General features: G+C 52.6%; 1 protein-coding gene across 1 annotated transcript; it reads right to left on the reverse strand.

Annotated features, from left to right (window-relative positions):
- Positions 1–21,622: 21,622 nt before the first annotated feature.
- On the reverse strand, positions 21,623–78,008 carry LOC125626864 (alpha-2-macroglobulin-like protein 1). The gene is made up of 36 exons (XM_048830384.2): positions 77,708–78,008; positions 76,476–76,665; positions 75,869–76,031; positions 75,350–75,402; positions 73,808–73,828; positions 72,840–72,993; positions 70,872–70,956; positions 70,475–70,604; positions 60,881–60,995; positions 59,825–59,934; positions 51,842–52,006; positions 50,513–50,743; positions 50,023–50,086; positions 49,732–49,877; positions 49,186–49,335; positions 48,367–48,546; positions 44,700–44,823; positions 41,128–41,284; positions 38,857–39,082; positions 38,478–38,604; positions 37,803–37,924; positions 37,194–37,245; positions 35,458–35,532; positions 34,873–35,049; positions 34,318–34,399; positions 33,883–34,039; positions 32,570–32,644; positions 31,670–31,826; positions 29,242–29,453; positions 28,791–29,006; positions 28,516–28,640; positions 23,876–23,966; positions 23,385–23,453; positions 22,833–22,935; positions 22,355–22,396; positions 21,623–22,007 (listed from the first exon to the last, which is right to left on the reverse strand). The coding sequence occupies exons 1-36, from the start codon at positions 77,776–77,778 to the stop codon at positions 21,973–21,975; spliced, it is 4,452 nt and encodes a 1,483-aa protein (XP_048686341.2). The 5' UTR covers positions 77,779–78,008; the 3' UTR covers positions 21,623–21,972.
- Positions 78,009–142,785: the final 64,777 nt, after the last annotated feature.

The raw sequence follows: 142,785 nt of genomic DNA on the forward strand, positions 1-142,785 counted from the left end.
TAGGTAGCGTCAGCGTCCTCAAAGGTCACCGTAGCGATTTCAGACACGATATCGCAGTGCTTGGTCGCGTTGAGCTCCACCCCTAGCAGGAGAGGGAGGGACGATAGGACGAAGGTGCCGGGAGCAACACCAGAATTCAGGCTACGTCCCAGATTAATCTCCATAACAATACGTGCAGCCGTTCTACCCCCTCTCGCTATGGGCTGGAGGGTGTGATCTTGGTGGAGAATTTGAGAAGTTCGGCAGGGGTCGGAGAAGGATTTTCCTGGGGAATCTGGAAACTAGAAAATTTAGATCCACCTTCCCATGGGGCTTAATCCTAAACCAGCCACTTGACGTTTGCCAGCAGGCTCTCCTGCGCTGCGGCCCTTTCCCCAGCAGAGAGCTCTTTACTGAACGGCCCCAGAGCTGACCCCGCACACAGGCCTCTCGGCACAGTGCCTGCCCCCAGAAAGGGCCGTCTTCAGAAGTGCCCAGTGACCCGTTGCCATTCTGGAGCCGCTCTCCTCCAGCCACTTCGCCATCGCTGATGTCAGCACCCAAGGGTAACGCTGTAGCCACCCCACAGTTACAGTTTTCAGTGAAATGGGTGTTGTCTGCTCTGGAAATCAGGATTCTTCTGGGTTATATGTGGAGTTATCTGGGGTCATTACTAAGCGATTAGCACTTGCAGTTTTGAACGCTAAGCGCTAATGTCACTGAGGCCGTGACTCAGGACCCAGCGACACAGGCTGGGCCTTCACTCCACTCTGCCAGCTCAGTCCAAAGCCAGAGGCCTCTCGCAGGAGGCTGTTTAGTCTTTGCATGAATGTACCCAGGTCTAAACTCCTCATGAGGGATTGATCCAGAGATGGGCTGAACCAGAAACCCAGATCCAACCCGCAAATGCTACCTCTTGGGCCCATCTCTAAAGCAGCTGGGCTACAAATGACATTACCACATGTAAAAAGAACAGGAGAACTTGTGGCACCTTAGAGACTAACCAGTTTATCTGAGCATAAGCTTTCATGAGCTACAGATCACTGAATGCATCTGATGAAGTGGAAAATACAGTGGGGAGATTTTATATACACAGAGAACATGAAACAATGGGTGTTACCATACACACTGTAACCAGAGTGATCAAGTAAGGTGAGCTATTACCAGCAGGAGAGCGGAGGTGGGGGGGAGAAAACCTTTTGTAGTGATAATCAAGGTGGGTCATTTCCAGCAGTTGACAAGAATGTGTGAGGAACAGTGTGTGTGTGTGGGGGGGAAATAGTTTTACTTTGTGTAATGGCCCATCCACTCCCAGTCTTTATTCAAGCCTAATTTAATTGTATCCAGTTTGCAAATTAATTCCAACACCACACAACAAAAACATTAACCCAGGAACCTATCCTTGCAACAAAGCCCGTTGCCAACTCTGTCCACATATTTGTTCAGGGGACACTATCATAGGGCCTAATCACATCAGCCACACTATCAGAGGCTCGTTCACCTGCACATCTGCCCATGCGATATATGCCATCATGTGCCAGCAATGCCCCTCTGCCATGTACATTGGCCAAACTAGACAGTCTCTATGTAAAAGAATAAATGGACACAAATCAGATATAAAGAATAACATTAAAAAACCCGTCAGAGAACACTTCAATCTCTTTACAGACCTAAAAGTGGCAATTCTGCAACAAAAAAAACTTAAAAACCAGACTCCAACGAGAGACTGCTGAATTGGAATTAATTTGCAAACTGGATACAATTAACTTAGGCTTGAATAGAGACTGGGAGTGGATGGGTCATTACACAAAGTAAAACTATTCCTTCCCCCCTGCTCTCCTGCTGGTAATAGCTCACCTTACCATACACACTGTAACAAGAGTGATCCGGTAACACCCATTGTTTCATGTTCTCTGTGTATATAAAATCTCCCCACTGTATTTTCCACTGCATGCATCCGATGAAGTGAGCTGTAGCTCATGAAAGCTTATGCTCAAATAAATTTGTTAGTCTCTAAGGTGCCACAAGTCCTCCTTTTCTTTTTGCGGATACAGACTAGCCCTGCTGCTACTCTGAAACCTGTCATTACCACATGTGCAAGTGACACTCCTCTGCCCCTGGGGGTTTACTGCTGGGGGCGTGCATGTGTGCTTGATTTCAGTCCCACCTGTCCCCTCCTCCATGAGAGAGGCCTTGGCCTGGAGGCTCCTCTTGTAGCCAGAGTGGGTCAGGTTGAAGGGAGCCGTCCCCACCTCTCTGGAAAAGCAGCCGTTGCTCTCAGTCTGGAGGGAGAGAATCACGGCCCATTAGCAGCAGCTCTGCAGCAGGCCCTGCAGGTGTCAGCTCAGCAGGTCTCTAATCGGGCTTGGCCTGGTGAGCGCTTGGATGGGAGACACTCAAAGAAAACCTGGGTGCTGAAGTCAGCAGCAGGGGGCGCTCACACCTTGGAGTCGGCCCTGACACCGGTATCCCAGCGCGGCGCTAGGGGGCGCTGTGCAGCTGGAGCTGCTGTGGATGGATGAGACGTAAAACAGAGGCCCTGGCCACTTGTGACCATCCCCTGGTGCTTGTCCCCCATCGTCGTGTTAATGCTGGATAATTCCAATTGGTCCCCCAACCCCACAGGACTGAGAGCATTCGGGGAGATCTGTGTCTTTACAGTGCCCTCGCCTAACGAGAGCTGCTGATGAGGAAGGGAGGCCCCGTAACCTAGGACACTGGCCTAGGTCTGGAGAGACCGGGGGGCAAGTCCCTGCTCTGCCACAGACATCCTGCGGCACCGAGTCTCAGAGCCCAGCTGTGGGGCTAAAACCAACAGGTCGACGTTTGGGTCCAGGCTCTAGCCCCGGGAGGGGGGAGGGTCTCGGAGCCCAGGCTGCAGCCGAGCATCTACACTGTTACTTTAGCCCTGCGGCACAAGCCCCAGGCAGCAGAGCTGTGCTCGGAGATGCTGCCACAGGGTTTTTCCTGCGCAGACGGACGCTGAGCATCTCCGTGCCTCAGTTCCCCATCTGTACAATGCGGACAGGAGCCTGCCCCGCCTCCCGGGGCTAGGAGGGTCAGTGAGGCCCTGAGATATTATGTTGAAGGAGGGGGGGGCATATAAGTCCCTGAGCCCTGCTACACAGCTGCCAGTCCCCACCCCACAGCCTGCCAGACGGGGACCCTGACGGATCCAGGGCCTGATTCGCCTGCACTGACACCAGCTTTACACCAATGTCACCAACATCATCAAGGCAGATCACAGCGCCCCCTCTGGCTAGTGTAAGAAAAACATGGAGAGGAGTCTCCTCCAGCAGCATGCCATGTACCTCCCGTCTCCCCATCCCCAGTCGCGCTCACCTCGCCAGTGAGCTCTGTGCACCAAATTAGCGCCACTTAAGAACTGAACCTGTGATATGATGGTTGTTTCTCCCGACACAGGCTGTCCTGGATCCTCCCCAGGACGGGCTTCCCGTAGCTGTATCTGTTTAGCAGAGGGGAGGGAGACGGTAAAGGGGAGGGGAGGGGCGCCCGTGGTGGGGTCCTTGCTGTGGTGGGGCTGGTCATGCGGGTGGGAGTGAGAGCCCCAGGGAGCCCTGTCTGGCCATGAGCATGGGGCAGAGCGGGGTGCAGGCAGGGAAGGGGCAGGTCTAATCCTGGCCTGGGTGCGGTACCAGCCCCCCCTTTATCGGCCTGGCAGCACTGCTTTCAGACTCACCAACCGCACACTCGCAGCAGAATCGTCTCATCCAGCACCGTCACCACGGGGGGCAGCTCAAGGATCACTTTGAACTTGGGCAGCACTGGGGGGCAGCCAGGGACAGGGTGAAACTGACCCGCAGCCCCAGCTTGGGGGTTTCATTGTGATCCTCGGCCTTGGAGCTTCTCCCTGGGTCTTGCAGCCCCCTCACCAACCTGCCAGCTGGGCTGGGAAAGGCCCAGAAATGCAGCAGGGCTGGGCAGAGGCTTTAGGCTGCAGCAGTAGGGTTGCCAGCTGTCCAGTTTTCAACTGGAACGCCCGGGTGAAAAGGGACCCTGATGGCTCTGGTTGGCACCACTGACCGGGCTGTTAAAAGTCCAGTTGGCGGAGCAATGGGGCTAAGGCAGGCTCCCTGCATGCTGTGGCTATGTGCTGGTCCCAGAAGCTGCAGCATGTCCCCCCTCTGGCTCCTACTCATAGGGGCAGCCAGGGGGCTCCTCACGTGACCCCAGCCTCAAACATCCGTTGGGGATCAGGGTGGTGGGAGGCAGTTGAGGGGGTCAGGGGCAGGTGTCTGGGGCAAGGGTGAGGGTAGAAGGCATTTGGGGAGGTCAGGGGCAAAGGTCTGGGGGAGGCAGTTGGGGGGGGGGTCAGGGGCAGGTGTCTGGGGCGAGGGTGGGGGTAGGTGACATCAGAAGTCTTCTCTCCCCCTCCCCCACATGAGCCAGAGGAGGTTTTTTTGTGTGGGAGGGGGAGGATGGAGAGGGGGCCACTGACATTTCCCTCTCCCTCACAGCAACACCCACTCTGGGAAGGGTGTGTATGTGTGAAGAGCCCTTTGTGCTTCAGGGGCTGAGCAGAGGTGGGGCTGGGGGGTACAGGGCAGATGTGGGTGGGTGCTAAGGTGGGGCTGGGGGGATAGAGTTAGATGCTGGGTGGTTGGTGAGAAGCTGGAAGCTCCGTCCCGTCCGGCAGCCAGCGAGCTCCATCAGCAGGGGCCAGGGTCAGCTTCCGCGATAATTTGGGTGACATGGTAACTGCCCCCATACACCTCCCATGGACACTGGGAGGTGGCAGGGGGTGGGGTGGCTGGAGAAATCCAAAGCAGACCAAAAACATGAAACGGTCATGGTTTTGACTCATGATGTTGGACCCACAGACATCTCGCCACAAGGAGACTCAGGAATCCCCCTCCCTCCCCATGTGCTGGACCCGCGGCCTCGGTCGCTGTCCTGGGCCCCGCTGCCCACCGTATTCCTCCACGCTGAACGAGTGCCTCGTCCCCTGCGCCTGGATGGCGTAGGTCCCCAGGGCCGGCTCTGCAGACAGCGGGAGGGACAGATCCACGATGCCCTGCTGCGGAGTCACATCTCGCCACTGGGCGATGCGGTTCCCGCTGGGATCCTGGCACACGAACACGCCCTGCTCAGCAGCTGCCCCCACACACAGCTCGTCCCCGGCAGCCCCCGAGTGCCTCGTGCTGCCGACGGGGCTGGATCGACGGCCGGGGGCTCAAATCCTTCTCCTTAGCCTGGAGCAGGCACCTCCGGGCAGCCGCTGGGCAAGGGGGCCCTGCCAGTGCCCCTCAGCCCTGACCCGAGGGCACCGCCTGGGGGGGGAACAGGCTCCCAAGGGACGCCCCATCTCCAGCCTGGATGAAGCCCAGGGAACAGGCTGTAGGGACCATTTCCATCTCAGTTCTAGGTCTCTGTGGGTATGTTCCCTGTCCCCTTCCCCACACACAGCCCCCCCAAACCTCCACCCCTCCCCTCTGCCCCTGTAGCTCCCAAAGACCCTCCCTCTTCCCCTGCCCTTCCCCCATTCAGGCTCCCACGGGAGCTCCCCGCTGAGTTCCCCACTGGCCTGATCAAGTCGCTGCCTGACCCAGAGTTCGGGGGCTGGGAACATTCGGGGTGAGCGACTCAGGCAGGGATCCCAGCCAGCCCCAAACCCACCTGCCTCCTGGACAGACAGCCCCAGACGCTGCAATGGGGGGGTGGGAGGACGTAACCTGATGGCACAAATGTCCCCTCCCTGCCCCCCATGTGGTCCAGCCTAGAAACACCCTTGCTCTAGGACGCTTTGCACCCCCACAGCGGGGCAGAGGGGTCTAGAGCTGGATTGCTGGACACTGTGGTCACAGCCCAGACTCCTCTGGGATCCCCACGACTGAACACCCCCAGGTGCACTCAGATGAGCCAGACAGGAAGAGGAGGAGGCTGGAGAGGCACAGACTGACCTGCAGAGTCACCAGGGGCAGCTGCAAAGCAAACAGACAGGAGATGGCTGGTTAGAGGGACAGGAAACACCCCCCACTGCCCAGGGCTCTGCTTGTGACCTCCCCAGGGCCGGGGTGTCTCTGAGGCCAGGGGGGATCATGCAGACAGCAGCGGGGTGACCGAGAGAGCAGGGACCGGAAGGGGAGTCCACAGCCCTGCCCACACTGGGACCATGAGGCTGGCGCCTCGCACCTCCCCTCCCTGCAGTGGCGGATGCAGGGCAATGGGTGGCTGGTCTGTGCGTGGCAGGGTGAGAGGCTGGGGTCTCTGCCAAGGGGCAGTCGAAGGGCTGGGGGTCTGTGTTGCAGCCAGTGGCTGGGCGAGATGGCTGGGAGGGGAGATGTCAATCTGTATTTCCACACTGGGCCCGATTCTGCCACCTCACTCAGAGTGCCCAGCGCGGTTAGGCTGAAAGGTGCTAATGACTGTCATCCTGGGGGTGGGGGGCTGGCATCCACAGCCAATCACAGACTTCACTAAAGCCAGGGGGTGGCCAGTGCCCTCATTCAGGCTCCATGCCATGTGCAATCACCCCTCTCTGCGTAGTAAAGAGACTGCAAACAACAGAGGCGACTGCCCAAGGCACTAGGCCCCAAGGGGCGGGTCCACACTGCTGTTTTCAGCCGGCCAGCACAAGCCCTGCTATTGCAAGTCTGTTAACCTGCCCTGGGAGACTCGCCCCCAGCAGCAGTGAAGACCGGGGTGGCAGCTGAGGCGTTCCCAGGATACCGGAGATCCCGGTGTTTCCAGGAATGGCGAGGGCCCTCCCCGCTGGCGTGACCTCCCACATTCGGTGTGTGTGAGTTCACGCCAGCAGGGGCGGAGCAGTGCGCTCTTCCAAAGGGCGCCCGCCATCCAATACCAGACATAACCATGTACTGGATGGGGCAAACCACCCCGGAAGAGGACTGTCTGATTTCAAACTGGATGAATGGCCTGCCTGGTGTAAACATACCTAAGATGTTCAGTGCACCAGGGCCCTGTTACCCTGCCCCCCGGCCCCTGCCCCCCGCTCTCACCTTCCTGGGACTGGGAATGAAGTCTTTGTCCAAACTGACGATTCGAAACTTCACTGGAAAGGAGCAGAGGCAGAGGTGGGATCAGCCCCGGCTTGGTTTGTCTGAGTGAATTCCCAGCTGGGGAAGGTGCCAGCCAGACGCCCGGGCACTGACGGCCTCTGTGAACCCGCAGAATGGGCACAGCCCGGGCAGTGCAGCGCCAGCTTCCCCACGCTGCCCTCTGCCAATGACCACGGCCCTGCCCTGCGCGGCTGGAGGCTGCCGGGGGCCGATCGGTGCCCCTGCCGCGTCTGTGCCATCACCAAGGACGGGCTGAGACCCCCACTTGGTTCCATACAGGCCCCCAAACAGGCCTCAGGCTTTGGGCCTCTCGCCCCCTGGGACCGGGTGCAGACAGGCCTAGAAGTGACTCTCCAGGACTCTCCCTCCAGCAGCTCCTGCCCTCTCACCTGTCTGTCCCGGCTTGTAGACGGCCTTGTCCGTCTGCACCAAGGCCCCGGGCTCCAGTGCCTGCAGCAGCACTTTCTTCCGCTCAGAGAAGTGCAGGGTGTCTCCCCGGATTGAGACGTGCAGCTCCGCCGCGTCCTGCCGCCCCCCGGATGGGGCTGGCACCTGCACACGGGGAACCCCAGCAAGGCCACAGCGGCTGGTAACGGGCCGGTCGTGGTGCAGACCCACTATCGCGTGGGCAGGGGGGCAGTGGTGTTTGGGAGTCCCTGTTCCAGCCCCCCAAAACACAGGAACCCCCTCCCCAGCCTGGGGCCCTGAACGGGAGGGAGCATGAACCTGGGCGCTCGATGGAGTTGGAAGCCAGGGCGCGCTCTGTCCCCCCCACCCCATCCCCGCTCCCTCCTGCCTGTCACTGCTGAGGGATGGTCTCGAGTTCTGCGGCTACAGCTGCCCAGTGAGTGACCAGCTCCGTGCCCAGGGCCAGTCCCCGAGCCCTGCTGTGCCCGGGCCCTGAGGCTGGGCGGGGGCTGCAGACCCGGGGCTGACGGGCTCCGTGCCCATGGCCAGTGCCCGGGGCCGTGCCCATGGCTGCGGGCGGGGGCTCACCTGGAAGCGCACGTTCTCGTGCAGACGGGGCTCCTGGACCTCTCTCTCCAGCAGGGGGATAGCGCTGGGCCCATCCCCCCTCTCCAGCCGGACGCTCACCCGGACGGTCTCGTTGAGGTCGCTGAGATGAACGGACACCGTCCCCGTGTGCGGGTGGTAGAGCACGGCTGGGCTCACCACCACATAGCGCCTGGGGAGGGGAAAGCACCATGGGCAGTGCGGGAGGGGACAGCCCAGAGCCTCCCCCAGGGCCGGGGGTGACTCCCGATTCCCGAGTGTCCCTCCCGCTGGGGACAGGCCTGGGTCGACGGGGCTGGAGGCTGGTTCGTTTCTCTAACCACAGGGCAGGGGCAGGGCAAGGCCCCCCGCTGCATCCCCTGCCCCAGCCTGCCTCCCGCGGAGCTGGAGGGGCCTCAGGGGCACAGAGAGGGGCTCAGTTCCCGTCCATCCCCGTCCTCTCGGCTGCTCGGTCTCCCCAGAAGGGGGCGGCTAGTGGTGCTGAGAGTGAGCAGAGACCCCTGTGCATGGCGTGGGCGGTGGGGGGGGCTGATTAGTCTGGGGCTGGACTGAGCACCTGAGCCCTTTGCAGCCAGTAACCAGCTTTAGATACAACCTGTCATAAATCTAAAGGGAAGGGTAAACCCCTTTAAAATCCCTCCTGGCCAGAGGAAAAATCCTCTCACCTGTAAAGGGTTAAGAAGCTAAAGGTAACCTCGCTGGCACCTGACCAAAATGACCAATGAGGAGACAAGATATTTTCAAAAGCTGGGAGGAGGCAGAAAAACAAAGGGTCTGTGTCTGTCTGGGTGATGCTATAGCCAGGGACAGAACAGGAATGGAGTCTTAGGACTTAGTAAGTAATCTAGCTAGGTATGTGTTAGATTATGATTTCTTTAAATGGCTGAGAAAAGAACTGTGCTGAATAGAATGAATATTTCTGTCTGTGTGTCTTTTTTGTAACTTAAGGTTTTGCCTAGAGGGATTCTCTATGTTTTGAATCTAATTACCCTTTAAGGTATCTACCATCCTGATTTTACAGAGGTGATTCTTTTTTACTTCTATTAAAAGTCTTCTTGTAAGGAAACTGAATGCTTTTTCATTGTTCTAAGATCCAAGGGTTTGGGTCTGTGGTCACCTATGCAAATTGGTGAGGATTTTTACCAAACCTTCCCCAGGAAGTGGGGTGCAAGGGTTGGGAGGATTTTGGGGGGGAAAGACGTGTCCAAACTACGTTTTCTCAGGAACCCAGATAAAGTTTGGTGGTGGCAATGGAAGTCCAGGGGCAAAGGGTAAAATAGTTTGTACCTTGGGGAAGTTTTAACCTAAGCTGGTAAAAGTAAGCTTAGGAGGTTTTCATGCAGTTCCCCACATCTGTACCCTAGAGTTCAGAGTGGGGAAGGAACCTTGACACAACCCCACCTCCAGGCCACTCTGCACCCCGGGGCCTCCGCCCGCTCTCACAGGGACCCTTCGGTGTTTGCACCTTCGGGGCACTCCCAGGTTCTGGCTGAGATGTTTGTTTAACGCTCTGTGTTCATCGGTAATTACTGTTCTATTTCATTGGGGCCTAGAGACCCATCCGAGCTTGGTCCCCCTGCACTGGGGCTGGACAGACCCGCAGACAGAGACAGGCCGTGGCCCGAGGAGGTGACAGGCTGACAGAGCAGGCAGCCACAGAGGATTATCATCCCACGGTACAGAGCCTAGCTGAGGCTCAGAGGGTCGGTGTCTGGCTGGGGGCGCACAGGGCATCTGCAGCAGAGCCGGGCTCTGAACCCAGCTCTCCCATGCCCCAAGCCACTGTCTTAACCAGAGCCAACCTCCCCCGGTGCTTGGAGGGGAAGGAACAAGGGGCCCAGGAGGGACCCAGCATCGGGGTCTGAGTTCCTGGGGAGAACGGAACTGTCCCGTCAGTTTTGGATCAAGCAGCCCCCTCATCGGTGCCCTCGGCTGCTCCCCCTCTGGGTCTTTCTTCCTCGCGCTCTCCCCCGCTCTGTGCTGGAGACCAGCCTGCTCTGCCCTGGTACAGACTCTGGAGCCAGAGTTTTGCTTTGATCCAGGGTAAACAAGGGTCATGTCAGGTCTCTGGCTGGGGCTGGGGGATGCAGCCAGGACAATAGTTAAACACCACCCACAGCTGCTGGATTCGAGGCTCTGACAGGTCGTTGCAAAGGTTTAGGTGGGCCAGGAGGTCCCTTGCATTGGTTACATGGCAGGGGGTGGGGCCCTCTGGGGGTCCGTGGTGGTGCAGGAGCCCAGATGCTGGGAAAGCCCTGGCCGGAGCAGGCGGGAGGCACTTGCTGAGAAATGAGTTTGTTAAAGTGGGTTCTGGCAGCGACCCCACTACTGCAAAGCAAATGAGAAGAACATTGGGGTTGCTGAGCATGTCTCGTGAAAACCCCATTCACGATCGCTGCTAACGTTCTCAAACTGGGACTGCCGGGGAGGAACTTTCCAAGCTCAGGCTCTGCTTTGGGTGGAATTTTTTTGGTAAACTTTCAGCAAAAACTAATCACACCATTTCTTAGAGCACGGTCAGCATTAACACAGGTCGGTTTTTCCAGGGCAGTCCATTTTCCTGAGCATTTCTTTGAGGAGTTCTAGCACCTCCAGGCCTTGGAGCCTGGAACTGAAATTTGGCAGCGGGATTGTGCTTGGCCAGGGGTGGCCAACCTGAGCCTGAGAAGGAGCCAGAACTTACGAATGTACGTTGCCAAAGAGCCACTGTAATACGTCAACAGCCCCCCGTCAGCTCCCCACCTCCACCCCAGATCCTCCCACCCTCTGACAGCCCCACCGATGAGCACCTCCCCCTCCCTCCCTGCACCTCCTGATCAGCTGTTTCCCGGCGTGCAGGGGGCTGGGGTGGGGGGAGGAGCGAGGGCACGGCTGGCTCAGGGGAAGGGGCGGCAAGGGGTGGAGTGGGGGCAGGGCCTGTGGCAGAGCCAGGGGTTAAGCCAGGGCTGGCCTTACAATGAGGCGTCCGCCTCAGGTGCCAGACTGTGTGTGTGTGGCGGGGGGGCGTCCCTAGGACCCAGAGTGTAAAAGATGGTGTCTGCTGCTGGTGCATCTGGATTCTCTCTGCTCAAGATGCACAGAGAGCGGGGAGTGCTGGGCTGGAGGGAGGAGGGCACAAGAGACAGAACAGGAAGGCAGGAGAAAAGGGGAGAGGGAATCACAGAAAGCAGCAGGAGCTGCAGGGAGAGAGAGGAGGAGGTGCCTTTTATGTACCCCTCGAGCACCCCCAGGAACCTGGGCTGATTAACCCCAGCTTCTCAGGGAGCTTCCTGTGTCCTGCTGCTTCCCTGAACCCACTTGAGGAGAACAGACCGTCAACTGAAGTAGTAGGAGCCAGTTAGGTCATTAAGACTCTGTTATCTTCCCTCGCTCAGGCCCTGCTACCAGCCTGCTTATTTGTCCTCTTCAATTGAGTGTTGAGAGCCACTATCGCTGGCCCAGAACAGCAGCCATGAGTGAAAGAAGAAAACGCCCCTCGGGGGCAGCATTCAGAAGAAGAAAGAAAGCAAAGGAAGCTTTTCTATCTAAGCAGGAAGGAGCTCTCCTGAGATACATAGACACAAATGTTCACAGTGAGCCTTCCGGCCCCAGGGAGGATGTGGGTGATGAGGAGATGCCTGATCTTCCAGTTAGTCAGAGTGCAGGTGACCTGGCAGCTCCTGCAGCATCCATATCTCCATCTCAAATGGATGTAACCATGCACATTCCTGAAGAAAAGTGTAGCTCAGAGAAGGGTGGGGTGGAGGCGCAAGAAACAGCGGCTGCTGAGTTTAGTTCCTTAAGTCTAGATGATCCAGGACTCTGGACCCACTTGAGCAGTAGCCTGAGGGACTTCCTTGTACTGCATGGGCCACAGCAAGTGAAAAACTTCATGTTCCCCAAAGACAATGAAAATAGAAGCTTCCATCCAACACATTACTGGCATGAAATCCCCAATGGTGACAAAGTGGAGAGGCCATGGCTTATGTACACAAAAACCCAGATGCTGCATACTGTTTTTGTTGCCAACTCTTCCAGTCTAATGTTCCAGCCACACTGGGTTCTACAGGAACAAAGGACTGGAAAAATCAGGCTGGAAATCTGGCATGCCATGAGAAGGCAGGAAATCACCAGAGAGCATTCCATAGGTGGAAAGAGCTTGAGATGAGACTAAGGTTAAAGGCCACCATAGATGATCAGCATCAAGAGAAGATTGCATCAGAGTCTCTTTACTGACAAAATGTTCTGAAAAGGCTCATTGCCATTGTGAGAATGCTCACGACCCAAAACCTAGCACTGCGTGGCACTTCAGATCAGCTGTATGTGCCGAACAGTGGAAACTTCCTTAAAATTGTGGAGCTGATGGCTGAGTTTGATGCTGGACTTCAGGAGCATCTAAGAAGAGTCACCACCCAAGAAATGTACACACACCACTACCTTGGAAAAACAATTCAAAATGAGATCATACAGTTACTGGCAACAAAAGTCACACAGAAGATTGTGGCAGATCTGAAGTCAGCAAGATATTCCTCTGTTATTCTGGACTGCACACCTGACATCAGCCATACAGAACAAATGACTTTAATGGTGCGTTTTGTAACAACAACAGAACCTAGTGAAAGTGTCCCTGCAATGGTGACGGTCAGAGAGCATTTTCTAGAATTTATTGACATTGATGATACTACAGGAGCTTTGCTTCTTAAATGTGCTTCTTAAAAAGCTGGAAGATACAGGAATTGCGATAGCTGACATGAGAGGTCAGGGCTACGATAATGGTGCCAACATGAGAGGCAAGAACAGAGGAGAGCAGACACGGATCCAAGAGTTAAACCCTCGAGCTTTTTTGTCCCATGCAGTTCTCATTCATTGAACTCGGTGGTCAGTGATGCAGCATCAGCGTCTAGTGAGGCTTGCTGAATTTTTAAATGTAATTCAAAGCATCTATGTATTTTTCTCTGCATCAACTCATCGATGGCAAATTTTGAAGCAACATCTGGGAACATCCTCTCTGACACTGAAACCACTGAGTGCCACATGATGGGAAAGTCGAGTGGAGGCGATAAAGCCTATCAAACACCAACTTGGGAAGATAGATGATGCCACCATTGCCATTATGGAGCATAAGGCTATGACAGGAACTGTTCATGGGAGAACAGGGGCAGAGGGAAATGGAATCACCAGAAACATACATAACTTCAAATTTCTGTGTGGCTTAGTGTTGTGGCATGACATACGGTTTGAAATAAATGTTGTAAGCAAGAGACTCCAAGGTGTTGACCTTGATATATCTGGAGCAATGGAACATCTGGACAAAGCAAAGTCATACCTACAGTCTTACCTGTCAGATGAGGGATTTCAAAATGTTCTGAAGAGTGCACAGAAGTTGCCAGAGGAACTTCATACTGAAGCTATTTTCCCACCCATTCAAGAATACAAGAGTCACCGAAGAAGAAGACATTTTGATTACAAGGCACGGGATAATCCCATAAGAGACCCCAGATAACAATTTAAAGTTGAATTCTTTAACCAGGTGCTAGATTGTGCAATACAGTCAGTTGAAGAACGTTTCATGCAGCTCAAGGAACACAGCAGTATATTTGGGATGTTGTTGGACGTTCCAAAACTCCTCACTATACCTGAAGAAGGCCTACACCAGCAATGCAGGGCACTAGAGACAGTGTTGACACCTGATGACATGTGCAATATTGATGCAAGTGATTTAGGTGATGAACTGAAAGTCCTTTCAAGATACATTTCAGCAGGATCAACTCCAAAGGCTTTTCTGGAATATATGTGCACAAATAAGATGGCCACCATCTTTCCAAATGCTTTTGTTGCTCTGCGCATACTTCTAACGCTTCTTGTAACAGCTGCCAGTGGAGAACGCAACTTCTCCAAGTTGAAGTTAATAAAAACACATCTACGCTCCACAATGACACAGGAGAGGCTGGTCGGCCTTGCAACCATCTCAACAGAGCATGAGCTGGCCCAGACTGTGGACCTTCAGGCAGCAGTGCAAATCTGTGCAACCAAGAAGGCACGGAAAGCACCACTTTGATTATTCAAACAGATAAAAATGCCAGTGTTTACTATGCAGACAAGAAAAGTTACATTTGCTGTTGAGGCATTTGAAAGTTAAGTGTTACTTAAAATTTTTGAACATGGCATTTTAAGTTGTTAGTTCTCCTTTATTGGGGTAGACAGCAGAGCAGTACCATGAGAGGATTAGAACAGGAAGAAGGCAGAATTGAGACCTTTCAAAGTTTTGGCCCAAGCCAGGGGGCATGGGGGGGTCATCTGAGCTCCCCACCTCAGGTGCCAAAATGTTGTGGGCCGGTCCTGGGTTGAGCAGCGAGAATCCTCCGGCACATTGGACGGTTGGTGCCTGTAGCTCCAGCCCCAGAGTCGGTGCCAATACAAGGAGCCGCAGATTAACTTCTGCAGAGCCGCATGTGGATACGGAGCCCCAGGTTGGCCACCCCGTTCTAGGGGAAGAAAAGGGTTTTTCCTGTTGCCATGAAAATCCACGTCGATGTGGCTAGGTTATAAAGTATAGAACATTGCCGTTTGGACCTGGTCAGTAGAGTGTCTCAGTCACTGACAACTTGGTAGAAAATGATCTTGAATGGTTATGGATCACTGTCCTAACCGATACAGCACAAGATGGGAGGGGGGGTTGCAGTTAGCTGGTGTCTGGGGCAGATCACCAAATCACACTAAGGAACAGGATCAGTGGCTCCTTATGCGGCTATTTATAGAATGTAGGAAAAAAAAGCTGTGTGATCATGGGGGATTTCAATGTGAGTGACACATGCTGGCAGTCTGGTGCTGCCAGTACTAAAATGTCTTTGGAATTTCTTATATATTTTCCTATCTCAAAAAGTGTTCCAGCCCCCTGGGAGTGTTCTGTATGAGCTAAGAGGAACTGATCACAGAACTAAACATGAACGGTAGCCTAGGTACAGGTGATCCTGACTCGATCACATTTATAATGTGCCAAAAGAGTAACGTCCAGACCAGTAATATTTCCACTTGGTGCTTTGAAAGGGCCTGTTTCACAAAGCTGAAAACAATTATGAGCCAAACCAGCTGGGAAGAAGAATTTAATCAGAAAAATGTGAATAATAATTGTGAATTATTTAAGAACACTTTACTAGATGTCCCAAAAGCCACAACCAATCAAACTGGTTAAAAAACTGACCTGGCTCAGAGGGCAAATGAAAGCAACTATAAAATATTTTTAAAAATGATGTATATCAAAGGGAAGAAAGGAGAAGTTGACAGAAATGAATATAAATGAGGACTATAGAAAATTGATAAGGGAAGTAAAATGACACATGAAGAAATCTATGGCCAGCCAAGTTAAGGACAGTAAGAGGGATCTTTTAAAGTATATTAGGAACAAAATGAATATTAACAGTGGTACTGATCCATTATCAAATCAAGTGGCAGAATTATCAATAATAATGCAGACGGGAAGCCGGAACAGGGGCGGGGGAGGGACAGCAGGCCTTGGCTCTATTACGTTCAGAAATCTGAGGGGAAGAGGTGGCATTGGGTCAGGTCCTTGGCGGAAGAGGTGGTGTGGGGGTGGCACCTCGGATGGAATGAGCGGAGTGGTGTGAGGGTGGGAGCTTGGGGAGAAGGGGCAGTGTGGGGGCAGGGCCTGAGGGGAAGGGGCGGTGGGGGGGGCATAGTTCAGTGCTGGTGTCCCCCCCAATTTAGGAAGCATCCCCCATGCCTGAATGCTGAAAAGGCAGAAAGGTTCAATAAATATTTTTGTTTTGCATTTGGGAAAAAAACAGTTGAAGTTGTTCCATTCCACTAGTATCTGGGGAGAATGTTAAACAGCAGCTACCAAAGTGAGACATTTTAAAATCAGCAGCTCCAGATAACTTATATCCAAGAGTTTTAAAAGAGCTGGCTGAGGAGCTCGCTCGACTGTTAATGGTGAAGTTGCAGAAGACTGGAAGAAAGCTTATATTGTGCCAATACTTTAAATGGTAAATGGGATGACCTGGATAATTAGTGGCCTGTCAGTCTGACATGGATCCCAGGCACAATAATGGAGTGGCTGATACGGGACTTCATTAATAAAGAATTAGAAGAGACTCTCATGATTAATGCCAATTAGCAATGGTTTATGGAAATCAGATCCTGTCAAACTAATTTGATATCTTTTTTTGATGAGATTATAAATTTAGTAGATAAAGGTAATAATGTCAATGTAATTTACTAAGATTTCTGTGAAGTGTTTGACTTAATACCACATGACATTTTGATTAAAAAACTAGAATGATACAAAGTAATACAGCACACATTAAATGGATTAAAAACTGGCTGATAGGTCTCAAAATGTAACTGTAAATGGGGAATCATCATTGATCGAGGGGGTTGCATAGGGATCAGTTCTTGGTTCTGTGCTATTTAACATTTTTATCAATGACCTGGAAGAAAACTTAAAATCATCAGTGATAAAGACTGCAGACAACACAAAAATTGGAGGAGTGTTAAATAACGAAGATGACAGGTCACTGATACAGGGTTCTATGGATAACTTGGTAAGCTGGGCACAGGCAAACAATATGTGTTTCAGTGTAGCTCAGTGTAAATGTACACATCTAGGAACAAAGCATGTAGGCCATACTTACAGGATTGGGGACTCTGCTCTGGGAAGCGATGACTGAAAAAGTTTGGGAAGAGTGTGTGGATCAGCTGAACATGGCCTCCCAATGTGATGCTGTGGCCAAAAGGGTTAATAAGATCCTTGGATGCATAAACAGGGGAATCTGGAGTAGGAGCAGAGAGGTGATCTTATCTCTGTACAGTATCTGGCACTGGTGCGACTGCAGCTGGAATCCTGTGTCCAGTTCCAGTGTCCGTCATTCAAGAAGGATTTGATAAATTGGAGAGGGTTCAGAGAAGAGCCACGAGAATGACTAACGGATTGGAAACATGGGTTATAGTGATATCTTCAAGAGCTGAATTTATTAGCTTAGCACAGAGATGGGCTAAAGGGTGATATGGTTACAGTCTATATGTACCTACATGGGGGACAAATATTGGATAACAGGCTCTTTAATTTAGCAGAGAAAGGTATAACATGATCCAATAGCTGGAAGTTGAAGCTAGACAAATCGAGATTGGAAATATAGTGTACATTTTTAACAGTGAAGGTAATTTTTAAGTCAAGATGAGATGCTTTTCTAAAAGATCTGCTCTAGGAATTATATTTGGGAAATTCCCTGGCCTGGGTTATACAAGAGGTCTGACTAGACAATCACAATGTTCTCTTCTGGCCTTGGAATCTATCAAGCTATGAATATTTGTCTTGCTACATTGCATCTGCGCTGAGCACGCTGAGCACGCTTCAGCCCAGGTCTCTTCCATCCACATTGAATATACGATCATTGGGACTGGCTGGGTCCTGACCTGTAGGGAGACTCACAAGGGAGCTCTGGGTTTGGGAAGAGGGGGAGGGGAGAGGGTTGTTCTGTCAGCTCCCCTCCCCCACCACTGCAGACACCTACACAGCAGTGATGAGCTGCCAAAATCTTAACAATGGGTTCCCTCCTCACCCCACGAAGGGGTCGTGGCCCACTCCCGCCCCCCCCGGGACTCCTGCCCCATCAAATCCCCTGCGTTCCTTGATGCCCCCCTCCACCAGGACCCCTGCCCCATCCACCCCCCCTCCCCTGTCCCCTAAATGCCCCCAGAACCGGGCAGGAGGGTCTTGTGGGCCACTGTAGTGGGTGCCCATCCCGCCCCTAAGAGCCAGAGGGACCTGCCAGGGGGCAAGGTGGGGATTCCTGGCGGTTCTTACCTGGAGCAGCTCCCAGGAAGGATCTGGCAGGTCCCTCTGGCTCCTAGGGGCGGGGGAGCGTAGCTGGGGGGGAGCGGCCGCTCCCACCACTGATCACATCAAAAGTGGTGCCTTAGACACCGACTCCCTGGGTGCTCTGGGGCTGGAGCCCCCATGGGGAAAATTTTGTGGGTGCAGAGCACCCACCGGCAGCTCCCCACCCCGCGCCCGGACCCAGCTCACCTCACCTCTGCCTCCTCCCCTGAACGCGCCGCCCTGCTCTTCTTGTCCACACCCCCGGCCCCGGCTTCCCGCGAATCAGCTGTTCGCATGGGAAGCCTGGGAGGGCTGAGAAGCAGGGGGCGGCTTCCCGCTCAGGCCCAGGGAGGTGGAGGTGAGCAGGGGTGGGGCGCAGTTCCCCTGTGCGCCCCCCCCCCCCCGGGTTACCTGTGCGGCACGGGCGGCCCTCCTCACGCCCCCCCCCCACCCCAGCTCACCTCCACTCCACCTCCCTGGGCCTGAGCCCAAAGCCGCCGTCTGCTTCTCAGCCCTCCCCGGCTTCCTGCACGAACAGCTGATTTGCGGGAAGCTGGGGGGGGGCCTTCAGGGGAGGAGGTGGAGCAGAGGTGAGCTGGGGCCAGGCACAGGGTGGGGAGCTGCCGGTGGGTGCTCTGCACCCACCAGATTTTCCCCGTGGGTGCCCCAGCCCCGGAGCACCCACGGAGTCGGTGCCTAAGGCGCCACTTTTGGCCAGTTGTTAAATTTAGAAGCCCTTTTAGAACCAGTTGTCCCTCGCAGGACACCCAGTTCTAAAAGGGCTTCTAAATTTAACAACCCGCTCCAGTGAACCGGTGTGAACCCGCTCCAGCTCACCACTGCTACACAGTGAGGCTGCTGCCTGCTTGCCCTGGCTCTCTGCCAGCTCCAGGGATGCAGAGATCTGGCCCCAGGTCACTGCCCCTTGCTGGTTTATCCTCAAATATTTACCTGACCTCTGGGATGGTTGAAAAGTCACCTGGATTTCAGTCCCACCAGGCAAACAGGGCCCTTTGGGGCTGGTGAAGCTGGGGGTGGGGTGGGAGGCCACTGTCCAGGGGAGAGTGATTCAGGAAGCGGGTGAGCATCAGGCATCAGGCCTGGGGTCCGTATCCCTTATATTGGCGTCCATGGAATGGCTCAGATCTCGGTCATGGCCAGTCCTGGCATCACAGAGCCCAATTCTGCCCTCGGTCACAGCTGGGCATCCCGAGACAGCCCCTGGGGGGGAGCCACAGTTGGTGCAGAGGGTCCCCATAAAGGGAAAGCAGAGCTGGTGGGATCTAAGCCCACGCGGGCTGCGCAGGGACCCACTTCTCTCTTGCGCTGTCTCCATTTGATCTGCTCTGCGGTTTTCAGCTGCATCTCCAAGGCTCCAGTTGTGCTGAGCCAGCCCTGGGTCTGAGACATTCACAACTGAATTCAGTCTCCAGGCTTCCCACCGCAGGGCTTCCCACACTGCTTGGGCGTCCAATATTTGCTAAGCATGCACCTCCCTCCGTGTGTTTGAGCCTTCAGCCCGGGCTGCTACTACTTGAGCCACAGCATTCTGTTCAGTTGCAGCAGGACCAGGTTGTTGTCCTGGATGGGTGATGGGCTGTTCGGCTCTGTGGGCTGGGTGGGATGGAGGTCCTGCTCCACGTGATCGCCCAGAGGTGCCAGGGGCCACTAGAGCCATGTTCTGTGCCCAGTGAGGGAAGCCCACCCCTCTTGCTAGAGCAGCTCCCACTTGTTTCCAGGACAGGAGCTGGCGCTGCTGCTTTGGTGGGGGCAGCAGGAGGCGGCTCTGTGGAAGGTTCGAGATCAGTGATATTCTGGCAGAAGCACAAGTGCCGGAGGGGAAATGGGGATTGTTCTGAACAGTTTATGTCAGTGGTTCTCCAGCTGTGGCCCAAGGACAAACGGGGGTTGGCAAACTATGTTTAAGGAGTTCGCGAAAGGCCGTCATTCCCACAGAACAGTGGTTTTCAGCCTGTGGTCTGCAGCCCCCTGGGAGTCCGCAAACTCTAAGATTTCCAAGGGGGTCAGCACCTCCACTGGAAATGTTTTAGGGGTCCACAAATGAAAAAAAGGTAGAAACCCTGGGGTTCCTATCTATGCAATATCTGAATGGAATCTGATGGCACAAAGAAAAGCCAATTCTCCAGCCTGAGGGCTGAATATCAAAGACCCACAGCAAACAATGACGGGGTGAGAGCATCTCAAAGAGAGACTATTTTATCATGAAAAGAAAAGGAGTACTTGTGGCACCTTAGAGACTAACCAATTTATTTGAGCATGCGCTTTCGTGAGCTACAGCTCACTTCATCGGATGCATACCGTGGAAACTGCAGAAGACATTATATACACACAGAGACCATGAAACAATACCTCCACTGTCCTGGGTGGGAGGAGGTATTGTTTCATGGTCTCTGTGTGTATATAATGTCTTCTGCAGTTTCCACAGTATGCATCCGATGAAGTGAGCTGTAGCTCACGAAAGCTCATGCTCAAAGAAATTGGTTAGTCTCTAAGGTGCCACAAGTACTCCTTTTCTTTTTGCGAAGACAGACTAACACGGCTGTTACTCTGAAACCTATTTTATCATGGCAGCCTAAATAGAGGGGCTGCTACGAGCTCCCCCTACAAACGTCACAGGCAGCAGGAATTAAATACCACCAGCTCTGTTAGTGTAACCTTATCCTTACAGAAGCCAGGCCCAGGCAAAGAGAAGGAGAAATGCCTTTTTGTGACTGCCCCCTGCCTGTACACAAGACAATACCGTCTTTCAATATGGGAGCACATCCTATTCCCCAAATATTAAAGTCCAGTTCTCTTTCCCCCTTAGACAGGCACATGCAGCCCTCTGGGATATATTTGTGCCATCCTTTCCAATTGAGACTGAGCTCGTGATCGTGACTCTTTGGTGAATCTTTCACACTCCGGCCCTGGGGAAAGCCCCTGCAGCTATAAACTCAATCAGGTGCCTTTAATATCTGCACAAAAGAAAATGAGCTTCCCGCTTTTAAAGGGGACCCACAAAGAGTTCTTGATTCTTTACGATGGATAGGGAGGGTCTGCACGGTCTATGTATTTATTTTTCTTGCGTCTTATTTACCCTGTAAGTATCAGGAATGTCAAGTCTGGTCTGCCCTGGGGTCTCTGGAGGACTTGCTGGGTATCTCACAGCATGTACACTAGGCTCTCACACCTAGCTTGACTGGGGATAGACTTTCACAGAGATCACCTTTCCCCACAGTGTTCCTTAGTCCCTGGAATTAAACAGATGGTAACAAAACAAGCAAGAGTAGTAAGGCATCAGACATGCTATTCCTCCCTCTCTTAGGCCTGGGCTTTGAAAACCAATTTAGTTCAACCCATGCAAGCTGGTAGAGGTGCTTCTGTCAGTCTGAGAGAAGAGTAGATTCTGGTTTAACTTCAATTCCTAATTGATTGAACCTAAACTAAAATAACCCTCCTTCACACCATAATAAATGCATCCACACGGAGGTTTTCACTGGTGTAAGTAAACTGATTTAAAAACTAACTTCAGTTGAATTGGTTCATTTTCATGTAGATGTGTGTAACAAGAGCAGCTCTGCGAGCCAGGGCTGGAACCCGGGGGGGGGGGCTGCCCTCCCCAGGGTTAAAGCCAAACCCCACAGCAATGACCGAAGGGCTGGGGAAGGGGACAGAGCCACGGTCCCAGGATCTGGCTGCTCTGAGGATGCACAGGAGCCGTGCGAGGAGCAGCAGCAGCAGGGCAGGCACAAAGCGACAAAACAGCCTCACAAAGAGGTGGGTTTTTGTATTTTGTTTTACACTGAACCTGCTGCTCCAGGTAGGACGGGCAGCAAACCCCAGGGGTCCCCACTGCAGCCACTGGTCCCTGCGTGTGACAGACAGCTGGGATCACACGGGCTGGTTTGGAGGCCGAGAGATGGGATAGCAAGTGGGAAGTTTGCAGAGCGAAGTGGGACGCGTTGGCTGAAGAAGGTGCTAAGGAGGATAGGGCAGCTGGTACGGGGAAGAGCAGCAGATGAGATGAGGCCTGTCCGTGCTGCCCTGATCCTGAGGTGTCTGGTTGCTGGCGCGGCGTTCTCGGGATGGATGGGAGGGGGCTGCCCAGCAGGGGCGGGGACTTCAGCGGGAATTTTCCATCTTGTCGACATCAGGGGCTTTAAACAAACACAAACATTCCCTGAGACAGGATCAAAATCAGCCCCCCCCCACACACACACACCTGGCAGACACCTGTAGACATGGACCTCCCAGAACTCTCCCAACCCCCACAAAGACTCTCCCCTCAGAGTCACCCCTGCCCTCAAGAGAGATTCCCTTGTGCCCCACATAGACCCTTCTCCCCAGATGTCTCTCCCCCCACACACATGGTCCTGGTGGGTTCCATGCTCCCATCTCCCCATCCTTTGCCATCTACAACACACACAGACCTCTCCCGCCCATGGACTCCCTCCACCCATAAAGTTGTAGGGACTGGAGTTGTGTGTGGGTACATCACACCTACCTGAGCCGCAGGGGGGGCTGTACTCAGCCTCCGTGTGTTCACCTGCAAAAGCAAGGGATGAAAGGAATGGCACATTAAATGTGAGGGGCCCTGAAGGGCCAGGACTCAGCTGCTCCTGCTGGGACGGCCCCAGTTACACCAGCCACACCCTCCCCACTAGCCAGGTGAGCACACGGCTCCCGTGTCCCTCGCGGTGAGCCGACCCCACAGATCTAACCTGGGAAGGCTCTGACCTGAGTGGGATTTATGGAAATAGGGCACTTGGAACCTGGGGAGATTTCAGTGATCCCACGCACTGAGTGTGACACAGAGCCCGCGAGAACAGCTGTAATGGGGGTGGAGCCAGCATAGGACATGCCCACCCAGCCACTGAGTGTGCCACAGAGCACTGGGGTGGAGCCAGGACAGGACACCCCCTCTGCAGCCACAGACTGCGGCATGGGGCCCGCGGGAGCAGCTCTACCAGGGCGGGACTCACCCGTCTCATAGTAATCGTACAGTCTCACTGGGGCTGCTCTGAGATTCTTCACAGGGAAATCCTGCTCCAGGGAGAAGGTGAAACTCGCCGCCTCCTTCGTCAGCTACCGAGAGAGCGACAGAGCAAGCCCCTGGGCTGAATGTCTGCACTGGCAGCTCTAACCCCCTCCTCTCCGAGGCTCGGACTGGCCCAACCCACTTCCCTCTGCCCCTGCGGCCTGGAGCAGTGAGAAAAGGCTCCCCCTGAATCCCTGTTCACCCCCCTGCAAAATGTGACCCCTTTCATCACACTCAGGGCCCAGCTCCAGCCTCCACAACCCTGAGCTCCCCGTCGCTCAGTTCACGGCCCTCCGTGGGGTTGGCTGAGTCTGGTCCCGTCTCCCCGTCCTTTATGGAAACGGGTCACTTGAACCAGGGGAGATTTCAGTGACCCCACGCCGTGCGTGTGACACAGAGCCCACGAGAGCAACTGTAATGGGGGTGGAGCCAGGGCAGGACACGCCCTCCCCATTCACACCAGGCCCCCCTGGAGCCCTGAGCCGCCCACACTCACCTGGTCCAGATAGAGCGTCACCTGGTCGTTCTGCACCTCCAGCCTCTTCACCGAACGCTGCTTCTCCAGCTAGGAGCAGAGGGAGGAAACGGCTGAGCCAGGAACGGAGGGGCTGGGGCAGGAGTGTCTGCTCTGATGGGGGCTGGGACATGGGGCACCAAATGCCCCTGTTGCCGAGGGGCCTGGCTGCCACCCTCCACGTCAGTCACAGCTGCGCACTGGGTGTCTGCTGGGGGAGGGGCGAGAGTCTAGACATGGGCGTCCTCTTCTGGGGGAGCTAAGCAGGGTCAGGACCTGCTCAGTGACTGGATGGGAGACCCCAGGGCTGCACAGTGACCCGCTGCAGGGGGCAGGGCTCTGCAGGGGGAGCTCCCCCTGGGGGTCAGAGCTGTAATCTGTGTTCTCCTGGGGGTCTGGGCTCTCCCCCATGGATCAGCCCCTCGTTTCACGCTGTGACTGGCCCGGCGTGTTCTCCTCCCTGGGAAGCTCACCTGCCTCACGGAGCTCTTGACGGGGGTGTAGCCGGACGGCAGCTTGGCCTCAATGATGGCCATGTTGGTGGCTGAGCGCTCTCCGCTGTACCTGCAACAGGAGCCGTGCGCTGAGGTTGGGGTTTGCTCTGGATACAGACCCCAGGGGGATGGAGTAGGAGGGGAGGCCTCCTGTCTTCTCAGACCTGCCAGCATCTCTAATGCCCTCTGCCTGCTCTGGGTTGTGAGCCCAGAGCATCTGGGAGCTGTTAACTATCTCATAGCATCCCCCACGTCAAACCTAAAGCCTAAAGTGTATCATGTTAATTCTGTAAAGCCCTTTTATTCCAGAGAATTAAAGGTTTGTCAGTTTGCAGCCCAGGGAGGAGATGATGTTGAGTGGCTTGAAGGTGTCTACTACGAAGGGAAAAGTGACGGTGGCGTGGAAGAGGTGAACCTCTCCATGACCCTTGGGCGTATGCAGCGACAGCAGATCAAGGAGCTGTGCACTAGCTTCGCACCAATGTTCTCAGCCACCCCAGAACAGACCGAACGGGCATACCACTCCATTGACACAGGTAATGCTCGCCCAATTAGAGCCCAACCTTACCGGGTGGCTCCTCAAGCCAAAATTGCTATAGAACGGGCGATCCAGGATATGTTACAGGTGGGTGTAATCTGCCCCTCTGGCAGTGCATGGGCATCTCCAGTGGTTCTAGTTCCCAAACCGGATGGGGAAATAAGCTTTTGCGTGGACTACCGTAAACTAAATGCTGTAACTCGCCCAGACAACTATCCAATGCCACGCACAGATGAGCTATTGGAGAAACTGGGACAGGCCCAGTTCATCTCTACCTTGGACTTAACCAAGGGGTACTGGCAGGTACCACTAGATGAATCCGCCAAGGAAAGGTCAGCCTTCACCACACGTCGGGCTGTATGAATTTAATATACTCCCTTTCGGGCTGCGGAATGCACCTGCCACCTTCCAAAGACTTGTAGATGGTCTCCTAGCGGGATTGGGAGAGTCTGCAGTCGCCTACCTTGACAATGTGGCTATATTTTGTGATTCCTGGGCAGAACACCTGGAGCATTTCCAGAAGGTCTTCGAGCGCATAAGGGAGGCAGGACTAACTGTTAAGGCTAAAAAGTGTCAAATAGGCTTCAACAGAGTGACTTACCTTGGACACCAGGTGGGTCAAGGAACTATCAACTCCCTGCAGGCCAAAGTGGATGTTATCCAAAAGTGGCCTGTCCCAAAGTCAAAGAAACAGGTCCAATCCTTCTTAGGCTTGGCTGGATATTATAGGCGATTTGTACCGCACTACAGCCAAATCGCCACCCCACTGACAGACGTAACCAAAAAGAAACAGCCAAATGCCGTTCAGTTTTGTTCAGTATCTTCATAAATGATCTGGAGGATGGTGTGGATTGCACCTTCAGTAAGTTTGCAGATGACACTAAACTGGGAGGAGAGGTAGATACGCTGGAGGGGAGGGATAGGATACAGAGGGACCTAGACAAATTGAAGGATTGGGCCAAAAGAAATCTGATGAGGTTCAACAAGGACAAGTGCAGAGTCCTGCACTTAGGATGGAAGAATCCCATGCACCGCTACAGTCTAGGGACCGAATGGCTAGGCAGCAGTTCTGCAGAAAAGAACCTACGGGTTACAGTGGACGAGAAGCTGGATATGAGTCAACAGTCTGCCCTTGTTGCCAAGAAAGCTAACGGCATTTGGGGCTGTGTAAGTAGGGGAATTGCCAGTAGATGGAGGGACGTGATCATTCCCCTCTATTCGACACTGGTGAGGCCTCATCTGGAGTACTGTGTCCAGTTTTGGGCCCCACACTACAAGAAGGATGTGGAAAAATTGGAAAGCGTCCGGTGGAGGGCAACAAAAATGATTAGGGGACTGAAACACATGAGTTATGAGGAGAGGCTGAGGGAACTGGGGATATTTAGTCTGCGGAAGAGAAGAATGAGGGGGGATTTGATAGCTGCTTTCAACTACCTGAAAGGGGGTTCCGAAAAGGATGGCTCTAGACTGTTCTCAGTGGTAGCAGATGACAGAACAAGGAGTAATGGTCTCAAGTTGCAGTGGGGGAGATTTAAGTTGCATATTAGGAAAAGCTTTTTCACTAGGAGGGTGGTGAAACACTGGAATGCGTTACCTAGGGAGGTGGTGGAATCTCCTTCCTTAGAAGTTTTTAAGGTCAGGCTTGACAAAGCCCTGGCTGGGATGATTTAATTGGGGATCGGACATGCTTTGAGCAGAGGGTGGACTAGATGACCTCCTGAGGTCCTTTCCAATCCTGATATTCTATGATTCTATGATTCAGTGGACTAAAGAGTGTCAGAAGGCCTTTAACCAGCTTAAAGTGACACTCATGTCTGACCCTATGCTCAGGGCCCCAGACTTTGACAAACCTTTCCTAGTAACCATGGATGCATCTGAGCATGGTGTGGGAGCAGTTTTAATGCAGAAATCAAGAATTGCATCCTGTTGTGATTCTCAGCAAAAAAAGTGTCTGAAAGGGAAAGCCACTGGTCAATCACCGAAAAGGAATGTTACGCTATTGTGTATGCTCTGGAAAAGCTACGCTGATACGTTTTTGGGGAAGGTGTTTTGACTTGCAAACCAAGCATGCTGTGTTGAAGTGGCTTCATACCATCAAGGAAAAGAACAAAAAACTTCTTCAGTGGAGTTTAGCTCTCCAAGACTTTGATTTTGAAATATAACACATTCCAGGAACTTCTAACAAAGTGGCTGATGCACTGTCCCGTAAAAAGTTTCCCAGAATCAACTGGTTAAAATTGTCCTTGAAATGTGGGACATTTTGTTAGTTTTTATATAATCAGGAAGAAATCACAGCCAGTGTGGAACAGGCTGTCCAGCACCATCTGTGATTTGGGGGGCATGTCATAACCATATAGCTAAGGGTAGTGTAAAATTCCTCTGTTACCTGTAAGGGGTTAAGAAGCTCAAATAACCTGGTTGGCACTTGACCAAAAGGAGCAATGGGGAAAGAAGATACTTTAAAATCTTGGGGGTCAGGGGGGAAGGCTTGGTTTGTGCTCTTTGTTTATGTGTTTTCTCAGGAGGCAGAGAGGCACCAGATCAGACAGAAATCCATCTCCTTCTCAGCAAGCTGCCTCTCTCTTTCCTTCTCCTCCAACTCCAAGCACCTAAAGGCCATCTGTCTTTCATGTTCTTTCTGTCTCTCTTCAGCTTCCAATCTGGCTAATTCTAACTTTTTTTGGACCTCACTTTCCGTCATCCTAGCCTTCATGTGCTTAGCTTAGCCTAACCCAAGAGCTAGAAAGAAAAAAAAAAACACTTAGGAATTCCCTTGCAGGAAGTTAACTACCCTGCCCTTAGGCAGAGAAAGAAAAACTCCAGCTGCTCTCAGCTTAAAAAAAAAAAGGTGTCCTTTAAAAAAAAACCTCCTTGCTTTCCAAGCAGCCAAAAGGAAAAAAGAAATTGTCCTTTTAAAATCCTAAGCTCTGTACTTTTGGTTCAAAATGATCCCTCCACGCTGCCACCATGTCAGGGTTCCCTCCCCATTCTGAACTCTGGGGTACAGATTTGGGGACCCGCATGAAAGACCCCCTAAGCTTATTTCTACCAGCTTAAGTTAAAAACTTCCCCAAAGCACAAATTCCTTCCTTGCCCTTGGTATCGCTGCCACCACCAAGTGATTTAAACAAACATTCAGGGAGGGCCACTTGAAGCCCTATCTTCCCAAAAATATCCCCCCAAGCCTCTACACCCGCTTTCCTGGGGAGGCTTGAGAATAATATCCTAACCAATTGGTTAGAAAGTGAGTACAGACCCAAACCCCTGGGTCTTAAGGACACTGACAATCATTTCAGGTTCTTAAAAGAAGAATTTTATTAAGAAAAAAAAAAGGTAAAAGCATCACCTCTGTAAAATCAGGATGGAAGGTAACTTTACAGGGTAACAAAAGATTTACAACACAGAGGAATTCCCTCTAGGCAACTTCAAAGTTACAAAAACAGGAATGCACCTCTCTCTAGCAAAGGGAAAATTCACAAGCTAAAACAAAAGATAACTTAATGCGCCTTACCTTGGTTACTTACACTTTTTGTAAGATTAGAGACTCGTTTCAGGATTGTTTGGAGGAGATGGATTTCTGCCTGACCTGGTGCTTCTCTGCCTCCCAAGAAAATACACAAACAAAGAGCACAAACCAAGCCTCCCTCCCACAAAGTTTTAAATTATCTTCTTTCTCCACTGGTCCTTTTGGTCAGGTGCCAACCATATTATTTGAGCTTCTTAACCCCTTACAGGTAATGGAGGAATTTTAGGCTACCCTTAGCTGTATGGTTATGACAGCCCCACTAGCCCCCAGCCAGCCTTGAGCTCCCCAGGCAAGGGGCCCTGGCCCCAGGAGTGTCTTGGGAGCTGACTGTCTGTTCTAGATCAGCCCTGGGACCAGCTCTTTAGTCCCTGGCACATTCCAAGGGGCCCCCTGCCTCTGCCCCGAGCCCTGGGGGTGGATGGCTCCCACAGCGATTCCAGCCATGCCCCGGCGCTGCAGTGGGGCGGCTCTGCCCCGGCCATTTCCCTACTGCCTGGGGCCTGTCCCTGCCCCCGGGAGCTCAGACCCAGATGGGTGGGGGGCTGGGGCTCATACCGGGCATGCAGGACGAGGCCGAAGTGGGATCTGGCGCTCTCGGTGCACTCCTTCGGCTCCGTCTCCACCCGCAGGTCAAAGGTCACGGCGCTCTTTGGGGGCGGCACGTTGTAGCGCAGAGTCAGCTGGGAGAAAAGCAGGAGGGCTGAGGAAGAGCCTGCTGCGTCCGCCACAGCAGATCAGAGCCTGGGCCCAGAGCCAGGTGCCGTGGGGCAGTGCCAGGGCACAGCCAGTCACCACTGGGCCGGCTGGTCCCCAGGGGCCCCTGCACTCACCTGCACAAAGACACAGCCCTCGCCGCTGGCCCGCACCGTGTACTGCCCGGGGATCTCCTGCAGGGCCGCTCGCTGCAGCACCAGCCGGTTGGCGTTCTCCACGTGGAATTGCTGCCGGGCCCCGGCCTGGGAGCTCACTGTCACCGACACAGCCCCGCTCGTGCTGTAAGTCAGGGCTGCGTATTTGGCCAGGGCCTGCAGGGCCACCACCGTGTCCTGGGGAAAGAAAGTCACCGAGCTGCTGTCACGCTCTGGGGAGAGGAGCCCGGCTCAGACTCACTGCGGCAGCATCGGGACCTGCCGGGGCGCTGACACCAGGACCCCGGCTCCCGGCCCCTGAGGGCAGGGAGCTCGGCACCCAGGACTCCCTCTCCCAGGAAGGGCCCGGCTCAGCTGTGGAGATGCAGCTCCTGGCCCCTTCCTGCACCAGGGTCAAGGGCAGGGGTGTTACCTGTGTGGAAGCAAAGCCCCCATAGGGGTTCTGCTGCTTGCTGAGCCAGCGGACGATCTGGGTGGCGGTCGCCATGTCGGCAGCAGACACATTGGGCAGGGAGAGATAGGCCAGGAGCACGTAAGCCGTCATCTCCACCTCCGCTGACGGGGCCTTGTTCCCGTAGGGGCTGGGCAGGGCCTTCACCTTCCTCTGCCAGTGGAGCTGTCCCCCTAGGAGAGGAGCCGAGGGAAGGGCAGCCCCATGGCTGCAGTTACAATACAGTGGGTCACCTGTTTGCTTTCCAAAGGGGCCCCAGGGGCTTCCCAGGCCAGAGGGACGCCTGCCCCGCACTGAATGCAGCCACCTCTGGGGCAGGACACGGCAGCTGATTCAGAGCGCACAGGAGGGCTACACAAGTGTAACATGATGCACTGGGTGGGTCATCAGCAGGGATTGAACCCTGGACCTCTGGCTCAAAACCCTGAGCCTCTGCTGAGCTCGAAACCCCTGAACCTCTGGTGCCTGAGCTAAAAGCTGAGCCCAGGTGGGTCACTGGCTCCAGGCGACCCCTAAACCTCTGGTGCGCAGCCACTAGAGGGGGCAGAGATCCCCTGTGTTAGTTTGGGCCCCTGCCCAGAGCCTGACCCAGCCAAAGGGCATGGGGCAGAGCTGTCGGGTTAACACCCCCCTCCTGAGTGATCCCTGGGGCCTTGAAGATGGGACCCTCACCCATGGGCTGTTTCTGTCCAGTGTCCAATGGGCCCTCAGTGCGCCCCTAGGAGCACAGCTCAGTCTGAGCTCAAATGGAGCCGGTGAGAAGCCCTGATGGGGCGTAGGGTGCAGACAGCGTCGCACCCAGAGGCCTCCTCCCTGCCCCACCCCTACGCACAGAGCTGGCAGGGCTGTGAGCTGCTTGGGCCCTAAGCAATTGCTTTGTCTGCTTATGCCTCGTACTGCCACTGTTAGAGGGGGGCAGAGAGCCCCTGAGTTAATGTGGGCCCCCTGAGGCTGGAGCGGGAGCTGGACCCAGCTGAAGGGCAGCGGTGGAGCAGACACTGGGTTATCACCAGACCCCACGGGGTGTTAGGGACCTCACAGATGTGTCCTGTTACCCAAGGGCTGTTTTACCACAGTGCCTGGTGGCCCCTTGGTGCCCCCAGCAGCAGAGCAGACCTCTCCCTTCCCTGGGGCAGGAGCCATGTGCTACTCCCAGAAATTCTTATCCACCTTGGGGCAGGGCAGGAGGCGACACACACAACTTGTGGGCACAGACCATCTCCAGCCGCTGTGCCAGGGCTTGCAGAGAAGGGACTTTTCATCTGAGCTATGACACAACCAAGCCGCGTAGACCACGCAGCCGGCTCCTCTCTGTGGGGGGATATCTCTCCAGGGCCCGGCAGGAACCGAGCGCACCAGGCCTCAGCTCCCAGCACGGCTCAGTCTGAGCTCAAATGGAGCCGAGGAGATGCACAGAGATCACGGGGCCTGTTCATGATGAGTGTGAGGGACCCAACCTGGCACTCCCAGCGCCTCCTGGCCTCATGACGAGGGCTCCTTCAGCTCAGCACTGAAGGAGCACCACCTCCTGTGTCCCCAGCCATGCTCCCAGTGGGCTTCATGCTTCTCATGGGACCTCCCACCCTATGGGGAGCTGACCCCAGGCTGCATAGCTCACACTGGGGGCTGGGCTGGAAGTGGCACAAGGCCATTTGTGCAGGGAAAGGCTAGGGGAACTGGAGCTGGGGGACGGGCAACTGCCCAGCAGGAACATGGGGGGCACATGATGCAGACAGAAACCTCCTCCTCTGCCCAGCTCCCACACACAGAGACAGCAGGGCCTAGCCGGCCCTGGCCCAATGCAGTCTGTTCCCCTCCCAGTATTAGCTGGGCCAAGCAGAGACTCGGGCAGGGACTCCCCAGCTGGGATGTCCCCAACACAGGATGGGTGCTGGGATCCTGCGGCATCTCCCCAGGGCTCGGTTACGGCCCGTTCCCCTTGGGAGCTGCCTACGCAAAGCCCTGCCCCACGGGCTCTGAGCCCACTGGATCCCATCACGCTCCTGGCCCCGGGTGCTTTAGAGGGCTGGGTGGGACATGGGGCTTTGCCCCTGTAGGTTCTCAGCTCCGATACCCCCAGCCTGGAAGCGACCCAGACTTGTCCCCCTTCACTCCATGTGCTGGGCTCTGGGAAATGGCGGGCCGATCTCACTCCAGGTCTGAGGGGACAAGTGTCCCCATGACAGAGCCCAGCGCGTCGGCCCCTCACTGGCAGCCTCAGCAGAGACCACGGACTGACTGGGCCACAGAGACCCAGCTCCCCTGCCAGGCTGAGAAGGCCCCAGGGCAGGGATGACACCTGGGTGGGCAGAGCCGTGGGGGGCAGCTGGCCCTGCCATGTCGAGAGGCCGGCAGCGAGGAGAGCACTAGAGCGAGGGGCTGCCGGTACCCGCGCTGACGCTGTGCTGGGCCAGGCTCTGCAGAAGGGCGCCCCGCAGCTCTGTGCTCCCCGCTAGCCCGAAGGCGTAGGCCAGCAGCGCCTGTGTGTAGAGGTCACTGGTTCTCGACTCCTGGAGGCACTGGAGGGCCCTGGTCATCATGGGGTCCTGGGACGGGGGAGACACCGAACAGACTCCCCGTCAGGCTGAGCCGGCCAGAGGAGACACCCTGCGCCTGGGGCCTGCGCACGTCCCCCGGCAACCACCCCATGGGGCCTTAACAATGCTCCACCAGGCAGGCATCTGTCATCTCCCCTGACCCATCCCTCCCCACCGCCACCTTTGCCATGGGCCCATCTATTAACAGCCCGCCCAAGCCACGCCCAGAGCCAGAGCTGGAGCTGGACCCAGAAACTGACCGAGCTGCTGCATCTTTCTGATGCCCTGACTCCACTGTCCCCATCCCAATCTCTCCCTCACCCGCTTCCCAGTACCAACCCCTCTCCCCACGGCTCCCAACAGCACCCCAAATCCCTCCCTGGTACCAACCCCCCAGGACTCCCCCGTCTCACCCCAAACCCTTCCCTGGTATCAACCCCCCACGACTCCCCCGTCTCACCCCAAACCCTTCCCTGGTACCAACCCCCCACGACTCCCCCGTCTCACCCCAAACCCTTCCCTGGTACCAACCCCCCACGACTCCCCCGTCTCACCCCAAACCCTTCCCTGGTACCAACCCCCCACGACTCCCCCGTCTCACCCCAAACCCTTCCCTGGTATCAACCCCCCACTACTCCCCAGTCTTACCCCAAACCCTTCCCTGGCACTGACTCCCCCCTCACTGTCACCAACAATCACCATTCCCCACTGTCTGTTGGCCCCTCCCCTGGGACAGCAGGGCTTGGCCTCACCGTGAGCGGCTGCCCCAGCTCCAGCAGCCCTGCCATGATGTAAGCCGAGAGAGAGAGCTCGTCCACCACGCCGCCCTGAGGGGGATGGAGACACCGGGAGCCGGCTCAGACCGAGTTGTGGGCCACCTTGCCAGGAACAGGTGAGCCGCTGCCCAGCACAAGCCCATTGGGCCAGAACAGAACCGGCTCCAGCGCTCCGAGTGGCTGGGTTTGGGTCCTGCCTCCTGCTGCGACCTGTCAGGCCCTCTGGGTCCCGAGCAGCGGCCCCCAGTCATAGCAGCCAGGGAGGCCACACTGTGGCAGTGAGTTCCACAGCTTTGTTATAGGGAGAGGCAGTGCCCGTAGCTGCTCCATTGTCAGGGCTGTATAAAATTTCAGTATAAAATCATGTCTGAGGCCACCTGGAACCAGAGGCTGTTAAGTTGGTTTGAACTGACATTTGCCAGATTTCCTGTGAAGACCAGGGGCTGTTTCTGCAGAGGCTGAGGGATTTGCCCCTTGCTGGGCGAATTCCTGCTTATTAAATAGTCCCCCCATGCGTTTGATTAAAATTTGTCTCCTTCTAGCTCCCAAACAGCTGGGTACAGCCCCGGCCCCTTCCATACAGTCCCGGATCCCTGCAAACTCCAGGGCAGTGGCAGGAATTAGGCTGTGACTCGAGCTGGGTGGGAATTTCCTGCTGAAATGATTTCTCCACAGACGATGCAGTTTCCACAAAACCAAAACTTTGAGAGAAAATGTTATTTTTGCTGAAACATTTTGATTTCTGTTGGGAAAATGGAAACGCAACATTCTGCTGTGGGTCGGTGGGGCCCAAATCGCAGCCTCTTGGGTTGGCAACCTGAACCGAAACCTTCCACTGCAAACCGGTTCAACATTCAGCTGCACCAGCCTTGTGCCCCCGTTCCCCTATAGACTTGGGCTCCTTTGGACTACATCTCCCATGATGCACTGCAGCTGCCCTTCTGACTGAGCCACATGGGGACTTGTGGGAGTTGCATGACTTCAGGGCTGGGCTGGGTCCTGCCCATCAGGTTCTCCATGCCATGCAATAAGTGCGGGGTTTGCTCAGTGCCTGCAGGGAGACCGAGCTGTACAGGAGCCAGGGGTGGCTGGACCAGGGCTGCTCCCTTGTTCGGTGCAATAACCTGCTGCCTCGGCCGTTCAACCCATTCAGCCGTTGCTAAAAACCAAGGGAAATCCCCCAGACCAAACCGGGTAACAACAACCAGCTGCCATGAGGGGCCCCCATCCCCTTCCCCAGCTTGTCTCCTCTTCCCCCATCCCAACAGCCCATCCCCCCAGCCTCCCACCTGCAGGGCATTGTTGAACAGCTTCCCCACACTACGGAAGCAGCCGCTCTCCAGCTGGTGGCGCTGCAGCCATTTTAGGGCGTCCTCTAGGTGCTTCTCGTCGATGGAGATGTAGGGTCTGGCCTGGCCAAAGGACTTGAGAACGAAGGCCGTCAGCCTGGGCGGGGAGAGACGCGTTAGAGGGACACTCTGCTGGTGATGCTGCGGGCCAGGAGGGAGGCGTGTGGGGGACGGGGATGGGGGTCAGCATTGTGGGGGTGAGCAGAGCTGTCAGGGGAGCCCAGGACAGGAATGGGGGGGATTTTGAGTGAGTACGTGGGGCAGACCTGTGTGGGGAGCAGGACTGGGATAGCAGAGGGGCTGGGGGTCAGGCTGCAGCACAGTAGGCCCTGCCCACCCAGAGCCCTGACTTGCCCGTGCCATGCGGCCCCTCACCAGGTGTTGCCCACGGCATCGCTCTCCCCAAAGGCGCTGTAAGAGCCGTCGTTGTGTTTATAAAGCAGCTCGCGCTGGTAGCCTGCGGGGACAGGAGGGAGACAGTGAGTCCTGGATCCGCTCACCCCCAGGGGCTAGAATCCACCCCCAGCCTAAGCCCCGTGGGGCCCGCTAGCCCTCCCCTCCCCCACGACCTTGAGACTCAGAGATTCCGGGGTAGGTTTGAATAGGGGAATGGAGTTAAGGTTGAATAGTGCCCTGATCCCCTGAAACCCACCAGTGCCCGAACCGGGGCTAGATCCCAACCAGCGCCCCCTAGAGGGAAAAGGGCTCCTCTCCCATTCCCTGAATTCTGAGTCAAACAGTCCTTATGACCTAGGGCTTGGAATTGGTGCCCCAGATATGAAAGGCCACGGATCACATTCCCTGGCCCCCAGAGCCAGCCAGGGCGCTGATCTGGGGCTGGATTGGAATCCGGGCCCTGGAGGTGGCATGGACACGGCCCTAACATGGTCCCGCCATGCTCTGGGAGCGCAGGGGCAGGAGGACACTCACCGCTCTGGAGGAATCCCTGGGCCTTGTGTCTGATCTCCGGGCTCAGCTGCCCGCTCTTCTCCAGGTACTGCTGGATGTAGATGTTGGGAGCAAATCGGACCATGTTCTGCTCTCCGCAGCCGTAGGGCATGGCCAGCAGGCGATCTATGTTCTGCAGAGCCGTGCCCATTATGTCTCCTGGCACCAAAGGAGTCGGGGGAGCAGAGAATTACCAGGCTGCACAACAGCTGCCCCGTCCCTAACACCATGTCTGTGAAGCCCTGGCTCACGGAGGCCCAGAGCCCCCAGTTGGATTCAGGCCTGGTGGGGTTACGCAGATACGTGGTGCTGAATAGCCAAGACGCCAATGCCCTGGCACAGCTTCATGGCATCACCGTGGGAGTCTATTGCCCCTTGCTGGGGACGAGGCCCTGGAGCACAGACTGCAGGGACCAGTCCTGCCCTGGCCCCAGGCACCCACTAGACCTCATTGGTCTTTTCCATCCATGATACCCCAGCCTCTCTGATCAGAGCGCTGGGCCACAGACGGGCTGGCTGGCGAAGGGCACCGTGCCCTGACAGGGAGGGGGCACGGGAATTCCTTACCCAGGACAGTCACGTGGGCCCGCTCGGACCCTGCCAGGACGTTCGCAGGCAGCTGCAAGGAGATTTCTTCGGATGCTGCGTAACATGAAGGCGAAGACACACCGTTAAAGGTCTGCTGGGAATCTGCCCCTGCCTCCGGCCAATCGGATCCCTCCATTCCTCACCGTTTGGGTATCTCGCCCAATCACAGCCCCTCTCTCAATCCCAAGCTCCCCCCACTGAATCATAGAATCATAGAATATCAGGGTTGGAAGGGACCCCTGAAGGTCATCTAGTCCAACCCCCTGCTCGAAGCAGGACCAATTCCCAGTTAAATCATCCCAGCCAGGGCTTTGTCAAGCCTGACCTTAAAAACCTCTAAGGAAGGAGATTCTACCACCTCCCTAGGTAACACATTCCAGTGTTTCACCACCCTCTTAGTGAAAAAGTTTTTCCTAATATCCAATCTAAACCTCCCCCACTGCAACTTGAGACCATTACTCCTCGTTCTGTCATCTGCTACCATTGAGAACAGTCTAGAGCCATCCTCTTAGGAGCCCCTTTCAGGTAGTTGAAAGCAGCTATCAAATCCCCCCTCATTCTTCTCTTCTGCAGGCTAAACAATCCCAGCTCCCTCAGCCTCTCTTCATAAGTCATGTGTTCTAGACCCCTAATCATTTTTGTTGCCCTTCGCTGGACTCTCTCCAATTTATCCACATCCTTCTTGTAGTGTGGGGCCCAAAACTGGACACAGTCCTCCAGATGAGGCCTCACCAATGTCGAATAGAGGGGAACGATCACGTCCCTCGATCTGCTCGCTATGCCCCTACTTATACATCCCAAAATGCCATTGGCCTTCTTGGCAACAAGGGCACACTGCTGACTCATATCCAGCTTCTCGTCCACTGTCACCCCTAGGTCCTTTTCCGCAGAACTAATGCCTAGCCATTCGGTCCCTAGTCTGTAGCGGTGCATTGGATTCTTCCATCCTAAGTGCAGGACCCTGCACTTATCCTTATTGAACCTCATCAGATTTCTTTTGGCCCAATCCTCCAATTTGTCTAGGTCCTTCTGTATCCTATCCCTCCCCTCCAGCGTATCTACCACTCCTCCCAGTTTAGTATCATCCGCAAATTTGCTGAGAGTGCAATCCACACCATCCTCCAGATCATTTATGAAGATATTGAACAAAACCAGCCCCAGGACCGACCCTTGGGGCACTCCACTTGACACCGGCTGCCAACTAGACATGGAGCCATTGATCACTACCCGTTGAGCCCGACAATCTAGCCACTGTGGCACATACGTGCCCTTGAGGGTAAGGGCTGGGGGTTCACAGTGTGGGGTCCTGCCTGTGGGACTCGGTCCCTCTCCTGGCCCCAGAGAGCCGGTGTGACGAGCTCTGCAGGGAGCATCGTACACACAGGGGCCAGGCTGAAGGGGAGAGGAGCTGGTGCAACAGGGGTCCAGTGACACTCGGGAGCAGGAGCCAGATGTACTCGAGCCTTCGGCCTGTGGCAGATGGCTCCATAACTGCCCACTAGGGAGTGCATCTTCCCTGGGCAGCTGGGCCTGGACCCTGTCCCAGGCCGGACATTGGTCTGGATGCCCCCTGGTCCAGTCTGGCCGCTCCCGTGCCCCTAGCTGAGCCATCCAGCGGCCCAGCCATCACTGACGTGCTGCAGCCAAGTGACGGCTCGGGCGTCTCCCCGCGTTAGTGACACCCACTGAGTCCCGCACAGGTGCTGGGATCCTACCTTCCTGGCAGAGCAGGGAGCTGTGCGCCTTCTCCTCCAGGATCCCCCCCGGCTGTTGGGAAGGAGCATCAGACAGAAGGTCAGGACGAGGGACTGTGCACATCACAGCCTGACAGGGCCTGCTAGGTCAGCCAGTGCCCTTAGCCAGGGCAGGATCATTCCCTACAGCCTGTGCTGTGGGGCTCAGGCACATCCAGCTCTCAGTGCTCCAGCGATGGGGCTCCCATCCCTTCCTCGGGGAGACCGTTCCCAGCCCAGCAGATCTTGCCATTTCTTCCTCTTCAGCACAGAGTTTCCCGCTGCTAATTCCCTCCGCCCCCTCGAGCCCTCCCGTGTATCACACTCAGCCACCCCCCTTGGGGTTAACCCCCATCTCTGTCTGCCCCAGGACTCTCCTGCCAGCTCCCTGATCTCGCTGTGATGGGGCCGTGTGATGTGGCCAGTGCAGGTCGGGGTCTGGGATGCCGACTGTGCAGAGCTGGGACATTATTTTCTGTGGCAGGACAAAGAACAGTCACAAGTGCAGACTCGGCCCACGGCTACCAGGGGGTGAGACCCAGGCACCAGATCTTGCTCTGCTCTCCCCAGAGGCCCCGACCAGACACTGACCTGGACCAGCAGGGGCTTTATCACAGTGTCCATTCGCCCCTGAGCCGGCACCACAGCCAGTTCATTGCCGCACAGCTCCTCGGTGCGCAGAGCCTCAGTGCTGACGGTGAAGTTCACCTCCCCTGCCGAGCAAGGTGGGAGACGCCCCCGTTAGACCAACGCCCCTGCCCGAGGGAGACAGAACCCCGGGTTGAGGCAGAGAGAACCCCGGGGCTGAGGGCGGGAGGATACTTGAAGGGGTAGGGTGGTGAAGAAGGGAGAGAAAAGTAGAAAAAGAAAGACAATGGAGAGAGAGAATGGAGGAGAGAAGGCCAGAGGGGAACGAAAGGACACAGGGAAGTGGGGACTGTGGGAAATTGCAAGCAGGCTGTAAAGGGTTTCACTGTTGGGGCGTCCTCTCAGCCCCTTCAACCCAGCAGCTCTTCTCATCCCCTCCCCTTGCACCATGCTCTCAGTGACCCTGTCCTGCGCCCTCCTTCTCACTCCTAGACCAGAGCCTCCAATGCTCCTTACCCATCTGTCCCTCCATGGAGAGCCTCCAAAGACCCCTCCCTGCCTCCCTTGTGTGAAGGCTCCAACACCCCCCTGTGAAGGCTCTCTGCCCCCCCACTGTGCAGAGCCCCTCTCCCCTTCCCTGCCCCTCCCCTCCGGCACAGAGCCCCCAGTGCCCCTTACCCAGGCTGCTCGCTGTCACCTCCCACTGGAAGGTTTTCCCTTCATCTGCACAGAGGCAGCTGGTGTAAGCGCCGTCCTCACTTGCCTGCACCTGGAACTGTGCAGACTCCACCAGCGTCAGCCGCACCTGTGGGGCCCAACACGAGAGCCCCCTTAGGGCTGTGGGGGACGCGCCAGCTCCAGCCCAAGAGGTGGCCCCTCTGGGGATCAGGCCAGGCCCCACTCACTGTGATGTGTTTACCTCAGTGGTCACAGGGTTACTGTGGGGCATCCAGGTCACAGCCAGTGACTGCCAGTGCCACTTGTCAGCCTGCGCCACTGCCCAGCTCCCCAGCCCCAGGTCACCAGCCCCAGCAGCTCAGCCCCAGGCGGCGCTCACCTTGATGCACTGCTGCAGGTAGTTGAAGACGGTGGCCTTTAGGGCGAAGGCCTCTCCCCGGATCACGGAGTACGGCAAGGCCAGCTCCACAAAGAAGGGTTTGAAGGCCATGAAGGTGGCTGTGGGGGAGAGCCCAAAGCCCACCTCTGCCGTGCAAAACATCCCAGCCTTCCACTCCGTGATGGTGTCGGGCACCGAGACTGGGATGTCCTTGGAGCCCCCCTCGCTGGGCCGGGACAGACACAAAGCAATTTTAGACAAACGTGCAACTCAGGTTTTCTCTGTCTGTCATCCCACCTCAGCCTCTGGATGGCAGCTGAATGTTGCACAATAATATCGAATCCCAGGGAGTGTCCCTTGTGTACAATGGTGTCTCCAAATTAAAAGAATTTACGCACATGCATCCTCCAAATTCATGTCCCCGTCCCAGAGAATTGTGACCTTGATGTGGTGGAGCGGCATGAGTGTTCCCATGATCCTGAGAGCGATGCTGTCAGGAGTCTCATCCTCCTGGCAGAGTCACCCAAGGCGGCAAGGTTAAAGGTGAGGTTCCAGACGAACAGCCGTCTAACCCCCGCCCCCCAACTCCTTAACAGCAGGGCAGGCGGATGAGGGAGAATAACTGAACACTAGGAGGGGGACTGGGAATCACTTATTGGACCAACTGAGCTGCTGGGACTGATTGGTAACTCCCCGCTAGCAGGGGATAGAGGTTGCAACCAAGCCGAAGAGAAAGCAGGGAGGTCGGAAGCAGATGTAACTGATAGAAGACGGGTCAGGTATGCTAGGAAGAGACAAGTGAGGCACTCCATGCCTCTTTCCCTTGTGCACTGGGCCAGGATCTGGTGAAAAGGGAGGGCCTGGTCCCACTACCTTCCCCTCCGCCCATCCTCCATGTTCCATCCATCTGGGGAACAATGTACCACTGTTGGACGGCTTGGCACCATCAGAGAAGCCCATCCCAGGACTTTCGGGGTAGGAAAAACTGTTGAGCCATGACCTGTCCACTAGGCCTGCTGGCCTCCGAGTGAAAGTCACTACCAATGTCTATTGTCATTAAATAATTGCTGTCTGGCCTGCCCTGTTGTCTGACCTCCCATCATTTTCTGCAAATGTGAAAATTCAAATAGATAAAGATAAAATAAAATCATTGCTTAACGCCCATAATTCTGTGCAACTGTGAATATTTAAATTGATAAAAATTGAAAAAAAAACCCTTAAAAATAAACAGCAATATTATCTATCAAAATTATAATTATAAAAAATTAAATTTGAATTCTGCCAAGCTTAGACACTGGACTCAGTTCTGCCCTTGATAAGGCCACTACAGGAACACACAGAGGGCTTAAAGCAGCCCTAAGCCAGCATGGAAGTGTGTTTGCTGGCTAGCACAAAGGTATCTCTCTTCTAAGCGGGGGGCTGAATCTACCTTCAGCGTGCCCTAGGAATGTGGAGGCCAGAAATGTGATGCAATGCCATGGCTGCCCCCCTTCCTTAGGTGCGCCAGTCTTTGTAGTCCCACTGCTCCTTCCCTGTCCCTGTTGTCTGGAGCCTTTATCTGGGGTTGGCTCAGGATATTTGGATTCAGCACAGAAGCAGCAAGGGAAGTGTTTAGAGCAGAGGTCCCAAAACTGTGAGGCCCACCCCCCTACGGGGGCATGGAGGAATGTTGGGGGAGGGGGGGCGTGACTGGCTCAGGCAAGCCCCCATGGGGGTGGGGGAGCGCCACCAGCCCTGCCCTACACCCAGCTTTGTTCCAGCCCCGCCCCCAGCCTCGGCACGGCTCTGCACCCAGCTGAGGGACCTGGCTGCCAGCCCCCAGCCACGGACCCCAGCCCCATCCTCAGCCTTGGCCCCTGGCCACCGCTTCGTTCCCAGCCCGGGGTGGAGGGTGGGTGCAGGGGTGAGGCCAGGAGCAGAGTCGCACCTGGCTGCAGGCCTGGTTGCTGGCCCCCATCGCAGCCTGGCTGCGGCTCTGCGCCTGCCTCCGCCCCCAGCCTCAGCCCCTAGCCATGGCTCTGTCCCTGGCCCTGCTTCTGGCCCCAGCCCCACCCCCAGCTGCAGCCTCAGCCTCAGCTCCCTTACCCCAGTTTGCAGCTCCCACGCCCTGGAGCCGCGGCCCCACTCCTGATCCCAGCTCCAGAGTGGGGGCAAGGGGTGGGGGCAAGGGGAAGAGGGGGCATAACCTTCAAAAGTTTGGGGATCACTGCTTTAGAGGGCCAGGCATGGAGGTTGCTCCATAGGGAAGGTCTGCAGGAGCTCCTCACTCACCCCACGGGGACCAGGTCCCACAGCCACGTCTCTGGGAAGTAGGCACGTGGCGCTGGCTCCGGCTCGGTGCTGGGCTCTGGCTCAGGCAGGGCGTTACCTAATCCACCACGCCCTACGAGTAGGTCCTCCCTCGAAATCCCGGCTTTATATGAAGAGTCTAGAAAAGTGTGACAGGGAAGAGCAAGGCTTGTCACTGCACACAGGCAGCTTCAGGCACATCCAGGCCCTTCCCCCCATGCATCTCTAGGGGCACAGAGGCCTTTCCCCCACACCAACCCTCCTACCTCCAACAATGCCCCTCCCCCTCACAAAAACACCACTAGGTACACTACCCCCTCCACATTCACCCACACCAAGAGCCCTCCCCCCCACGGCGTTAGACACGGCAACACCCGCCCCTCACACACACCAACACCCCGCCCCCCCACGGCGTTAAACATGGCGACGCCCGCCCCTCACACACACCAACACCCCTCCCCTCCACGGCGTTAAACACAGCAACGCCCGCCCCTCACACACACCAACACCCCGCCCCCCCACGGCGTTAGACATGGCGACGCCCGCCCCTCACACACACCAACACCCCTCCCCTCCACGGCGTTAAACACAGCAACGCCCGCCCCTCACACACACCAACACCCCGCCCCCCCACGGCGTTAGACATGGCGACGCCCGTCCCTCACACACACCAACACCCCTCCCCTCCACGGCGTTAGACACGGCAACGCCCGCCCCTCACACACACCAACACCCCGGGGGCGGCCCACGGCGTTAGACACGGCGACGCCCGCCCCCCACGGCGTTAGACATGGCGACGCCCGCCCCTCACACACACCAACACCCCGCCCCTCCACGGCGTTAAACACAGCAACGCCCGCCCCTCACACACACGAACACCCTGCCCCCCAGGCGTTAGACACGGCAACGGCCGCCCCTCACACACCCCAACACCCTGCCCCCCTACGGCATGAGACACGGCAACGCCCGCCCCTCACACACACCAACACCCCGCCCCCCCACGGCGTTAGACATGGCGACGCCCGTCCCTCACACACACCAACACCCCTCCCCTCCACGGCGTTAGACACGGCAACGCCCGCCCCTCACACACACCAACACCCCGGGGGCGGCCCACGGCGTTAGACACGGCGACGCCCGCCCCCCCACGGCGTTAGACACGGCGACGCCCGCCCCCCCACGGCGTTAGACATGGCGACGCCCGCCCCTCACACACACCAACACCCCGCCCCTCCACGGCGTTAAACACAGCAACGCCCGCCCCTCACACACACGAACACCCCGCCCCCCAGGCGTTAGACACGGCAACGGCCGCCCCTCACACACCCCAACACCCTGCCCCCCTACGGCATGAGACACGGCAACGCCCGCCCCTCACACACACCAACACCCCGCCCCCCCCACGGCGCTAGACATGGCGACGCCCGCCCCTCACACACACCAACACCCCGCCCCCCCATGGTGTTAGACACGGCAACGCCCGCCCCTCACACACATCAATACCACTCCCCCTCACAGCGTTAGACACGGCGACGCCCGCCCCCCCCACGGCGTTAGACACGGCAACGCCCGCCCCTCACACACCCCAACACCCCACCCCCCCCACGGCGCTAGACATGGCGACGCCCGTCCCTCACACACACCAACACCCCGCCCCCCCATGGCGTTAGACACGGCAACGCCCGCCCCTCACACACCCCAACACCCCACCCCCCCACGGCGCTAGACATGGCGACGCCCGTCCCTCACACACACCAACACCCCGCCCCCCCATGGTGTTAGACACGGCAACGGCCGCCCCTCACACACCCCAACACTCCGCCCCCCAGGCGTTAGACACGGCAACGGCCGCCCCTCACACACCCCAACACCCCGCCTCCCAGGCGTTAGACACGGCGACGCCCGCCCCCCCCACGGCGTTAGACACGGCGATGCCCGCCCCTCACACACCCCAACACCCCGCCCCCCTACGGCATGAGACACGGCAACGCCCGCCCCTCACACACATCAATACCGCTCCCCCTCACAGCGTTAGACACAGTAACGCCCCCCCACACCAACACCCCTCCCCCTCACAGTGTTAGACACAACAATACTCTCCCCTCCCCCACATAGCGTTAGACATTTTCCCAAGTGGCAATAAAGCAGGTATAATGTAGAAGGACGTCCCCACTGGCTGCTGCCTCTTGGATTAGACATACCCCAGGATTCCCCAGACTGAATCAAAACACTGACCACCTACTCCAGGATCCTGGCTGTGGTTAATGTCAGAGGAAGAAAAAATACTCAGAATGCACTAGCTGTCCAGGACAGAGCAGGGGGGAATCCCTTTGAGAGTGCGGAAGGTGGCTGTCTGCTTGCTTGGGGGTGCTCTGTGGAAGGGGCTCCAGAGGCAGCACGGGCCTCCAGTTCATTTCTGGTTGTCATTTGAAGTATTTGTTCGAATCTATAAAATTCTCTGTGGTTTGGGATCTAGGTATCCGAGATCCTGCCCCTCTCTGATGGGCTGGGAGTAGGGATTGTAACTTGGGTTTAGGTGGAGTGGGAATGCCCTGGCAGTGGCTCTGACATTAGGTGGGTCAGATTATTGTGCAGTTTATAAAGTTTACATCTGGTCCCGGCTGTTGGTCCAAGCTGGGAACAGATCAAAATAAACAAACCAGTCATGAGCCCTTCCTGACCCCTGCAGTGATTAGCTGATGTCCTGAAGGAAGAGATTTGATAGCCTTGCACAGCTCCAGCTCTCTGAGTATATTTCCGTGGCTGCCTTGTGTCAGCTGACTCAGGCTTGCAGGGCTCGGGCTCCAGGGCTGTTTAACTGAGGTGTAGACATTCAGGTGCAGGCTGCAGTCTGGACTCTGAGGCCCTGCGTGGGGGAGGGTCCCGGAGCCCAGACTCCAGCCTGAGCCTGAATGTCTACACTGCAATTAAACAACCCCATAGTTTGAGCCCCGTGAGTCAGCTGACATAAGCCAGCCACAGGTGTTTACTAGCAGTGGAGACAGGCCCTCTGTGGCCACAGTATCTGACTCCACAACTCCTGAAGCTTCAGTGAATCCCCCAGAATTAATTTCTATTTGTTCTAAATCTCCCAGCTGTCTGTTCATTCAAGCAAATGTCCCCTGGGTCTCATATTGTGGGGCAGGATCCAAAGCAGGGACTGAGCTCTTTCCTCTAAATCCATCAGAACCTGAAACATCTCAGCAAAGTCCCCTCCTTCTCTTCTTTTTTTCTAGACTAAACAACCTTCGTTCTGCCATGAAACCCCCCAACTGTATTGCCCTTCTCTAGGCCTTCCTCAGCTCAGGAGCAACAACCAAAACTGAGTTCAGGGCTCCGCATGAAGGTGGTCAGTGCTCTCTCTAACGCCATTGAGACACATTCTCTGTAACCCACCACCAACATGGGCTGGCTTTTCTGAGTGCTGCTTCACTCCGGGCAGATGGTTTCATAGAGCTCTCTCCCCAGCGACTCTGAGGGCTTTCCCCAGCCTGACCAATCCCATTTCTGGGTCTTCAGGGAGAATTTCAGAAACAAGAAGGATGGGAGCTCACCCATTGGCCTTCCCGGCGGGCCGTGCTTAAAGTTGGGTTGACTGCTGAATCTGAAGATCGGAATATCAGGGCAGATAAAAGGTTTCTTGGTGTTGGCATTGGTGAGAATTTTCAAAGCCGCATCCTGGGAAAAAGGAAAGAAGGGAAAACAATACAACCAGCAAAAAACTGCACAAGAGGCAGTAAGGGACTGTATTTTGCTGGCCATTAAAGGGGAAAGTAACTATGAAGCAATAAAGCTGAAATACTAGCAGTCCCAAGAGTGTGGTTCTATATCTATGAGTTTGCTTGGATGAGAGGAGGCAAGTCTTCTAAAGTCCAGATGCTCTCATAACAGCAACTCATGACACAAACAACCCTCCCCGCCGCACGGCTCAACCTGGACAATGCAATGAACAAAATAGCAATTCAATTCGACAAAATACCCCACTCACTATCATGCCACTCTGCCCTCCCCAAACCCATCCCCAAGTGCCGGAGAAACAGATGGGCCTTGCAGCATCTATTGACCTCGAAGGTCAACATGTTCTGGTGACTCAGGTTTCTGGTGCATTAGTAGGAGCATTGCCAGGAGATCGAGGGAAGTGATTATTCTCCTCTGTTTGGCACTGGTGAGGCCACATCTGGAGTATTGCATCCAGTTTTGGGCCCCCCACTACAGAAAGGATGTGGACAAATTGGAGAGAGTCCAGCGGATGGCAATGAAAATGATTAGGGGGCTGGGGCACATGACTTACGAGGAGAGGTTGAGGGAACTGGGCTTATTTTATCTGCAGAAGAGAAGAGTGAGGGGGGATTTGATAGCAGCCTTCAACTACCTTCCAAAGAGGATGCAGCTCAGCTGTTCTCAGTGGTGGCAGATGACAGAACAAGGAGCAATGGTCTCAAGTTGCAGTGGGGGAGGTCTATGCTGGATATTAGGAAACACTATTTCACTAGGAGGGTGGTGAAGCACTGGAATGCGTTACCTAGGGAGGTGGTGGAATCTCCATCCTTAGAGGTCTTAAGGCCGGCTTGACAAAGCCCTGGGATGATTAGTTGGGGTTGGTCCTGCTTTGAGCAGGGGGTTGGACTAGATGACCTCCTGAGGTCTCTTCCAACCCTAATCCTCTATGATTCCCCAACTAGACTGAGGGCCTTCTGCAGAGAACACCCCACAGCCAGTTTCCCCCTCCTTTTTTAACACAGGGGGCTTCAACTCCAGCAGCTCTGCTGATCACCACTGTGGCACTCTCCCTGTGTCCCTGCAGCCCAGAGAGGGAGGAAGCACGAGGGTGGCTGGCTGCTGGCTGAGCTCCTCTCCCGCCACTTGGGGCTGCTGCACCTTCCCTGCTCCTGGAGTCACATTTTGCCTCTGCCTCCACTCCCTGACTCACCTGGGCAGATGGTCTGCAAGGCAGGCAGCAGTGCTGGGACTCCAGCATCAGAGAAGGTGCAGCAGCCCCATGTGTGGGGGAAGAGCTCAGTCAGCAGCCAGCCACCTTGCTACTTCCTCCCTCCCCTTGGCTGCAGGGACATAGGGAGAGTGCTGCTGTCCTCGCTACTGGGCGTCCCCACCAGAGGCGTAGGGTGACCAGGTGTCCAGTTTTTGACTGGAACACCCGGTCAAAAAGGGATTTTGGCGTCTCTGGACAGCACCACTAGCCTCCACGCTGCGTGGCTCCCAGGAAGCAGCCGGCATGTCCCCCTCTGACTCCTACATGCTGGCTCCTCTGCTGTCGCTGCCCCTGCCCTAAGCACTGCCCCCGGGAACCATGGCCAGTGGGAGCTGCAGGGGCAGTGCCGACAGACGGGGCAGTGTGCAAAGGCACCTGGCCGAGCCTCCGTGTAGGAGCCGGAGGGGTGGAAGGGGGAAATGACACTGCTTCTGGGAGCTGCTTGCGGTGAATGTCTCCCGGACCCTGCACCCCTGACCCTCTCCACAACCCCCTGCCCCAGCCCTGATCCCCCTCCTGCCCTCCAAACCCCTCAATCCCAGCCTGGAGAACCCTCCTGCTCCCCAAACTCCTCATTCCTAGCCCCATCCGAGCCCAGACCCCCAGCCAGAGCCCTCACTCCCCCCAATGCCCCAACCCAACCCTGATCCCCCTTCTGCCCTCTGAACCCCTCAGTCCCAGCCCAGAGACCCCTCCTGCACCCTGAACCCCTAATTTATGACCCCACTCTGGAACCTGCACCCCCAGCCCAGAGCCTGTACCTCCTCCCACACCCCTACCCCCTGCCTCAGCCCAGAGCCCCCTCCCATACTCCAAACTCCTTGGCTGCACCCTCTAGCCCGGAGCCCTCTCCTGTACTCCAAACCCCTCAACTGAAGCCCTCACCCGCTCTCGCATCTCAACCCACTGCCTCAGCCTGGAGCCCTCTCCCGCACTCTAAACTCCTTCTGGCCCCAACACGAGCGACAGAGGGAGGGGGGTATGGAGTGAGTGGGGGCAGAACCTCAGAGGAGGGGCGGGGCATTAAAAACTGCTCACTTAAACTTCAAGTTTACTTGGTTTTGCTTCTCAGATATTGTAGAACATAGATTTTAACTTTTTAGGGGCAAGAGTAACATCTTTGCTATATTATACAGCACTAAGTAACACTCAGGAATAACCTTAAAGCTTATTTCCAGCAAACGCAGAGAGTGATTTAGCAGGTCTGAATGAATTGCTTGTGGCTTCCTCACTCCATGCACTGCACAGACACACCGAGAGTGCTGCTGCGTCCCCACCACAGGCATCCTGAGGAGTCTGGGGGGCAAGTGACCCCCCCAGAATCTTTCATTTGTGCCCCCCCACTAGCCACAGCTACAGAGTTCTGCACCAGCCCAAGTCTCTGAATGGACTGATGGTGCATTCCCTGTGGAGCACAATGCAGTAACCCAAGTCTTGAGGTGACAAAGGCCTGGATAATGGTAGCAAGGTCCACGCCACACTGAAAAGGTTGCAACAGTTTGGTCAGACTTATATGGAGAAATGCCGTCCTGGCTACTGCTGCTATCTGATCAACTCAAAGCAGCTACAGAGTCATTGTGACCTGCACATTGCAAACTTGTGGGTGACCTCCCTGTGGGAGGGGCTGATACAATCTCTGCCATTTCTTCTGGTTGTTTTCCCCAATCTAATCTCAGCCTTACCTGAACAGCCGGATAGCTCTGCTATGCCCCAGCCTCAACTGGACCCTGGGTAAGCACTTAACTGAACCTTTGTGGCTTAGTGTGGTGGACACAAAGAGCTGCACGTCGGCAGCAGACAGAAGGCATTGCAAGCTATGCCCCTCCCTCACCCTCCTGGCACTGCACAGACACACTGGATAGGAGTGGGAGACAAGGCAGGACCTTGAAACGCACTCAGGAGCGATAGCCCAGCACCAACCTCTGGGATCTCTACCAAAGGGACAAGACTACCTGAGGGCGAGTTTCTCAGCTCTCTCTAGGGTCCACAGGTGAGTCAACAGCTGCTCATGATCAGTGGTATTTCAGGCAAGCTAGCACTACCATGTCTCTCTAGCTATCGGCCAGACCTCAGCATAATCGGTGTCATTTCATTGACTCCAATGGTGCTTTGCCAATTTACACCAGCTGGGGATCTGGCCCCAATACCTACGTATATTTCTCTCTCTGATTCTGAGGCTCCAGTTCAGCAACTGTGGCCTCATCACGCTCTGGCCTATGCATTTACTTTACCTTAAATAAATGGTAGGAGTCACTGTCAGAAAACTGGCCAGGCCAGGGCCTGCTGTGATGCTGCCACCAGGGATGCATGTATCCAGAGTACTCAGGGAAATATGGACAATTGCCTGACTCGTGCTCTCGAGCCCCAGCGGGATAGTCTCCTTGGGGAAAATGGGGGAGCAAGTTATAGACCTAAAAATAAACAGACAACATGAGGTGTGTGAGCTAAGCCAGGGCCCAATTCCAGTCCCTTCTCTCACTGACGCATCACCCCACAAACCTCCCCAATTGCCCTGGCCAATCTCCAGCACAGATGCCTCCCTCCATCCAGCCCTAGCACTCAACTCCATCTCCTGCAGGGGCGTCTGTTGCTGCAGCTCCCCCAGATCCATTCCTTGCTATCACCTGGGCAGGGGCAACTCCTGCTACCGCAGAGGAAGGTAGAGCCTCCCATAGTGCAGCTGGCCAGTTGTCCCCTGCTGTACATGGGGGGCAGGGAATTCTCCTGCCCCTGCCCCTGGGGACCAGCTCTGCCCTGGAGAGCGAGCTCCGGTTACCCCGGCCATTATCTCAGCTCCGAGCTCCATGTTCCCAGCCAGAGCTGGGGGGAGGGGATGCCGGGAGCGGGGCACTGCATGGGCTGATGGGAGAACAGGCAAGGCAAGCGGGGACCCCCCAGAGTTAGGGGCTGTCAAATGCCATGGGAGAAGCCCTCAGACGGGGAGAGGTGTCCTCGAGGTCCCCCAGCAGCCGTGCATCGCCCCTCCCTGCATGGGGGGAGGACTCGAGCGGGAGGTGGCCGGGCGAGCGGCTGAGCTGCTCTGGACTCACGGTGTCGACGCTGAGCTCGGCCTCGGGCTTCATGAGCAGCACGCTCTGATCCACGGCGCGGACGGCGCACAGGGACCCGGGGGCAGCCTGCACCTGCAGCTGGAGCTCTGAGCCCGGCAGGGCCCGGTCCTGCGAGAAGGCCAGCTTCACCTGGGGAGGCACAGCGTGTCAGAGGGGAGGGGGAGACAGACCCCCAGGGGCAGGAGGAGACAGGCCAGGGCAGGGGCGAGGGCAGGCACCGAGGGTCACTCTGGCCCCAGACCCCACTGGATGAAGAGTTGGGGCTTTGGGAGTCGGTGCTGGGGGTCGGGGGTTGAGGCAGCCCAAGCTCATTCAGCGCCCCCATGGGACGGCTCATGGAGCAGCAGTTATTCATAGACACCCCGGGGGAGGGGAATGGGGGTGCAACGACCCTGGCGCTGCTGTAAGGCCAGCGAAGGGAGGAGCCGAGGGCACCCAGTGATGCCCCTGCTCAGGGCTCCTGTTATGTGGCAGGGAGCGATTCCCTCACCCCAAAGGCTCCTCCGCCCTGAGCCCCAGGCTCACCTTGTTCGGGAGGCACTTGGCCATGCGCAGCAGGGTGCTGTCGGCAGCCATCTCACCATCGGGCAGCACCGTGTAACCCAGCACCTTGGCAGTGGGCGCCAGCTCAGTACCAATGGGCAGCTCCACAGAGAAGGAGCCCTTCAGCCCTAGGGATGGTGGGAAACACCCAGGGGAAGTCAGGCCCAGCAGGCAGAGCCCCCTCCCCCAGCCTGGCCCCTGCTCAGGGGCTCAATCCCCAGTTGCTCCTGGGAGCAGGGGCCTCCCTGCAGTGACCCCTCCCCTGCCACTTACCAGCCCCCTCCCTGAGGTCCAGCCCCTTGTGGAGGATCCTGGTGATGGCTCCCTTGGCCACGACCTGCGGAGGAGGAGACGGGAGTCACTGAGCAGATGCTATATTGGGGGCTGACAAAATCCCTGACGTGGGGATGGCTACACAGGCTGGAGTCAGGGCAGGGTGCGGCCTCTCCACTTCATGGACTGAGCCATGGCAGGGGAGCAAGAAAGCATATTCAGGCAGGTATCCTATTTCCCAGCCCCCCAGGTCAGCCAGCCCCCACTTTGAGGCCAGACTGTAACCAGAGCCCCGAGTGGGAAAAGGAGAAAAGCCCTGCCTTGATCTAGCCCCACCCTTGTCATTGAAAGGAACTGTTCTATTGCCCACTGGCCTGTTGTGGGGTCACAGGACTGATAGCGCATCTCATGCTCACACACACGCATGCACACACACACCTTGTGCTCACACACACACACACACACTTTAGTCTCCCAGGATGGGGCTCACCAGGAAGATGAAATCCAGGCTCCTGGACACATTCCCCAGGGCCTCCCTAGCAATGATGTAATCCACCTGGAGCTGCTGGGCCTGGTCGCAGGGCAGCACCCCACCCAGCGAGCGGATCTTCAGGAAACTCTGGCTCTTGGAGTAGAAGGGCTCCAGGTGACGATAGGCATCCGGGTAACTGGGAGAGACTCTCCCATACACATAACTGCGATCCACCTGCTTGAACTGCCCCTGGGGGATAGAGAGAGCGATGGGGATCATCAGGGATGCAGAGTGCCCAGCATGGACAGGAATGCTGCCGGGGCAGGGCAGGTTTTGCTAACTGATTTCTTCATCAAGACCCCTTGCCCTGTGTCCATAAGAGTTAGAGTAAAAAGAGAGAGAATCTGGAGCACTGGGCCTGGTGTAAGATCTGAGGCCTGAACCACAGTCAGCATAGCCAGGCCATGCTATGAGCAAATCTCAGACCCTGTCATAAAGCAGACGCCTGCTTACAAGTCCACTGTCTGGTACAAGAACTTGGCAAAGATATGACTAGCATTGCTAAAACATGGGCTTTCCTAAGAAGTAGTACGTGTTCATGTAAACACATTCCAGAAGGCTAGCACAGGTACACCCTAACCTAGAGTTCTCAAGTAACGGCATAAACACAATCCTTGGAGATGGTACAGGAACACGCCGACCTGAAGTAAGATAAGAATGGGATGACAGAGTAATGAATGGGGATGTTTTGTTTGAACCAGTAGGTACAAGGTGTCGGGTGGGTAACTAACCATGTCAGGAGTTTCATACGTAACTTGTTTGCATCAATGTAAAAAAGGGGAAGTCATAGGAAGGGCACCTTTGTCCAGCCAAGGGAGCAGCAGACAGTCCCGCTGCTGACTGAGCTGGTCCATTGTCATGAGCATACATACATTAGTGTACCTGTAACCACGAAGCCAAGGCGCTAGGACTGTGCTTCACTGACAATAAACCTAGCCAAGTGCCTTTGCCACTGAACCATGCCTGTGGTCTCTCGGCACTCTCTGCTAGTGCTGCTAACACCGGAGCTCCAAGAACAGAAGCACTGAGCTGCTGTAACAGTTTAGCAGCCTAGACAGCGTAATCGCAGCAAAAACAACATTTCTCAGCACTTAACACGAGTGACATGGAAAACCCCCGTGGTTCAAATGAAGCAGCCCGACAGAAGCAATGCAGCAACCCCTGAGTTGCTGGGCCCAGTGCTGGGTGCCCTCGTACATCAAGTGCGGGTGTCCAGTCCAGCCCAAAAGAGATGATCAGAGGCTGGAGTGCAGGGTCCCCACAAGTGTTGGGATGCCCATCACTTACCTTCAGAGTGACCCTCCCAGTCCAGCCGGAGGTGTCCAGCTCGAAGGAGGCTCTGCCAGACTCGTCTGTCAGGAAGGTCTGGTCCTGCCTCACATCTCCGTAGCTAACAAAGAGTTGCAGCTTCTCATTCTTCAGTGCAGAGCCATCTGCTGTCTTCAGGAGCATCTGAGCCGGGAGAGAAAGGGGGAGATTCACAACTCAAGGGAGCAGACTTCTGGGAGAGTGTTGCCCACTAGGGGCTGAAGAGCTGGATGGGAGCAGAAAGGGACAATGCAATCCAACACTGAGAGGCAAAAGGAGAGCTGGGATAGGGTGTTGGGGCTGAGGACTGAGGGGCATTAGCAGATCTGGGAAGAAGTTGGGGCAGGACTGGAATAGCTGGGGGTGCTGGGGTGAGCACTGAGGGGTAACAGGTTGTCTGACCCCTTGACTGAGCCCTCCCTTGGGATGTGGGACTCTGCAGTCCAGCTGCCCCCAGGCCTGAAACCAGGGCCTCAGACCTCCTCACCCCACCGAGTTGCTTTGCTTGCACACATTCTCTCAGAGTCTCACCTGAGCTGTGGCCACTCTGGGATTCAAGATTAACCCCTTAGGGACAACGTGGTAGAAAAGCAAAGAACTTGGGGTTAACAAAGGAATTTCTAAACCACAGTCACTTTACTGTTCGATGGCTCAAGAGTTACAGATCTTTGCCAAAGAGCAAACGTCCTGATGAGCACCCTTCTCTATTCTGATCTCATCCTGCCTCTGACTCTGGGGTTTGTCAACAGTTGAGGATGGGCAGAATTCCTCCCGCCTTGTCTGTCCCCAGCCAGTCCTTCTGGCATGTGGCAATGGTCGGCATGGCTGCACAGAGCAGCGCCTCTTCTTAAGTAGAGCCTCTCTGGACCCTTCTGCCATGTGCTCAGCTGGAAAACTCCTTCCCCCTCCCCCAGACATGCTCACCCCGCCTGCGGGCCCTTCTGTAGAAATAACATTGTTTTGTGGGGGTGGGTCAGTAGTTGAGAGACAATCAATATTGATGGTGCTAGATTGCCATCTTGAGATCTTCTCCATGATAGTCCTTCAACAAAGTGTCACACACTTTTCCTAGGCTAGGCACCTGCCGAGAATGCAATAAGATAATCTGCTTTGGGTAAATTTATGTGTGTGTACAGCACATAATACAAAGGGAAGGTACTTACCTGTTAGTAACTGGAGTTCTTTGAGATGTGGTGCCTACATGTGCTCCACTTCTGGTGCGTATCTGCCCCATGTGATGCAGATCTGAATGCTTTAGCCTCCAGTGGCCATTGGTTGTGCCTGCGCCCTGCATACCTCCTTTGGGCACACCCTTACCAAGGGCATAAAGGGGGAGGAGCAACCAAACAACCCTCATAGAATCATAGAATATCAGGGTTGGAAGGGACCTCAGGAGGTCATCTAGTCCAACCCCCTGCTCAAAGCAGGACCAATCCCCAACTAAATCATCCCAGCCAGGGCTTTGTCAAGCCTGATCTTAAAAATATCAAAGGAAGAAGATTCCACCACCTCCCTAGGTAACCCATTCCAGTGCTTCATCACCCTCCTAGTGAAAAAGATTTTCCTAATATCCAACCTAAACCTCCCCCACTAAACCTCCTCCCCTCAACTCCACCCCAACTGTCAAGACCATAACAATAGACTTGTCAGTAACGGGGAAAGGGGGGTGGATTGTGCAGCATATTTAAACAACACATCTCAAAAACTCCAGTTATTAGCAGGTACGTAACTTCCTTTTCTCCATCAAGTGCTTGTCTATATTTGCTCCACTTCTGGTGACTCACAGTGTTCATAAAGGTGGAGAGGAGTGAGTCTACTGAAACATTCTATCATGCATCTCTATCGAACCAAGCATCAGAAGGAGATGCTTTCACAAGCGAGTACTGTCTGGTAAATGCATCCGATGAAGTGAGCTGTAGCTCACGAAAGCTTATGCTCAAATAAATTTGTTAGTCTCTAAGGTGCCACAGGTACTCTTTTTCTTTTTGGTAAAAGTACGTACGCTACCCCATGTAGCAGCTACATACATCAGTTAAAGAAACACCCTACAAGGAAGCAGTGGAAGCTGCCTGATGGAATGTAATTTAACCTGTCATAATTGTTCTAAATTCTGTCTCATAAGCTAGTTTAATGCAACTGGACACCCACTTGGAAATCCTCTGAATCAAAATTCCTTGACCCTTTGACATCTCAGCTATAGAAATAAATAGCCTAGGAGATACCCTGAAAGGCTTTGTCCTATTCATAAGAATGGCCATATTGGGTCAGACCATTGGTCCATCTAGCCCAGTATCCTGTCTTCCGACAGTGGCCAAATGCCAGGTGCTTCAGAGGGAATGAACAGAACAGGTAATCATCAAGTGACCTGTTGTCCACTCCCAGCTTCTGGTGAACAGAGGTTAGGGACACTCGGAGCATGGTTTTGCATCCCAGCCCATCCTGGCTAATACCCATCACTAGACCTATCTTCCATGAAGTTATCTAGTTCTTTTTTGAACCCTGTTTTGACCTTCACAACATCCCTTGGCAAAGAGTTCTACAAGTTGACTGTGCATTGTGTGAAGAAGAACTTCCTTTTGTTTGTGTTAAACTGTTGCCTATTCATTTAATTGGTTGACCCCTAGTTCTCGCATTATGTGACAGAGTAAATAACAATTCCTTATTTACTTTCTCCACACCAGTCAAGATTTTATAGACCTCTATCTTATCACCCGCTTAGGCGTCTCTTTTCCAAACTGAAAAGTCACAGTCTTTTTAATTTCTCCTCATATGGAAGCTATTCTGTGCCCCTAATCATTTTAGTTGCCCTTTCTTAACCCTTTCCAATTCCAGTGTATCTTTTTTGAGATGGGGCAACCAGATCTGTACACAGTATTTAAGATGGGGACATACTATGGATTTACATAGATGTATTTGGATACTTTCTGTCTTGTTATCTATCCCTACCCCTTCAAGCTCTGTCTTCCAGATAGAAGGACAGGGCTTGAAGGACATCTAACATGTAAGGCCACTTCACCTCTCAAGGAACGGGGCTTAGGAAAGAATACAGATAAAGGTATGAAATGGTTTAAATGATCGCCTGAAACCGCTTCTGAGAGAAATTTAGGATGTGGTTTAAATGCCACATTATCTTTATGAAAGACAGTCTATGATGACCTTGTAATCTGCCAACCCTATGAGCTGATGTAAATGTTATGAGGAATGAAGTCTTCATAGACCAATGTAGACCAGCTCAAACAGATGGTCCATCAGACAGATAAGCACCATATTAAGGTCCTATGATGGAGAAAGCTGTTGCTCTAGGAGAAAGACTCTGATAAGTCCCCTTAAAATCTTGCTTACTAGACGATGAGAGAAAACTGTATAATGTTTTGCTGGTGGATGATGCACCAAGTTCACCACCAGATGAACCCATATTGAGCTCACAGATGGGCCAGATGTTTTCAAGGACAACAAATATTGAAGTATATCAGGAATTGATGGCCCTGTTGGGGGCAGATTGTGTTGAGATGACCATGCAGAGAGGTGTGTCCACATCGCAGCCTAGGTACACCTACTGGACTGTCCTAGGTACACCTACTGGACTGTTTCTACTCTGAACTAGGATATTTTGTACATCTGCAAAACAAGTTTTTTCTACGTCCAGTAACCAGGCAGTTTCCATGCTAGATACAGGGATATCAGGTCTGGGTGAAGAACAGAGGTAGTGCAACTGGAGGGGTCAGTGACAGAGATTTGAGTTCTGGATGCCAGTATTGTCTGGCCAAGCTGGGGCTGCCAGTATGACCAAGGCTTTGTCCTGTTTGATTTTCTGAGCTGCTCAAGGTAAGCGGCGCTGAGCTGGAGCCTGCACCCCAACCCCCTGCCCTGAGCCCCCTCGTACACCCCGCACCCCTCCTGCACCCCAACCCCCTGCCCTGAGCCCCCTCGTACATCCCGCACCCCTCCTGCACCCCACCCCCCTGCTCTGAGCCTCCTTCTGCACTCCGCATCCCTCCCTGCACCCCAGCCCCCTGCCCTGAGCCCTCTCATACACCCTGGACCCCTCCTGTGCCCCAACCCTTTGCCCTGAGCCCCTTCCTGCACATGCACCTCCTCCCATACCCTGCTCTCCCTCCCGCACCCCAACCCCCTACCCCAGCCCTACATTCATGGCCCTGCATGCAATTTCCCCACCCAGATGTGGCCCTCGGGCCAAAAAGTTTGCCCCCCCAGTCTAGTGCTATCATACCTATATCTACCCTTATTACTAAAGGCTTTCTCTAATACATAAGGGCCAAAAAAGGGTATCCTAGCAGAACAGAATAGTGAGCCCCCTTCACTACCCTCACAAGAAGAAGAGGAGGCTGAAAACTCTTCTTCTAATGGATGGGCTGATCTTAAGGGTGTCTGAGGAACATCATGGAATCACAGAAATGTAGGGCTGGAAGGAACATTGAGAGGTTCCTAGTCCATCTAGTCCAGCCCCCTGCACTGAAGCAGGATCAAGTAAACCTAGACAAGACCATCCCTGACAGATGTTTGCCCAACCTGTTCTTAAACACCTCCAGTGATGGGGTTTCCACAACCACGCTTGGAAGTGTGTTCCAGAGCTTAAGTGAATTTATAGTTAGAAAGTTTTTCCTCATAACTAACCCTAAATCTCCCTTGCAGCAGATTAAGTCCATTACTCCTTGTCTGACCTTCAGTGGAGATGGAAACAATTGATCTCCATCCTCTTTATAACAGCCCTTAACATATTTGAAGACTGTCATCAGGTCCCCCATCAGCCTTCTTTTCTTCAGATTAAATATGCCCAGTTTTTTAACCTTTCCTCATATGGCAGGACATTTGCCTTTGATCATTTTTGTTGTTCTCCTCTGGACTGTCTCCAATTTATCCACATCTTTCTTAAAGCGTGGCACCCAGAACTGGACACAGTATTGCAGCTGAGGTCTCACCAGTGCCGAGTGGAGTGGGACAGTTACCTCCCATGCTATACATTCAGCACTCCTGTCAGTACACCTCAGAATTATATTAGCCTTTTTTGTAACTGCATCACACTGTTGACTTGTATTCAGTTTGTGATTGACTGTAACTCACACATCCTTTCCAGCAGTATTATCATCTAGCCAGGTATTCCTCATTTTGTAGTTGTTCATTTGATTTCAACTCCCTAAGTGTTGTACATTGCACTTGTCGTTAATTAATTACATCTTATTGATTTCAGACCCATTCTCTAATTTGTCAGAGTTGTTTAGAATTTTAATCCTGTCCTCCAAAGTGCTTGCAACCCCTCCCAGCTTGGTGTCATCAGCAAATTTTATAAGCACACTCTCCATTCCATTATCCAAGTCATTAAATTACAATACTGAGTAGTACTGGACCCAGGATTGATGCTTGAGGGACCCCATGAGACACCAAGTCCTGTCTGCAGTGCCAAGGGATCAGTCACCAGAGGAACTAAGGACTCAGGACTCCTTCTCTTTGGGCGCCAGAGGGAACAGGGATTGGCCTCGAGCTGCCCTTCTTAAGTCACAAAGAAAGAGGTGACTTAGCAGGCACCTGAGGAGGAGATCTACTCCCATGCCCTTGGCAGGATGGTGTCTGTCATAAATATAAAGGGAAGGGTAACCACCTTTCTGTATAAAGTGCTATAAAATCCCTCATGGCCAGAGACAACATCCTGTTACCTGTAAAGGGTTAAGAAGCTCAGCTAACCTGGCTGGCACCTGACTCAAAGGACTAATAAGGGGACAAGATACTTTCAACTCGGGGCGGGGGGGGCGGCGGCTTTTGTTTGTTCTCTTTGCTTACGTGGTTGTTCTCTCTTGCGACTGAGAGAGGCCAGACAGAATCCATCTTCTCCAACCCATCCTAATCCAAGTCTCCAATATTGCAACCAGTATAGGTAAGCCAGGCAAGGCGGATTAGTTTATCTGTTGTTTTATGTGAATTTTCCCTGTGTTAAGAGGGAGGTTTATTCCTGTTTTCTGTAACTGTAAGATTTTGCCCAGAGAGGGATCCTCTGTGTTTTGAATCTGAATACCCTGTAAAGTATTTTCCATTCTGATTTTATAGAGATGCTTTTTACCTTTCTTTTTTTTTTTTAAATAAAATCCTTCTTTTAAGAACCTGACTGATTTTTCCATTGTTCCAAGATCCAGGGGTTTGGGTCTTTGACGATTTTGTAACCAATTGGTTAAGATATTATTCTCAAGCCTCCCCAGGAAAGGGGGTATAGGGTTTGGGGGCATATTTTGGGGGAAGACGTCTCCAAGTGGTCTCTTTCCCTGTTCTTTGTTTAAACGCTTGGTGGTGGCAGCATACTGTTCAAGGCCAAGGCAAAGTTTGTACCTTGGGGAAGTTTTTAACCTAAGCTGGTAAGAATAAGTTTAGGGGGTCTTTCATGCGGGTCCCCACATCTGTACCCTAGAGTTCAGAGTGGGGAAGAAACCCTGACAGTGTCCATCACACTCGAGGTTGCTAACCGGGGCAGGCACAGCCCTAGAGGCTGAAGAGATGGCTACCAGGGTACTTTTTACTCAAGGGTGACCAGTCCAGGGAGGATCTTGCATTTCTTTAGGGACGGAGCCTGGACTCCTAGACTTCTCCAGGAGAAATACTTTCAGTCTAGTCTCCCTGGATTTCACAGCCCGTTTTGGGAGGCCTCTGAAGTCCCTGCACAGCTTTCTAATGTGTGTCTGTGTACCCAAACAATACAGACACTTAGAGTGTCTGTTGTTCCCGGCATGGCAGACCCACGTAAGGGACATAATTTAAATCCTGGGGACTAAACCCCCCTGTACCTGGAGAAGACAGCAACTGCTCATCTCAGAGCCCTACCCCCCCATACCAGGATTCATAGATTCCAAGGCCAGAAGGGATCATTGTGATCATCCAGTCTGATCTCCTGCATAGCACAGGCCAGCGAACTGCCCCAAAATAATTCCCAGAGCCAATCTGTTAGAACAACATCCCGTCTTCATTTACAAATTGTCAGGGATGGAGAATCCACCACAAACCTCAGTAAATTGTTAGTTAATTACCCTCACTATAAAAAATGTACACCTGATTTCCAGTTCGAATTTGTCTAGCTTCAACTTCCAGATTGTGTTAGACCTTTCTCTGCTAGACTGAAGAGCCCATTATTGAATATTTGTTCCCGATGTTGATACTTACAAATTGTAATCAAGTCACCGCTTAACCTTCTCTTTGTTAAGATAAATAGATGCAGCTCTTTGAGTCTCTCACTATAATGTATGATTTCTAATATTTCAGCCATTCTTGGGGCTCTTCTCTGAACCCTCTTCAATTTATCATTATCCTTGTTGAATTGTGGGAACCAGAACTGGACACAGTATTCCAGCAGTGGACACACAAGTGAAAAATATAAAGGTAACAGAACCTGTCTATTCCTACTCGAGTCTCCTGTTTATACATCCCAGGATTGCATTAGCTCTTTTGGCCCCGTTGGCACACTGGGAGTTTGTCTTCGATCCCCAAGTGTTTTTCAGAGTCCCTGCTTCCCAGCTAGACTCCCCCACCCTGTAAGCATGGCTGACATTCTTTGCTCCGAGGAGAGGGTGTCCAAGACTCAAATCCTTCCTAAAACAGGAGAGTTCAGCTAAACTAACTAAACCACTATCTCCAGTAAAAATTGTTAACTATCAAAAATTACTATTTACAAAACATAAAGAGAAAAATTTCAGCGGAGCAGGAGACCAGACACTGCTGCTGGCTTGGTCTCACAGCCAGAGGCCCTGAGAAGGAACTGAGGGTTGACTGGTTGCTTAACCCCCATTGTGCCCTCGGTAAGAGGGGGCTTGAGGACATGGAGAGCACAGCTAAAGCATTCTGATCTCCAGTGCATGGGGAACATGTGCACCAGAAGTGCAGCACATCTGGCGAACAGTCAGTGTAAATGGAGGTTACAGTTTGGTTCAGACATATTCCACTCTGTCACACTGGTACTCCTGTTACCTTGCCAGTGTAGGGGATTCCAGCCTTGTAGGTAGTGCCAGCGTCCTCAAAGGTCACGGTAGCGATTTCAGATGTGATCTTGCAGTTCTTGGTCGCGTTGAGCTCCACCCCTAGCAGGAGAAGGAGGGACGATAGGAAGAAGGTGCTGGGAGCGACACCAGAGTTCAGGCTACGTCCCAGATTTCTCTCCATAACAATACGTGCAGCCATTTCTACCCCCTCTCGCTATGGGCTGGAGGGTGTGATCTTGGTGGAGAATTTGGAAAGTTTGGCTGGGGTCGGAGAAGGATTTTCCTGGGGAATCTGGAAACTAGAAAATTTAGATCCACCTTCCCATGGGGCTTAATCCTAAACCAGCCACTTGACATTTGCCAGCAGGCTCTCCTGGCGCTGCGGCCCTTTCCCCAGCAGAGAGCTCTTAACTGAACGGCCCCAGAGCTGACCCCGCACACAGGCCTCTCGGCACAGTGCCTGCCCCCAGAAAGGGCCGTCTTCAGAAGTGCCCAGTGACCCGTTGCCATTCTGGAGCCGCTCTCCTCCAGCCACTTCGCCATCGCTGATGTCAGCACCCAAGGGTAACGCTGTAGCCACCCCACAGTCACAGTTTTCAGCCAAATGGGTGTCAACCGCTCTGGAAATCAGGATTCTTCTGGGTTAAATGTGGAGTTATCTGGGGTCATTAATAAGCAATTAGCACTTGCAGTTTTGAACGCTAAGCGCTAATGTCACTGAGGCCGTGACTCAGGACCCAGCGACACAGGCTGGGCCTTCACTCCACTCTGCCAGCTCAGTCTAAAGCCAGAGGCCTCTCGCGGGAGGCTGTTTAGTCTTTGCATGAATGTACCCAGGTCTGAACTCCTCATGAGGGATCAATCCAGAGATGGGCTGAACCAGAACCCCAGATCCAACCCGCAAACACTACCTCCTGGGCCCATCTCTAAAGCAGCTGGGGTACAAACGACATTACCACATGTGCAAGTGAGACCCCTCTGTCTCTGGGTGTTTACTGCTGGGGGCTGCCTGGGGGCGTGCATGTGTGCTTGATTTCAGTCCCACCTGTCCCCTCCTCCATGAGAGAGGCCTTGGCCTGGAGGCTCCTCTTGTAGCCAGAGTGGGTCAGGTTGAAGGGAGCCGTCCCCACCTCTCTGGAAAAGCAGCCGTTGCTCTCAGTCTGGAGGGAGAGAATCACGGCCCATTAGCAGCAGCTCTGCAGCAGGCCCTGCAGGTGTCAGCTCAGCAGGTCTCTAATCGGGCTTGGCCTGGTTAGCGCTTGGATGGGAGACACTCAAAGAAAACCTGGGTACTGAAGTCAGCAGCAGGGGGCGCTCACACCTTGGAGTCGGCCCTGACACCGGTATCCCAGCGCGGCGCTAGGGGGCGCTGTGCAGCTGGAGCTGCTGTGGATGGATGAGACGTAAAACAGAGGCCCTGGTCACTTGTGACCATCCCCTGGTGCTTGTCCCCCATCGTCGTGTTAACGCTGGTTAATTCCAATTGGTCCCCCAACCCCACAGGACTGAGAGCATTCGGGGAGATCTGTGTCTTTACAGTGCCCCCGCCTAACGAGAGCTGCTGATGAGGAAGGGAGGCCCCGTAACCTAGGACACTGGCCTAGGTCTGGAGAGACCGGGGGGCAAGTCCCTGCTCTGCCACAGACTGCCTGCAAGTCCCTCTGAGTACGGCTCCAGCAGAAACACCCTGCGGCACCGAGTCTCAGAGCCCAGCTGCGGGGCTAAAACCAGCAGGTTGATGTTCAGGTCCAGGCTCTAGACCCGGGGAGGGGGGAGGGTCTCAGAGCTCAGGCTGCAGCCGAGCATCTACACTGTTACTTTAGCACCACGGCGCAAGCCCCAGGCAGCAGAGCTGTGCTCGGAGATGCTGCCACAGGGTTTTTGCTGCGCAGACGGACCCTGAGCATCTCCGTGCCTCAGTTCCCCATCTGTACAATGCGGACAGGAGCCTGCCCTGCCTCCCAGGAGTTAGGAGGTCAGTGAGGCCCTGAGATATTATGGTGAAGGGGGGGGGTGTATAAGGCCCTAAGCCCTGCTCAACAGCTGCCAGTTGTCTGTAGTGTGATTGAAATATACTGTGTGGTCTGGTCTGTTTGTTTGTGCTGACCATGTGTGTGCTGAGCCTAGCGGGCTGCTAGGCAAGGCTGAGAGCTGCTTAAGGAGGCTGTGATCCCTAAGCCATTTAGCCCCCATCAACCTTTAACCAGGGGGCGGGACTATTCAGGAGGACCCGGGCTTTAAAAAGCCTGCTCGTAAGCAACCAGAGGAGCTAGCGAATAGGAGCAGCTAACAGGGGAGTTTTAAGAGGGAGTTTAGAGCAGGGAGTGTGAGCTGCGGGGCTAAATACACTTAACATTCTTTAAATTTAAAGCCCAAACCACCTCCTGATAAAACAAAGCAACAACAAAGGAACGAGCTTCAGGAGTAAAAAGAGAATGCAGGCAGAGGTCCAGCAACAGGGTGGGGGCTATTGAGTTTATTGTACCCAATACAGCGTGTATGATTTTTACCTGCCCTACGGCAGATGTCATATGTGTGCATTCAGTGCAAGGAGCTCCTGGCCCTCGGAGACCGTGTACGGGCTTTGGAGACCAGAGTGGCTGAGCTGGAGGAGCTAAGGGAGACAGACAGGTACATAGATGAGACTTTCCGGGACACAGTAGAACAGTTCCACCCCCTTCTGACAGCCTCTGTGCTGTTGAGGAGGATGAAAGTCTCAGAGAAGGAGAACATCCAACTGGAGCAGAGGGAAAGGATCCCATAGTTGGGACTCTCCTTCCAGATGATGTCGTGGTGTCCTCTCGCCCTGAGGATACCTCTCTGTGGGAGGGAACTCCCGTTATTAGGAAGAGACAGGTAATAGTTATGGGGGATTCGATCACTAGAAACATAGATAGCTGGGTTTGCGATGACTGGGAGAACCGCATGGTGACTTGCCTGCCTGGTGCGAAGGCTGCAGATCTCTCGAGGCATCTAGATAGACTTATGTGTAGTGCTGGGGAGGAGCCGGTGGTTGTGGTACATGCAGTGATGAGCTGGAGCCGGTTCTCACCGGTTCACGCGAACCAGTTGTAAATTTTGAACCAGTTTTAGAGCCGGTTGTTAACCTGCTTCGCTGCAGGGGGCGCTGTGGCTTTGATGGGCTCTGGCCGGGAAGTGATGTAATTCCTCCTCTGGCCGCCGGGGGCGCTGCGCTGCAGGAGCCAAGTGGGCTGCCAACTGGCCCTGGGCACGAGCCCTGGTGCTGCTGCTGCTCCCCTGGCCCTGGGGCTCCCGCTGCTGCCTGGTGAGTCCCCGGCTGCTCTGCTGGGCCTGGGCGGTGTCCTGCTGCTCTCCCCGTGAGCCCCCCCACCCTGCCCGCAGCCACCCCCGCACCCCCTGCCCTGCCTCCAGCCAGCCCCTGCCTGCAGCCAGCCCCCGTCTCCAGCCACCCCTGCCCTGCCTCCAGCCAGCCCTGCACCCCCTGCCTGCAGCCAGCCCCTGCCGCACCCCCTGCCCTGTATCCAGCCAATGCCTGCCACACACACCTCCTGCCCTGCCCGCAGCCAGCCCTTGTCTCCAGCCAGCCCTGCACCCCCCCTGCCCTGCCTGTAGCCAGCCCCTACCTCTAGTCAGCCTCTGCCGTACCCCCTGCCTGCAGCCAGCCCCTGTCTCCAGCCACCCCCACACCCCCTGCCCTGCCCGCAGCCAGACCCTGCCACATGCACTCCCTGCCCTGCCCGCAGCCAGACCCTGCCCACAGCCAGCCCCTGCCGCACGATTCCCTGCCCTGTCTGCAGCCGGCCCTGCACCCCCTGCCTTGTATCCAGCCAACCCCTGCCGCATGCACCCCCTGCCCTGCCCTCAGCCTGCCCCTGTCTCCAGCCAGCCCCACACCCCCTTGGCTCCAGCCAATCCTGCATCCTCCTGTCTCCAGCCAGCTCTGCACCCCCTGCCCTGCCCGCAGCCAGCCCTGCACCCCCTGCCTCCAGCTAGCCCTGCCCCACGCCCCTGTCTGCAGCTGGCCCCACGTCCACTGGTGCCCTGCAGTTCCCGGGGCAGTAACCCTGCACACCTGCTTCAATGAGGGGTTCAGGGAGCAGCTGGGACCCACACATGTGCACACCCTAGGGTGACCAGACAGCAAGTGTGAAGAATCAGGACAGGGGGTGGGGGGTAATAGGAGCCTATCTAAGAAAAAGACCCCAAAATCGGGACTGTCCCTATAAAATCGGGACATCTGGTCCCCCAGCACACCCCCAGGGAGTGGCAGGGACCGACACCTGTGAAACGGAGCTCATTTCTAGTTCAGGCCCATCTTTTTAGGCAGGGTTAACACACATCCGTATTTTCCCAGACAGGTCAGGTTTTTTGGTTCTTAAATCGCCATTTGGGAGGAATTTTTAAATTTTAAAATTAAAATTTTAAAAATTCCTCCCGGGAAAATATGGACATATGGTAACCCTGTTGGTGCAAAAATTACATACTGGGGCACATCCCTTAAATCAGAACTTTTTATAGGGAACCGGTTGTTAAGATTTTGGCAGCTCATCACTGGGTACATGTAGATACCAACGACACAGGAAAGGATAGGAGAGAGGTCCTGGAGGCCAAATTTAGGCTGCTAGGTAAGAGATTGAAGTCCAGGACCTCCCTGGTGACATTCTCTGAAATGCTCCCAGTTCCACTTACAGGACCAGTTAGACAGGCAGAACTGCAGGGTCTCAATGCGTGGATGAAATGATGGTGTAGGGAGGAGGGGTTTAGATTTATGAGGAACTGGGGAAACTTTTGGGAAAGGGGGAGCCTATACAGGAAGGATGGGCTCCACCTAAACCAAAATGGAACCAGACTGCTGGCACTTAAAAGGTCATAGAGCAGTTTTTAAACTAAAGCCTGGGGGAAAGCCAACAGGTGCGGAGGAGCACATGGTTCAGACAGTGACATCCCTTAGGGGAGGATCTATTAATGGAGATTTTCTATGTCCTAGTAGAACAGAGGAGGAGAGGATGGAAGATGATAAAATACAGGTAGGATCTGATGAGAAACAGTCAAATGAAAAAGAGTCCCATTCAATTACACCATGTAATGGCAGACAGCTAAAAAGTGACAAGTTTTTAAAGTGCTTATATACCAATGCTAGGAGTCTAAATAATAAGATGGATGAACTAGAGTGCCTGGTATTAAATGAGGATATTGATATAACAGGCATCACAGAAGCTTGGTGGAATGAGGATAATCAATGGGACACAGTAATACCAGGCTACAAAATATATCAGAAGGACAGAACAGGTCGTGCTGGTGAGGGAGTGGCACTATATGTGAAAGAAAGCGTAGAATCAAATGAAGTAAAAATTGTAAATGAATCAAACTGTGCCACAGAATCTCTATGGATAGAAATTCCATGCTCTAATAATAGGACTATAGTAGTAGGGAGATATTACTGACCACCTGACCAGGATGGTGATAGTGACTGTGAAATGCTCAGGGAGATTAGAGAGGCTATAAAAATAAAAAACTAATAATAATGGTGGATTTCAACTATCCCAATGCTGACTGGGTATGTGTCACCTCTGGATGGGATGTAGAGATAAAATTTCTGGATACCATTAATGACCGCTTCTTGGAGCGGCTAGTCCTGGAACCCACAAGAGGGGAGGCAATTCTTGATTTAGTTCTAAGTAGAGCACAGGATCTGGTCCAAGAGGTGAATATAACTGGACTGCTTGGTAATAGTGACCACAATATAATTAAGTTTAACACCACAGCAGCCCAACACGGTGGCATTTAATTTCAGAAAGAGGAACTACACAAAAATGAGGAGGTTTGTTAAACAGAAATTAAAAGGTACAGCGCCAAAAGTGAAAACCCTGCAAGCTGCAAGGAAGCTTTTTAAAAACACCATATTAGAGCCTCAGCTTAAATTATCCCCCATATTAAAAAACATAGTAAGAGAACCAGAAAAGTTCCACTGTGGCTAAACAACAAAGTAAAAGAAGCAGTGAAAGGTAAAAAGGCATCCTTTAAAAAGTTGGAAGTAAAATCCTAGTGAGGAAAATAGAAAGGAGCATAAACTCTGGCAAATGAAGTGTAAAAATATAATTAGAAAGGCCAAAAAAGAATTTGAAGAACAGCTAGCCAAAGACTCAAAAAGTAATAGCAAAAATTTCTTTAAGTACATCAGAAGCAGGAAGCCTGCTAAACAACCAGTGGGGGCCACTGGACAATCGAGATGCTGAAGGAGCACTCAAAGACGATAAGGCCATTGCAGAGAAATTAAATGAATTCTTTGCATTGGTCTTCACAGTTGAGGATGTGAGGGAGATTCCCAAACCTGAGCCTTTCTTTTTAGGTGACAAATCTGAGGAACTGTCCCAGATTGAGGTGTCATTAGAGGAGGTTATAGAACAAATTAATAAACTAAACCATAATAAGTCACCAGGACCAGATGGTATTCACCAAGAGTTCTGAAGGAATTCAAATGTGAAATTGCAGGACTACTAACTGTAGTCTGTAACCTATCATTTAAATCAGCTTCTGTACCAAATGATTGGAGGATAGCTAATGTAATGCCAATTTTTAAAAAGGGCTCCAGAGGTGATCCCAGCAAATACAGGCTGGTAAGTCTGACTTCAGTACTGGGCAAACTGGTTGAAACTATAGTAAAGAACAAAATTGTCAGACACATAGTTGAACATAATTTGTTGGGGAAGAGCCAACATGGTTTTTGTAAAGGGAAATCATGCCTCACCAATCTACCAGAATTCCTTGGGGGGAATTAAAAGCATGTGGACAAGGGGGATCCAGTGGATATAGTGTACCTAGATTTTCGGAAAGCCTTTGACAAGGTTCCTCACCAAAGGCTGTTAAGCAATGTAAGCTGTCATGGATAAGAGGGAAGGTTCTCTCATGGATTGGTAACTGATTAAAAGTTAAGAAACAAAGGGTAGGAATAAATGGTCAGTTTTCAGAATGAAGAGAGGGTAAATAGTGGTGTCCCTCAGGGGTCTGTACGGGGACCAGTCCTATTCAATATATTCTTAAATGATCTGGAAAAAGGGTTAAACAGTGAGGTGGCAAAATTTGCAGATGATACAAAACTACTCAAGATAGTTAAATCCCAGGCAGACTGCAAAGAGCTACAAAAGGATCTCACAAAACTGAGTGACTGGGCAACAAAATTGCAGATGAAATTCAATGTTGATAAATGCAAAGTAAGGCACATTGGAAAACATAATCCCAGCCAATGTTCCCACTAATTTTTTCCATCCATGTGCGGAATACATTTTGTTATGTGTACCGAGGTACGTGCCTATGTGTACCACCAGTAGAAACAAAAAACCTAGATATAATATATTGTGGCAAAATACCTTGTTCGCCTCCGTAGGCTCCATTGTTTTTAGCCTTGGAGACTCAGGTTTGGGGCAAGGCACAGGGTGGCACAGGGTCCTGCTACTCCTCTCCTCAGTCAATCCCTTGTGCTTATTTTCCTTCTCTCCTGGGGAGCAAGTGCAGCCTCCCTACTGGGAAGGTTTGGTGTCTTGCTGCAAACAGCCTACTGGCCCCTTCCCTGCTCCTCTCACTCCTTCACTCTCCCCCCCACCCAGCGGAGGGTTTAAAAAGGTCCCAAGTAGTTGGAGTCAGCTGAACCTAATTGGTTCCCTAGCAACCCCTTTTCCCGCTGAACCTTATTGCCCCGTGGTTCTCTCTCCTCAGTGGATAGGGAGGGGCCGTTTAAACCCCTGGGACTAATTGCTACCCCCCTTTTGTAGCTGTTTGTCCTGGGTTTACCACATATTCCCCCGCACCTGCTCAACACTACGGGGTTGGGCTACTTGGGTTGGCAAACAGTGCACTCTCGACAGGCCATCCGCATTGCCATGTTGGATTCCAGACCTGTTGTACTCTGAAGTGGAAGGGTTGAAGCGACAGAAACCATCTCGTCACTCTGGCATTTTTGTCTTTATTTTGGTGCATACACTGCAGAGGGGCATGGTCCGTGACAAGGGTAAACCTCCGTCCCAGTAGATAGTAGCGGAGGCTTTCTACGGCCCATTTTACCGCCAGGCATTCTTTTTCAACAATGGCATATTTCCGTTCCCTAGGTAGGAGCTTCCTACTGAGGAAGAGGACGGGGTGTTTGTCATCCCCGACCATTTGTGAAAGTACCGCCCCCAACCCTACATCAGAGGCATCGGTTTATAGGATAAACTCCTTTCCCCAGTCTATCCTGAAAAATGATCCCTCACTCTCACAGATCTTGGGAGACAGACCAGTCCTCACTTACAGACAGCCTCCCAACCTGAAGCAAATACTCTCCAGCAACCACACACCACACAACAAAAACACTAACCCAGGAACCTATCCTTGCAACAAAGCCCGATGCCAACTCTGTCCACATATTTATTCAAGTGACACCATCATAGGACCCAATCACATTAGCCACGCCATCAGGGGCTCATTCACCTGCACATCTACCAATGTGATATATGCCATCATGTGCCAGCAATGCCCCTCTGCCATGTACATTGGCCAAACCGGACAGTCTCTACGCAATAGAATAAATGGACACAAATCTGACATCAGGAATCATAACATTCAAAAACCGGTAGGAGAACACTTCAACCTCGCTGGCCACTCAGTAAAAGACTTAAGGGTGGCAATTCTGCAACAGAAAAGCTTCAGAAACTGACTCCAGCGAGAAACTGCTAAGCTTGAATGAATATGCAAACTAGATCCCATTAACTTGGGTTTGAATAGAGACTGGGAGTGGCTGGGTCATTACACATATTGAATCTATTTCCACATGTTAAGTATCCTCACGCCTTCTTGTCAACTGTCTAAATGGACCATCTTGATTATTACTAAAAAGTTTTTTTTCTCCTGCTGCTAATAGCTCATCTTAATTAATTAGCCTCTCACAGTTTGTATGGCAACTTCCACCTTCTCTGTATGCATATATATATCTTCTTACTATATGTTCCATTCTATGCATCCGATGAAGTGAGCTGTAGCCCACGAAAGCTTATGCTCTAATAAATTTGTTAGTCTCTAAGGTGCCACAAGTCCTCCTGTTTTTTTAGAGAATATATGTGCATTACAGGAAGTACTAAGAAGTACTAACAACAATAATACAAGTATGTGCTGGAGGTGAGTGCGACAGAGACAGAGTGTGTGTGTGTGTGTGTGACACAGAGATTGTGTGTATGACACAGAGACAGTGTGTGTGCGGGCTGCTGGGGAAAGCCGTGTGCTGTCTCTTTAAGACACTCACTAAAAGCTCTCCTGCTCTGTCCTAAGCCCTTTTGTCTCCCCTCCCCAGCTCTGAGGAGATGGGGTACCTGGGGAGGGGGAGGGGAAGAGAGACAGAGACTCTGTGAGCTGGCTGCTGGGGAAATCTCAGAAACAGTGCACTCACTTAAGAAAGGCACTCAGCCACTCACCATTCAGAGGGCAGCAGCTCCCAGTCCTCCTGAGCCAGGCTGTCCCTGCTACCCTGCTCTTTGGAGATGGGGTACATGGGAGGGGGACCTGACCACATGCTTAGGGCTACGTCTGCTCTGCTAATTAGCTGGGCGGCACTTAAATCTCATCTCTCGCAGCTTACAGGGAACACAGATCCCAACTATACATATAAAATGATGGGGTCTAAATTGGCTGTTACCACTCAAGAAAGAGATCTTGGAGTCATTGTGGATAGTTCTCTGAAAACATCCACTCAATGTGCAGCGGCCGTCAAAAAAGCGAACAGAATGTTGGGAATCATCAAGAAAGGGATAGATAATCAGACAGAAAATATCATATCGTCTCTATATAAATCCCTGGTAAGCCCACATCTTGAATACTGTGTGTAGATGTGGTCGTCTCATCTCAAAAAAGATATGTTGGAATTGGAAAAGGTTCAGAAAAGGGCAACAAAAATGATTAGGGGTATGGAACAGCTGTCATATGAGGAGAAATTAATAAGATTGGGAATTTCACCTTGGAAAAGAGACGACTAAGGGAGGATAGGACAGAGGTCTATAAACACTGGTGCGGAGAAAGTGAATAAAGAGGTGTTATTTACTCCTTCTCATAACACAAGAACCAGGGGTCACTACATGAAATTAATAGGCAGCAAGTTTAAAACAAACAAAAGGAAGTATTTTTTCACACAACGCACAGTCAACCTGTGGAACTCCTTGCCAGAGGATGTTGTGAAGGCCAAGACTCTAACAGGGTTCAAAAAAGAACTAGATAAGTTCATGGAGGATAGGTCCATCAATGGCTATTAGCCAGGATGGGCAGGGATGGTGTCCCAAGCCTCTGTTTGGCAGAGGCTGGGAATGGGCGACAAGGGATGGATCACTCGATGATTACCTGTTCTGTTCATTCTCTCTGGGGCACCTGGCACTGGCCACTGTCAGAAGACAGGACACTGGGCTAGATGGACCTTTGGTCTGACCAGTATGGCCGTTCTTATGTCCCCACCCCCCAGCCTGCCAGATGGGGGACCCTGATGGATCCAGGGCCTGATTCGCCTGCACTTACACCAATGTCACCAACATCATCAAGGCAGATCACAGCGCCCCCTCTGGCCAGTGTAAGAAAAGTATGGAGAGGAGTCTCCCGCAGCAGCATGCCATGTACCTCCCCTCCCCCTGCCCCCAGTCACACTCACCTGGCCAGAAAGCTCCATGCACAGAGCCCTGGTTAGCTCGGCATCAAGACGGTACCAGAGATATGATGGTTGTTTCTCCCGACACAGGCTGGCCTGGATCCTCCCCAGGACGGGCTTCCCGTAGGTGTATCTGTTTAGCAGAGGGGAGGAAGATGGTAAGTGGGAGGGGAGGAGGCCAATGCCCCTGCCCATGGGGGGTCCCTGCTGGGGTGGGGCTGGCCATGTGGATGGGAGTGAGAGCCCCAGGGAGCCCTGGCCATGAGCATGGGGCAGAGCAGGGGGCAGGCAGGGAAGTGGCAGGTCAGATCCTGGCCTGGGGGGGCACGGGTGGGGAGGCAGGTCCAGGGCGGTACCAGCCTTCCTTTTATTGGCCTGGCAGGGCTGCTTTCAGACTCACCGGCCGCACACTCGCAGCAGGATCGTCTCATCCAGCACCGTCACCACGGGGGGCAGCTCAAGGATCACTTTGAACTTGGGCAGCACTGGGGAGAGCAGAGAGAGACGGGGTGAAACCGACCTGCAGCCCCAGCTCGGGGGTTTCATTGTGATCCTCGGCCTTGGAGCTTCTCCCCGGGTCTTGCAGCCCCCTCACCAACCTGCCGGCAGGGCTGGGAAGGGGAAGGGCCTGGAAATGCAGCAGGGCTGGGAAGAGGCTTTAGGCTATAGCAGTAGGGTTGCCAGCTGTCCAGTTTTCAAGTGGAACACCCTGTCAAAAAGGGATCCTGGCAGCTCCGGTTGGCACCACAGATTGGGCCATTAAAAGTCCGGTTGGCGGGGCAGCAGGGCTAAGGCAGGCTCCCTGTGTGCCATGGCTACGTGCTGCTCCTGGAAGCATCGGCATGTCCTCTCTTCGGCTCCTACCTGTATGGGCAGCCAGGGGGCTCTGCATGCTAACCCCGGCCCAAGCACTGCCCCCCACCACAGCTCCCATTGGCTGGAAACCGTGGCTGGGAGCCAGAGGGCGGGACATGCCGCTGCTTCCAGGAGCTGCTTGAGATAAGCAATGCCCGCAGCCTGCATCCCTCACCCCCTCCCACGCCCCAACCCCCACCCCAGCCCCAGCCCTGATCCCTCTCCGAACTCCTCGATCCCAGCCCAGAGCACCCTCCTGCACCCCAAACCCCGCATCCCCGGCCCCACACCAGAGCTCACACCTCCAGCCGGAGCCCTCACCCCCCCCCCAACCCTCTGCCCCAGCCCTGAACCCCATTCCGCACTCCAAACCCCTTGGCCCCAACCCCACATACTAGATGGGGTGATCATATTTCCCAAAGGCTGGGGATGGTGTCACTGTTTGCTCACGCCCTGCCTGCCCCCTGCAAGAGCCCTGCCTCCCCCATGCCTGGGGCTGGCATTGCCGCTCGCCCCCCACCCACATGTTCCTCTACCCCCCACAGATCAAGTTGGCAAGAGAAAATAGGACAAATGCCCACTTTTGCCAAAAATACTTGGGACAGTGGGACAGAGCTTAAAAAAAAGGACTGTCCTGGCCAAACCAGAATGTATCGTCAGCCTAGCTCAAGACCTGGGGTTTGGACCAGGGGCAACGTGGGCCTGAGAGCGGGGCATGCCAGGGACCATGTGGGGCTGAGAGCGGGACCAGGGCCAGGGACCATGTGGGCCCAGTGGACGAGGGCGTTTCTCCTGGCTGCTGAGGTCCCGGCTGTTCCCCTCCAGGAGCTGGTGTTCGGCTGGGACCTCGCCCCCTGCCAGGCCCCACCAGGCAGCCTGGACAGATAGGGCCAAATTCACACCTGGGCTCAGCCCAGAGGAGCCGGGGGGCTGCTCCATGGCACTTTGTCCCTCAGGGTCTGAGCCGTCCTGGGGCACTGACAAGAGCTGGCTGTACGGCTCCGAGGTCCACAAGTCCCAGGAGAGGAGCGTGTATTGGGGCTGGGTGAATGTGCAGCGCTGGGATGGGGCACTGGGTGGGGTGGGAAGTTGTGGGGTGCCTGCTTTTTCCCTCCTGCTTACGGAATGGGGGGTTGGCCAGCAGGGGAAAGGTGGGAGCATTGGGGAAGTGGGGCTCACAGGCAGAGTGTGTGGGGAAGTGAGGGGTGGGAGGCAGTGGGGAGGGAGTCGGGGCAAGTGCCTGGGGTGAGGGTAGGGGTAGGTGCCAGCTGTTTCAAGGGAAACCTCAGAGCTCATCTGTCCCCCTCCCCTGCAGTAGCCAGAGAAGGGTTTTTTGGGGGGGGGGGATGGAGAGGGAGCCGCTGACATTTCCCTCCCCCTCCCAGCAACACCTGCTCTGGGAAGGGTGAGTACGTGTGAAGAGCCCCTTGTGCTCCAGGAGGTGCACAGATGGAGTTGGGAGACTCGTGCCGGACCCGTGGCCTTGGTCGCTGCCCTGGGCCCTGCTGCCCACCGTATTCCTCCACGCTGAACGAGTGCCTCGTCCCCTGTGCCTCAATGGCGTACGTCCCCAGGGCTGGCTCTGCAGACAGTGGGAGGGACAGATCCACGATGCCCTGCTGCGGAGTCACATCTCGCCACTGGGCGATGCGGTTCCCGCTGGGATCCTGGCACACAGACATGCCCTGCTCAGCAGCTGCCCCCAAACATGGCTCATCCCCGGCAGCCCCCGAGTGCCTCGTGCTGCCGACGGGGCTGGATCGATGGCCGGGGGCTCAAATCCTTCTCCTTAGCCTGGAGCAGGCACCTCCGGGCAGCCGCTGGGCAAGGGGGCCCTGCCAGCGCCCCTCAGCCCTGACCCGAGGGCACCATCTGTGGGTCTCAAGGAATGCTCCATCTCCAGCCTGGATGAAGCCCAGGGAACACGCCGTAGGGACCATTTCCATCTCTGTGCTAGGCCTCTGTGGGTATGTTCCCTGTCCCCCTCCCCCCACACAGCACCTCCAAACCTCCACTCCTCCCCACTGCCCCTGCAGCTCCCAGAAACCCTCACTCTTCCCCTGCCCTTCCCCCATTCAGGCTCCCACGGGAGCTCCCCGCTGAGTTCCCCACTGGCCTGATCAAGTCGCCGCTTGACCCAGAGTTCGGGGGCTGGGAACATTCGAGGTGAGCGACTCAGGCAGGAATCCCAGCCAGCCCCAAACCCGCCTGCCTCCCGGACAGGCAGCCCCAGACGCTGCAATGGGGGGGGGGTGAGGAGGACGTAACCCGATGGCACAAATGTCCCCTCCCTGCCCCCCATGTGGTCCAGCCCAGAAACACCCTGTGGTCTCGGACTCTTTGCACCCCCACAGCGGGCTGGATTGCTGGACACAGTGGTCACAGCCCAGACTCCTCTGGGATCCCCACGACTGAACACCCTCGGGTGCCCTCAGATGAGCCAGACAGGAAGAGGAGGAGGCTGGAGAGGCACAGACTGACCTGCAGAGTCACCAGGGGCAGCTGCAAAGCAAATAGACAGGAGATGGCTGGTTAGAAGGACAGGAAACACCCCTGTGGAAGTATAACATTGTATAAGTATAACGTTGTATAAGGGGACATGCTGGATACATTGTATATGAGAGGGCATGCCAAAACATGTTACAAAGTATCTGAGGGAGCACACGTAGGGACAGTTAGCTTTTGAATGGAGAAGCAATTAAGATAGAGCCAGCACCTCTAAGAAGCAGGGATCAGAATGGAAGGTGTGAAGGGCAATTAGTTAAGTTAACTGGAAGCTGTTAAAGGAGATTATTAAGGGTGGCAGGTAATTGAAGATATGTGACTGGTCTCAGGGATCTCGAAGGGTGGTGACTAAAATCTTTTTCTTCTTTTGTCTGTAACTTCTCTGTAACTTGTTCTCCAAAAAACTGTATAAATTAAAAGACACAAGCCCCACTCGGGGGGCTCACTTCTAAATGTATTAGCAGAGCAGCTTTGCTAATAAAACAGAGTGGTCTGATAAATTGTGAGTCTGAGTCAAACTTTGACACCCCCTACTGCCCAGGGGCTCTGCCTGTGACCTCCCCAGGGCCGGGGTGTCTCTGAGGCCAGGGGGGATCATGCAGACAGCAGCGGGGGTGACCGAGAGAGCAGGGACCGGAAGGGGAGCCCACAGCCCTGCCCACACTGGGACCATGAGGCTGGCGCCTCACACCTCCTCTCTCTGCAGTGGCGGATGTAGGGCAATGGGTGGCTGGTCTGTGCGTGGCAGGGTGAGAGGCTGGGGTCTCTGCCAAGGGGCAGTCGAAGGGCTGCGGGTCTGTGTTGCAGCCAGTGGCCGGGCGAGATGGCTGGGAGGGGAGATGTCAATCTGTATTTCCACACTGGGCCCGATTCTGCCACCTCACTCAGAGTGCCCAGCGCGGTTAGGCTGAAAGGTGCTAATGACTGTCATCCTGGGGGTGGGGGGCTGGCATCCACAGCCAATCACAGACTTCACTAAAGCCAGGGGGTGGCCAGTGCCCTCATTCAGGCTCCATGCCATGTGCAATCACCCCTCTCTGCGTAGTAAAGAGACTGCAAACAACAGAGGCGACTGCCCAAGGCACTAGGCCCCAAGGGGCGGGTCCACACTGCTGTTTTCAGCCGGCCAGCACAAGCCCTGCTATTGCAAGTCTGTTAACCTGCCCTGGGAGACTCGCCCCCAGCAGCAGTGAAGACCGGGGTGGCGGCTGAGGCGTTCCCAGGATACCGGAGATCCCGGTGTTTCCAGGAATGGCGAGGGCCCTCCCCGCTGGCGTGACCTCCCACACTCGGTGTGTGTGAGTTCACGCCAGCAGGGGCGGAGCAGTGCGCTCTTCCAAAGGGCGCCCGCCATCCAATACCAGACATAACCATGTACTGGATGGGGCAAACCACCCCGGAAAAGGACTGTCTGATTTCAAACTGGATGAATGGCCTGCCTGGTGTAAACATACCTAAGATGTTCAGTGCACCAGGGCCCTGTTACCCTGCCCCCCGGCCCCTGCCCCCCGCTCTCACCTTCCTGGGACTGGGAATGAAGTCTTTGTCCAAACTGACGATTCGAAACTTCACTGGAAAGGAGCAGAGGCAGAGGTGGGATCAGCCCCGGCTTGGTTTGTCTGAGTGAATTCCCAGCTGGGGAAGGTGCCAGCCGGACGCCCGGGCACTGACGGCCTCTGTGAACCCGCAGAATGGGCACAGCCCGGGCAGTGCAGCGCCAGCTTCCCCACGCTGCCCTCTGCCAATGACCACGGCCCTGCCCTGCGCGGCTGGAGGCTGCCGGGGGGGCCGATCGGTGCCCCTGCCGCGTCTGTGCCATCACCAAGGACGGGCTGAGACCCCCACTTGGTTCCATACAGGCCCCCAAACAGGCCTCAGGCTTTGGGCCTCTCGCCCCCTGGGACCGGGTGCAGACAGGCCTAGAAGTGAGAGACCCGTGTCCCTCGCGAGGCCCCCAGCCCGACCCCAGGGCCCAGGAGTCCGTCCCAAGGGGCTGGGGCCCCAGGACTCTCCCTCCAGCAGCTCCTGCCCTCTCACCTGTCTGTCCCGGCTTGTAGACGGCCTTGTCCGTCTGCACCAAGGCCCCGGGCTCCAGTGCCTGCAGCAGCACTTTCTTCCGCTCAGAGAAGTGCAGGGCGTCTCCCCGGATTGAGACGTGCAGCTCCGCCGCGTCCTGCCGCCCCCCGGATGGGGCTGGCACCTGCACACGGGGAACCCCAGCAAGGCCACAGCGGCTGGTAACGGGCCGGTCGTGGTGCAGACCCGCTATCGCGTGGGCAGGGGGGCAGTGGTGTTTGGGAGTCCCTGTTCCAGCCCCCCAAAACACAGGAACCCCCTCCCCAGCCTGGGGCCCTGAACGGGAGGGAGCATGAACCTGGGCGCTCGATGGAGTTGGAAGCCAGGGTGCGCTCTGTCCCCCCCACCCCATCCCCGCTCCCTCCTGCCTGTCGCTGCTGAGGGATGGTCTCGAGTTCTGCGGCTACAGCTGCCCAGTGAGTGACCAGCTCCGTGCCCAGGGCCAGTCCCCGAGCCCTGCTGTGCCCGGGCCCTGAGGCTGGGCGGGGGCTGCAGACCCGGGGCTGACGGGCTCCGTGCCCATGGCCAGTGCCCGGGGCCGTGCCCATGGCTGCGGGCGGGGGCTCACCTGGAAGCGCACGTTCTCGTGCAGACGGGGCTCCTGGACCTCTCTCTCCAGCAGGGGGATAGCGCTGGGCCCATCCCCCCTCTCCAGCCGGACGCTCACCCGGACGGTCTCGTTGAGGTCGCTGAGATGAACGGACACCGTCCCCGTGTGCGGGTGGTAGAGCACGGCTGGGCTCACCACCACATAGCGCCTGGGGAGGGGAAAGCACCATGGGCAGTGCGGGAGGGGACAGCCCAGAGCCTCCCCCAGGGCCGGGGGTGACTCCCGAGTCCCGAGTGTCCCTCCTGCTGGGGACAGGCCTGGGTCGACGGGGCTGGAGGCTGGTTCGTTTCTCTAACCACAGGGCAGGGGCAGGGCAAGGCCCCCCGCTGCATCCCCTGCCCCAGCCTGCCTCCCGCGGAGCTGGAGGGGCCTCAGGGGCACAGAGAGGGGCTCAGTTCCCGTCCATCCCCGTCCTCTCGGCTGCTCGGTCTTCCCAGAAGGGGGCGGCTAGTGGTGCTGAGAGTGAGCAGAGACCCCTGTGCACGGCCGGGGCTGGCCGGAGTGGGGCGGGGGACACGGGGGGACTGATTAGTCTGGGGCTGGACTGAGCACCTGAGCCCTTTGCAGCCAGTAACTGGCTTAGACACAACGCCACCCCCAGACCACTCTGCACCCTGGGGTCTCCGCCCGCTCTCACAGGGACCCTTCGGCCTTTGCACCTTCAGGGCACTCCCAGGTTCTGGCTGAGATGTTCGTTTAACACACTGCGTTTGTCGGTAATTAGTTTTCTATTTCACTGGGGCCTAGAGACCCATCCCAGCCTGGCCCCCTGCACTGGTGCTGGACAGACCCGCAGGCAGAGACAGGCTGTGGCCTGAGGAGGTGACAGGCTGACAGAGCAGGCAGCCACAGAGGATTATCACCTCATGGTACAGAGCCTAGCTGAGGCTCAGAGGGTTGGGGTCGGGCTGGGGGCGCACAGGGCGTCTGTAGCAGAGCCGAGCACTGAACCCAGCTCTCCCGCGCCCCAAGCCACTGTCTTAACCAGAGCCAACGTCCCCCGGAGCTGGGAGGCGCAAGACCAGGGGGCCCAGGAGGGACCCAGTATTGGGGTCTGAATTCCCAGGGGAGAACGGAACTGTCCTGTCAGTTTCAGATCGAACAGCCCCCTCATCGGTGCCCTCGGCTGCTTCCAACCCCCCCACGCTGCCCACCACGCAGACAGACAGACAGACATGGACAGGGCTTACGGCTCTGCAGACGTCCCAGCTGTGAGGTGCAGGAGAAGCAGCAGGCAGGCCGGGGTTACTGGGGCCCCCATTCCTGGGGTGCAGGCAGATGGGCAGGAGCAAGGGGACACATACACGTTACCCTCCTCTGGGTCTTTCTTCCTCCCTCTCTCCCCTGCTCTGTGCTGGAGACCAGCCTGCTCTGCCCTGGTACAGACTCTGGAGTCAGAGTTTCGCTTTGATCTCTGGCTGGAGCTGGGGGATGCAGCCAGGACAATATTTACCCACCACCCCCAGCTGCTGGATTCGAGGCTCTGAAAGGGTGTTGCAACTTGAGTCAGAGGAATGCTGCCTGGCAAAGTCTCAGGTGGGCCAGGAGGCCCCTTGCATTGGTTACACAGCAGGGGGTGGGGCCCCTCTGGGGGTCCGTGGTGGTGCAGAAGCCAGGATGCTGGGAAAGCCCTGGCGGGAGCGGGGGGGAAAGGAGGAGCTTGCTGAGAAATGAGTTCATTAAAGTGGGGTTCTGGCAGCTACCCCACTACTGCAATGCAAATGAGAGGTACATTGGGGTTGCTGAGCATGTCTCATGAAAACCCCATTCACGATCGCTTCTAACTTTCCCAAACTGGGACAGTCGGGGATGAACTTTCCATGCTCAGTCTCTGCCTTGGGTTGAATGTTTCTGGTAAACTTTCAGCAAAAACTAATCACACCATTTCTTAGAGCACGGTCAGCATTAACACAGGTAGTTTTTTCCAGAGCAGTCCATTTTTCTGAGCATTTCTTTGAGGAGTTCTAGCACCTCCAGGCCTCGAAGCCTGGAATTGAAATTTGGCAGGGGGATTGTGCTAGGGGAAGAGAAGGGTTTTTCCTGATGCCATGAAGATCCATGTCGATCTGGCTAGATTATAAAGTACAGAACATTGCCATGTGCACAAAGTCAGTAGGGAGTCTCAAACTTGTTTCTGAGTCACTGACAACTTCAGAGAAAATGATCTTGAATGGTTATGGATCACTGTCCTAACCGATACAGCACAAGATGGAGGGTTAGCTGGTGTCTGGGGCAGATCACCAAATCACGCTAAGGAACAGGATGAGAAGCTCCTTATGCAGCTCTTTATAGAGTATAGGAAAAAAAGCTGCGTAATCATGGGGGATTTCAGTGTGAGTGACGTGTTGGCAGTGTGATGCTGCTAATACCAAAATCATCTTGGAATTTCATCATATTAAAGACGACAATTTCCTAACTCAAAAAGTGTTGCATCCAGCATGGGAGTATTCTACATTAGCCCTCGTCTTGAGAGATAAAGAGGAACTGATCACAGAACTAAAAATGAACGATAGCTTAGGTACAAGTGATCCTGACAATCACATTTATAATCTCATTCACCAACAGAATAAAGTCCAAACCAGAAATATTTGTACTTGGTGCTGTGAAAGGGCCAATTTCACAAAGCTGAAAACAATTATGAGCCAAACCAGCTGGGAGGAAGAATTTAATCAGAAAAGTGGGACTGATAATTGGAAATTGTTTAAGAACACTTTATTAGATGCTCCAAAAGCCACAATCAAGGAAGGAAGCCATACTGGTTAAAAAACTGACCTGGCTTAGAAGGCACATGAAAGCAACGATAAAATATTTTTAAAAATGATGTATATCAAAGGGAAGAAGGGAGAAGTTGACAGTAATAAGTATAAATCAGAAGCTAAGAACTGTAGAAAATTGATAAGGAAAGCAAAGGGATACAAGAAGAAATATATGGCCAGCAGAAATTAAGGACAATAATATACTTTAAAAACTGGTTCTTAAGAACAATTTGAATTCTAACAATGGTATTGGTCAATTACTAGATGAAATGGTAAAATTATCAATAAACATGCAGACAAGGAGGTGGTTACCTAGGGAGGTGGTAGAATCTCCTTCCTTAGAGGTTTTTAAGGTCAGGCTTGACAAAGCCCTGGCTGGGATGATTTAACTGGGAATTGGTCCTGCTTTGAGCAGGGGGTTGGACTAGATGACCTTCTGGGGTCCCTTCCAACCCTGATATTCTATGATTCTATGATTCTATGAAGGGCACTGCAATGGGGGTGCCAAGGGGCCATGGCCCCATCACTTTTAAAAGTGGCAGGGCTATGCCCTCCCACTTTTTACTATCTGTAAGGGCAAGCAATGGGTTCAAGGGGGCGGAGAGGAGGGAATAGGGGGGTGAGGTCTTGGGGGAAAGAGGTGACATAGGGATGTGGCCTCGGGTGGAGTGGGCGATGCAAAGGTGGGGCCATTGCTTGGTCGCCAGTGGCTCCTCACTTTTCTGGAGCTTCTGCTGCTCCTGAATGCTGAGAAGGCAGAAGCGTTCAATAAATATTTCTGTTCTGCATTTGGGAAAAAAACAGATAAAGTTGTCATATCATATTAAAGGAGAACACTCATTCCCTTCCACTAGTATCTGGGGAGAATGTTAAATAGCAGCTACCAAAAGTGAGACTTTTAAAATCAGCAGCTCCAGATAACTTATATCCAATAGTTTTAAAAGGGCTGGCTGAGGAGCTCGCTGGACCATTAATGATGATTCTCAGTAAGTCTTGAACACTGGGGAAGTTCCAGACAACGGGGAGAAAGCTAATGTTGTGCTAATACTTGAAATAGTAAATGGGATGACCTGGGTAATGAGAGGCCTGTCAGTCTGACATGGATCCCTGGCACAATAATAGAGTGGCTGATATAGGACTTGGTTAATAAAGAATTAGAAGAGAGTCATATGATTAATACCAATTAGCATGGGCTTATGGAAAACAGATCCTGTCAAACTAATTTGATATCTTTTTTTGATGAGATTATAAGTTTGGTAGACAAAGGTAATAGTGTTGATGTACTATACTGAGATTTCTGCAAGGTGTTTGACTTGATACGACACAACATTTTGATTAAAAAACTGGAACATTATATAAAATTAACATGGCACGCATTAAATGGATTAAAAACTGGCTAACTGATAGGTCTCAAAATGTAATTGTAAATGGGGAACCATGATTGATCAGGGGAGTTTCCAGGGAGTCGCGTAAGGATCATTTTTTTGTCCTATGATATTTAACATTTTTATCAATGACCTGGAAGAAAACATAAAATCATCAGTGATGAAGCCTGCAGACAACACAAAAATTGAGGGAGTGGTAAACAACGAAGAGGCACTTTACTGGTACATTTGGTAAACTGGGCACAAGCAAACAATATGAGTTTCAGTGTGGCTAAATGTAAATTTACGCATGTGGGAACAAAGACTGTAGGCCATACTTACAGGATGTGTGATCCTGAAAAAGATTTCGGGGCAGTGATGGACAATCAGCTGAACATGACCTTCCTGTGTGATGCTGTGTCCGAAAGGGTTAATAAGATCCTTGGATGCATAAACAGGGGAATCTGGAGTAGGAGCAGAGAGGTGATCTTATCTCTGTACAGTACCTGGCACTGGTGCGACCGCAGCTGGAATCCTGTGTCCAGTTCCAGTGTCCGTCATTCAAGAAGGATTTGATAAATTGGAGAGGGTTCAGAGAAGAGCCATGAGAATGACTAACGGATTAGAAACATGCCTTATAGTGGTATCCTCAAGAGCTGAACTTATTTACCTTAACACAGAGATTGCCAAGGGGTGATTTGATTACAGTCTGTAAGAACCTACACAGGGAACAAATATTGGATAACAGACTGTTCAATTTAGCAGAGAAAGGCATAATATGATCCAATGGGTGGAAGTTGAAGCTGGAAAAATTTTGAGCCTGGAAATATGGTGTATATTTTTAACATGTTTCAGAGTAACAGCCGAGTTAGTCTGTATTCGCAAAAAGAAAAGGAGTACTTGTGGCACCTTAGAGACTAACCAATTTATTTGAGCATAAGCTTTCGTGAGCTACAGCTCACTTCATCGGATGCATACTATGGAAAGTGTAGAAGATCTTTTTATATACACACAAAGCATGAAAAAATACCTCCTCCCACCCCACTCTCCTGCTGGTAATAGCTTATCTAAAGTGATCACTCTCCTCACAATGTGTATGATAATCAAGTTGGGCCATTTCCAGCACAAATCCAGGTTTTCTCACACCTCCCCCCCACAAACCCACTCTCCTGCTGGTAATAGCTTATCTAAAGTGACCACTCTCCTTACAATGTGTATGATAATCAAGGTGGGCCATTTCCAGCACAAATCCAGGGTTTAAGAAGAACGTCTGGGGGGGGAGGGGTAGGAAAACACAAGAGGAAATAGGTTACCTTGCATAATGACTTAGCCACTCCCAGTCTCTATTCAAGCCTAAGTTAATTATATCAAATTTGCAAATGAATTCCAATTCAACAGTTTCTCGCTGGAGTCTGGATTTGAAGTTTTTTTGTTGTAATATCACAACTTTCATGTTTGTAATCGCGTGACCAGAGAGATTGAAGTGTTCTCCGACTGGTTTTTGAATGTTATAATTCTTGACATCTGATTTGTGTCCATTTATTCTTTTACGTAGAGACTGTCCAGTTTGACCAATGTACATGGCAGAGGGACATTGCTGGCACATGATGGCATATATCACATTGGTGGATGTGCAGGTGAACGAGCCTCTGATAGTGTGGCTGTGGCCTTATTAGGCCCTGTGATGGTGTCCCCTGAAAAGATATGTGGGCACAGTTGGCAATGGGCTTTGTTGCAAGGATAGGTTCATGGGTTAGTGGTTCTGTTGTGTGGTATGTGGTTGCTGGTGAGTATTTGCTTCAGGTTGGGGGGCTGTCTATAGGCAAGGACTGGCCTGTCTCCCAAGATTTGTGAGAGTGTTGAGTCATCCTTCAGGATAGGTTGTAGAGCCTTACTAAGGCCCAGCTGATCAACACTTCCCCCTCCCTCCCAGCGCTTCCCACCCTCCATAATCAGCTGTTCCACAGTGTGCAGGAGGAGCTGGAGGGAGCGGGAGGAGCGGGGACAGGATGCGCTGGGGGAGGGGTGGAACTGGGTAGGAAGGGGCGGGGTGGGGTCTTGGGGCAGAGCAGCGGGTTGAGCACCCCCAGGGTCCAGAGGAAGCCAGAGCCTGTGGCTTCAGCCCTGGTCTCTTCCTTCCACACTGAACATGTGCCGCTGAGCCTGTTCCTAGCCCCACAGAGCCATGTGCACTCACCCTGCTCTTCTACCGCATGGAGCCAGCCCCACGGACCCCCTGGATGGGTCAGGGCACAGACAAAATAGATCATCCTAGGGGTTCCCATCGAAATACACCTTGGCCTAGGGGAAGGAGCATTGTGCTTGGAGCCAACTTTAATTTTTCCACTGGCTCTTATTTATGAGTTTGGATGGCGAGAACAACAAAGGACATCTTCAAATCCAGACTGGATGCCTTTCGGGAGGACGGGCTTCAATCAAACACAAGCAATGGACTCAGTGCAGGGATAGCTTATGAAACTCTCTGGCCTGTGTTATGCAGGAGGTCAGTCTCGATCACTGGTTCCCAAACTGGGGGTTGTGACCCCTCAGGGGGTTGCACGGTTATTATGTTGGGGTCGCAAGCTGGCAGCCTCCACCCTCAAACCCCACTTCACCTCCAGCATTTATAATAGTATTAAATATTAAAAAAGGACTTGTAATTTATAAGGGGGGGTCGCACACACAGGCTTGCTGAGCGAAAGGGGTCGCCAATACAAAAGTTTGAGAACCACTGGTCTAGATGATCTAATGGTCCCTCCTGGCCTTACACTCCATGGCCCTGGGCTGTAGTGGTGGGGTCTTTTCAGGGGCATTCCAGAAAATGTTTGTTTTTCTATAACCCCTACCCCCAGCACGAGAAATTAAACACAAAAACTCCATCCCAGGAGCATTAAGGTTGCAAAGTCTAGAAGTGAAAAGTTCAGCAATGCCAGAAGGCAGATTGCCCGTGTCATCCTTCATTCGGCCCCCTCGTGCGAGCACGTCGTAGTACAGTGTGTTCTGACACAAGCACGTCCTGTTCGTTCCTTGAGTGGGGCATTTCCTAACGTTCCAGCCCTCAGCTTCGCCACGTGAATCAGGTTCTTTTAAGGTAGGTTTATGGTATGAAATAATTACCTGGGGTGCAAAAATCTACCAGCTGGCTGAGCGCTCTCACTCACACATGGGCACACACGCGCCAGCAGAGCCCCAGCTGGGCTGGGAGGAGAATTCAGTTTCCATGTTTGCCCTCGCTCCAGGGGAGGAAGAGAACTGGGTTTCCTTGTGTAATGGGGAAATCGGTTGGGTAACAGAAATACCCACTGCCCCCAAGCAGGGCCAGATTAACCTTTTGTGGGCCCAGCGCCAAACATATATGTTGGCTTCCATGGGGACAATGAAGTATAGCGCGGGGTGGGGGGGGCAATCCCCGGAGTAAGGGGCTGGCCAGGGGTATGGTATGGCAGGGGTGGCCCCGCTCTTCCCAGCCCAGTGCAAGGGCACTATTTACAAACCGGCAGTTGCCAGACACACAGTAACCTGCCTGGCCTTTTGCTGCCAGCATGCCCCTTTCCCTCGGGGGTGGGCCATCCCGCATCACACATCTCTCCCACCCAACACCAGAACACCCCCTCCCCCCATTCCCTATGGCTAGAGCCCCCTCGGACCTGCTATGCCCAGCGCCCGCCCCAGACCCTGCCACAAATGCACAGTGCCCTGCACACCACCACCCGGTCCAGTGACCCCCTGCCCACAGCTCCACCACAACTTCCCAGCATCCCACACAGAGCCCCCACTCCCTAGTGCCCCATCACACAGATCTTCTCGGCCCCCTCACAGCCCAAGACCCCCCCAGGTCCCCCAGAGACCCACTCCCCCATGTCCTGCCTCCCGGCCGCACTCATCGGCCCTGCTGGGAGGCGACTGTGTCTGTCAGGCTGAGCTGCCAGTGCAGCCAGTGCTGGTCCCAGGGTGGAGAATCATTCTGGCCCCTCAGGAGTGGCACGATCAGCCCGGCCAGGGCCTGCTCCAACCAGCCTCCCTCAGGACCCACTTGCCTGGAGGGGCCCCAGCCAAGCTCCTGTGATGAAGCGGGACTGTTCTTAATGTTTCCTCTGAATATTGTGGGGGTGCCTCAGTTTCCCCTATGCAGGTGGGGGGATAAGGGTGTATGATCGTTGCAGAGCCCTAGAGGGCAGGTGTGTGCAGGGCTCTGGACACAGAGAATGGCTGACACCCTGTTTCCTGGCAACTGATGGCCTGGGCCTTCCCCCCTGCAAGGTGAGAGCTAAAGGGCTGGAGAACAAAGGAATCAGGTGACCTCCTGGCCTGGGAAAGGGACAAAGCCCAGAGGAGGAGGGGCTGGAGGGGGAGTCAGTTTGGGGCTGGCTGGGGACATGGAGTGAAGGGCAGACGTGGTTGTCTGGCTCACTGCCACCCCCCAAAATGCACCCAGCTGAGGGGTCCTGTTCTCTCTACCTGCAAGCTCTGTTTTAGGCCATGTTTCTGTCGTCTAATAAACCTTTTGTTTTACTGGCTGGCTGAAAGTCACGTCTGACTGCGGAGTTGTGGTGCAGGACCCTCTGGCTTCCCCAGGACCCCGCCTGGGAGGACTCGCTGTGGGAAGCGCACGGAGGGGCAGAGGATGCTGAATGCTCCAAGGTCAGACCCAGGAAGGTGGAAGCTGTGTGAGCTGTGTGTCCTGAAGACAGTCTGCTCACAGAGAGAAGACTTCCCCAGAGTCCTGACTGGCTTCATAGGGAGCAGTTCCAGAGCATCACCCGGGGACCCCGTGACAGCTCCCCACCCTGCCCCCCATCAACTGGCTGAGACTGGCCAGGCTTCTGCACCAGTCCCACGCAGCTCAGCTCCAGGGAGACAGGTGGGGCTACACAGGTGGTGGAAAGCAGAGACGGCCCGGAGCCGGAGGTGCACTGGCAGAGAGGCAGGGGGCAGAGAGAATCATAGAATACCAGGGTTGGGAGAGACCTCAGGAAGTCATCTAGTCCAACCCCTTGCTCAAAGCAGGACCAACCCCAACTAAATCATCCCAGACAGGGCTTTGTCAACCGGGTCTTAAAAACCTGTAAGGATGGAGATCCCACCACCTCCCTAGGTAACCCATTCCAGTGCTTCACCACCCTCCTCGTGAAACAGTGTTTCCTAATATCCAACCTAGACCTCCCTCACTGCAACTTGAGACCGTTGCTACTTTTTCTGTCATCTGCCACCACTGAGAACAGCTGAGCTCCATCCTCTTTGGACCCCCCTGTGACATTGCACTTTATATGATTTTATGAAAATATGCTAATGAGTGTGAATATAATGTAACTGGAATATGCTTCATGCAAAAGGTCTCTTGTAAGGTATTATCACAAAGCTTATAATCTACTGAGGGTGGTCATCCAATTTGTATGAATGTATCGTTCTTGTATCTGAAGCTAGAAATATGAAATATAACTCTGAGTTCCTATTGTAATTATGCAAAGTGTGGGCCATTAATGGTGGTTTGGAATCTTGATGGCTCCCATTAACCAGGACAGATTAACTCTAGATGGCTCTGTTTACTTGTAAGTCTTCCTGTATACCTTTGGGCTGGCAAGTGGGTAATGAAGTCTTACAGTGACATGTGACCATGTCACCTGAACTGGAATCCATCTTTAACCTGATGCTTTTCCATTTAGAAGGAGGGGTGGGGACCCAGAAAGGGACAAAGGATTCCAGCCTTGTGCCAAAAATATATAAGGGGGTGGAACAGAACAAAGGGGGCTGCAGTCATGAGAAATCCCCTAGCTACCACCTGAGCTGGAACAAAGATCGTACCGGGGAAAGGATTGGGCCCTGACTAGGAAGGCATCCAATCTGTGAAAGAAGCTTCTTGAAACATCTCTGAGGGTGAGATTTTATCTCTATTCAGTTTTTCTACCTTATTAGGCTTAGACTTGCATGTTTTATTTTATTTTGCTCTGTAATTCACTTTGTTCGGCCTGTTATTACTCGGAACCTTAAATCCTGCTTTTTGTATTTAATAAAATCACTTTTTACTTATTAATTAACCCAGAGTAAGTATTAATACTCGGGGTGGGGGGGTGGGAATAGCTGTGCATATCTCTCTATCAGTGTTATAGAGGACGAACAATTTGAGTTTACCCTGTATAATCTTTATACAGGGTAAAATGGATTTATTTGGGGTTTGGATCCCATTGGGAGTTGGGATCTGGGTGCTGGAGACAAGAGCACTTCTTAAGCTGTTTTCAGTTCAGCCTGCAGCTTTTGGGGGACGTGGTTCAGACCCGGGTCTGTGGTTGTAGCAGGCTGGCGTGTCTGGCACAACAAGGCAGGGCACTGAAGTTCCAAGCTGCCAGGGAAAACAGGCTCAGAGGTAGTCTCAGCACATCAGGTGGCAGCTCCCAAGGGGGTTTCTGTGACCCAACCCGTCACACCCCACTTCCGGTAGTTGAAGGCTGATATTAAATCCCCCCTCACTTTTCTCTTCTGCAGACTAAACAAGCCCAGTTCCCTCAGCATCTCCTCATAAGCCATGTGCTCCAGCCCCCTAATCATTTTTGTTGCTCTCTCTCTTTCCAATTTGTCCACATCCTTTCTGTAGCGGGGGGCCCAAAATTGGACGCAATGCTCCAGATGTAGCCTCACCAATGCCGAGTAGAGGGGAATAATCACTTTCCTTGATCTGCTGGCAATGCTCCTACTAATGCAGCCCAATGTGCCGTTGGCCTTCTTGGCAACAAAGGCACACTGCTGACTCATATCCAGCTTCTCATCCACTGTAATGCCCAGGTCCTTTTCTGCAGAACTGCTGCTTAGCCAGTCAGTCCCGAGCCTGTAGCAGTGCATGGGATTCTTCCATCCTAAGTGCAGGACTCTGCACTTGTCCTTGTTGAACCTCATCAGATTTCTTTTGGCCCAATCCTCCAATTTGTCTAGGTGACTCTGGACCCTATCCCTACCCTCCAGCATATCTACCTCTCGCCCCAGCTTAGTGTCATCCGCGAACTTGCTGAGGGTGCAATCCATCCCATCATCCAGATCATTAATGAAGATGTTGAGCAAAACTGACCCCACAACCTAAATTCCCTGTAAACTGTGTGGCCATGCAGCAGCCTATTTAGCACCACACAGGTGCTCAGGGAATCTGCCTGGGGACCTGCCATGACCTGGAACCGGCTGAGGGAGATGAGCCCCACCCCCGGCCCCAACATACCCAGGCCCCCAACCTGCCATGGCCAGGTCTCCCAGCCCTGCTGAGGCAGCCTGGAGCAGCCCAAGCTGCAGCCTGGACCCAGGAGCGGCCTGGACCAGCCTGGATCCAGGTGCAGCTCGAGCAGCCGGGCCCAGACCCAGGCACGGCTTGGGGCGGTGCAAACCCAGGAGTGGCTCGGCCCAAACCCAAGCATGGACAGAGAGGCCTGGCCCGGCCTGGCCCCAGGTGTGGCCGGAGCAGTGTGGCCTGACCCAGCCCTAGCCGCAGCCAGGGCAGCATGGACCCAGGCCCGGCCGGAGTGGCCCAGCCTGGACCCAGGAGCACCCAGGGTGGTGTGGCCCAGCCCAGCCCGGCCCCAGACGTGGACAGGGCAGTGTGGTCCAGCCCCAGTCACGGCCCAGGAGGCACGGCACGGACCCAGGTGCAGCTGGGGCGCCCCTCCCGTGGCCCAATCCCAGCCCCGGCCTGGACCTGCTGGGGTGGGGGAGGGGCACCTATCCTGCAGCCCCAGCCCCGGAGCTGCTGTGGTGGGGAGAGGTGTCTCTCCCTCACAGCCCAGGTGTTGCTGTGGGGAGAGACAGCTGGGGGGAGTCCTCTCTCCCCACCATAGCCCCGTAGCCCCCTCCCACACCCCAAACCCCTCATCCCCAGCCCCACCCCAGAGCTCGCACCCCCAGCTGGGGCCCTCACACCCCTGCACCCCAACCCTCACATATCACCTTCGTATTGGTGCAAATAACAAAATTAATTTCGCACATAGGTGGGAAAAATTAGTGGGAACACTCCCCAGGACCGACCAGTTGGGCACTCCGCTTGATACCGGCTGCCAACTAGACATGGAGCCATTGATCACTACCCGTTGAGCCCGATGATCTAGCCAGCTTTCTATCCACCTTATAGTCCATTCATCCAGCCCATACTTCTTTAACTCACTGACAAGAAGCCGGTGGGTGGGGCCAGAGGGCGGAGAGGAGTCCTCGGCCAGCTGGTGGACAGGCCACGAGAAGCAAGTGGTGTGTGGGGTCGAGTGTGGGGGCTGGCAGGGTTTCAGGGTACAGTGTAAGCAGAGCAGGCCAGGGCCCCTTCTGAGCATGGGCCATGGAGTCACTGGCACCATAGTAAACCCGGCACTGCCCCGGAGTCCCCTATACCCAGTCCATTCTGAATCCCTGCAGTGGGGGTGGGGGTGCATTGTGTCTCATGAATGTCCCGTCCAGTGCAGGGAGGCGGGAGAGGGATGTATGATCCATTGGGACTGGCTGGGTCCTGCAGAGAGAGACTCAGAAGAAAACACAAGGTAGTGAGTTGGGATTGGGAAGAGGGGAAAGGGAGAGGGCTGGTCTGTCACCTCCCCTCCCCCACCACTGCAGACACCTCCACAGTAAGGCAGCAGGCTGCTTGCCCTGGCTTGCTGTCAGCTCCAGGGATGCAGAGATCTGGCCCCAGGTCACTGCCCCTTGCTGGTTTACCCTCAAATATTTACTTGTCCTCAGGGACTGTTCAAACAGGCAGACAGGGCCCTTTGGAGCTGGTGAAGCTGGTGGTGACATGGGAGGCCCTTGCCCTGGGGGCAGCGATTCAGGAAGGGGGTGAGTATCAGGCATGAGGCCTGGGGCCGTATCCCTTAGATTGGCATCCATGGAACGGCTCAGGTCTCAGTCCTGGCATCACAGAGCCCAATTATGCCCTCTATGCATCCCGAGACAGCCCCAGCCAACGATCCAAACAGGCTACACAGCCCCAGTGTGGTCTGGGCACAGCTGCGGGAGCGTCTCCGAGAGCAGCATTTACCCCCCGGAAATCAGAGCTGGGACCGAGCGACTGGGGACAGCTTGCCCTGCCCCTCCTGACCTGTCCCTGTCCCCGGGCAGTGCAGGGCTTTCCCAGGGCTGGATTGAAATGACTCAGGGGATGGGTCTGCAGCGCCCCCTGCTGACCAGGCTAATGGCTCTCATGCTGAGGAAACGCCTGGCGGTGCCCAGCGTGAGCCCATCCGTGCTTTGCTGGGGGCAGCAGGAGGCGGCTCTGTGGAAGGTTCGAGTTCAGTGCGATTCTGGCAGGAGCACAAGTGCTGGAGGGGAAATGGGGATTGTTCTGAACAGTTTATGTCAGTGGTTCTCCAGCTGTGGCCCGAGGACAAACGGGGGCTGGCAAACTACGTCTAAGGAGTCTGCGAAAGGCCGTCGTTCCCACAGAACAGGGCACAGGCGCCGACTTTGACAGTTCTCTGGGGCTGCTCAACCCCTCCCCCCCAGGTCCCGCCCCCAGTCCACCCCTTCCCCCAAACCCCCACCCCACTTCTTCTTGCCTAACCCCCACTCCACCCCTTCCCCCAAACCCCCACCCCGCCACCCTTCTTCATGCCCCCCACTCTGCCCCCCCACCTCTTCCTGTCCCCTGCAGAGCCTCCTGCACGCCTCTGAACAGCTGATCCTTGCTGGGCGGGAGGCTCAGGGAGGGAGGGGGAGGAGCTGCTGGGCAGGGTCCTCCGGCAGGTGGGAGGCCCTGGGTGGGGGAGGGAGAGGAGCTGACCCACAGGGCTGCCTGTGGGTTTTGAGCACCCCCTATTTTTTTCCGTGGGTGCTCCAGCCTCAGAGCACCCTGCACTCAGTGCCGATGGAACAGTGGTTTACAACCTGTGGTCCACGGCCCCCTGCGACTCCACAGACATGTCTAAAAATTCTGATTCTAATAGCCATTGATGGATCTGTCCTCCATGAATTTATCTAGGTCTTTTTTGAACACGGTTATAGTCTTGGCCTTCACAACCAAAGAGTTCCACAGGTTGACTGTGCGTTGTGTGAAGAAAGACTTCCTTTGGTTTGTTTTAAACCTGCTGCCTATTAATGTCATGTGGTGACCCCTAGTTCTTGTGTTATGTGATGGAATAAATAACAATTCCTTATTCGCTTTCTCTGCACCAGTCAAGATTTTATAAACCTCTATTTTATCCCCCCTTAGATTTCTCTTTTCCAAGTTGAAAAGTTCCAGTCTTATTAATCTCTCCTCATACGGAAGGTGTTCCATACCCCTAATAATTTTTGTTGCCCTTTTCTGTCCCTTTTCCAAGTCCAATATATCTTTTTTGAGATGGGGCGACCAGATCTGCACGCAGTATTCAAGCTGTGAGCATACCATGGATGTGTATAGAGGCTGTCATAAATATAAAGGGAAGGGTAAACCCCTTTGAAATCCCTCCTGGCCAGGGGAAAGCTCCTCTCACCTGTAAAGGGTTAAGAAGCTAAAGGTAACCTCGCTGGCACCTGACCAAAATGACCAATGAGGAGACAAGATACTTTCAAAAGCTGGGAGGAGGAAGAGAAACAAAGGGTCTGTGTGTCTGTCTATATGCTGGTTTCTGTCGGGGATAGACCAGGAATGGAGTCTTAGAACTTTTAGTAAGTAATCTAGCTAGGTATGTGTTAGATTATGATTTCTTTAAATGGCTGAGAAAAGAATTGTGCTGAATAGAATAAATATTTCTGTCTGTGTATCTTTTTTGTAACTTAAGGTTTTGCCTAGAGGGGTTCTCTATGTCTTTGAATCTAATTACCCTGTAAGATATCTACCATCCTGATTTTACAGGGGGGATTTCTTTATTTCTATTTACTTCTATTTTTATTAAAAGTCTTCTCGTAAGAAACTGAATGCTTTTTCATTGTTCTCAGATCCAAGGGTTTGGGTCTGTGGTCACCTATGCAAATTGGTGAGGCTTTTTATCCAACATTTCCCAGGAAAGCGGGGGTGCAAGTGTTGGGAGGATTGTTCATTGTTCTTAAGATCCAAGGGTCTGGGTCTGTAGTCACCTAGGCAAATTGGTGAGGCTTTTTACCAAACCTTGTCCAGGAAGTGGGGTGCAAGGTTTTGGGAAGTATTTTGGGGGGAAGGACGCGTCCAAACAGCTCTTCCCCAGTAACCAGTATTAGTTTGGTGGTGGTAGCGGCCAGTCCAAGGACAACGGGTGGAATATTTTGTACCTTGGGGAAGTTTTGACCTAAGCTGGTAAAGATAAGCTTAGGAGGTTTTTCATGCAGGTCCCCACATCTGTACCCTAGAGTTCAGAGTGGGGGAGGAACCTTGACAGAGGCAATAGGTTATTTTCTGTCTTATCCATCCCTTTTTTAATGATGCCCAACATTCTGTTTGCTTTTTGACTGCTGTTGCACATTGAGTGGATATTTTCAGAGAACTATCCAAAGTGACTCCAAGATCTCTTTCTTGAGTGGTAACTGCTAATTTAGACCCTATCATTGTATATGTATAGCTGGGCTATGTTTTCCAATGTGCATTACTTTGCACTTATCAACATTGAATTTCATCTGCCATTTTGTTGCCCAGTCACCCAGTTTTGTGAGATCCTTTAGTAGCTCTTCGCAATCTGCCTGGGACTTAACTATCTTGAGTAGTTTTGTATCATCTGCAAATTTTGCCACCTCACTGCTTACTACTTTTCCCAGATCGTTTATGAATATTTGGAATAGAACTGGGCCCAGTACAGACCCCTGGGGGACACCACTATTTACCTCTCTCCATTCCATAGGCACCAACTTCTCATGGTGCCGGTGGGTGCTTGCGCCCCACCCCCAGCCCCACCCCCATTCCAACCCCTTCCTCCAAAGTCCCCTACCCAACTCTGCCCCCTCCCTGCCCCTATTGAACCCCCTCCCTCCCAGCTGCTTCGCGGCAGCAAGCGCTGGGAGGGAGGGAGGGGGAAAGCGGGCACACGGCGTGCTTGCGGAGGATGCAGAGGCGCAGGTGAGCTGGGGCAGGGAGCTGCCGGTGGGTGCAGAGCACCCACCAATTTTTCCGCGAGGGTGCTCCAGCCCCAGAGCACCCACGGAGTCGGCGCCTGTGCTCCATTCTGAAAACTCCATTTATTCCTACTCTTTGTTTCCTATCTTTTAACCAGTTACCAGTCCGTGAGAGGACCTTCCCTCTTATCCCATGACAGTTTACTTTGCTTAAGAGCCTTTGGTGAGAGACCTTGTCAAAGGCTTTCTGAAAATCTAACTACACTATATCCACTGGATGCCCCTTGTCCACGTGCTTTTTGACCCCCTCAAAGAATTCTAGTAGATTGGTGAGGCATGATTTCCCTTTACAAAAACCATATTGACTGTTCCCCAACAAATTATGTTCATCTGTGTGTCTGACAATTTTGTTCTTTACTATAGTTTCATCCAGTTTGCCCGGTACTGAAGTCAGGCTTACTGACCTGTAATTGCCAGGATCACCTCTAGAGCCCTTTTTAAAAATTGGTGTCACATTAGCTATTCTTCAGTCAGCTTCCCTCCCCTCGTTACCACATTCTCCATAAATTATTCTCAACTTTCCATCAGGACAGTAATTCACAAACTCCCTCTGTGATCGCTTGTTGGGAAGTAATGCCTTCTGCAGGTGGATCACTGAATCATAGAATCATAGAATATCAGGGTTGGAAGGGACCTCAGGAGGTCATCTAGTCCAACCCCCTGCTCAAAGCAGAACCAATTCCCAACTAAATCATCCCAGCCAGGGCTTTATCAAGCCTGACCTTAAAAGCTTCAAAGGAAGGAGATTCCACCACCTCCCTAGGTAATGCATTCCAGTGCTTCACCACCCTCCTAGTGAAAAAGTTTTTCCTAATATCCAACTTAAACCTCCCCCGCTGCAACATGAGACCATTACTCCTCATACTGTCATCTGCTACCACTGAAAACAGTCTAGATCCATCCTCTTTGGAACCCCCTTTCAGGTAGCTGAAAGCAGCTATCAAATCCCCCCTCATTCTTCTCTTCTGCAGACTAAACAATCCCAGTTCCCTCAGCCACTTCTCATAAGCCATGTGCTTCAGCCCCCTAATCATTTTTGTTGCCCTCTGCTGGACTCTTTCCAATTTTTCCACATCCTTCTTGTAGTGTGGGGCCCAAAACTGGACACAGGACTCCAGATGAGGCCTCACCAATGCCGAATAGAGGGGAATGGTCACGTCCCTCGATCTGCTGGCAATGCCCCTACTTATACAGCCCCAAATGCCATTAGCTTTCTTGGCAACAAGGGCAGACTGTTGACTCATATCCAGCTTCTCATCCACTGTAACCCCTAGGTCCTTCTCTGCAGAACCCGCCTAGCCACTCGGTCCCTAGTCTATAGTGGTGCATGGGATTCTTCCATCCTAAATGCAGGACTCTGCACTTGTCCTTGTTGAACCTCATCAGATTTCTTTTGGCCCAATCCTCTCATTTGTCTAGGTCTCTCTGTATCCTATCCATACCTTCCAGCATATCTACCACTCCTCCCAGTTTAGTGTCATCTGCAAACTTGCTGAGGGTGCAATCCATGCCATCCTCCAGATCATTAATGAAGATATTGAACAAAACCAGCCACAGAACCGACCACTTGATACCGGCTGCCAACTATACATGGAGCCATTGATCACTACCTGTTGAGCCCAACGATCTAGCAAGCTTTCTATCCAACTTATAGTCCATTCATCCAGCCCATACTTCTTTAACTTGCTGACTAGAATACTGTAGGAGACCATATCAAAAGCTTTGCTAAAATCAAGGAATAACACGTCCACTGCTTTCCCCTCATCCGCAGAGCCAGTTATCTCGTCATAGAAGGCAATTAGATTAGTCAGGCATGACTTGCCCTTGGTGAATCCATGCTGACTGTTCCTGATCACTTTGCTCTCCTCTAAGTGCTTCAGAATTGATTCCTTGAGGATCTGCTCCATGATTTTTCCAGGGACTGAGGTGAGGCTGACTGGCCCGTAGTTCTCCCTTTTTTAAAGATGGGCACTACATTAGCCTTTTTCCAGTTGCCCGGGACCTCCCCTGATCACCATGAGTTTTTAAAGATAATGGCCAATGGCTCTGCAACCACATCCGCCAACTTCTTTAGCACTCCCGGATGCAGCGCATCCGGACCCATGGACTTGTGCCTGTCCAGCTTTTCTAAATAGTCTTGAACCACTTCTTTCTCCACAGAGGGCTGGTCACCTCCTCCCCATGCTGTTCTGCCCAGTGCAGTAGTCTGGGAGCTGACCTTGTTCGTGAAGACAGAGCCAAAAAAAGCATTGAGTACATTAGCTTTTTCCACATTCTCTGTCACTAGGTTGCCTCCCTCATTCAGGAAGGTGCTCACACTTTCCTTGACTTTCTTCTTGTTGCTAACATACCTGAAGAAACCCTTCTTGTTACTCTTAACATCCCCTGCTAGCTATGACTCCAAGTGTGATTTGGCCTTCCTGATTTCACTCCTGCATGCCTGAGCAATATTTTTATACTCCTCCCTGGTCTTTTGTCCAATCTTCCACTTCTTGTAAGCTTTTTTTGTGTGTTTAAGATCAGCAAGGATTTCACTGTTAAGCCAAGCTGGTTGCCTGCCATATTTACTATTCTTTCTACACATCGGGATGGTTTGTCCCTGTAACCTCAATAAGGATTTTTTTATAATACAGCCAGCTCTCCTGGACTCCTTTCACCCTCATACTATTCTCCTAGGAGATCCTGCCCATCAGTTCCCTGAGGAAGTCAAAGTCTGCTTTTCTGAAGTCCAGGGTCCGTATTCGGCTGCTCTCCTTTCTTCCTTGTGTCAGGATCCTGAACTTGACCATCGCATGGTCACTGCCTCTCAGGTTCCCATCCACTTTTACTTCCCCTACTAATTCTTCCTTGTTTGTGAGCAGTCATTTCAGTACAGAAGCTGATTTAAATGATAGTTTGTAGATTACAGTTAGTAGTTCTGCAATTTCACATTTGAGTTCCTTCAGAACTCTTGGGGGAATACCATCTGGTCCTGGTAACTTATGACTGTTTAGTTTATCAATTTGTTCCAAAACCTCCTCTAACAGCTCAATCTGGGACAGTTTTCCTCAGATTTGTCTCAAAGAAAAGATTGCAAGACTATTTTATCATGGAAACGGTCAAGCAGCCTAAATATACGGGTTGCTATGAGCTCCCCCTATAAACATCACCAGCAACAGGAATTAAATACTACCAGGTGTGTTAGTGTAACATTATTGTTACAGAAGCCAGGCCCAGACAAAGAGAAAAAGAAATGTCGTTTTGTAACTGCCCTCTGGCTGTACACAGGACAATACCGTCTTTCAATATGGGAGCACATCCTATTCCCCAAATATTAAAGTCCAGTTCTCTTTCCATCTTAGATCCCTCTGGGATATATTTGTGCCATCCTTTCCAATTGAGACTGAGCTCGTGATCGTGACTCTTTGGTGAATCTTTCACACTCTGGCCCTGGGGAAAGCCCCTGCAGCCACAAACTGCAGCAGGTGCCTTTAACATCTGCACAAAGGAAAATGAGCTTCCCGCTTTTAAAGGGAAAGGGACCCACAAAGAGTTCTTGATTCTTTACGATGGATAGGGAGGGTCTGCACGGTCTATGAATTTATTTTTCTTGCTTCCTATTTACCCTGTAAGTATCAGGAATGTCAAGTCTGATCTGCCCTGGGGTCTCTGGAGGACTGGCTGGGTATCTCAGAGCATGTACACTAGGCTCTCACACCTAGCTTGTCTGGGGATAGACCTTTCACAGAGATCACCTTTCCCCACAGTGTTCCTTAGTCCCTGGAATTAAACAGATGGTAACAAAACAAGGAAGAGTTGTAAGGCATCTGACAAACTATTCCTCTTTCTCTGGGGCCTGGGCTTTTAAAATTAATTTAGTTCAACCCATGCAAGCTGGTAGAGGTGCTTCTGTCAGTCTGAGAGAAGAGTAGATTCTGGGTTAGCTTCAATTCCTAATTGATTGAACCTAAAGTAAAATAGCCCTCCTTCACACTACAATAAGTGCATCCACACTGGGGTTTTCACTGGTGTAAGTAAACTGGTTTTAAAACTAATTTCAGTTCAACTGGTTCCATTTTCATGTAGACGTGTGTAACGAGAGCAGCTCTGCCAAGCGGAGCTGGAACCTGGGGGGCTGTCGCTGACTCTGCCCTCCCCGTGGTTAAAGCCAAACTCTACAGCAATGACCAAAGGGCTGGGGAAGGGGACAGAGCCACGGTCCCAGGATCTGGCTGCTCTCAGGATCCACAGGAGCCGTGTGAGGAGCAGCAGCAGGGCAGGCACAAAGTGACAAAACAGCCTCACAAAGAGGTGGGGTTTTGTATTTTGTTATACACTGAACCTGCCGCCCCAGGCAGGACGGGCAGCAAACCCCAGGGTCTCCACTGCAGCCACTGGTCCCTGCGAGTGACAGACAGCTGGAGTTTACTGTGTCCTTCATATTGCAGACATATATTGATGTTCTGTAAGCTAAAGTCATGGCTCTGAGAAAGCTGCAGTCTCTGGCAAATACAAACCCTTAGCTTTTGTGAGTTTGATCCTTCACAGCATCACACTAGAGCTACACACTGCTGAATGTGTGTGCATCTCCAGTTATTTAGCTAGAGACAGTGAACCAATATTTTGAGCTCCTCCACCGACATCTTTCCCAGGAGTGTCAAAAAAAATAAAATAAAAATCATTAGCTTTGTCAGAAGCCCTCTGATAGTTTTGACATTTTTCATTATCCCACTAGGCGTCAGATCATTAGCATAGGGTCAAAGTACACCAGGTTTCTCATTAAAGAGCTTTTTCTGTGGCAGCTAGGAATAAAGATAATTATCATGGTTTCTTTTTCCATCACGTGACATAGGCTGACATCTGATTAGCAACCCCACCTTCTCCCATCTATGGAGATGCCTTGTATGTTTCCAAGGAGCGGATACATTCTCATCTGTTTACACAGACACCAGGGAACTTCCACTAGGGAAATAAAGTTAAAACAGCATCTTTTGCATATTTCTCAATTAAGACTCCCTTTCTCCAGAGTCAAAACAGTCCCATGATAGGGTCTCAATTAACATATAAATTGCAAATCTCTGCTGGTGGCCAATTTGTGCTTCAGGGAGGGGAGTGGGGTGAGAGATCCTGGAATAGCTTTTTGGGTGACCTGGGGAAAGAGACACACAAGGTCAGACAGAAATGAACAGTCACAGATATGCATGAAAGCATCAGCTGAGACTATTATTTCTCAGGTGAGCTAGGTGGTGTCACAGAGATCACAAAGCTCCCAGGGCCCAGGCAACAGCAGAAACACATAGAAAGTATATGAAAGTTCATAAAATGTCACCATAACCTATAATAATAAATCTTGATGGCAAAAGGGACGAAAGGGAGATCAACGGAATTAGTCTAACCAAAAAGGCCTCCTGCTAGAACTCAAGGATCGTGCTGAAACCATGCTTGGTAAAAACAGAAGTTGTGGAACTGGAATTTAATGAACCAAAATCAGTATGGCAGATATTAGGCCCAACTGGTGAACAAAATAATGAGGGGAGGGGCAATTCTACCCACCACTCCCTTCTGGGGTCCTTAAAGAAAGAGACTTTTTGGGGAATAGACAGAAGAACAGATGGAGGCTTCTGGAGCAAGCTTCACCATTTTGGCTATCCCCCACCCCAACTCTCTCCTGGGGTCCCGGACTGTCTTCTTTCTAATCCTGAGTGATGTCCTGACCAGACCAGGGCAGAGAGAGGGACCCAGGTAACATCGCCACCCCTACCAGCTCCAGCTGAACCCCAGATGTAATGGGATCAGACCTAACAACCACAGCTCTAGCCCATCTCAAGTAACTTCTTCCCTTCCCCTACATCCCCAAGGACAGTTATTAGCATCTTTGTTACCTTCTAAGAGACTGTCAGACAGGAGGGTTTTCCTTCCAAGAGTTCCCTCCTGTTAGAGGGAAGGGGAACAAGTCAGGTTGTTACAACAAAATCCTCACTCAACTCTTTTCCTCTCTTCTCTGCATCTTTAATAACAGGTTCAGAGGACTTTTAATGGGGTGTTCACCATGGTATGAAGCAGGCTGAGGTCTCTGTTTACCAAACCCCTGACCTTGTTTAACACTGTCTAATGTTGGACAGTCACTGGGTTATGTTAACGCCTTTGTCCCATATATTCCATCTAAATTAACACAACACCCCCTGCGCTGTGTCTTTGAGGTAGCTCCCCATCTGGAATCTCCTATTCCCCAGGGCCCAGTTCCCTCCTTGCCAAATCTACCCTCTGACCCCCATCTCTCTCCCTCCACGAGGTGCTCTGTCTGAAATCACCCTCACTCTCCCTCGGCTTCCTCTTTGCCCCTTTCTCTGTGTCCCACTGGGGGAGTCTAGCCCTTAAGTGGGGAAGAGTGGTGGGGTGTTTGAGGCACTCTGCCAGCCCCTTCGATGCAGATCTAGGCATCTGGATAGAGATTTTCTTGAGGGAGATCAGATGTTCCACTGAACAAGGGGCTATTGGAGAGGGAGGAGAAGACGGAGCCAGGAAGGTTGAGGGAGGACCTGATTCCAAGGAGAGGAGCGTGTCTGACAGTGTCAAAGGTGGCTGAGGTGCCAAGGAGGATGAGGCTGGAAAGCTGATTCTGGGATTTGGCCAGGAAGAGGTCATTAGAGACTTTGGGGAGAGGCGTTTGAGTGGAGCGCAGGGGGTAGAAGCTCGAGTGGAGATGGGCTAGGATGGAGCTGAAGGAGAGGCAAGCTCCAGTGCTTGCAGACAGCATGGCCAGCAAAGGGCTTGAGGGAGAGAGATTCACAGTTACACACATCTGGGACCACTGTGGCCATCTAGTCTGGTTTGCACAGCACAGGGCAGAGAACGTCAGCCAGGAATTCTGGAGGGTGCTCACCACTGCTGGCTGAGCTGGAGTGTATCTTTGAGACAGACACCCAGTCCTGCTGTAGGGCGGTAGCCAGAGAAGCAGGTGAGGTCAGGAACACGTTGAAGGAGGGATGAGCTAAAGTGTCTTGGGAGGGAGTGAATGAGGGGAGTGAGAGAGGTGCGGGGGGAGGAGAGTGGGAGCAAGAGAAATCAGGAGGCAGGATGGAAGGGGGCCAAGGGGGGTTTAGAGGTGGAGAGGGGACAAGTGAGCTCAGTTTCAGTGACGGGGGAAGTGGGGATGGAGGAAGAAAAGGAGGGTGCCCAGTCAGATCGGGTGACTCTTTGAAGAAGTCAGCAGGATCCTGCAGGGACAGATGTACGGTGAGCGTCGCAAACAATGTCACTTTCCCAGCAGCATTAGGGGAAAGAAGATTTTTCTCTTGCTGGTGTGTGTCTAAAAATGCTGCTCCAGCCGCTGAACAGGTGCAAGTCCTGCCCTAACTCAGCCAGAGAGGGCAGGTGCACGCAGCCCGTCCCGCTAGAACTCCACAGCTTGGAGACAGTCAAACACCATGGATTTCATCTGCAGTGGAGATGGAAAAGTCTTTGCAGCAACAAATACTTGGCTCCATACACTAGGGGGACAACCTGGCACCAGCAGGCTGCCCAGATTCTGCTGGCCTCAGCTTTGCAGCTGCATTGGTGAAGGAAATTGTCTTAGCCTCCACCACAGTCTAGACAAGGCTGACAAATCATTTGCTTCCGACAATCTTGGAGACGTGGAGCTGGATGGAAGCCACTGTCACTCAAGCCCCCTTCCCAAATTCTCTCTCAGCCACAGGTCAGCTGGACACAAGGTGACCATGTGTGGTTCTAGGAGATACCGTACTGAGGGCCCAGGGCAGAAGAAACTCAGCACTGAGGACTCAGATGGCAGCTCTGCTGGGAAAGCAGCTTTGTGACTCTAGAACAGTGGTTTTCAACCTTTTTTCATTTGCGGACCACTAAAAAATTTCAAATGGAGGTACGGACCCCCTTGGAAATCTTACACTTAGTCTGAGGACCCCCAGGGGCCCACGGGCTATGGGCTGAAAACCACTGCTCTAGAACAGGGGTCCCCAAGAAAGGTTGTGCTATTCCCACAAGAAAGTTGGGGACCACTGCTCTAGAAGAAAGGAAGAGCTTCTGCAGTGAGGCTCACAGACTTGATGAGCAAAAACATCTCATGGTTATTGTCTGTCTGTGCACTTAGTGTGTGTAATTAGCCTCACAACCCCCCATAAGACAGGACACAGCTATTATCCCCATTGTACAGGTAGATAACAGAGGTGCAGAGAGACTAACTAACTCACCCAGCATCTGTGGTGGAGTGTGACTTGAACACAGGTCTTTCTGAGGCCAAATCAAGCCAGAGCCCTAGACACTCGGCCAGGCCAGGTGAGGCCTGCCCCTCACTTTTCTTACCTTTCAGCTTCCCTCCTCCTTCAGAGGTGGCCTGGAGGTTGGCAGGGGATGGGAGGAGCAGGCAATATCAGTGGCTGGTGGTCAACCCTACGGTGGCTCATTGTAATAAATGAGTCGCTAACATCATAAACTCCCTGTAATCTCCCTGGGTGAATGTACCAGGGAGTCATGTCACAGCAACATCTCGCCTCCCAAAACGCAGAGAACGGAATGGAGCCATGTCCCTCAGAGTTACTCTCCGTGAGAATCACACGAAATGACGTCACTGTGGCTGGAAGGATGGCCTAGTGCAGTAGCTCTCAAACTGTGGATTGGGACCCCAAATTGGGTCCTGACCCCATTTTAATGGGGTTTCCAGGGCAGTCTTAGATTTGCTGGGGCTCAGGGCCAAAGCCTGAGCCCCACCATCCTGGGCCAAACCCAAAGCCCGAGGGCATCTGCCCTGTATGCTGGGGCTCATGTTACAGGCCCCCTGCCTGGAGCTGATGCCCTTGGGCTTTGCCTTTGGCCCCCCTGCCCAGGCCAATGGGGGTCAGACTTTGGCTTTGACCCCCCCCCCCCCGGCCCTGGGGCGGCAGAGTTTGGGTAGGCTCAGGGTTTGGTCCCCCCTCCTGGGGTCATGTCGTAATTTTTGTTGTCAGAAGGGGGTCATGGTGCTATGCAGTTTGATAACCCCTGGCCTAGTGGACTGGATGCCAGCCTGGCCCACTGGCATCTTGGCTTCAGTTCCCTGCTCTGCCACAGACATCCATATGGGACAGTCACTTAGTGTATCCGTTCCCCATCTACACAGGGGGGCTCCTAGCTCCACCCTGCCTCGTGGGGGTGGGGGTTTGAGGATCGATATATCAAAGATAGTGCAGCATCATGGGCTGTATAAATATCATCGACTGTTGATCTCCCAGGCCATTTCTGCCCCATGAAATAAGGACTGGAATAATTTCATGAGGAATGGGAAGAGGTCATCTAAACCGAACAGACCAGCCCTTGATTAATTTACCTTCTCACTCCCAATCCTCAGTCACTCGTTTGCCTCCTCCAGAAACATACCCTCGGTCTGGTCTACACTACAAAGTTAGGCCAACCTAAGTCACTGTGTGTTGACCACTGTGTGTGCACCTGTCAACAATGAAATTTGTCTCCTGCCAATGTAAGTGCCCCATTACGGGGACGCAAGAACACCACCTCCCCAAAAGGCGTTGGAGCATGGTTGACGTACGATGGGCAATGAGGTGCTAGGGTAGACACTGAATGACTTACGTTGACCCTAGCAGTCCTCCAGAAGCTGTCCCACAATGCCTGACAGCGACCACTCTTGTCACAACTGTGAACTCCGCTGCCCAGGAATGATGGAGACTAGTAGCTATCCCCCTTTAAAACCCTCATGTAGTTTTGAAATGATTTTCCTGCTTGCCCAGCTTGGCACACACATCTATCAGCTCTCCCTTCTTGTGTGCAACAGCCCAGCTGACCGTGCTGGCTACATTCTTTAGCTGCGCTCCTGCCTGGGGTAGATCGAAGTTGTTGGATCTCTGGAGCCTGGGGGGAGAAGAGGCTGTGCAGGCCCAGCTAGGGACCAACAGTAGAACATCTACGAGCAGATTGCGGGAGGGATGCAGAAGGGGCATCACCAGAACCAGCAGCAGTGCTGCGGGAAAGCAGAGAAACTATGGCAGATGTACCACAAGGCCAGCGAGGCCAACAGTTTATCTGGTGCCAAGCCGCAGAGCTGCTGCTTTTATCATAGACTCACAGACTTTAAGGTCAGAAGTGACCATTATGATCGTCTAGTCTGACCTCCTGCATTGCAGGCCACAGAATCTCATCCACCCACTCCTGTAACAAACCCCTGACCTATGTCTGAGCTACTGAAGTCTTCAAATCATGGTTTAAAGACTTCAAGGTTCAGAGAATCCTCCAGCAAGTGACCCGTGCCCCACGCTGCAGAGGAAGGCAAAAAACCCCCAGGGCCTCTGCCAATCTGACCTGGAGGAAAATTCCTTCCCAACCCCAAATATGGCAATCAGCTAAACCCTGAGCATGTGGGCAAGACTCACCAGCCAGATACCCAGGAAAGAATTTTCTGTTAAAACTCTGATCCCACGCTATCTAGCGTCCCATCACAGGCCATTGGGCATGTTTACCGCTAATAGTCAAAGATCAATTAATTGCCAAAATTAGGCTATCCCATCATACCATCCCCTCCATAAACCTATTAAGCTTAGTCTTGAAGCCAGATATGTCTTTTTCCCCCACTGCTTCCCTTGGAAGGCTGTTCCAGAACTTCACTCCTCTGATGGTTAGAAACCTTCATCTAATTTCAAGTCTAAACTTCCTGATGGCCAGTTTATATCCATTTGTTCTTGTGTCCACATTGGTACTGAGCTTAAATAATTCCTCTCCCTCCCTGGTATTTATCCCTCTGATATATTTGTAGAGAGCAATCATATCTCCCCTCAGCCTTCTTTTGGTTAGGCTAAACAAGCCAAACTTTTTGAGTCTCCTTTCATAAGACAGGTTTTCCATTCCTCGCATCATCCTAGTAGCTCTTCTCTGTACCTGTTCCAGTTTGAATTCATCCTTCTTAAACATGGGAGACCAGAACTGCACACAGTATTCCAGGTGAGGTCTCACCAGTGCCTTGTATCACGGTACTATGAGCTGCCTGCTGTATTTGACCAATACCCCACTAGCACCCCGCACACCACCCTCCATACCTCTGAGGAGCCCAAGACAGAGCCCCAGCGAGGAGGAGGTAGAGGAGGGGGAGATGCAGCACATGGGGGTGTCCAGCTATGCTGTGAGCCAGGACCTTTAAAACTCCATTGCAATCTAGTCAGTCCTGCCAGCTGAGCTCAGCCAAGCCTAAGGCAGGGGAAGGAACCTGGGTACATGTGTTTAAATGGGACGATGGAACCTGGCCCAGCCTCGTTATCAGGGTGCAGATATCATAGAATCATAGAATCATAGAATATCAGGGCTGGAAGGGACCTCAGGAGGTCATCTAGTCCAACCCCCTGCTCAAAAGCAGGACCAATCCCCAATTAAATCATCCCAGCCAGGACTTTGTCAAGCCGGGCCTTAAAAACCTCTAAGGATCAAGATTCCACCACCTCCCTAGGCAACCCATTCCAGTGCTTCACCACCCTCCTAGTGAAAAAGTTTTTCCTAATATCCAACCTAAACCTCCCTCACTGCAACTTGAGACCGTTACTCCTTGTCCTGTCCTCTTCTACCACTGAGAATAGTCTAGAACCATCCTCTCTGGAACCACCTCTCAGGTAGTTGAAAGCAGCTATCCAATCCCCCCTCATTCTTCTCTTCTGCAGACTAAACAATCCCAGTTCCCTCAGCCTCTCCTGATAAGTCATGTGTTCCAGACCCCTAATCATTTTTGTTGCCCTTCGCTGGACTCTCTCCAATTTATCCACATCCTTCTTGTAGTGTGGGGCCCAAAACTGGACACAGTACTCCAGATGAGGCCTCACCAATGTCGAACAGAGGGGAATGATCACGTCCCTCGATCTGCTGGCAATGCCCCTACTTATACATCCCAAAATGCCATTGGCCTTCTTGGCAACAAGGGCACACTGCTGACTCATATCCAGCGTCTCGTCCACTGTCACCCCTAGGTCCTTTTCCGCAGAACTGCTGCCTAGCCATTCGGTCCCTAGTCTGTAGCTGTGCATTGGGTTCTTCCATCCTAAGTGCAGAACCCTGCACTTATCCTTATTGAACCTCATCAGATTTCTTTTGGCCCAATCCTCCAATTTGTCTAAGTCCCTCTGTATCCTATCCCTGCAGCGTATCTACCACTCCTCCCAGTTTAGTATCATCCGCAAATTTGCTGAGAGTGCAATCCACACCATCCTCCAGATCATTTATGAAGATATTGAACAAAACCGGCCCCAGGACCGATCCCTGGGGCACTCCACTTGACACCAGCTGCCAACTAGACATGGAGCCATTGATCACTACCCGTTGAGCCCGACAATCTAGCCAACTTTCTACCCACCTTATAGTGCATTCATCCAGCCCATACTTCTTTAACTTGCTGACAAGAATACTGTGGGAGACCGTGTCAAAAGCTTTGCTAAAGTCAAGAAACAATACATCCACTGCTTTCCCTTCATCCACAGAACCAGTAATCTCATCATAGAAGGTGATTAGATTAGTCAGGCATGACCTTCCCTTGGTGAATCCATGCTGACTGTTCCTGATCACTTTCCTCTCATGTAAGTGCTTCAGGATTGATTGCTTGAGGACCTGCTCCATGATTTTTCCGGGGACTGAAGTGAGGCTGACTGGCCTGTAGTTCCCAGGATCCTCCTTCTTCCCTTTTTTAAAGATTGGCACTACATTAGCCTTTTTCCAGTCATCTGGGACTTCCCCCGTTCGCCACGAGTTTTCAAAGATAATGGCCAATGGCTCTGCAATCACAGCCGCCAATTCCTTTAGCACTCTCGGATGCAACTCATCCGGCCCCATGGACTTGTGCACGTCCAGCTTTTCTAAATAGTCCCTAAGCACCTCTTTCTCCACAGAGGGCTGGCCATCTACTCCCCATGTTGTGATGCCCAGCGCAGCAGTCTGGGAGCTGACCTTGTTAGTGAAGACAGAGGCAAAAAAAGCATTGAGCACCTTAGCTTTTTCCACATCCTCTATCACTAGGTTGCCTCCCTCATTCAGGAAGGGGCCCACACTTTCCTTGGCTTTCTTCTTGTTGCCAACATACCTGAAGAAACCCTTCTTGTTGCTCTTGACATCTCTTGCTAGCTGCAGCTCCAGGTGCGATTTGGCCCTCCTGATTTCATTCCTACATGCCCGAGCAATATTTTTATACTCTTCCCTGGTCATATGTCCAACCTTCCACTTCTTGTAAGCTTCTTTTTTATGTTTAAGATCCGCTAGGATTTCACCGTTAAGCCAAGCTGGTCGCCTGCCATATTTACTATTCTTTCGACTCATCGGGATGGTTTGTCCCTGTAACCTCAACAGGGATTCCTTGAAATACAGCCAGCTCTCCTGGACTTCTTTTCCCTTCATGTTAGTCCCTCAGGAGGTCCTACCCATCCGTTCCCTGAGGGAGTCGAAGTCTGCTTTCCTGAAGTCCAGGGTCCGTATCCTGCTGCTTACCTTTCTTCCCTGTGTCAGGATCCTGAACTCAACCAACTCATGGTCACTGCCTCCCAGATTCCCGTCCACTTTTGCCTCCCCCACTAATTCTTCCTGTTTTGTGAGCAGCAGGTCAAGAAAAGCTCCCCCCTTAGTTGGCTCGTCTCGCACTTGCACCAGGAAATTGTCCCCTATGCTTTCCAAAAACTTCCTGGATTGTCTGTGCACCGCTGTACTGCTCTCCCAGCAGATATCAGGAAAATTAAAGTCACCCATGAGAACCAGGGCCTGCGAGCTAGTAACTTCCGTGAGTTGCCAGAAGAAAGCCTCGTCCACCTCATCCCCCTGGTCCGGAGGTCTATAGCAGACTCCCACCAGGACATCACCCTTGTTGCTCACACTTCTAAACTTAATCCAGAGACACCCAGGGTTTTTCTGCAGTTTCATACTTGAGCTCTGAGCAGTCAGACTGCTCTCTTACATACAGTGCTACTCCCCCACCTTTTCTGCCCTGCCTGTCCTTCCTGAACAGTTTATAACCATCCATGACAGTACTCCAGTCATGTGAGTTATCCCACCAAGTCTCTGTTATTCCAATCATGTCATAATTCCTTGACATCACCAGGACCTCCAGAATCCTACCTGCATTCCATTGTTTTACGTGGATGAGAAGAGTCTCCACCCAACAAACAGAGGTAGCCTTGTTATCTACTTTTCATTCCCCCTGCAGGGTGAGGTGGGGGGAGGGGAGCCATGCACAGCAGCGGGTTTACGGACACAGGGATGTCCCTTATATCCTCCTGAGAGATCTCGCTGACAACATCCATGGAGGTACTCTGCAAGCCTCCCCAGAAGGTTTCTAGGGATGGCAGCCTTATTTCTTCCTTCCCAGTAGGATACTTTCCCACGCCATGAGTTCGGCTGGTACCATCGCTGCACACAGGCTACCGGTACATGGACCCAGGCAGCTTCGGGACGCCAGCAATAGCTGGGCTCTCTGTGCCTTTGTTACCCTTAGGAGTGAGATCTCAGCTATGGTCACCACTGCCTGTGGAAAAACAGCACCATTATTCAGGGCCACTGCCTTGCACGCATACCTGTGGAAGTAGGGGCCACACTTTTTTTTGTTTTACACAACTGAAAAATTCCCTCCCATTCCTCTCCACCGCCGTTGGGCCCTGGCCGGCCACCCTTATCAGGTTGTGGCTGGAGAGCCGGGCCCTGCAGAGCTGAAGAGTCCATAAGGTGTCTTATTTAAAACTTGTTTGGGAATAAGGGAAGGGAGTTTTGAAACATCTCTTTCCCTTCCCGGTGTGAGTGTGAATCCAGTGATCCCCCTCCACACCCACAGAACACCTGACCCTGATGAAAGAAGTGAGATTTTGCAAGTCAGCACTGCAGTGGGCCTTGAGCAAAGGGCCCGGAGGGTGAATCTCTTCAACAGCCTGGAGAAGGAAAAAGCAGGCAGGAGAAAGGCCCAGGGGGTCCCAGCCGGACCAGGAGAGGGAGATGCCCCTACAGGTTCAACAATCACAAGCTCGCCTCCCTTTGCAATGGAAAACTGCATTTCATCGGCTCCCCACACCCCATATTCATGAGGTATGGGGGAGGGCACGTCCCTATCCTTACCACAGGAGAGGCAGAAGCTTCCTAAAAGTGAGGGAACCACCATGCCTGAACCATGGCCCCACCCCTCCACCCTGCCCTTCCCTCCCAAGACCCTGCCCTCCACTCACTTTTCTCCACCCCCCCTGCACTCGGCCTTACAACCAGAAAAAAGTGTAGTGAACCCACTTTTAAAAGTGATGGGCCCCACTGGCCCCTGACCCTGCCTGTTCTGATGCCCCTGACAGTAAAGGATAACCACAGCTTCACATACTGACCTGTGAGAGCCACGGTTGGTGTATGTTTGGCAGAACCGGAGAGGAACTTTTACTACCGTCCTGTTTTTAAAGTTCTGTTCCATTAATTTATTTTTTAAGTTTGTACAGACTTGGTTTTTAATTGCACATTATTCTTTGTGCTATTGTTGTTGTTACGCAATACATTTTTATTTTTTGGAAATCAGTTCCTCTTTATTACTTCACAAAAAGTGCGCAGCGGAATGCCTCGTGCTCCTCAAAGCACGCACTGCTTGTAAAGAAACTCAGAGGTTCAGTGACAAACAGTGTAATAATTATAAATGTATAGTAAGCACCACGTAATTCATAGCTTCATTAAAAGACAGGGTGATAAATATACACCAAGCCACACACAATTCCTAACACCCCCTGAAATTTCAGGGACAGGTAAAGCCCTGCCTGGCACACCCCATTATTGTGGTTGACTGTTGAAGTGCTTTTTCAAGGCCTCCATCAGCTGCATAGATCCGTGCTGAGCTTTTCCAGCAGCCCTTGTGTCTGGCTGTTCAAACTCAGCAGACAGCTGCTCCACTTCCCCCCACGCAGCAACTCTGCCTCGCAGATGTCACCCGGAACACAACAGGCAGCTACCACCATTGGATCTCCGTGAGAAAAGCCCCCCCGTGTAGTGAGTACATGCTGCCAGCTTCCTTCCAGCTACCCACAAGCACATTCAACCATCATTCTGCACCAGCTGAGCCAGTAGCTGAATCTTTCCTTGGTGCTGTCAAGGAGGCTGATGTACAGCTTCCTGAGCCAGGCAGCAAGGGGTAGACTGGGTCCCCCAGGATCACTCTTGGCATTTCAGCGTCGCCAATGGGAATCTGCCGGTCGTGAAAAAAATGTCCCTGCTTGCAGCTTCCTGAACAGTCCTGTGCTCTTAAAGAGGCGAGCAGCTTCCCTGACCAGCCAACACTGATGTCGGTGAAGTGTCCCCTGAGATCCACCAACGCCTGCAACGCCACAGGAAAGCAAGCCTCTCGGTTGATGTACTCTGGGGGCTCGTGCCAAAACCAGGATGTGTGTGCTATTGTTCCACAACCGTTCAGGAACCCCATTGCTGCAGATCCATCCAGGATGCCTTGCAAATTGCCAGAGTCACAGTCCTGTGTAACAGATGATTACTGGCTCTGCAGACTTAGCCACGCCCTGCAGCTCCAAAATGATTTCCCTCTGACCAGGAACAATCCGGTGTTGCAAGCTTCCACCGTGTGATTGCCACTTACTTCTCCACTGCCAGTGCAGCTCTCATTTGGGTGTCCCTGCCCTGGAGGGCTGGGGTGAGCTCCGCACACAGATCCAGGAATGTGGCTTTGCACATCTGAAAGTTCTGCAGTCCCTGCTCATTGTCCCAAACTTGCATTACATTGCGATCCCACCAGTCAGTGCTCATTTCTCCGGCCCAGACGCGGTGCTCCATTGTCCCCAGCTGCCCTGTGAATGCCACCAACAACCTTGACTTGTTTTTGGCTCTGTTCCTTGGCAAACTGTCCTCCGAGAAATCATCCAGTTCCCCATTGTAGTGGTGGATCCTGTGATCTGCAACAGGATACTTGCATGCTGTGATTGCAACATCTATGAGAATAGTGCAGAGCTGTGCGGGCTCCATGCTTCTGTCACAGCCGGTGAATGGCCCTGTCAAGGTTCCTTCCCCACTCTGAACTCTAGGGTTCAGATGTGGGGACCTGCAAGAAAGACCCCCTAAGCTTATTCTTACCAGCTTAGGTTAAAAACTTCCCCAAGGTACAAACTTTGCCTTGGCCTTGAACCCTATGCTGCCACCACCAAGCATTTAAACAAAGAACAGGGAAAGAGCCCACTTGGAGACGTCTTCCCCTCCAAAATATCCCCCCAAGCCCTACACCTCCTTTCCTGGGGAGGGCTTGATGAGAATCCTCACCAATTTGTACAGGTGAACACAGACCCAAACCCTTGGATCTTAAGAACAATGAAAAATCAATCAGGTTCTTAAAAGAAGAATTTTAATTAAAGAAAAGGTAAAAGAATCACCTCTGTAAAATCAGGATGGTAAATGCCTTACAGGGTATTCAGATTTAAAAAACAGAGAATCCCTCTAGGCAAAACCTTAAGTTACAAAAAGACACAAAAACAGGAATATACATTCCATCCAGCAGAGCTTATTTTACCAGCCATTAAACAAAAGGAAATCTAACGCATTTCTAGGTAGATTACTTACTAACTTAACAGGAGTTGTGAGGCTGCATTCCTGATCTGTTCCTGTCAAAAACATCACACAGACAGACCAAACCCTTTGTTCCCCCCCTCCAGATTTGAAAGAATTTGTCCCCTTTGGCCATTTGGGGTCAGGTGCCAGCTAGGTTACCTTAGCTTCTTAACCCTTTACAGGTGAAAGGATTTTGCCTCTGGCCAGGAGGGATTTTATAGCACTGTATGCAGAAAGGTGGTTACCCTTCCCTTTATATTTATGACAGGCCCCATGTGGGTTTATGGGATTTTCAAAAAGAGGTGGGAAAGATATAGGATATGGGTGGCATTATGGGATGGAGAAAGTTGCATGATGGGAACTTGTCCCCTTGCTCCCAGTCCACCTTGCATGACTCGTTTCTGCACCACGATATGGTGTGACGTTTCCCCAAACTGCATTGTGCCGGGAGGTGTGTGGGGCGTGGGGCACACTGGGATACTTACCCACAGCGTACTGCACTTTGCATTGACACAAGCACTCCTGGTAAATACGCGCAGTGCCTACACAAGCAGCCAAGTACACATGAGCCTGAGTGACATACTGCCCATGGCGATGTACCAACAACGTCTGTAGCATAGACATGGCCCTAGAAGTTTCTTTAGCTCAGCTGGACTCTTCTCCACTCACCCTCCCCAGTAACTTACCCCTTTGCACAAAGGCGGAGGCCAGGTGATGGGGGGTGCTGGGTTTTAGGATCATTGCCCACGTAGACTGCAGCAGGTCGGCTTTTGCTTCACAAATAAAATCCGTCCCTTTTCAAGCTTCCGAACAGCACCAATGCACTGCGGCTCTGCCCCCGCCGTGACTCCAGCCAACAGCAGCAGCCGCCGCCGAGGTGCGATTGCGCACTTGGCTATACAAACAACGGCACAGAATCCATTTAGTGTTGGCATGTCTGAGCCATCCGTCACTTCCCCAGCTCAGCCTCCAAGCCCAGCATGTGGCAAGCATTTAAAATAATCAGGGGCTCTCTGCCCACGATGTGGAGAGATGATTGGGCTGTGTAGGGACAGGAAGGCAGGCCAGTAAAACAGCACACTGCTATCTTTTAATTAGGGATTAAATTGGCCTATTTTATTGCATTAACAAAATAGCCACAATTATTCCATCAGTGTCAGGCAGGGTTCTGACAGCCTGCTGAGAGCAGTTCCTGAATAGCTCCCGGGTGATGGGAGAAGGGAATCAAGCCTTAGCAGCCAGTGTTGCTTCACAGTTCTCTCGCCTGGCAGGTACGGGCAAACAGAAAAGCTAGGGATCTGAGTTTTCATAACTATGCAGACATTTGTGCCCACATTGCCTGACTGTCCTGCTTGCACCCCCTCTGTGCATTCATTCCAGCCAGCCCAGGGCACCTGCTTTCTCGCCACCCCTTCTTTGCACTCACACATGCACTATGCAACTTAATCCCCAGACGCAATGTACTCCCCCCCGCTTCCTTTCACTCCATGTTCACCCAACCTGCCCACACCCTGAATACATACAGCTGCTCATTTGGTGCATCCCTACCCACAGGGCGCACCCCACCCATGCTGCATGTTTCCCATACCTGCCCCACACTGCCACGTGTTTTCCACCCAGCCATTCCACACACATCTCCCCACTCATTATGCATCCCCCCTTCCTACCCACCCATTCTGCACAAACATCCCATTCCCCCTGCTGTGGGCAGCAGTCGCCCCCTCCAACCCACCTCAAGCTACCTCAAGAGGCTGGATACAGGTGAGGCCCAGGGGACGGATTGGGGGTTTCCATGTGTTCGGCAGAAGTCCCGTCCCTCCCACTAAGCACTCAGGCCTCCTCACTTCTCCCCCTGCCTCCTCAAGAAACTGCCATAGCTGTCGTCCCCCTGAATCCAGCTCAGCACAATATCTGCGCTCCCAGTTTTAATGCCTGCCTCCCCTTTCACTGGCTAGAAATCTCCCCTCACCCAGAGCCCCAACTTCCCACTTCCAATCCAGGGGTCAGCTGAGTCTTGTTCCCCCCAAAACTCCAGCACTCACATCCTGACCCCACCCCAACTCTTCAGGCAGCAGCTCCCTGCTCCGATCCCACTGGGCAGCCCTGGACATTGCTAATGAGGCAGCCTTGATGTGCCAGGAGCAGTTTTCCCTAGCGCCATGTGGGACGGCTGGTTCAGCAATGACTCCCCAACCCCACTGTCTGCAGCCTCCCAACTTTCCTCAATGGGCTCCCCTCCGGGTCCTGAACAGCCTCAACCTTGCATTCATCGTGAAATCTCAGGAGCCCATTGCCCCAGGGCACAGCGACAGGCCCCAGGGTGGATGGCATCTGAGCCCAGGGGATGTCACCAGGCACTAGACACAAAGAAAGCACCCATGGAGAGAGACACTCTCATGGTTTCAGAGTAGCAGCCGTGTTAGTCTGTATTCATAAAAAGAAAAGGAGTACTTGTGGCACCTTAGAGACTAACACATTTATTTGAGCATAAGCTTTCATGAGCTACAGCTCACTTCATCGGATGCATGCAGTGGAAAATACAGTGGGGAGATTTATATACATAGAGAACATGAAATAATGGGTGTTACCATACACACTGTAATGAGAGTGATCAGGTAAGGTGAGCTATTACCAGCAGGAGAGCGGGGGGGTGGGGGGTGGGATGGGGGAATCTTTTGTAGTGATAATCAAGGTGGGCCATTTCCAGCAGTTGACAAGAATGTCTGAGGAACAGTGGGAGGTGGGGAATAAACATGGGGAAATAGTTTTACTTTGTGTAATGACCCATCCACTCCCAGTCTCTATTCAAGCCTAAGTTAATTGTATCCAGTTTGCAAATTAATTCCAATTCAGCAGTCTCTCATTGGAGTGTGTTTTTGAAGTTTTTTTGTTGAAGAATTGCAACTGTTAGGTCTGTAATCGAGTGACCAAAGAGATTGAAGTGTTCTCCATCTGGTTTTTGAATGTTGTAATTCTTGACGTCTGATTTATGTCCATTTATTCTTTTACGTAGAGACTGTCCAGTTTGACCAATGTACATGGCAGAGGGGCATTGCTGGCACATGATGGCATAGATCACATTGGTAGATGTGCCAGTGAACGAGCCTCTGATAGTGTGGCTGATGTGATTAGGCCCTATGATGGTGTCCCCTGAATAGATGTGTGGACACAGTTCGCAATGGGCTTTGTTGCAAAGATAGGTTCCTGGGTTAGTGGGCACAGGTGTCAGCTATCCATCAATCCTTAGTGGACCCCAACTTAATCAACCCAGAAGCCCAAGTGATGATTCAACCCTTCAAGTCCAACTCTTTCAATTTGCCTACAGCCAAGTTGCTGGTCCAGTACAAGGGCTGGTCAGGAACGTGGACTTTTGCAGCCTATGATGATTATCCCATTCCCATGCTGCTGGGGGAAGACTTGGCCAACCAGGCAAAGCTGGCCAAGAGGGTGGGAATGGTCATCCGCAGCCAGACTAAGCAAGCTTCCACACCTATCCCTGTTCCTGAGCCTTCCACTAGAGCCCCGTCCGTGTTACTAGAGACCCAGATGGAGGTGGTGGAACCGGGTCCCCTGCCAACAACTGCAACGGCTGAAGTGGATCCAGTCCCAGAAACTCAGCCAAAGCCAGTCCCCGAACCGAAACTGGAGAAGCAAACAACACCAGAACCATTGCCAGTACTGAGTCCAGTGCTTGCAACCCCGTCTACAGCTCTAACACCAGAGGGCACCACCGAGCCTGCACTGGCAGCAGCAGCAGATGACCCTACATAAGAGGCTCAGCCAGAGCCTGAAATACCCCATAGTGCACCAGTGGAGAGTGGTTCACCATCAATGGAAAAGGCCCCATCACCTGCATCGCTTCCAGAGGGACCAAGCCCAGGTCCACAATCCAGTGAGGAACTGATGTCTCCAGCCTCAAGGGAACAGTTCCAGGCCGCACAGGAAGCAGATGAAAGCTTCCAGAGAGCTTGGACAGAAGCATGGAGCAACCCACCACCTCTCAACTCTTCTAATCGATCCTGGTTTGTTGTAGAAAGAGGACTTTTATACAAGGAAACTCTTTCTGATTAGCACCAGGAAAACTGGCATCCTCAGAGACAGATGGTAGTTCCAAATAGGTACCGGGAAAAGCTCTTGAGCTTAACCCATGATCATCCTAGTGGCCATGCTGGGGTGAACAGGACCAAAGACCGTTTGGGGGGGTCATTCCACTGGGAGGGAATGGGCAAGGATGTTTCTGGCTATGTCTGACCTTGTGAGGTATGCCAGAGAGTGAGAAAACCCCAAGACCAGGTCAAAGCCCCTCTCCAGCCACTCCCCATCATTGAGGTTCCATTTCAGTGAGTAGCTGTGGAAAAGTAGCTTTTCTGAAAAAGACACCTAGAGGAAAGCAGTACATACTGACTTCCATGGATTTTGCCACCCGATGGCCGGAAGCAGTAGCTCTAAGCAACACCAGGGCTAAAAGTGTGTGCAGACACTAACAGACATTTTTGCCAGGGTAGGTTGGCCCTCTGACATCCTTACAGATGCAGGAACTAATTTCCTGGCAGGAATGATGGAAAGCCTTTTGGAAGCTCATGGGGTAAATCACTTGGTTGCCACCCCTTGCCACCATCAAACAAATGGCATGGTGGAGAAGTTTAATGGAACTTTGGGGGCCATGATATGTAAATTCATAAATGAGCACTCCAATTATTGGGATCTAGTGTTGCAGCAGTTGCTTTTTGCCTACAGAGCTGTACCCCATCCCAGTTTAGGGTTTTCACCATTTGAACTTGTATATGGCCACGAAGTTAACGGGCCATTGCAGTTGGTGAAGCAGCAATGGGAGGGGTTTACACCTTCTCCAGGAACTAATATTCTGGACTTTGTAACCAACCTACAAAACACTCTCCGAACCTCTTTAGCCCTTGCTAAAGAAAACTTACAGGATGCTCAAAAAGAGCAAAAAGCCTGGTATGATGAACATGCCAGAGAGTGTTCCTTCAAAGTTGGGGACCAGGTCATGGTTTTAAAGGCGCTCCAGGCCCATAAAATGGAAGAGTCGTGGGAAGGGCCATTCACGGTCCAAGAGTGCCTGGGAGCTGTTAATTATCTCATAGCATTCCCCACCTCAAACCGAAAGCCTAAGGTGTACCATATTAATTCTCTAAAGCCCTTTTATTCCAGAGAATTAAAGGTTTGTCAGTTTACAGCCCAGGGAGGAGATGACGCTGAGTGGCCTTAAGGTGTCTACTACGAAGGGAAAAGTGCTGATGGCGTGGAAGAAGTGAACCTCTCCATGACCCTTGGGCGTATGCAGCGACAGCAGATCCAGGAGCTGTGCACTAGCTACGTGCCAACGTTCTCAGCCACCCCAGGACTGACTGAACAGGCATACCACTCCATTGACACAGATAATGCTCACCCAATTAGAGCCCAACCTTACCGGGTGTCTTCTCAAGCTAAAACTGCTATAGAACGGGAGATCCAGGATATGTTACAGATGGGTGTAATCCGTCCCTCCCACAGTGCATGGGCATCTCCAGTGGTTCTAGTTCCCAAACCAGATGGGGAAATACGTTTTTGCGTGGACTACCGTAAGCTAAATGCTGTAACTCGCCCAGACAACTATCCAATGCCACGCACAGATGAACTATTGTAGAAATTGGGACGGGCCCAGTTCATCTCTACCTTGGACTTAACCAAGGGGTACTGGCAGGTACCGCTAGATGAATCCGCCAAGGAAAGGTCAGCCTTCATCACATGTGTTGGGCTGCATGAATTTAATGTGCTCCCTTTCAGGCTGCGGAATGCACCCGCCACCTTCCAAAAACTTGTAGATGGTCTCCTAGCGGGATTGGGAGAATATGCGGTCGCCTACCTTGAGGTCCAAGTACAGTACTTAAGATGTGGGAAATATTGTTAGTCTTCATAGAATCATAGAATATCAGGGTTGGAAGGGACCTCAGGAGGTCATCTAGTCCAATCCCCTGCTCAAAAGCAGGACCCATCCCCAATTAAATCGTCCCAGCCAGGGCTTTGTCAAGCCTGACCTTAAAAACTTCTAAGGAAGGAGATTCTACCACCTCCCTAGGCAACACATTCCAGTGTTTCACCACCCTCCTAGTGAAAAAGTTTTACCTAATATCCAACCTAAACCTCCCCCACTGCAACTTGAGACCATTACTCCTTGTCCTGTCCTCTTCCACCACTGAGAATAGTCTAGAACCATCCTCTCTGGAACTACCTCTCAGGTAGTTGAAAGCAGCTATCAAATCCCCCCTCATTCTTCTCTTCCGCAGACTAAACAATCCCAGTTCCCTCAGCCTCTCCTCATAAGTCATGTGTTCCAGACCCCTAATCATTTTTGTTGCCCTTCGCTGGACTCTCTCCAATTTATCCACATCCTTCTTGTAGTGTGGGGCCCAAAACTGGACACAGTACTCTAGATGAGGCCTCACCAATGTCGAATAGAGGGGGACGATCACGTCCCTTGATCTGCTCGCTATGCCCCTACTTATACATCCCAAAATGCCATTGGCCTTCTTGGCAACAAGGGCACACTGCTGACTCATATCCAGCTTCTCGTCCACTGTCACCCCTAGGTCCTTTTCCGCAGAACTGCTGCCTAGCCATTCGGTCCCTAGTCTGTAGCTGTGCATTGGGTTCTTCCATCCTAAGTGTAGGACCCTGCACTTATCCTTATTGAACCTCATCAGATTTCTTTTGGCCCAATCCTCCAATTTGTCTAGGTCCCTCTGTATCCTATCCCTGCCCTCCAGCGTATCTACCTCTCCTCCCAGTTTAGTATCATCTGCAAATTTGCTGAGAGTGCAATCCACACCATCCTCCAGATCATTTATGAAGATATTGAACAAAACCGGCCCCAGGACCGTCCCCTGGGGCACTCCACTTGACACCAGCTGCCAACTAGACATGGAGCCATTGATCACTACCCGTTGAGCCCGACAATCTAGCCAACTTTCTACTCACCTTATAGTCTTTATAGACTATAGTAGTATATTTAGAGATACATGTGTCTTATTAACTCTGTTTTCTCCCTGAGCTCCAGGAAGAAATCACAGCCAGTGTTTCACCCTATCTGTGATTTGGGGGGCGTGTCATAAATATAAAGGGAAGGGTAACCACCTTTCTGTATACAGTGCTATAAAATCCCTCATGGCCAGAGGCAACATCCTGTTACCTATAAAGGGTTAAGAAGGTCAGCTAACCTGGCTGGCACCTGACCCAAAGGACCAATAAGGGGACAAGATATTTTCAAATCTTGGGGTGGGGAAAGGCTTTTGTTTGTGCTTTTTGTTTACGTGGTTGTTCTCTCTTGGGACTGAGAGAGGTCAGACAGAATCCATCTTTTCTAACCCATCCTAATCCAAGTCTCCAATATTGCAACCAGTATAGGTAAGCCAGGCAAGGCGGATTAGTTTATCTGTTCTTTTATGTGAATTTTCCCTGTGTTAAGAGGGAGGTTTATTCCTGTTTTCTGTAACTTTAAGGTTTTGCCCAGAGGGGGATCCTCTGTGTTTTGAATCTGAATACCCTGTAAAGTATTTTCCATCCTGATATTACAGAGGTGATTCTTTTACCTTTTCTTTAATTAAAATTCTTCTTTTAAGAACCTGATTGATTCTTCATTGTTCTTAAGAGCCCAGGGTTTGGGTCTGTGTTCACCTGTACAAATTGGTGAGGATTATTATTAAGCCTTCCCCTGGAAAGGGGGTGTAAGGCTTGGGGGGATATTTTGGGGGAAGACATCTCCAAGTGGTCTCTTTCCCTGTTCTTTGTTTAAAACGCTTGGTGGTGGCAGCATAGGGTTCAAGGCCAAGGCAAAGTTTGTACCTTGGGAAAGTTTTTAACCTAAGCTGGTAAGAATAAGTTTAGGGGGTCTTTCATGCAGGTCCCCACAACTGTACCCTAGAGTTAAGAGTGGGGAAGGAACCCTGACACCCAGCAACATAGTTACACCGATATATGTCTGTAATGCAGACATGGCCCATGTGCTATTGAGATTTATCTCATGCCCCAGCTTGGTGCAAAGCACAATCCCTCTCCAGCCGCACAGCCCCCACTGCTCCTCCATTTCCAAGGCAGCTCGAGCTTCTGATGCCATTCTGCCTGGCAGCTTACATAATGCACCACTAGACTTGGAGTTACCGCCAGCCTGAAAACCTGGTTCTAAATTATTCACCTGTTCAGGGGAAGCTGCCGTGTCAGGAGAAATTAATCTTACACTGGGAAGATGGTTCATGTTTGGCCTTCTTCTTCGGGCTGTAAAGAGATTGAGTTTGGTGTTTCCCTGTTCAGTCGTCCTTGGCTGGATGGGAGTTTTGAGGCTGTGTCTGGAGCCTGTCAAATTCCATCCAACCAACCAAGGTTATTGCTGTGGGGCTGGGTTGTGTTGTCTGGGGAAAAGCCGCTCAGTCGCCGCCGTGTAAGCTCAGTGAGCTGCAAATTGGTGGCAGATGATTTTTTCTGCTGAATCTTGCACACCGTGGCTGGGCATTTAGCAATGTGTGGCTGGGATCACTAGGTGCATGGGTGATGGCTGCCATCTCGGCTGACACAATGCATGCTGGGTAATAACAGGAGAGGATTCCATGTTTTTAAATCTGAACTTATTAATAGAACTATTTACAGAAATGCTGGGACTGTGGTTGACATTCCTGCCATGTGCATGCAGACTGACTTCCTGGTGCCTCCTCCAAACTCTTCCCTCTTGCACCCTGTGCTCCTCCCTCCAAGTCCTGTGCAGGCTGCTATAGATTTTATACCAGAAGAACTTTTACTCAGTTACCTTCAGTGCTTTAACAGGAGAAAATGCCTTCAGTGGGCCGGGCTCTGCTTTCAGTCAGGTACAGGTTACTCCTGATGGGCACTGGAGTAACTTTGCTAGCACCACTGGGGGTGGGCCTGTACCTTCCTAGCACCAAGAGCTCATGGGGCTGTCATCCCCACTTCCCCTTCCCATAGTGCCCTTTCAAGCCAGTGTTCTTCACTTTGTTGTTGTGTCATCCCCAAGCTCCCAACCCCCTTGGGTGGGAGGTGGGGGAGGGAGTAAGAGCTGGAGCTCCTGCTGGGCAGGAAGCAAGGGGGTCAGTCTCTCCCCAGGAGCCTACCCAGCCCCATGCCTGCCATGCTGGGCCCCTGCTCTGTACTCCCAGCCTGGTGTGGGGGATCAGGCAGGGGGCAGCGAAGGCTCCAGACTGAAGCACCACACCTAACCAGCAGGGGGACAGAGTGTGCCCTAGTGGCTTTAGGCTGCAACTGCAGTTGCTGCCTCCCTGGCCAGTCCAACAGCTGATCGCCAGCCAGGGGTTGGGGTGGGGTGCTGAGCAGCGGCAGACTGTCCCGCCTCTGTGGGTGGGGGCTGAAAGTTGTGCCAGGGGCAGAGAAATGCCTTGATGTTCCCTCAAACTGAGGTTATGGCTACAGTGGGGTGCAGACTCTACTACTTGACCGTGCACATGCTCCCACCTGTTCGCCATACCTACACCGAGAGGCCACGTCCGCCATGCTGGACATGAGTATCATGCGTCGTGCCCATGTCCACCCTGCCTCTGTCATTACCCAACATTAGCACAATCCTCAGCTGAGAGCTTTCTAAACCCACCCACATGTGGCCCCCGGACCAATGGCTGGCTGTGTGCTGGGCAAAAAGTACAGGCACAGAGGCATGACGATGGTTCATTAATAATCTATTGCACAGCTTCTGCCAAATGCATAACAGTGGCTGATTGGAAATCAATAAACTCATTGATTTATGGCTGCGTCATGCTCGGGGTAGAGCAGAGAGCAGGCTGGGCTTCAAATCAGGAACATAGCATCAGAGCAAGAGGGATGCTGGGGGGCAGGGTAGGGTCTGTTGTAACTTACCAACGTTGGGTTCTGGTTCCTGCCAGGGCTCGGGGTCCTCGTCAGTTTCATCCGGGGGCAGGGGTTTCTTCAACTGGCTCCTCCTGGCAGAGGTGCTGAATCACATGCTCCTCACCTCCTGGGACTTCTGGGATATCCATGGTCATAGAATCATATAGCGAACAGGTGGGAGCATGTACACAGTCAAGTAGTGGAGTCTGCGCCCCACTGTAGCTTTTTCCACATCCTCTGTCACTAGGTTGCCTCCCTCATTCAGTAAGGGGCCCACACTTTCCCTGACTTTCTTCTTGTTGCTAACCTACCTGAAGAAACCCTTCTTGTTACTCTTAACATCTCTTGCTAGCTACAACTCCAAGTGTGATTTGGCCTTCCTGATTTCACTCCTGATTGCCTGAGCAAAAATTTTATACTCCTCCCTGGTCATTTGTCCAAGCTTCCACTTCTTGTAAGCTTCTTGTAAGCTTCTTTTTTGTGTTTAAGATCAGCAAGGATTTCACCGTTAAGCCAAGCTGGTCACCTGCTGGTCCCTGCTGCCTCCTCACCGTGGCCTCATTGGCATCCTGTCGGACAAGAAGGAGGGGTCGTGAGCCACTCCAGGCTCTGTACTGGAAGCCCTCAACACCACTGGGTCCAGCTTGTTGTAAAAGAAACCTGTAAGACCTGCCCTCCTGGAGTGACTGTTTGAGCTGCAGGGGCTTGGTGCGTTCCCAGCACAGGGCCAGAGTCTGGTCAATGCCTCCCTGCTCCAGCCTCTGTGAGAGTCCCCGGTACAGGTGAATGTTCTGTTGCGCGGGGCGAGGCCGTGGAGGAGTGTGCACTCCACCTACCCCCACTGATCAGCACTCGGGTGTGGTGGACTGGCCGGCTGCTCTCGGAGCAGGATCCACGCTCACCAGGACTGATCGGTAAAGAGGGCAGTGGAAGCTGTTCTGACGTGGTCAGCACAGCTCGGAACTACCAGCGACAATGCAGGGACAGGGACCGTAAGAGACTGGATAAGAGTCAGGCAGAAAAGGGCTCAGCGCAAGGTGGGAGACGATTGAAGCTTGAGACCTTGTACCTGCCCCTTAGCCTGTCCACACTGCTCACGGATATGGGGTCATGCCACAGCCCAAGGCTCACACACGTACTTAACCACACCTCTCAGGCATGCTAGCTTACATGCCCTCTGTTCGCCTTCAGACACCTGCTGAAAGCACAGTGTGCGAGATGGCCCCTGGCCAAGCTCCTCTCCAGGGCACCGCAAGCAATGTCTAATGAGGCTTTGGGGAGCCGCAGGAGTGAGGTGTCTTCTAGTAGCTGGCCCACAAGAGGACAAACCCACTGCCAGCGGAGTGAAATCCCCGTTAGCTCCAGTAGTAAAGCCCCTGTTCTTACCCCTGGAGGAGGGTGGCTCCAGTCCCAGCTCTCGGGAACGTGTGCTGTGTGTAACAAAGGTGCCGGCGCTCTGCCGTCACTTTCAATAACCCTCTGGGAGAGAGACCTCAGTAGGGCTTTGCCAGGCAGTCAACCACTGTACCATTGCTAGATGGCATCTGGATTCCTGCACAAAAGTCTTTCCGAGTGCAGCCAGCAGGGGGCAGGGGATACCTGTGACAGGTGAACGCTTGGGCCCCAGCACCAGTCACACTGGTGTGTGCTGCTCCCTATGGGTGGCACTGCACAGCGATTTCCCTGGCTGTGCCCACCGCCTGTGGGGTGCTCGGGGGAAGGTGGGAGGAGTTGGAACGGTGCCAGACTGGGGCAGCGCTGGGGAGTTGGGCCCCAGGAAGTGCTCGGGGGGGCGGGTGTTGCAGGAGCGTTCAGGAGATGGGGGGCTTGTCCATTTTGCTGTTGCTCAGGTGTAGATTTCGAGTGCTTTGTGTGGGACTGCATCTCTGGCTGCCCAGGGCTGTAAGGGTTACGGAGACGCCCTGCCTGGATTCATTCTCCTGACTAGTCGGTTCCCCTTCAGTCTCCATATTCATGAGCTGCCCTTCTGTGCTGTGGTCTCCTGCAGGGCCGGGGGCGGGCGTGGGAGCTCCAGGTATGTGCTACAGTTACTGTTCGTCCAGATCATAGGAGGATTGTGCCCTCCCAGTGAGGTTTCTCCATCTTTGTTCGCTGCCCATTCCCACTTCTGCAGCGTGCACCATGTAGAAAGGAAGGGCCGCCTCACCCTGCCACGTTTAATGGTTTGATCACAGTGGAAAATCTCAGGCCCTCCCCAAGGTGTTCTGTACCCTCGCTTCCTTGTCTTAGTGACTCTGGTGTCAGTGGAAAGGATTATGGGAAGTGGTGGAGGAGGTTTGGCTGGCTCTATGTGGCCCGGTTGTGTAACCGAGAACCTTTGTCCGGATGGACTGCATGGGGAGGGAGCCTCTCCCACAGTCCCACGAGATCAAGGGACCCGTTTCGTTTCTCAGAGCGAAGTCCTGGCTGTGCTGGACTGGAAGGTGAGTAGCACCTTGGCTGGCCTCTCTCTGCGTTAGGGGGCGTTGAGTTTGCGGGTGTGCACAGGTAGCCAGCACACTCAGCTGCGGTTCTCTGCCAGGCAGGGTTTTGTCGGTAATTCTCAGCACTGAAGTTGCTTGCCTTCTGCCAGGCTGGAGAAAAATAAGAATATAAAACAACTCTTCAGCACAAGGGGGCAGTGAGACACCACCATGATTAGTGGCTGTACAAATGTGCTCCAAGAGAACCAGCTGAGACATGCTGCATGAGCAGTAGGAGGCCGTGGCAATATGACCTGGACATTAGTTCATTCCTGTTCCCACACCACCGCGGCTGCTAGCTGACCCCTAGGGTGGCACATTCTCAAAAATATGCCTCCGGCAAGGTGTCCAAATCACACAGCTGTGTGAGAGCATGTGCAAGCCTGAGCAAGTGTGTGCATCAGTACGTGCGTACGAGGAAGCGTGCAGAGTGCAAGCGAGTGTGTGCATGCGTTTGTGTGCACAGGAACGACTCTGCGTGCATGAAGGAGTGCACTCGGCACCCTTTGGGAAATGACATTTTCAGAGCATTGGACTCGTGAGCAAAGCCCCAGCACCAGAGACCCAATGAAAGCAGCTGGGCCTAGTGCCTCTGGTTAAGTGCGAAGGTGCCTTGCCCACACAGATGGCGTGCTCCGTTGGCATGATGCACAGTGGGTGACTGGATCAAAGGTCACATTACCCATGGGTGGCGCATGAACACCCCCTTCGGGGAGACTAGGACCTCCCCGGCCCTGCCCCTTCTGCCTGAGGCCCCACCCTTACCCTGTCCCTTCTGTCCCCCCTTGCTCAGCAGAGCCCTGAGCCCTCCCTGCACCCGACCGCAGCCAGAGGAGCTCCAGCCAAACTGCCCTGACCGCCGGCTGCCTTCCAACCCGAGCGCCAGGCTGGCCCCCAGGCAGCCTTCCATGCTCCTGAAGTGGTAAGCCAAGCCCCAGCTCCAGGTCGCTGGCCTGAGCTGAGCCTCTGCCAGCTTTGGGGGAGAGGGGGAGTCAGGGCAAGGCCTTGGGCCGAGCCGTTGGTGGGGCTATGACCCGGGTTAGGGGAGGCTTAGCCTCCCTTGGCCTGTGACACCCACTGCCCATGATGTCACTGAGGGCTGTGCAGCCCTTCGATTACCCGGACACCTTGCAAAACCAAGACGTTACTTCCCGTGCCAGGCCCGTCAGTGACTGGGGCCGATGTCGTCCGTGACGGACACAGTGAGCGGAGTGGGGATTGCTTTCCTCTCTCCACTCCTGGGGTAATCGTGGTCCTCAGAGCAGCTTTTCAAGCACCATCTGTGAGCAGGAGAAACATTAAACTGGCTGAGGGCCTGCAAAGCAACACACAGAATGAGTCTGACGCAGCCAGGTACCCAGCATCAGCCTGGAGCAACAGGGTCAGTTCAGGCACTTCCCATTGCAATGGAGGCGGCGCAACCCTGGGCCCAGGGCAACACAGGGGCTGGGTTTTAGCTAGAAGGGCGGATCAGAAGGCAGCGGAGAGGGAGAGGCTGGAGGAAGGTCTTTTCTTTTGGGATCTCCGGGGCACTTCATTTGTTACCTGATATAACCAATAATCACCCCTCACCCATCCAGAGCACTGTCCATCAGAGGGGCCTCACGGTGTTTTACAAATAGCAATTTATCTGCCTCACACTGGCAGGAAGATCAGGGAGGTGTAGGTGTATTTTGAACCAGGGCTGAAAGACAGCCACCTCTGGGGTAGAAAACAACTGCTGTTTAAGGAGCAGACCCTGCCCTCGGGTTCTGGCAGACACCAAGACAAGCCATGAGAACACAGACACGGAGGCTACGCAGCACTTGAGGGCTGGAAGCGTGGAAGTTGACAGGTTGTGGAGGCAAGGGCTGGGACTGCAAACCATGCGTCGCGCTGCTGTGCCTTCCCGCAGGGAGTCAGAAACGGAATTACAGCTCCACCGCGCATTCAGGGGGTACAATATTGATTAGGGACCATGTTTCTGTTCCGCGTGTGCACAGCCCCTCCAACCAGAGGGGCCTGATCCATGACTAGCGTTCCGAGGCACTACCGTAATACACCTAATAGACAACGTACAGCCCCTAGCACAGTGGGGGCCTGGTCCCTGGCTGGGATGCCTAGGTGTTACCATAATACACCTAGCAGACAATGTAGAGTGTGTAGCATGACTAGGGCTCCTAGGCACGAGCACAACCTGAATCACTGAAATTCCTTCCCCCTCCATACTGGGAACACAGTAGCCTTCGCCAAGCTGCCCCAGAGCCTGATTTATCATTAGAATTGATGACACAGTCCAGCCGTTTCCTTTATCTGGTGGCCAGGGGCTCGGTTTCAATGGCTCAGTAAAAGACAGCCCTTGGGCAGTGCAGCACCCCGGGGGCACCTTCATGGGGCTTCGGCTCAGGACAGCAGCTTGCCTAGGTGGTGAGCAGTGGGGTGTGGGGTGGGGAGGGAGTTCACTGGCATCCCCACCCCACAAGGTCTTTTCCTGTGTCTAAATGCCCCCTATCCTCCAAGCCAGGAAAACCTCTGCATTCCCAGCCAGGAGGTTCCTTCAGAAATCTCTGGTGTGTGTGTGTGTGTGGGGGGGGGGGGGTGCTCCTGCCCAAGGGCCATCGCTGCGGGATCTGATGAGATGACCGGCACCTCTCTCGGCTGCTGCCCAGAGCTCCCTTCCCTGCCCTGCCTGCCCCTGGAGAGGAGCCTCAGACAGATCAGCATCCACCACCCTGTCTCCTGCCTCACAATCACCCATCAGAGGCTGAATCGGGAGGGACAGCCTAAAGGTAAAGGATTGCGGCTTCAGCATCCCCTTGCCTGGGGTTTGGTACACAGGGCAGCTCCAGCAAATGATGTGGCCGTTTTGTATTATCTCGGCTAGGAGCGACAACAGACCCTCTCTTCATTCCGTGTCTTTGACACCTGGCCTCTGACTGCGAATACAAGTAGCACCACTGCTAGGGTTAGGGATGTTAGAACCTACCCCCTGCCAAAAAAAAGAGTGCATCACAAATGTCACCTCACTGAGTTGCTATTAATCTAATCAATCCAAACCACATTAGCTGTCCTGGAAACATCACTCCTTGATCAACAGGAGTGCCGAGTATTCTATATAAATCCAATTTACCACCCTAGAAACATCGGTACATTGCACAGACATCATAGTCACCCTCATAAAAGCATCAACTGCTGACTGGCTTCATTAGTGGAAATAAATTACAGAACTTTATCTCTCTGCCATGATTATGGATAAAACCACATAAAAACCGACACTTGAGAGATGTTTTGCTTTAGGCTGGTATAAAAACAGCAGAGGATGTTCAGCTTTCTTCAAGCCATTATGTCTTTCATGTCATAATTCCTGTGTTTGAAAATCCTTCAGCTATTAACAAAACATCCCTTCTGAAAGCACAAAAGCCCCACTCCTGCAAACACGTCCACGAGTAACCTTATGCATATCGACAGGTTTCAGAGGAACAGCCGTGTTAGTCTGTAGTCGCAAAAAGAAAAGGAGTACTTGTGGCACCTTAGAGACTAACCAATTTATTTGAGCATGAGCTTTCGTGAGCTACAGCTCACTTCATCAGATGTTTACCGTGGAAACTGCAGCAGACTTTATCAGTAGCGTAAAGTAGCCCCATGGAATGTGATAAATTGGTGAGGGGGCAGAAGAGCCATCCCAATGACTGGAGAACATCCTCACAGGGAGAAACGTACAGAGCTCAGGCTCTTTAGTTTGTCGTAAAGAAGACTCGATTACTGTGTAAATACCTTCCTGGGAAGAAAACCCTGAATCCTAAAGGGCTCTTTCATCTAGTGGAGAAGAGCAGAGTAGAACGAATGGCTGGAAACTGAAGCCAGACAAATTGAAATTAGGTGCAATGTTTTAGCTGTGAAGGTGATTAGCCAGTAGTGGGACAAACCCCCAAGGGTTTCTCCATCTCTTGAAGTCTTCAGACCAGGCCAGGAGGCCTTTCTGGAAGATACTGGAGCCAAACATGAGTTATTGGGCTCAATACAGGGGTGACGGGGTGAGTTTAATGGCCTGTGTTACATGGGAGGCCAAACTAGGTGATCTAAGAGTCCCTTCTAGTCTCAAGCTCTAACAGCAATGTCCTTGTTTGTAGGATTGGGTCTTTCTGAACTCACGCGTGTGATGTTAGTAACTTTATCCAGGGGTTAGGGCACTAGCCTAGAGCTTGAGGGATCCCTGCTCCACCACAGGCTTCCAGAGTGACCTTAGGCAAGTCGCTTAGCCTCTCTGTGCCTCTGTTCCCCACCTGTACCATGGGGACGATAGCACAGGTGTGCTGGAAGGAGAACTACATTAAAGATCATGAAGTGCTTTCAAGATCTACTTATGAAAAATACTAGCTAAGAGCTGGGTAGGATGATGATGATACAGGCGGGTAGCAGAGTCACCCCATTAAGCTTGACAGGTGGGGAGCTCCTAGCACACATCTTCACAGGGACTGGCCACAGTCTTAGGTTGCAAGGAGTAATTCCTCATCTCCCCAAGCAGAGGTGCTGACTCCCTGGGTGCTTAAGCATCCATGCAAAAAAACAGTGGGTGCACAGCACCCACCAGCCACATCTATTGGGTGCTGTCGGTGGGGGAGGCACTTGGGAGCGGCAGACGGGGCCTCGGGGGTGGACCGGGGTGGGAAGAGGCTGGAAGAGAGGGCTTGGGCCTTGGGGGACGGGGCAGAGCAGGTGTGGAAAGAGGTGGCATAAGGGTGGAGCCTGGCAGGAGGGGGCAGAGTGAGGGTGGGACCTTGGGGGACAGTGAGGGTGGAGCACCCCTGGGGAAAAATAAAACTTAGCGCCTATGTCCCCAAGCACTGGTAAACAACCGTGCTGAGTGCACTGCCATGCCCAGCCCAACCTGATCCCCTGGAATTTATTCCCTTGCAGCAAGTTAGCAGCTTCCCTCCCCTCGTTACCACATTCTCCATAAATTATTCTCAACTTTCCATCAGGACAGGAATTCACAAACTCCCTCTGTGATCGCTTGTTGGGAAGTAATGCCTTCTGCAGGTGGATCACTGAATCATAGAATCATAGAATATCAGGGTTGGAAGGGACCTCAGGAGGTCATCTAGTCCAACCCCCTGCTCAAAGCAGGACCGATCCCCAATTAAATCAGCCAGGGCTTTGTCAAGCCGACCTTAAAAACTTCTAAGGAAGGAGATTCCACCACCTCCCTAGGTAACGCATTCCAGTGTTTCACCACCCTCCTAGTAAAAAAGTTTTTCCTAATATCCAACCAAAATCTCCCCCACTGCAACTTGAGACCATTACTCCTCGTTTTGTCATCTGCTACCACTGAGAACAGTCTAGAGCCGTCCTTTTTGGAACCCCCTTTCAGGTAGGTTGAAAGCAGCTATCAAATCCCCCCTCATTCTTCTCTTCCGAAGACTAAACATGCCCAGTTCCCTCAGCCTCTGCTCATAACTCATGTGTTCCAGTCCCCTAATCATTTTTGTTGCCCTCTGCTGGACTCTTTCCAATTGCAAAGTTTCCATTTTACTCGAAAATTGTCTCACTTTATTCACATGGATACTGTGGGTCAAATCCACCGCTGGTACAAAATGGCATATATCAGTGGGTTTAGGGGAGCTGCACTCCTTTATGAGAGCAATGAATCAGACCCAGCATCTCAGCAGCCTATACTTCTTGCTCCTTCCGTGTATCTACGTGCCAAAGGTAGACTTCAATTTTTTATCTGTTTCTAGAATACAACCTAAAATGTTATTCAGTAAAAGTGTATGAGGGATTGCAGGGCACACAGGCAAGGAAGAGGGTTATATATGGAGAAAGCTAGGCGTCTTGGCTTTTTATTATTAATTATTATTATTACTTAAAGGTAATCTATGCAGGAGAGAATTTTCCGACCCCTCCGCCTTTGTCTGTCCACAATTGCTAGAGTTGCAGTTAATTGAACTGTGAAAACATAATTGTTGATAGATTGCAGAGTTTTTCATAATACCAACTCTGAGAGCCCACCTCAAAGAGCTTTAGCCTTGCATCATTCCTGGGCAAGAGGGAAAAACCAGCCCCTGAGCGATGTAAAAAAGCCAGACCCCCTGAGCTATACCCAGATGTGACCTCCCCGGTCACTGACAGGAGGGGATTCCATTTACCTTCTCTGACCAGTTCTGTCCCTCTCCATCCCCTCCCTAGCTAGACAGGACAAACAGCTGCCCCCACACATCCTCCCTCCAAGTTCTCCACACTCTCCTGTCTCCCACCTGCCCCATATTGCCCTCCCTTTCCCCTCACAACCTCCTACCAATCGTAGAGTCTAACTCGCCCACAGTTCTTTGCCTTCAGTTTGCCTGGGCTTGGACTTGCTGCCCAAAATCAGTTTGGTGGGAGGCTGAAACGGACTCTTTTGTCTTGTAACAATCCCCCACTCCAAGTGTTTGGGGGGGAAAGATGCACGGGAAGTCGTCTCTCCAGTCATTGCTTTGCTTTCCTGTTTGTTTCCCAAGAGCCCTGTTGATTTTACCCAGTACAGTCAGTCTGTAACTATCCCTTACAATGACCAGACAGACATTATCAGAGCAAAGCCCCACGTCCCTCCTGGGGAGCAGGATTTCAGCTGAACCCGACTGCTTCTCCCTTCCGTCCCATCTTCTATATTTGGTCTCCCGCATTTCTATCTAATCACTCTAAGACATTGAGCAGAGCCCACGCCCACCTGGCAAGAGCTGGAATGAGACATTCCCCATCTTCCTGCTAAACTCTGCTCATTTTATTACTCCCACCCTACTGGTCTGGCTCAGGTACCTGTCTGGCTCCTGTTACCATAGCAATCTATCGCTGTATCATAATCTTTCATGTACTTATCCTCACAACACCCCTATGAAGCAGGGAAGGGCTATACTCCTCACATGGCAGATAGCGAGAGAAGACAGAGAGCTTCCAAAGTCCAGCTCCTGAAATACAGGTACATTAGAAGGGCCATTCTGGGTCAGACCAATGGTCCCCCCAGCCCAGTAGCCTGTCAGTGGCCAGTGCCAGATGCTTCAGAGAGAGTGAACAGAACAGGGCAATTATCGAGTGATCCATCCCCTGTTGTCCAGTCCAGCTGAAGGTTTAGGGACACCCAGAGCATGGGGTTGCATCCCTGACCATCTTGGAGAATAGCCATTCATCCTCCGTGAACTTATCTAGTTCTTTTTTGAACCCAGTTATGTTTTTGGCTTTCACAACATCCCCTAGCTGGCCATGCGTTGTGTGAAGTTGCCTTATGCTTGTTTTAATCCTGTTGCTTATTAATTCCATAGAGTGACCTCTCATGCTTGTGTTGCATGGAGGAGTAAATAACACTTCCCTGTTTGTATTTTATAGACCTCTCTCCAGAGGCAGAGTCGGGGTCTGTGGGGCCCTGGGGCCCCCCGCACTCCCCCCACACTTCTTCCAAGGAGCAGGGTTGGGGACTTGCCAGGCAGGCCTGCTGGGTGGATCAGGGCCTCCCATTTTCCATAGCCCCCCAGGCACAGGCCCAGCTGGCCCAGTGGCTAATCTGCCACGGTGCCACCAGTCGTCTCTTTTCCAAGCTGACCAGTCCCAGCCTGTTTAATCTCTCCTCCCACAGAAGCTGTTCCATCCTGCTCTCGGCACGTTTTCCGATTCCAGACCCAGCTTGCTCCTGAATTTCGGTCGATTCCACTGGCAGTTCGGCAACTAAATTCACCTCTCAGGATCTGGCTGTGAGCAACTTGACCAAGGTCACAGAAGGAGTCCGATAGAGGAGGACTTGAACCTGGGTCTCTAGCACACCAGTCTAATCCCGGGCCATCCTTCTCCCCACTTTTTGGGCCAGGGCCTCTTCCTTGTTATTCTTCATCTGGTGCTTAATACAACAGGGCCCCGATCCTTGATTTTTATGGGCTACCATAATACTAATAATGGATTAGAAGGCACTTATTACTTTGCCCTCTCTTGTATCCCTTTGCCGCTGGCATTCAGGATGATAAATAGATATCAGCTCCCTCACCGTTCCTACCAATGCATATTGTACTCGGCAATGAAAAATTTAAGAGCCCCCTATTAATTCAAGTTCATTCTTTGCTTCAATCCAAGGCTGCTTATAGAACACTAAAATGGCTCTCACGTGTGATTATTGCCTAGTATGGCTCCCTGGGGATACTTCCCTTGGCCGAGATTCCTTCTGCCTGTTAATAATGGCCTTGGGGCCCAACTGAGTGCCAGCTCCCAGGGAGGCCCCTTCTTCCAGGAGTCTCCCAGGACCAGGCCCTTGCAGGGGACAGGAACACTTCCTCTGACTGCAGCAGGCTCTCTCTGAATCAAGGGTAAAAGTGCAGCTGAGTTTGGCGGATATCCTTCAAGAAGGACTTTCCTGTGGGGTTGAGGGTGGGGTCTGCTCTCCAGCAGAGGCAAGGTCTGGCAGAAAGCCAACTCTTCTTATTGGGCTGAAGAGTTTTTCTTGCCACACAGCTTAATTATTGATGGTATTTGTGTGTTCCAGGCTCCTTCCCAGCCCCAGATGGTCCTGCTGGGGCTTGCAGTAAAGTCTTCATGCTGAATTGGCCATTTGGCAAGAGAAGCACAGGGACTCGGTCTGAAGCACTGGGACCAGGTGATGCACTGGAAAGACAGCAAAGGGTATTAAGGATTGAGGAGCAACAGGCCCCCAGCTCCTGGAGTCATGGGGGAGGGTGGAATCTCAGTTTCCATTCAGAATAAAGTATCGTTGCAAAGAGAAGCTCAAAAATGAGACACTAGTACGACTGATGAAGTGATGTCTGCCTGAGTTTACTGAGAGCCTGAGTCAATAGCTCTTAGACAGGGGAACTGCCTCATGAGTCTCAATGGGATGTTAGCCTCCAACTCTACAGCTCTTGGGGGTCTTGTCAACCCTGCCCCAGCAGAGGACACAGTGTGTGGCAGGAGGGGGAGCTTGCAGCAGGATCAGCCTCCCTGCCCACGCAGATGCAACCCACTTGGCAGGGTGAGTAACTGGGGGAAGTGGGTCTGCTCATTCCCTATCAATAAGATTGACTACTGATTACACAATGGGAGTAAAGGAAGCACAGTTGGGCCCTGACCTATTTAGATACTGACCAACACTGTATCTGGGCACTTTACAAAATATAGAAAGCAATAATTATGTTTCACAGCATACACAGAAGAATTAAATAAAAACAAAATCCTCTTGAAGGAGTGTTGCATCATAACATGACTATTTCTCAGAATCCAGAATAACACCACATAAGAATTAAAAAAACAAACCAACCCCGGACACACAAAGCAGGTCACTCCCTACAACAGAGAGGAACACTCAACTCCCCTGGCTCTATGTTGGCTGGCTGCAGCTTGACCTCCACTTGCATGTTCCCTCAGAACCTGCAAGCAGGACCAGGACATCAGTGGGTTACCCAGAAGTGAGTGAGGATTTAATGTGGTCTTGCAATCAGTTCAGAACAGATTCTAGTTCCTTGTCCATTAGCTGGCCTGGCTCTGCAGGGCTAGTGGGAATAAAGAACCATGCAACAGATTGTAGTTGCTAAAGACAGCAGCTCTGACTCGGATGCAGGCAGGGAGCAGATCTGCAGAAGCCATATTTATGTGGTCCCTTTCAGAGCAGAGACCCACTTTAAGGGCACCATATTCCGTCAGCAAGATCTGAGGTGATTTGTTGGGTTACCAGGGCAGCTGGTTATTTATTTTTTCTATTGCTGTAGCACCAAGGAGCCACAGTCATGAACCATGGCGCTAGGTGCCGTAAAAACACAGAACAAAAAGAGGGTCCCTGCCTCAAAAAAGCTCATAGTGTAAGGGCTTGTCTACACTGAAAAGTTACAGCCACAGAGCTATGTCTCTCAGGGTGTGACATAGTTATGCCGACATAACTTGCAGTGTGGACACTGACTGGAAGAATTCTTCCCTTGACCTAGCTACTGCCTGTCAGGGAGGCGGATTACCTACGTCAATGGGACAACCCCTCCAGTCGCTGTAGTAAGTGTCTACACTGAAGCACCACGGCTGTAGCGTTTCAAGTGTAGCCATAGCCGGAGTCCCTCATCCCTGCACCAAGGAGCTGTGTGCTATGGGGCACCATGGGAGCACTGTGGTGCAGAGGCAAGGGGCTCAGGCTCCCCTTTGCTGCCTGTGAGGTGTAGCCCGGTGCGGCAGGAGCGACTGCCTCCCTGCTCCTGAGCAGAGTCCCCCTGCTTGCCACCCCATGTGGTTTACCAGCCCAGCTCCTAGTCCTGCCTTTGCGCTCTGTGAGCCAACAGGCTCCCCCACCCCTGGGACCATCCCCAGTCTGGACCATTCCTCCTTCCATGGCAGCCTGAATGAAAGCGATGCGGCTCAGTGGAAGGCGAGCGTGGCATCACGGCCAGCCCATGGGAGCTGGAAGTTGCCAGCCTCTTCTGGGTTGGGAGGGGAAGGGAGCTGAAACTGCAGGGGAAATAGATGAGTAACTCAGGGGGTTCCTGAACCCATACCCCTGCTCCCAGGGGCCTCTCCCTCTGCCCCCCAGGTCCTAGTTCTCAGGACCCCCCCATTCACCCCAGGTCTTCAAGGTTCCCTTCTCCCATGCCACACATTGACCCCCCAGTTCCCTGTGCTCCCCAGATCTCAGAGGTTCCCCCTTTTTCTTGCTCATCCCAAAGGGAGGTGTTAGTGCAGGGTGTTGGGGATATTTCAGGAGCAAATCTTTCACCATCACCACCCACCCCAGCTACCTCCACTGCACTGGGGCATTTGCATTTTAACCTCCCTGCCCCCCAATAATGCACCTTCCCTGGGAAGGGGCACTTGAATATTGGGAATGCTCACTACTGGGAGAGATCTGCCCTTCTGGAGCCCCCATGTCACCGCCCCCCCCCCCCCCCCGCATCCCCAAGCCAGTGGGGCTCCATTTGTATGCCTCGGGTTCGCTTCCCCCTTTCTGGGGCTCTCCGGTCACCATGCTCCCCTGCCACCACAGCCCTCTGATGCCCTCCTGTCACTGCACCTCCCCTTGGGCTGCTGACCCATTGTGGGAGGCTCAGGGAGGCAGCAGCGGCCAGGGGCACCAAAATACCAGGTCACCCAGGGTGCTATTTTCCCTAAGGCTGGCCCTGGCTGTAATTTCCACAGCCCCAGCACCATTTTGCAGGAAGCACTGTCAGAAGTAAGTGACAGTGGTTTAGGACAGAGGCTGGGGGCCCATGGGAAGCTCTGTGCTGCAGAGGAAAGGCCACAGACCCAGAGAACGGACAAGCCGTTCAGCAACACTGCCACCACAAACAAGGCCTTTGGGACCGAGAGAGAGAGGTGCCCAGAGCAACCTCTTCTCAGGACCCTAACAAGGGCCACCAGGACCAAGGGGCAGAGCTGGGTCAAACCCAAGGCTAGGAGTAGCAGAAGAGTTCGTGGCCAGGTTCCAGGCTGGGGTAGATAGCAAGGACCAGAGTCCAAGTCAGGTTTCAGGGTCTGGATTAGAAGGCAAAGTCCAAATCAAGCCAAGGTTGAAGCCAAGAGTTCAGGGGTAGAAATGGTCACAGCTGCTACAAAAGAACCACACTGTTTCCTGGTCACTTCCTGGGCCATTCCTTGGGTTTATATAGGGTGGGGAACCAATCAGGAGGCTGCTGCCTGTCAGATCCCTTGAGGCGGGACTTCTGCCGATGGTCTGTGTCCATAGTGGGTTGTGTGAAGTGGAGGGCAAGCTCTATGTAGCTGCTGCTGGGTGGTGTCTGCTATTTAGTACCTTTGTATGCTGGGGTTTGAGACCTGCTAGGTCCAGTCAAGCCAGGCTTCTCCAAGAGACTTTCCTCCCCCTTTCAGGGCACAGTAAGTGTCTGCAGTAACACCAGGCAGCCTGTTCAGAAAGACCTAAGGATCTGTTAGCCACCTGGCATACCAAATCTGACTGTTTTTGGGGTAGCATGAGCGAGGCAGGCTTGGCATACAGTTCCCATTAGTGGGAGTTACTCCCCATAGGGCTATCCCTGCTCTCTCTGTCCCTCCAGTCCCAGGAGTGCTCCCCTGCATCTGTGCACGCTGCTCTTTTTATCACAGACACCTCGTGGGCTCCGTTCTCTGGGCTCCGCCCTTCAGCTGCCTCTGCAGCGAGGTGTTCATCTTCAGTCCTTGAGGTCCCTATCGCTCCTCTAGGGTCTTCCATTCATCTGGGTTGATTCCAGCCCTGTGCTGGGGGGCGTGCTAATGCCAGATGGCTGCATGACCCTCATGCCTCCTGCTCTGATCCAGAGGAAACATAGATTCATAGATATTTAGGCCAGAAGGGACCATTATGATCATCTAGTCTGACCTCCTGCACAATGCAGGCCACAGAATTTCACCCACCACTCCTAAAAAAGACCTCACATCTATATCTGTGCTATTGAAGTCCCCAAATTGTAGTTTGAAGACCTCAAGGAGCAGAGAATCCTCCAGCAAGTGACCCGTGCCCCATGCTACAGAGGAAGGCGAAAAACCTCCAGGGCCTTCCAATCTGCCCTGGAGGAAAATTCCTTCCCGACCCCAAATATGGCGATCAGCTAAACCCTGAGCATATGGGCAAGATTCATCAGCCAGATACTACAGAAAATTCCTTCCCGGGTAACTTGGATCTTACCCCATCTAAAAACCCATCACAGGCCACTGGGCCTATTTACCATGAATATTTAATTACCAAAACCATGTTATCCCATCATACCATCTCCTCCATAAACTTATCGAGTTTAATCTTAAAGCAAGATAGATCTTTTGTCCCCACTACTTCCCTCGGAAGGCTATTCCAAAACTTCACTCCTCTGATGGTTAGAAACCTTCGTCTAATTTCTAATCTAAATTTCCTAGTGGCCAGTTTATATCCATTTGTTCTTGTGTCCACATTGGTACTGAGTTTAAATAATTCCTCTCCCTCTCTGGTATTTATCCCTCTGATATATTTATAGAGAGCAATCATATCTCCCCTCAACCTTCTTTTAGTTAGGCTAAACAAGCCAAGCTCCCTGAGTCTCCTTTCATAAGACAAGTTTTCCATTCCTCGGATCATCCTAGTAGCCCTTCTCTGTACCTGTTCCAGTTTGAATTCATCCTTCTTAAACATGGGAGACCAGAACTGCACACAGTATTCCAGGTGAGGTCTCACCAGTGCCTTATATAATGGTACTAAAACCTCCTTATCCCTACTGGAAATACCTCTCCTGATGCATCCCAAGATGACATTAGCTTTTTTCACAGCCATATCACATTGGCAGCTCATAGTCATCCTATGATCAACCAATACTCCAAGGTCCTTTTCCTCCTCCGTTACTTCTAGTTGATGCGTCCCTAGCTTATAACTAAAATTCTTGTTATTAATCCCTAAATGCATGACCTTACACTTCTCACTATTAAATTTCATCCTATTCCTATTACTCCAGTTTACAAGGTCATCCAGATCCTCCTGTAGGGTATCCCTGTCCTTCTCTAAATTAGCAATACCTCCCAGCTTTGTATCATCTGCAAACTTTATTAGCACATTCCCACTTTTTGTGCCCAGGTCAGTAATAAAAAGATTAAATAAGATTGGTCCCAAAACCGATCCTTGAGGAACTCCACTGGTAACCTCCCTCCAACTTGACAGTTCACCTTTCAGTAGGACCCGTTGTAGTCTCCCCTTTAACCAATTCCCTATCCACCTTTCAATTTTCCTATTGATGCCCATCTTATCCAATTTAACTAATAATTCCCCATGTGGCACAGTATCAAACGCCTTACTAAAATCTAAGTAAATTAGATCCACTGCGTTTCCTTTATCTAAAAAATCTGTTACTCTCTCAAAGAAGGAGATCAGGTTGGTTTGGCACGATCTACCTTTTGTAAAACCATGTTGTAATTTGTCCCATTTACCATTGACTTCAATGTCCTTAACTACCTTCTCCTTCAAAATTTTTTCCAAGACCTTGCATACTACAGATGTCAAACTAACAGGCCTATAATTACTTGGATCACTTTTTTTCCCTTTCTTAAAAATAGGAACTATGTTAGCAATTCTCCAATCATACGGTACAACCCCTGAGTTTACAGATTCATTAAAAATTCTTGCTAATGGGCTTGCAATTTCTTGTGCCAATTCTTTTAATATTCTTGGATGAAGATTATCTGGGCCCCCCGATTTAGTCCCTGCAGCATCCCAGCGGTGACAATGCAAAGCCCAACGGGGAGAGTCATGTTGTTCATAACAATATTACAGAACGCTCCCCCATTCGTCACCGCATGGTCCAGACACCGGGGACTTGGGAGACCTGTGTTCTAGTCGCAACTCCGCTGTTGTCCTGCTGGGTGATCTTGGGCAAGTCCGTTCCTGTCTCTGTGCCTCAGTTTCTTCTCCCACTCTTTGTCTGCCTTGTCTAGACTGTAAACGCTACCGACAGGGACTGTCTCTTCATATGTGTATGCACAGTGCCTAGCAGAGTGGGGCCTTGATTTCTGTGACAGACCAGGGTGCTGGTATAATATTACCATGCGGCAATCACACAGGTGGGGTGCTGGGCTGGCAGTTGTCGAGCCCAAGCCAGGTGAGCAACCATCAGGGTGATTCCTAGGAGGCAGGGGGCCAGGGCTGGTCTGTACCACGGCTTGACCCTCCTGCAAATGTCACTCTGCTGGGGGCTATTTTTAGACTCATGTCAGCTCGAATTGACTAATGGCAGATCTCTGCAAATTACCCTCTTAATGATAGTTACAACTACAGTGCGTGGAAATTACCCTGCTAATGACACTCAGGAATGCATTAAATGGCTTTGCTTTTTCATACGACCATGCTGGAAATAATTGGAAGCTGAAAGGTCAAGAGTGGGCGGGAGGGGTGGGGACTTCATCTCCTCGGCAGCTCTATGGCAACCGGGACTCACGGGGATGCTTCTCAGGGGTGCTGTCCCTTGGGCCCTGACCCTTGTTGCGAAGGTCCTGCTGTTTCAATGGGGCTTTGCCGTCTCTTGTTCCTGGTCCCTCTGCCTCTCTGTTGCATTCACTTGCTGAACGGCTCCTCCATGCCAGCTGCTCTGTGGATGATGCGACTACATTCCCGCCGCCTGCATTCAGGTGGCAATTGTAAATGTGGACTGTCAGCCATCCTGCCTTGGTGCCGAGACAATTTCAGCCTGGAAATAAGGTGCACATCTTTAACAGTGAGGGTAATTAACCATTGGAACAACTGGACTGTGATGAATCTCCAGCACGGGCAACATGCACTGAAGAGCTGCCGAGTGAGTCTGCTGAATTCTACTGAGTAGATCTGATTTCATGGAATTAGAAGCATTTCCTTGTTTTGCAATGTTTCTTTAGGGTCCTGTAAGCCTGTGCGGCCGTCCCTCCTGGTCTATCTCTGAGGGAGGCCATGCCTCCTTGCTATCGAGCCCTTAGTACTGCAATCAATTAGTGGGGAATTAGCCGTCTTTAGAGCTCAATCCGCTTGATCCGGGCTGGGCAATAGCGAGTCTATGAACTCTGGCCCTCAGGCAAGGCAGGGCATAGATCGGGGCTCTGGCCTGCAGTCAGGGCAGAGTAACACAGTCTATAAACCCAGGCCCTTACGGCAGGTAACAAACAGTTAGGGGCTCTGGCCTGCAGTCTATGTGACAAATGTAATGGTAACACTATCAAGTTTTTTCTATCTTTGTTGCGATATTCACAGATTATTTTTGTCATAATTGCTAGAGTCCACTAGTCCACACTTCCTGCTGGTCCCAGTGAGCTGCTGGGCTGTGTCTGTGTCTGAGGGCTGCCTGGAAACCCATGGACTAGTTGAGTGCTGTGTAATGAAAAGTTTCCTTTTATCAGTTTTAATCAGCTCTCTCCATAGCTTGCACTAGGGAAGGCTCTTAGGCAGAAGACCGTGGGCTTTCTTACCCATGTCTAAAGAAAGGAATGGTGAGAAAAATGTTGGCAGGTGTCAGGAAGTCATCTTCAGGGTGGCGCCAAGCTCTCTCTTCGTTCATCGACACACAGTAGGTTGAGCCTCGGCTACATAGTGACACAATTTTAATGCGTTTGTTAAAGACAAACAGTGTTCAGTGAGATTTATCATTTCTTAGCTGGTAATTACCTGTCAGCACAAAAACGATGGCCTTTTAGATTAACAGTGGTTTTCTCCTAATTAATTAGGTGTGCAGTGTGCCATGCAAAATCAAGGGCATCAGAAGAGGCAAGACTGGGGTGACACTTTTGTGGGTTACATGAGGTGTCCAGGATGAATCACTACCACCTGCTTACCACAAGAAGGACCTTGTCTGTGCCCAGGAGGAGAGACCCATCCTGACTACCAGCTGCTGGCAACCCAAGCACTCTGCTCCATGCTCAAGAAGCCCCATGGTCTCCCAATGCAGATTAGCAATTTACACCTCCCACTTCGTTACACTTGAGTGCCTAGTCCCTGTCTTCTGGACACCCACAATGTACACCGAGCCACTGCCTCCACAGAAGCAGGGTCTCCCGGTTCACTGGTTCCATTTCAGTTCTACACTCTCTTTAGCACAAGGCACTAAGATGCGTCTAGAGTAAAACCAAATGGAAGTTTATTTAACAGAGCTTGAGCTGGAGATTCAAATAAAGCAAATAGAAGGGGTTGGAAACATAAGGTTACAGGTAAAAGAAAAACATAACATGCAAATTATAGCCTGTATTATTAACAAGTAACATTCCCGTCTAAGAAGGTATTTTTCACCCAATGGTCAGTCTTGACAGTGCTTGTCCAGGTCAGAAAGCTGAGATCCACCTTTCATGAGACACTGCCATGGGCAGAGCCTCTCATCTGTAGCATCCTGTGTCCTTTCTTCTTCTCATGTACTGTTACAGACCATTGTCTTTTACTCCAGGGGTTCCCTATTCAGAACCTGTTCTTGGGGTTCATTTGTCTTTATAAATCCTCTTTAGAGCATCCCCACCTGCATGTCTTGCTCCGTCTTTGCGTCCCGCCTACATCTGAGGTGAGCTACATGCAGCTTGTGCTTGTAGATTCTGGAGCCTCTAGCAATTTTAGGGATGCCAGGTTCACTAAGGCTAACCAGATTGCAGTAAAAATAAAGCTCATCCCAGACCTAGTAGAATCAATTGATGATAGTATGCTGTCCTCAGGTCCAGTCACTAATGAAAATGTACCCCTTTTGGGTTGAAATCCAAGGCCATCAAGAAACCCTGCAATTCAATTTAAATAGCTCAATCACACTTCCCAATCACACTTTGCATTTTCTGGCTCTCATTCCATGATCCAAATATCTCCTGGAAGATGCAAAAGGTAGGATTCGGTTCAAGATACAGCCAGAAATAGTTTCTAGTCAAGTCAGCCATCAAGGAAATGAGAAACAGCATGGAGAAGGCTGCCGCCTCCTGTGCCCAGCACACTCAAGGAATTGTCGGTTTACCAATTCCTGCAAAATATTGAGATTTTGCTGAAGTGTTTGAGAAAAGAAATTCTGAAGTCCTGAGACTGCCCCATCTATCTCCAGTCAGGGGCCAAAATTTTGATGCATCTATCCCCTGGCAGAACCAGAACTCAGGGCCCTACAGGACTACCACAATGAGAATATGGCAAAGAACTTTATCTGTCCATCTACATCCCCCACTGGGACCCTGATTCTCTTTTCCAAAAAGAAGGATGGCTCTTTGCGTCGTTGTGTAGACTATCCAGCCCTGAACAACATTACCATCAAGAATAAATACACCTTACCTTTTATCAATTAACAATTGGAGGGGGTTGACTCTGCTAAAATACTCACCAAGCTTGATCTTCATGGTGTTTACAATCTAATCCATATTCAAGAGAGTGACGAGTGGAAGACAGAGTTTTGCACCTGCTGTCTCCATTTTGAATACCTCGTCATGTCCTTTGGTCTTTCCAACACCCCAGTCACATCACAGAACTTTGTCAATGACATCTTTAAGAATGTTCTGGACCAGTTCATAATGATCTACTTATATGACATCTTCATCTTCTCAAAAAGCCAAGCCCTTCATGATCAGCATGCCCACTTGTACTCAAGTGTCTTCAAGCAAATGGCCTGAATGGGAAACCCGAGAAATGTGAGTTCCACTGCACCTCTGCTGACTTTTAAGGCTATATCATTTCCCCCTATGGGATACGCATGGATCCCCAAACAATATCTGCAACTGTGGACAGGGCAGCTCCAAGAAACAGCTCTGATGTTCAGTGCTTCCTTCAGTTTACAAACTTTTACCGGTGGTTCATCAAGGGTTTTTCAAAGGTGGTGAATCCAATTATCCAGATGCTCTGCAAGGACACAGCTGTTGTTTGGATGCAGGAGGCCAAATCTGCCTCTAATAAACTGAAAGAAGCATTTACATCAGCATCTGTCAGAGTTCACCCAGACCAGATGAAACCCTTCATTAAAGCAGACACCTCTAACTGTGCAATTGGAGCACTGCTATCAGAGCAACACGGGTCCCCGAGTGTTCTTGACCCCTGAGCATTCTACTCCCGAAAGTTGATGCCTGTGGAACAAAATTACGAAGTCTGCGACAAGAAGCTGCTGGCCACCACAACCGCCCTTGAGGAATGGCGCCATCACTTGGAAGGTTTGTGTTTTCCAGTTCAGGTATTCACGGATCATAAAAACTTGGAGTACCTACGAACTGCAAAGGTACTCAATCAGTGCCAGATCTGTCAGTCCCCTTTTTCTCCCAATTTTGATTTCACCATTAAAATGATTGGGTGCCACTTCTTCCCCTTGCCAAGTTTGCATACAACAATTCAAATCACAAGTCAATCCACTGGAGTCCTTTTGATGCCAACTAGGGTTTCCATCCTCAATTTCACCTGTCTTTACCGCCAGCGTCCCAGGTTCCTGTGGCGTCCAACATGGTTAAGACCTGCATCAGATCCATGAAGATCGAAAACTCACCTTGAATCAGCCAAGAAGGATTACAAATGATACTCCAACTCATCGGAAGAACATACCTCACCTGGTGGTCAGGGATAAGGTATGACTTTTGATACAAGACCTGGACGCTGCCTGGCTTTCAAGAAAGGATCAGGATCCTGACACAAGGAAGAAAGGAGAGCAGCAGAATATGGACACTGGACTTCAGAAAAGTAGACTTTGACTCCCTCAGGGAACTGATGGGCAGGATCCCCTGGGAGAATAACATGAGGGGGAAAGGAGTCCAGGAGAGCTGGCTGTATTTTAAGGAATCCTTATTCAGGTTGCAGGAACAAACCATCCTGATGTGTAGAAAGAATAGTAAATATGGCAGGCGACCAGCTTGGCTTAACAATGAAATTCTTGCTGATCTTAAACACAAAAAAGAAGCTTACAAGAAGTGGAAGATTGGACAAACGACCAGGGAGGAGTATAAAAATATTGCTCAGGCATGCAGGAGTGAAATCAGGAAGGCCAAATCACACATGGAGTTGCAGCTAGCAAGAGATGTTAAGAGTAACAAGAAGGGTTTCTACAGGTATGTTGCCAACAAAAAGAAGGTCAGGGAAAGCGTGGGCCCCTTACTGAATGAGGGAGGCAACCTAGTGACAGAGGATGTGGAAAAAGCTAATGGACTCAATGCTTTTTTTGCCTCTGTCTTCATGAACAAGGTCAGCTCCGAGACTGCTGCACTGGGCAGCACAGCATGGGGAGGAGGTGACCAGCCCTCTGTGGAGAAAGAAGTGGTTTGGGACTATTTAGAAAAGCTGGACGAGCACAAGTCCATGGGGCCGGACGCACTGAATCCGAGTGTGCTAAAGGAGTTGGTGGATGTGATTGCAGAGCCATTGGCCATTATCTTTGAAAACTCATGGCGATCGGGGGAGGTCCCGGACGACTGGAAAAAGGCTAATGTAGTGCCCATCTTTAAAAAAAGGAAGAAGGAGGATCCAGTCAGCCTCACCTTAGTCCCTAGAAAAATCCTCAAGCAGAATCCTTGAGGAGATCCTCAAGGAATCAATTTTGAAGCACTTAGAGGAGAGGAAAGTGATCAGAAACAGTCAGCATGGATTCACCAAAGGCAAGTCATGTCTGACTAATCTAATTGCCTTCTATGACAAGATAACTGGCTCTGTGGATGAGGAGAAAGCAGTGAACGTGTTTTTCTTTGACTTTAGCAAAGCTTTTGATACAGTCTCTGTCATAAATATAAAGGGAAGGGTAAACACCTTTAAAATCCCTTCTGGCCAGAGGAAAAACCCTTTCACCTGTAAAGGGTTAAGAAGCTAGGATAACCTTGCTGGCACCTGACCAAAATGACCAATGAGGAGATGTCAAGGTTCCTTCCCCACTCTGAACTCTAGGGTACAGAGGTGGGGACCTGCATGAAAACCTCCTAAGCTTACTTTTACCAG

This window comes from Caretta caretta, chromosome 27, assembly GCF_965140235.1.
Source record: "Caretta caretta isolate rCarCar2 chromosome 27, rCarCar1.hap1, whole genome shotgun sequence".
NCBI lineage: Eukaryota > Metazoa > Chordata > Testudines > Cheloniidae > Caretta > Caretta caretta.

Bases quoted from the DNA above. Each gene is read 5' to 3' on its own strand.
- LOC125626864 (XM_048830384.2), bottom strand. From the start codon at position 77,778: ATGGGGGCCCCAGTAACCCCGGCCTGCCTGCTGCTTCTCCTGCACCTC. The intron at 72,994-73,807 runs GTCAGTCTGTGC...TCTGTGTGCCAG, and splicing joins TGCCCCTGGTGACTCTGCAG to GATCCCAGCGGGAACCGCAT. The intron at 50,744-51,841 runs GTAAGTGATGGG...TCTATCCCCCAG, and splicing joins CTGGGAGGGTCACTCTGAAG to GGGCAGTTCAAGCAGGTGGA.